The sequence below is a fragment of the Hemicordylus capensis genome, chromosome 1 (assembly GCF_027244095.1).
Source record: "Hemicordylus capensis ecotype Gifberg chromosome 1, rHemCap1.1.pri, whole genome shotgun sequence".
In the NCBI taxonomy this organism is placed as follows: Eukaryota; Metazoa; Chordata; class Lepidosauria; order Squamata; family Cordylidae; genus Hemicordylus; species Hemicordylus capensis.
In genome coordinates, this window is record NC_069657.1 from 92,983,607 (window position 1) to 93,086,626 (window position 103,020).

The 103,020-nt window shown below is 43.2% G+C and overlaps 1 long non-coding RNA gene across 1 annotated transcript; it reads right to left on the reverse strand.

Annotated features, from left to right (window-relative positions):
* Positions 1-7,357: 7,357 nt before the first annotated feature.
* On the reverse strand, positions 7,358-98,521 carry LOC128345230 (uncharacterized). The gene is made up of 4 exons (XR_008316323.1): positions 98,450-98,521; positions 86,292-86,394; positions 16,242-16,293; positions 7,358-10,577 (listed from the first exon to the last, which is right to left on the reverse strand). It is a non-coding gene; the product is annotated as an uncharacterized LOC128345230 (long non-coding RNA).
* Between the last annotated feature and the right edge of the window lie 4,499 nt (positions 98,522-103,020).

Here is a 103,020-nt window from a genome sequence, read left to right on the forward strand (position 1 = left end):
GGATCAGATTGGAGTCAGAACAACATCAACAACAAAATTAAAAAGTAACCATGGATACTCACTGTGAATCTGGATTAAAAATAACACAACACCAGAGCGTTTCAGGGGAAGTGAGGTAGCATCAAAGAATCCAAGAATAATTTACCTCACATCTTAGAACCAAAAGAGAAACTCGGAAATCGGCTGGCAGCTGCTAATGTGAGTGGAGAAAAGGGGCTAAATGTCAAAATTAGTTTTAAAAAGCTAAATATACATGGGGCAGGTGGGCAGATAGAGCCGAATATGGTTTTCCCCTCTACAGATGCAATCTTAAAAACAAAACAAAACAAAACACTCTCAGTGCTCTGAGTTCTTCCAAAGATGGTTAGAGAAGTCCAACCCAAACTGGGTGTCTACGTTCAGATCCAACTATGTTGGTTATCTGACCCAAACTGGAGTGTCTATGTTCAGACTCTCTCCAGGCCCTCCAGTTCTGGGGAAATTGGGCCATGTCTGATTTTAACAATCTGACTTTGCATAGGCCTACCAGATAGTAGCTGACAGGTTGTGAAGCATAACACTTCTGCGCAACAGCATTATTTTAGTCCACAGCAGAATGGATGGCACAGAATGCTGTGCAGTACGTTGTGTGGCATGTCAGCCATTATCTCTTTAGGAGAGCTGACAATTTTAATTGGTTTAATCATTAAATAATTTTAATTTATTTTTAAACTTTATTGTGCTATGCAGATAAATAATAATTTGAATGAAATATTTAGTGGATTATTCACTGAAGACCAATTTTAATCAGTGGGAGTGAGAGTGAAGGGCAGGAATAAAACACATTAAAGATATTTCTTCTTTAAATAAATGCGGCATTTGTTAAATGGCAAATTAGTTTAGATATCCTTCAGTATCTAAAAAAAGACCCCTATTTTGAAGTTTTGGTAACCTGTTGTGGAGGAACAGCTCTCTCTTCTGCCTAAACTTTTTACCACTGCCACCAAGTGGACTTTGGGTATGGCTGGGTCCACTACAACAGCCCTTCAAAAAAAAAAACCCACAAAAACCCCCCTCAATAGTGTGAAAGGCTTATAGGCATGGGTGGAGACAATCGACAAGCTTCTGCTTCTTCTTCTTCTTCAAAAGAAAATTTACTTTCTGAAAAATTGGTTCAATTAAAACATTACTTTTGCAGCAAAACAACAACACCAAATTCAAAATCATTATTAACAGAGCAGGTTAGGAAAAATAAGAACTGGGAAAATGCATCTACGACCTGACTCTATATTGGTCCCTACTCAGAGTCCTCTGTACTTTCTTGTCAGCTTCTGGCTTGCTGGGTGGTTCTGATTACAGCACAGATCTGGGACTCAATCCAGCCTGGCTCTTTTTCTTCTTAGTGATTTTAGTTGGGTTTCTCCCTCCAGCAGACTGACTTCCAGGACTATCTGTCTTCTTCAGCCTTCAGATCTGACTCTCTACAGCAGACTTGACTTCTCTGGCTTCCAAGACTCTCTGTCTCATAGGACTCTGTTGACTTCACCAACCTCCCTCTCAAAACACTCCTAATATATACAGTTTCTCTGGCCCACAAGTTTTTTAAACTATCCAAATAAATAAACAAAAAATTAGAAAAAACAAAAAACAGAACAAACAAAAACAAAAGTTACTGCAGGGAAGTAACAGCAGGAGAGATGGCATGCCCTCAATTCCTGATGCTTCCAGCAGCATCTGGTGAGCCACTGTGTGAAACAGAATGCTGGACTAGATAGGCCTTGGGCCTGATCCAGCAAGGCTGTTGTTATGTTCTTATGTTCCCTCCATTTCTTGAAATCTCTTTTCTAGGCTTGTGCAAATTAATTTAGGTACAAATTGATTTGTACCCTAATCTAGCTGATTCAGGCGATTTGGAGACTGAACAAATCACCCCTGTGGTTCATTGGCTAGATATCATCTCAGAGTTCCCAGTAAAGTTGCTTTTTGTAATTGGCTGGTGGTGATTTCTGTGCCCCTATGGTGTTGAGGTGCTCTTCAAGTTGGTTTGGAATTGGACCTGGGGCGCCAATTACTACTGGGATTATTTTGGTCTTTTTCTGCCACAGCCTTTCAATTTCAATTTGTAGATTTTTGTATTTTTTGATTTTTTCTATTTCTTTTTCTTTATTTTGCTATCCCCGGTATTGCTATGTTGATTATTTTAACTTGTTTTTCTTTCTTCTCGACCACAGTTATATCTGGTGTATTGTGTGGCAGATGTTTGTCTGTTCGTAGATGGAAGTCCCATAATATTTTTGCATCTTCATTTTCTACCACTTTTTCAATTTTATGGTCCCACCAATTTTTGGCTACAGGTAGCTTGTATTTTTTTTTGCAGATGTTCCAGTGTATCATCCCTGCTACCTTGTCATGCCTTTGTTTGTAGTCAGTTTGTGCGATCTTTTTACAACAGCTGATTAGGTGCTCTACTGTTTCATCTGTTTCTTTACAAAGGCGGCACTTGCTGTTGTTGATTTTTCGACTTTTGCTCTTATTGCATTTGTTCTTAGTGCTTGTTCTTGTGCAGCCAGCATTAAACCCTATTATTATTATTGTTGTTGTTGTTGTTGTTGTTTGTTGTTATTAAACCACCCCATTCAATGGCTTTGGATGTTGTACAACAAATTTAAAAAGACATAAAAGACACACCATGTAAAACACAGTGCTAAAAACAATTAAAAAACAATTAAAAACCATTTTAAAAACCATTTAAAACTAATTAAAATACTTTTAAAACAATTTACAAACCTTGGAAGGCCAGGCCAAACAAGTAAGTTTTTAGGGCTATCTTAAAGACCGACAGCAAGCCTAAACTGTGGGTATCTGCTGGGTGTGCATTCCATAGGCCAGGAGCAGCTACAGAAAAGGTCCGGTTCTAAGTCGCCACCAGATGTACCGGTGGAATCTAGAGATGGACCTTTCCAGATGACCTCAATGAGTGATGGGGATCATACCGAAGAAGGCACTCTCTAAGGTAGCCCTCATAACTTTTATGAGCGCTATCCCTCATATCCTTTATGAGGATATCACCTGCAAACTAGGCAAAGAGGCACCTTTTAACGTGGTGATTCTCTTTATTTAACAGGGGGAGAGTAACTGGCCCTATCCACCCCCAGCACAGTACCTCCAGTGACTGTTGCTGGTGTGTATCTTAAGTTTCTTTTAGACCGTGAGCCCTTTGGGGACAGGGATCCATCTTATTATTTATTATTTATTTCTCTGTGTAAACCGCCCTGAGCCATTTTTGAAAGGGCGGTATAGAAATCAAATAAATAAATAATAATAAAAAATAATAAAAGTTATTAGACACCAAAAACCTAAATTCTTCAATATTCCTAAAATATAAACTAAGTACCCCAATGTCTTGCAGGTAGGGGTATGTGTAGTTGGCACATGGCAGTTGACATTTGGCACTGTCTAATAGGGATGTGCACAGAACCACGGAGGCATGGTCTGGCACTGGGGGGAGTGTGTCTTTAAGGTGGGGGGTAGTACTTACTCCCCCCCCCCGCCGCTCTTCCCCCTCCGGCGCTGGGCTTTTCTAAAACGTTCTTGGGGCGGCAGAGTTCCTCCCTGCCGCCCCTACCCCCATCGTTGTCTCCCAAGTTAACAAGCAGAAAAAGCTGGCACCACGCATGCGCCCGTCGCGGCACGTGTGTGCTTGTTGCCGGCACGCACGCTCGTCGCCAGCACATGCACCGCATATGTCACAATGATGTATGCGGTGCATGTGCAACAGTGGCGGCAACAGGCATGTGTGCTGCGACGGGCTCATGCATGGCGCCAGTGTCTTCTGCTTGTTAACTTGGAAGACAATGATGGAGGCGGGGGGGCAGGGAGGAACTCTGCCGCCCCAAGAACATATTAGAAAAGTCCAGTGCTGGAGGAGGAAGAGAGGCGGCGGGGGGGGGGGGGTTTAAGTACTACCCCCCGCCCTTAAAGACACACTCCCTCCCCGCCAAAACGCCAAACTGGCCGAAATCCAGACTGGTCCGGAGGCCTTTTGCATGGCCCCAGACGGTCCATGCACACCCCTACTTTCTAATGACAGTCTAAATGAACAGAAGAAATGAAGGTGTGCAATGAATCCTCACTGGGATTCATTATGAGGAAATTTTATTATACACTAAAGAACCCAAACACTTGAAAAATAGTGACTGCACATTTTGCTCCATAACTCCACTTCTGCAAGGGTTAGAGCTTAACTTAAAAAATAATAATAAAATAAAGCTAGGGATCCATGTTAGGGTTAGGATAGGGTAACTTTGGATCCCCATTGTTTCCTATGGTGGAAATATACAAAATCAGTAAAAACTAAAAATAAATAATTAAAAATCAACCAAGCACCCGACTGGCTTGAAATGTAGGTGGTAAGTGGCACCCTGGGGTCCTACCCAATACCCATATTTGGTGCCTTTTGGACCTTTATAAATGGTCTGAAATGATCCTAATCTGTATCAAATTGAATACAATCAAAATCAAAACTGGGGTGATTTTGGGGGACAGATTTGGACACATAACAAATCAGAGGTGATTCAATTTGGGCACAAATCAAATTTTTTTAAAAATCGATTCATGCACATCCCTACTTGTTTTCCTCCAAAAATCCACTGTCAGAATGCTAAACCAAAAGTGAAACAAGAATGAACTTTTGACCCTGCACCTTCTTCATGCATAGGGATTTGCATGCACAGAAAGCCTATTTACAACAATACAGAAGATTTTAGGAATACTATATAACACAATTCATTTATCAGGGCTTATTTATGAGAACAATTTTGGAACTATTAATACACTACACAATACAGGGGCGTATTTACAGAAACCCAAGAGGTCTAGGTCTCATTCCTCCACATCTGTAAATTCATTAAATGTAATCATTTACCTGTGTGTGCTATGAGCAATGACACAGTATCACCTCCAGGGTGAAAAACTCAGGATAGTTCTTTAAGACTGCTGAAGATGGTAAAATGTGCCATTGATGTCCACTCATCTTCCTGATGTTTCTACTAAAGCTTTCATTAAAAAATAAAAATCCTGCAAAATTGCTTGGTCTGAGAAAGAAAACTTAGGTAACAATACATCTGAATTATTACTTTCAAGGATCTTTTAAAATGTTGTTTGTCTCCAGTCTGAATATCTGAAAAGCTATTGCCTTATATAACCTTAGAAAATTATGATGGGAATGACTAGGTAGTATACTGAAACACTGCTCTTTTAGCACATAGCAATAGCAATAGCACTTACATTTATATACCGCTTTATAGCCGGAGCTCTCTAAGCGGCTTACAATGATTTTTTAGCATATTGCCCCCCAACATTCTGGGTACTCACATATGTACTTATATAGAATGTAGAGATCCTTGTTGTTCACGGGAAAAGCAAAGGATAAGATCTCTTGAGCATGAGTGACATGTTATCACGGAACCCACTGAAGATTTATAGGTCTCAAATGTGACTTCCTTGTAAAACCATAATAACTTCTCCCAGATGTCATTCTGATAAAGTTAGAGCCAAAGTATTCCAAAAGGATGAACAGTATAGGACAAGTATAGGAAAATATAATTTTTCTACCTTAACAAAAACAAGAAGAATCTTCTAAGCTTGAAAGAAAGAAAGAAAGATTTAGTAAGCTCTCCCAAATTGGAGTGAATGTTTGCACTTCTGATAATCTTTTATTATGAATCAAAAGAAGGCTTATGAAAATGGGGAGAAATTTCTTACAGAGCTGAATACATTAAATGTTACCCAATAAGACATGTACCAGTAAAGATTCATATTTCTTCTGCATGATCCCCACCACACGTTAAGGTCATCTGAGAAGGTGTGTCTCCAATTACCACTGATACGTCTGGTGGAGACTCAGAGGTGGGCCTTCTCTGTAGCTGCTCCTGGGCTGTGGAATGCACTCCCGGCAGAAATCTGTAGTTTGAGTTCATTGTTGGCTTTCAGGAGAGTTTGGCTGATCTTCCAGGGTTTTTAAACTGCTTTAAATGTTTTAATTGTTAAAGTTTGTATGCTGTTTTTAAATTGTTCTTTAATTATTGTTTTTAAAAGGATTGATTTGTGGGTTTTAGTTTTATTGTTGTGAACCATCCAGAGCCATTTGGATGGGGCGGTATATAAATGAAATAAATAGATAAATAGATAAATAACTAAATAGATAAATAATTATGTATAACAACACCATTGAGATTCCAAAATTTATTTTTGATTATCACAGAGTCAGAAGAAAATTGTTCCAGTGTGTGACAATCCTCCTCGCATTCTGCCCTTCCTCTTCACCCTTGCATAGGCTGGTCCATTCAGCCTTTTGGGAACATCTCTTTTATTATGTTATAGTTTTGTGAACTCTTCTGGAGACAAATCATGAAGTTTTACCCAAGGTAAGCAATACTGGCAAACATACTGTGCAAAGGGACATTGACAGCTTGAGCACCATCTCTGTGCAGTTGCAATGGGGCTGGGCTTTAGTGCTTGGCACTGCTCCATGAACAGAGCTGAAACAGAAATTGGGGGCAGGTGGGGGGGACTAGTTTTCTGAGGTGCTTGCTCCCCCTTGCCCTCCTGGATCTGCCCTTTCTCAAGAATGATAAAGCTGAACAGAGGAGAGTAGGCAAGCCCTCAGATCAGTAGTTACCGACTTCAAAGGAGCATTTTCCCCAAAGCAATAGCACATACTTTGAGCTCCCCAAGGCTACTTGTCAGCTAGCTGCAAAGATTGGGCTCCTTTTCCCTTGTCTGGTTACATTCAAATTGCCAAATGATTTATTCAGGGGCATTACAAGGTTGGAATGGGCCCAGAGACAAGATAAATGGGTCCCTCACTGGTATACACACGCAAACACACTTCACAATATATAGTGCACTCACACTCACTGCCCCCTCTCTTGCCCTCCCTCCCCTTCCCTCCTGCCCCACACACTCTTGCCCCTCTCCCACTGCTCCCTCCATCCTGATTCCCTCTCTCTTGCCCCCTGCCCTCCCTCCCCCCTGGCCTCCCCTCCTGCCCCTCTCCCCATTCCTCCTGCTCCCCCCTCTCTTCCCCCCTCCCCCTCCTGCCCCATACTCTCTTGCCCTCCCTCTCCCCTGCCCCTCCCTCCTGCTTCCCTCTCTCTTGTCCTCCCTCCCCTTCTGTTCCTCTCTTCCTTCTCCCCCCACCACTGTGCATCTTACCTCAGCGGGTGACAAACAGAGAACCTCCTCCTGGGCGGCGAAGTCCCGCTGCCCATTTCCTTCCCACCCTGGCCTCCAATGGGAGCCGGGGCTTTGCGCCTCCACCCATTTCCCACCCACCCCTCTCGCCGGTGCCTCTTCTGGCCATCTTGCCACTGCCGCCTCCCGCTCCTACTCCCAGCAGCCAGGCCAGGCTGGGCCACCACTGCCTCCTTGTCCTTACCTGGGATGGCCTGACCTAGCCAGGTCATCCCACCGCCTCCTGGCGGCCAGCCAAGCCTGCTACCTCAGGCCATTTTGTGGGCCGCCACTACCGCCCCCTGCCATTTTTTCTGCCTGCAACTCTGGCCCTTTGGCAGCGGAACTCTCACAACGTGTCACAAGAATTCTGCCGCCAAATCCTGGGCACACATGCTACCTAAGGGAATTAAATTTATAGATAGTAATGCTTAAAAGGGGAAACATGTTAAGAGAACCATTTTCTTATATTTTGCTATTTAAGCCATTGTGAGAACTCTGTTGCTAAAAAAGCAGCATATAAATATTTTTAATAAGGGCGGGGGGAGAAAAAGCAACACAGAGAGAGACCAGTTTAGAGCTATAAGCAGTGTAACTTCAGGAATAAGAAGGGGGGGGGGAACCCCCAAACATCCATTTTGTCAGAGCATCCCACCCCCACCCCATTCTTTTCAAAGCTTTTAATACTTTTGCACTAACTAATTTCGTCAAAACAAGGTCTAATGTTGGGATGGGCAGCGTTTTTCTTACAAGTTTGCACTAGAATACTTTTGGCATACTTAAAATGTTTTTTTTTTTTAAAGCTTAAGAATTCTCTCTCTCAAACACACACACACATACACACACACAGAGGATGGGACTTCTCTCACATGTACAACACACACAAGGTTCATGGGGGTGGGGGGAGAGATTGAGCAACATGTTAGCTTGACCAAGGAGGACAAATCACACAAAAACCAAACAGCAAAGGGTTGATTTTTACAAAATGTCTTCTTACTTTCATTCTTGGAGGGAGACCAACAAGCCAACAGCCGGCTTCCTGGGCTCTGAAGTTCCATACAAATTCCAAGCAGGGAAGGAGCACAAGACACCAATAGAACCAATATGGCCAGGAGAAAAGTTAACTCTTTCTTAACTCTCTGCTACTGTCGAAGTGCTGATCTGCAAGAGACTCAATATTAATTAATAGGGGGTGCAGGCAGGTTGGGGAGTCATGTGACGTGCATCTGGGGGCCCCTTGAGGCAGTGTGGTCCCCCAGACAATTGTCTCCCTTGTCTAATGCTAGTGATACCCATGGGTTTATTTCAGCCTGCAACCAAGCTGACTTCCTAACTCAGGAAAAGCTATCTGGCACTTCTTGAAGCCTGTATGTGATTATTTGTAGCTAAACCCATATTTGTTCAGAGTACAATAAGCAGAACATTGGTTGCTTGAGGAGCTATGTTTTGGTTTTTTTGGAAGTACTAAGTGGATATACAAATCACAGGAAAAGTCTGGTCTAGTGCATTTTTGAATAAGAGTGTTCACTTATGCAGACAAAATTGACCTTTGTGGTCAAAACATGCCTTGCACACTTCAGTTTTAGTTGACACTTTTAATCTACTAAGGTAAGGTGCCATGTTGGTATCCAGCGAGTTTGTAAACAATATACTCAGCGACATATTTATAAATCTATTCCAAAAATTTTAGTGACTATAGTGGAATCAATTTAGTAAATGGCACAATATTTCTACTAATTCCCACCCCGCACCCCTTGACCACATATACATCTGCTGACTGTTTAGGAAAAATGCTGTTTCTTTTGTTGAGTTATGGCCATTAATGTTACCAGCCAATAAGACCATGAAGCAAGCATCAAACTATACAAAAACATAAAGCCAATCTTTCAGTTGACAGAATACAATGCCACCCCTATTCCAATATTTTTACTTCTTAATGGTTCATCTAGATACACACAAAAAGCTCACATTTGAAATAATTGTGTGCAGTTAGCCTAGTAAAAATAAGTCTGAATACAGATATGATACACTAGAAACACATTAGGGGAGGTAACTCACTTGAGTGGAAAGTATTGTGTGGTTCTGTCATTCTGATTAAAATTTGCAATCCCCAAAGGAATTGCACAGTGAATTTTTTGGTATGTCTCCAGAGAAAAACAAGGGCACTTGAAATTGTCCAGTCACAAAAATGGTTCATGTTAAACTTTAACACATTAACTATCTGCTTTCTGACCTACAAATACTGATTAGGGGGGAGGGAGAGAAATAAAAGGATGTATAGAGAAGAAATGGATGACAAGCAGGAACTTTCAGCTGACTCCAGCTGCTAAACTTAGCAGGCTTTTTTTGTGGTGTGTTTTTTTTACATAGCCGGCTTTTATTTACAAGCCATTTTGGTTTGTTATCATCAGTTCAATGGCTATATCTTAATTTGCTATCAATAAACTACATTTTGTTTATCGAGTGCTGAAGTACTGCACTTCCTCTGATGAAAAAAGTCATTTTAGAGGACATATATTATTCCTCACCTTATTTCATTGCTCACTGACTGACATGCTTGACATTGATTTGAAGAGCCTCTATAGATGGTGCCAGATACACAGATTTTTAAAAGCTTAAAGGCGGCCAACATAATATCCAAAGTATTTAGCCCCTTCAAATATCCACTTCCACTAACCAGCTTAAGTTTAGTTGCTCCCCCCACACCCAACGAACAAGAATGTGTATAAATCTTGAGCCTGGAAATCAAAGGGCAGGCAGAGGTCTGGTTTTGTTTTTCCCCCAAAGCAGTCTAATATTGGAATACTTAGCAATATTGTGAGAATCAGATTATGGAAGCTTTTTGGTCAGATGGTTAGAACACAATTAATGTTCCTGCTGCTGAAAATATCATTGAATAGGCTGTTTTATTATGGCTGCTTGCCTTGGAGGATAGATCTAACCAGGTAGACATGTCCTCTGAGGCAGGCTGATGCCCCAAGTCTGGAGTAGAGGGCTGGTCTACCTGCCATAGAACAATTGGTAGACCAGCTCTCCCCAGGAAAAAAAAGTGCCATTTTGAGGCCTGTTTCCCCAGCAAAATGGGCCTCAAAATGGCATTAGAATCACCCAAATTGATCTGGGTCAAATCTTCTTCTTCTTCTTCTTCTTCTTCTTCTTCTTCTTCTTCTTCTTCTTCTTCTTCTTCTTCTTCTTTTAATAAATATATTTATTGTTTTATCAGAAATACAAACAAGAGACATAAGAAAACAGAAAAAAAGAAAAGAAAATAATCAAGTAAAGAAAATACAATGATTCTCACTACAGTCTGTATACGTCAACCTGAATTCTTTCAACCAACATCTCTCTTCCCTCCTTCCCGAACTCTGCAAAAGCAAAAAAAAAAAAAGATAACAATAACAATAGCAAAATTGATGCTCCTACCAAGAGGAGACCTGGTCTTGTGGTAGCAAGCATGACTTGTCCCCTTAGCTAAGCAGGGTCCTCCCTGGTTACATATGAATGGGAGACTAGAAGTGTGAGCATTGTAAGATATTCCCCTCAGGGAAAAGCAGGAGGTTTCAAGTTCCCTCCCTGGCTTCTCCAAGATAGGGCTGAGAGAGATTCCTGCCTGCAACCTTGAAAAAGCCACTGCCAGTCTGTGAAGACAATACTGAGCTAGAGAGATCAATGGTCTGAATCAGTACATGACAGCTTCCTATGTTACTATCCATACACAACAGTCTGCCTTAAATTTCTCTACAAAGAAAAACCGAATCTCGGATGAGGTACCAAACTCTGTGATATAGTATATTGAATAAATGGTTCCCATGTCTGAAAGAAAAGGTCTTCAGGTTTTTTCTTAGTATATGCAGTAATTTTAGCCATTGATGCATATTCCCAAAGTTTGAGTTGCCAGCCATCTAGGTGTGTGTGATCTCCTTTGGGCGGCTGCTGCTGGGGCTCTGCTGCTATATAGGGCAGGTTGGCCCAAGGGCGTGAGCCTCTTGGCGCGAGCTGAAGGGTGAGAGCAAAAGGGCTCTCGTCCTTGTGGCTCTCAGCTGTGGGGCGAGCTGCCAGGGGACCAGAAGACCTTCCTTTCTGCTATCAAGAAGCCAGCAAGAGTTTGAACAAGAGACTGCATAAGTCTGGATTTGGTTTTTATCAGGCCAAGAAGCTCTGGTTGGTTAGGCTGAGGAGATGTGTCTGGGAGAGCGGAAAAGCGAGGACGGATTGGGGGCAGCAATAGGTAGTGGGCAGAGGGAGTTGGGCAGGCTGTTACAGGGGAAAACGGTCCAGGCAATTGAGGCCTGTTCCTTTTCCAGCCCTTCTCCCAGCCCTCTGACCCCAGGGAACTCTGAGAACACTCCCTCGAGGATTAGGGTGCTGCTGCTGAATGCCAGGTCAGTCAATGCAAAAACATCTCTCATCCACAATTTGATTGTTGATCCACAATTTGATTGTGGATGAGCATGCTGACCTGGTATGTGTGATGGAGACTTGGTTGCATGAGATGGGCGGGGTTGGTGTCTCTCAGCTCTGTCCTCCAGGTTTCCAAATCGTGCAACAGCCCCGCTTCGAGGGTTGGGGAGGGGGTGTTGCAGTCATCTATCGAGAGACCCTCCCCATTTCCAGGTGCCCAGTCAGGCAATCTCAGAATTTCGAGTGTTTGTCCTTGAGGGTGGGCCTCCGAGATAGGCTGGGGATTCTGTTGGTGTACCGACCACCCCGCTGCACTTCAGTCTCCCTACCTGAGCTGGCGGGGATGGTTTCGGAGGTAGCATTGGGTTCCCCCAAGTTTATTGTTTTGGGGGATTTCAATGTCCACGCTGAGGCCCCCCTAGTGCGTGCGGCTGAGGATTTCATGGCCTCCATGGCAATCATGGGCCTGTCTCAGCTGGTATCGGGCCCTACCCACATTGCAGGACATACTCTGGATCTGGTTTTTGCTGACTGGGAAATAAATGATCTGGAGGTGGGGACTTTGAGATCACTCCCTTGTCATGGACAGATCATTATCTGGTGGGGTTTAGTTTGACTGCTTCATCTGCCCTCTGCAGGGGTGGTGGGCCGATTAGGATTGTCCGCCCCCAGAGGCGGACAATCCATTTGGCCTCTGTTGTTTCTGCTGGACTTCTCGGCGGCTTTTGATACCATCGACCATGGTATCCTTCTGGGCCGCCTCTCGAGTATGGGAGTCGGAGGTACTGCGTTGCAGTGGTTCCGGTGCTTTCCTGGGGGGAGGGTCAAGAAGGTGGTGCTGGGGGATGACTGCTCAGCTCCGTGGCCACTGGCCTTTGGGGTCCCGCAGGGTTCGATCTTGTCACCCATGCTGTTTAACATCTACATGAAACCGCTGGGAGAGGTCATCTCTCCTTGTCATCTGATCGTAGGGAGGTGGTGGATGTCCTGAATTGGGTGCTGGAGGCTGTGATGGGTTGGGTGTGGGCTAATAAACTGAAATTGAATGTGGACAAGACGGAGGTACTGTTTGTCAATAGGAGAGCCATTTGGGATGAGGAGATTTTACCGGTTCTGGATGGGGTTGCACTCCCCTTGAAGGAGCAAGTACGCAGCTTGGGGGTACTACTGGACCTGGCTCTGCTATTGGAAGCTCAGGTGGAGGTGGTGGCCAGGGGTGCCTTTTGCATGGCTTCGGCTAGTGCACCAGCTGCATCCCTTTCTCGAGAAGGCAGATCTGGCCACGGTTACCCATGCCTTAGTCACATCACAGCTGGATTACTGTAATGCGCTCTACATGGGGCTGCCCTTGAAGAATTTCTGGAAACTGCAGCTAGTGCAAAACGCGGCAGCTAGGGTTTTATCTGGAGCTGCCCGGTGGGAGCACATCACACCCATCTTGAAAGAGCTGCACTGGCTGCCAGGCCGTTTCCATGTCCAATTCAAGGTGCTGATTTTAACCTTTAAAGCCCTTAACGGTTTAGGCCCAGGGTATCTGAGGGACCACCTTCTCCTAAGGGTTGCTGCCCTTAGGGTCCCCCAGGGATCTGTACTGGGACTGGTGCTTTTTAATTTATTTATAAATGATCTAGAAGCAGGGGTAAGCAGCGATGTGGCCAAATTTGCAGATGATACCAAACTCTTCCGGGTAGTGAAATCCAAAATGGATTGTGAGCAGCTCCAAAAGGATCTCTCCAAACTGGGGGAGTGGGCGACAAAATGGCAAATGCGGTTCAATGTTAGCAAGTGTAAAGTGATGCACATTGGGACGAAAAACCCCAACTTCAAGTATATGCTGATGGGATCCGAGCTGTCAGTGACGGACCAGGAGAGGGATCTTGGGGTTGTGGTGGACAGCTCATTTAAAGTGTTGACTAAATGTGCGACAGAGGTGAAAAAGGCAAATTCCATGCTAGGGATCATTAGAAAGGGGATTGAAAATAAAACGGCTAACATTATAATGCCCTTATACAAAACGATGGTGCGACCACACTTGGAGTACTGCGTACAATTCTGGTCACCACATCTTTAAAAGTACATTGTTGAACTGGAGAAGGTACAGAAGAGGGCAACCAAGATGATCAGGGGCATAGAGCACCTTTCTTATGAGGCAAGACTACAACACCTGGGGCTTTTTAGTTTAGAAAAAAGACGACTGCGGGGAGACATGATAGAGGTCTATAAAATCATGCATGGTGTGGAGAAAGTGGAGAGGGAGAGAGATTCTTTTCCCTCTCACACAACACTAGAACCATGGGTCACTCCATGAAATTGATTGCCAGGAGGTCTAGGACCAACAAACGGAAGTACTTTTTCACACAACGCGTGATCCACTTGTGGAACTCTCTGCCACAGGATGTGGTGACAGCCAACAACCTGGATGGCTTTAAGAGGGGTTTGGATGACTTCATGGAGGAGAGGTCTATCAATGGCTACTAGTCAGAGGGCTGTGGGCCACCTCCAGCCTCAAAGGCAGGATGCCTCTGAGTACCAGTTGCAGGGGAGTAATGGCAGGAAAGAAGGCACGCCCTCAACTCCTGTCTGTGGCTTCCAGCGGCATCTGGTGGGCCACTGTGCAAAACAGAATGCTGGACTAGATGGGCCTTGGGCCTGATCCAGCAGGGCTGTTCTTATGTTCTTATGCCCGCTTGACAAGGTCATCTGAGGGGGCTCTGCTCCGGGTGCCGACAATGAAGGAGGCTCGGCTGTTGTGCACTCGGGACAGGGCCTTCTCTGTTGATGCCCCCAGACTTTGGAATGCTCTCCCGGTGGCCATTCACTCCTTGGACTCCATCACTGTTTTTACAAAGCTTTTTAAATCTTGGCTTTTTATCCAGACTTTTACATGACTGTTTCTATGCTGCTTCTATGTGTTTTTACCCTTTTATAGTTTTTATGCTTGTATTTTATAGTTTTTAAATTAGATTTGTTTTATACTTTTAGCTTAATATTTTCATTGTCATTTTATTGTATGTTTTTCAACTTTTGTAAACTGCCTTGGGGTTGTTTTGAATGAAAGGCGGTATATAAATTCAACAATAAATAAAATAAAATAAAAATAAATCTAAAGTCAGAATCAGATTTGTTTTCCAACAGGAAGCATAAAGGATTCTTGCTGCCATTATCATACTGTATATAAAGAAAGTTCAGTGGGTTTTGAAAGATATATGGTTTAGTAAAATTTAACATCAATTTTTCTAGAAGAAATGGAAGATCTATATGCAAAATTTGCTGCATCTTCAAATGTATTGCTTTCCAAATGTTTTGAGCTTTTTTACATTGGTAGACCAGCTCTCCCAAGGGGAAAAAAAGCCACTTTGAGGTCCATTTCTTCATCATAATGGGCCTCAAAATGGCATTCGAATCACCCAAATTGATTTAGGTCAAATCTATGGTGATTCCCCTCAACTCTGAATTGGGCCCTCTATTTTGAAAGCAATTTGAGGTTGAATTTGCAAATCCCCCCAATTAAACCTGAAACTATCTGATGGCAAATTTAATTGCATATCCCTTAATGTTTCACATAGTCTCCATTAGCATATAGAAAGCGCAAGCCAATGGTATTATGCTTCAATGTCTCTGCTGTTTTATTGTGAAGTTTGGTAGGCCATCTCAAAACTCCTCCTCCTCCATCTCAAAACTCCTCCTGGACCCCAGTATTTATCTGCAGTGCTGCTATAACTCTTGAGGGTTGTGCTGGTGGATGATCACATTTTTAAAAAACATGATCTCGTCCATTTTTAAAAAAATACTCTGCAAGTAGACAACTAAGTGCAGGCTGAGATAAAATCTTTCATTATTTATTGTTTTCCTTTAAGGGAGTTGTAAAAAGGAGTAAACAATGGTGTGCCCTACTACTAGTACTACTGCTGCTGCTGCTACTACTATTTATAGACCACTTTTAAAGAAACGTTCTCAAAATGGTTTACATAGAAAAATAAATAATAAACAAATAAATAATACTAGCCAACCTGGCACAGAGCATCTGTGCCCCGAGTTCTCCCTGTCTCTCCTCCCCTTCAGCCCCATTTCATTCTCCTCCCCTTCATTCCCATTTCCTCCTCCCCCCTTCAACCTGATTTTGTTCTCTCCCCGTCTCATAACCCACTGATTCTCCTGGAGGTCAGGTGGCCTGGCTGCTTCTTCTTGTCCCCACCTCTTTTCCTGGCAGCCAGGCCATGTTTCATTTGGGCCAGCAGGCGGGCCAGAGAGGGAGTGTGCTGCCCTCTCCGCCGCCTGCCAGCCACTTTCTCTGCCTGGCAGCAGCCATTTCCTACTGTTCTTTTTCCTCCAGCCAGCCAGCTGCCACCGCTGCCGCCATTTTCTTGACCATACCTGTTGTTTCTTGCAGCCGCTCATGAACTCTCACGAGAGCTGCCACGCATGGGATTAGCCACAGGTAAGTCTTAGAGAATTAAATATAGAGATTCTGCCTGCAGTCTGAAGTGGTACTACTACCTTAGTATTTGACTGTATGTGTAGACCACCAGGCACAGATTTACTCAATTCTTGGTGTGTTGTGATCTGTGCAAAAGGAAGATGATGATCAATATCTAGTGAAACTGTAAAGATCGGAATCCCTTTCATACCTTTACTGAGCATTGAGGATTCCTACTTCTTAGCTTCTCTGCCTAAGTCTTCCTAGAAAAACAAGTGAAATGGATACAGTGCATGAAATGGATACAGTGCATGAAGTGATGCATATAATTATGATTACATAATTTCAGGAAAGAAGGGATGATTTTATTCCAATATCCATGACCTGATGCAATGGGGCATGCTATACTTTGGCTATGGAAGCTTTTATTTTAGATTTTTTTTACAAGCTCCTGGCAGAGGACTTCTGTGTGATGAATAATGTGAGGATAAAGGAAATAGTTCATCATATTAAACATTACAGTTTGTAATTTTTTCATTAGCATTTGGGAACATCGACTGACATCCAGACTAATGAAGTGCTGGTGTAGCAACAGTGTATTGGTAGTGTGGGAGAGAGATAATTTTTGTTGATTTCCTCTTCCCTCTGAAACTGATTGTGACTCCCAAAAATATGCCTTGAGAGCTGTGAATCCTTCAGGGGCATTTTTAATTGCAAAATTGTACAGTTTTAATTGTAAACTGCCCTGAGCCATTTTGGAAGGGTGGTATAGAAATTGAATAAATAAATTAAATAAATAATAAATAACATATTTTCGAGAGGTTTGGTCAGCTTCAGATGGAAGGGGAGATTGACAAAAATTGGTCCTTCATCTATAGCAGTCATGGAGCATTAGCAGTGCCAGCAATTTATTTGTCTGGATGTTGTTCACTCTAAACAGAGTGTTTGGTTTGAATAACAGAGGCCCAGATTCCAACAGAAGATGAGGTATCCCTGTACACATCATTCTCTTATCAGATGGGGTTAATGTACAGATACTTGAGAAGGAAACAAAAAGTAAATGTTTGCACCTGAAAAAGCAGCACAGAAAGAATGAATAATAATCACAATGCAAAACAGTTGTCAACAATGTATAACACATATACTTCCACGTAGCTTCCAATAATATGTATTTAGGAGCATAGCCTATCCTAGATCTAATGTGGTTGCTTTGCTTTAACAAAATAATAATAAGTAGCTTAACTCATGCAGAGCATCTGTGCACTAGTACTTGATTGCTCCCCCTCACCCCTTGCCACAGCCCCCCCCCACATCAGAGATCTCTCCACCCTTACCTGAGCCTCACTCCTGTTCCTCCTTCTCCATCCCCCTCACCCCTCTTGGTTGCAGCTGCAGCACTGTAGCATCTATTGGCCAAGCTGCAGCCCCCTATCCCCAGGGACCTCCCCACCCTCACCTGAGCCCCACTCCCGCTCCTCCCCACAGGAGCAGCAGCAACAGCAGCAGTGTTTGACCTGATCTTTCCTCGCTGCTGCCACCATCATGTCCGCTCATTCCCCTCAGGCTGCTGACAGGCCCAGGCCCAGGCCCATCCCTCCCTTCTTTTTCTCTCTCCTCCACTCACTCTTCCCTTCTTTCTTTCTTTCTTTCTTTCTTTCTTTCTTTCTTTCTTTCTTTCTTTTTTGTCTCTCTCTCCCTTCCTGAGTTACCAGATCTTGTTCATCTTGTTTCCTCATCTAATTCACACAACGGCAACCTCCTTCTCCTGAAGGGGCTCTTTCCTCCCTCATGACCCCTCTCTTCACAGACCCCTGCCCACTATCCTTTTATATAGAGAGATCCATCTCCTCTGTAATCAAGAACAAGTTCTGACCAGTAACAGTTGCATTCCAACTGACCTTAACCATCACAGGCTCCTCCTCCCTAACTGTATATGGAATCCCCACTGCCCAATCACCATGGTGCCAAATGCTCCTCCTCCCTATCTGCATATGGAATCCCCACTGCCCAATCACCATGGTGCTTCTGCTCTCACAGGCTCCTGCTCCCTATCTACATATGGAATTCCCACTGCCCAGTCACCACAGTGCTTCTGCTTGTGAAATCTCACAACAGCTGCCACACACGGGATTAGCCACGGGTACACCTTAGAGAATTAAAGAGAGAGAGAGATTTTAGTCTGCTTTGAAGACTCTGGGAAATTAAATGGTTAAAGTCACTCTCTGTTGTCTTTCGTTACTGTTGGTAATAAATGGAATAACAGAATATTCATGAGGTAAGGGAGCAGCAAGAACATTCTGTCTCTTATTTTTGATAAGGCATGCTGGCAACACTTTATCTCCAGGAGAATAAGGCTAACCTTTAGAGAAAAGTCCTTTACAATTTCAATATAGAATTATTTTCATTGTCTCTTAAGCATGCCATCTCAATAATAATGATAAAAGAACATAAGAACAGCTCTGCTGGATCAGGCCCAAGGCCTATCTCATCCAGCATCCTGTTTCACACAGTGGCTCGGCCTGAAGAAATCTAAAGCCGGCATGTTTTGTTTGGTTGTATGGGGAAGCTTAAGGATTCTGTAGAAGATTTCCTGTTTTACATAAATATGATACAAAAAATTATAGTGGGTCAGTACACTTTGGTACATTCTGTTTATGGTGGTCCATCACAGACCACTACTCCCCACTCCCGATTTTCAAAATATCCCTAATAATATAGTTGATATCAACCACACAACCTAGTGCTTGTATGATGTTTCACCCCATGTAGTCACTCATAATGGGAAGCAGCAGTGTGCCCCCATTCCTCCCCCCATTCTCCCATTATGGGACACCAGAGGTGGAAGATACTGTAAACCACTTCAGACAATTTAGCAATGTCCTGTTAAGAATGTGTTTGAGCCCTGGTGGTTATCAACTCTTTATTTTGAGGGAACCATTTTGACCTCCACTTATTAATGAGGATTTTTCACTCTAGCTCGCATGTGAACATTATATTTTTGCACTCAGATATGGATGTGTTATATCCAATTGACTGCATTAAGATAGAGGTATGTGTGTATCTTTATAGCTGCCAAGAACTGGGTCAATAAAAGTTTTAAGGTCTATAAAAGTCTCTGATTAGGTTTTATGATTTTAGTATTTTTACTGTATTTTTACCCTGCCTCTCTTTATGGCTGCTTCAAATTACAATAATTGTTCTTAAATAATTAAAGAGTTAGAAGATGATGCAAATACCCCACCTTCTTCAATGGATGTTGCTGTGGGCCACTTAGTCCCTAGAGCTTATCTTGTGCATTTAATGACACACATAAGGAAATGACTGTATCAGGCAGGCCCTAAAAATACAGCAGTAAAAATATTAAAACATTGAACAGATGACCAGATCCATAACTCCTAAATGCCAACCTGTTCCACCTGCTCAAATGCATTTTTGTCTTAGGGCCAAGAGAAATATACATTGTTGAACTTCTGAACTTCCTTTGAGAGGGTATTCAACAACAGTGTGGCTTCAGGTGTGAATTTCTTGTATTCCAGGAGGCCATGCATGTCTGCAAATGCTAAAACTTCAAAAGCTTGATGTACACTGCTACAGCATAAAGATTTCAGTTTTAAAAGGATGAGGCAATATTTTTAGAAGGATAATGAAACTAGGGACAAACTCTTTTTTTCTAGTTACAACTGGCATCCATCAAATTCTGTTTATATATTGAAGTAAAGTTTTGTATTCCTTTCTCCAATCATATCTTTTTTTAGTACTCAGTGACTGAAATCCTGACTACCAAAGTACTGGTATGATCAGAGAAACATCAGTGCTTCTGAAAAGTTCAACTAATTCAGCTCTACTCCAGGATGTCCTTTTCACACTACAGGATCTTCTTCACACTATTGTTAAAAGAACAGCCTGTTTGGAGGCTCCCAGCAGCACCCCTGCATGTGATTTGGAACTTCCGGCTTACAGTCTCTGTTTTTTACTCAGGGGCTCACCATTTGTGACTAAGTGACTAACTCCCAAGGGTAAGCATGGGGAAGGTGATTCCCGGTCAAGCCTAACCTGCAACTGAAAGAGGACTATTCCTCATGCCTTTTTGTCTGTTCAAGCACAGGTGAGGGTGCTGAAGTAGACAGGAGTTACACATTAAGTTATTCCTCTAAAAAGAGTAGCGAAGAACTCCCGTCTATGCTGGCACAAAAGATTAGCCTTATGAGCTAATCACCTTCCCAGGAAGGAAGCAATAAGACTGCAATAAATAGCTCATCTTTCTGAACCAAGCAGTGGCACGAAGCATGTGAAATGCACTTATTATGGGAAAGAAAGCAGTTATCTTTTCACTGAAAGTCTTCCTGACACGAGATAAGCTCTGAGTGCACCTATTCAATGTTTTTACATACAGGTTGTCCAAACCTTTTCACTTCATTGTGCTCTAGAGCACACCCACCTAGAATTGAACAGGACAAAACGTATTATTTTGTCCATCATGTCAAAAAATGTATTATTTTGACCAAAAGACGTTTGGAACGTCGTTGGAGGAAAACTGGTGCCGAAGATGACCGAATGTGATTACTTGCTCATATTTGGGAATATTCTAGGATAAGAACAGCAAAATCTCTCTGTTTCTCCACTCTTATCACATCAACTGACTCTCGTCCAGTAGCCTTATTCCAGATTACCCACTCCATTCTTAGGAGAGTGGATCTGGCAGTTGCTCATTCTGGCTGCTGTGATCAATTTGCTCGATTCTTTGATGATAAAATCACCCTTCTTCAGCTAGAATTGGACTCTACTTCTATAGGATCTGATCAGATAGAGGAGATTCTGCCTTGTGACGTTACATGGGACACCTTTGAGTTGGTCAAGGATATAGACACGATTCTCTCGGGTATGGGTGTGGGAACATGTTGCTTGGACCCTTGTCCCTCCTGGCTGGTTAGAACAGCCATTGGGAATGTTAATTCTTGGCTACAGGAGTTGGTTAACTCCTCGCTACATGAGGGTTTCATGCCAGCAGCCCTTAAAGAGGCAATAGTTCACCCTCACTTGAAGAAACTCTCCCTGGACCCTGAGGTCCTTGAGAATTATAGACCGATCTCCAACCTCCCTTTTTTAGCAAAGGTGTTAGAGAGGGTTGTATGTGCCCAGCTTGAGAGGGTCTTGGAAGAAACTAGTTATGTTAATTCTTATCAGTCGGGTTTCAGGTCTCGGCATAGCACAGAGACAGCGCTGGTCGTTCTGGTAGATGACCTTCTTCAGGACCTTAACGAAGGTAGTGTCCCTCTCTTGGTCCTTTTAGATCTCTCAGTGGCTTTTGACACTATCGATCATGCTATCCTTCTCAACCGCCTGCGTGGGTTGGGTAAGAGCACTGTCTTACAGTGGTTCCATTCTTATCTTAGTGGGCATGTCCAGTTGGTATGCATTGTGGACAGATGCTCTGACCCATGGCCACTCCTTTATGGAGTTCCACAGGGTTCAGTTCTTGCCCCTGTCCTCTTTAACATCTATATGAAGCCGCAGGGTCAGGTCATTTCCCAGTCTGGGGTGAAATTTCATCAATACGCTGATGATACTCCCCTGTATATTGCCATCCCAGACCATTCTTGGGATGCTGTTTCTGTGCTTACTTGATGCCTGGAAGCTGTTAAGGTCTGGATGAATCAAAACATGCTCAGACTGAATCCCACTAAGACTGAACTACTTTTACTCAGCCCTCATACTGGCCAACAGTTGGATGTGAACCTTGTTTTAGATGGGGTGGCGCTGCCCCCAAAGGAGCTTGTATGTTATTTGGGGGTCCTTTTGGACTCGCACCTCCTGCTTGAACAGCAGGTGGAGGCTGCAGCCAGAAGTGCTTTTGCCCAGCTTCATCTGATTCGTCAGTTACGCCCTTACCTTGATCGGCAGGCATTAATGACAGTGATCCATGCCCTTGTTATCTTATTATTGTAATGCTCTCTATCTAGGATTACCTTTGAAGATGATCGGGAAGCTACAATGGGTCCAGAATGCAGTGGCTCGCCTACTCAGGGGTGCCAGAAAATATGACAGGGTAACACCTCTCCTGCAGTCATTGCACTAGTTGCCTATTTGCTTCCAAGTTCAATTTAAGGTCCTGGTTTTGACCTTCAAAGCCTTGTGGGGTTTGGCGCCTGTCTACTTACAGACCCACCTCTCCCATCCAGTTACATCCCATCCGGTCAGATCTTCTCAGATGGCCCTTTTGTCGGTCCCTGATTTCCAAGAGGTTCTGGGCGCTAGGATCCATGAAAGCGCCTTTTCGGTTGCTGCCCCACTTCTCTGGAACTCCCTTCCCCTTCAGATTCATTTAGCCCCTTCTGTACTGATTTTTAAATCCCCATTGAAGTTTTTTTCTTTTTTACCAGGCTTTTGCCCTGTAGTTTATCTATTTGGTTTTTTCCTCTTTTTTGTTAGTTATTTAGTTTTTAATTTAGAATGTAATTTTAATGTTGTCTTGCTTTGCATGTTCTTGTACACCGCCCAGAGTCTTCGGAGTTGGCAGTATATTAAATGTTTCTAATAAATGAATGAATGAATGAATCATGAATGCCACCCTTTTCATCAGAAAGGTGTGATCAGCATTTAGCCCCAAGGCAGACTTCTGCCTATTTCTATCACAGAGACTATCAAGCAGTGTTTCTCTTCTCTGGATTCACCTGTTGCATGTACATGTATCTGGGCACCATCTGTTCCATCTGGCTGTACCTTAGCCCTTGTGCCCATCCCACTTTCAACCTCCAGGTTGGCCCTGTCTCCAGGCCCAAACTGTCTCCAGGCCCAAACTCCAGACCCAAACTTGGCTGCATCAGGAAAATGTTCTCCTGGGATCAGACCACCTTTAGACTTTCCCTGGCTTCCAGACTCATGAGTGGTAACAGGTCCCTGGAGATAGAAGTCTTCAGCATTGGCTGAGTAACAAATGCCCATCACACCATCAGAAAGAATCAAGGTATACTAGCCAACATCTGCTCCAAACTCTTTGCTCCCTCCTTGCTCTCTTTTAAGGCTCTAAAGACCTGCTTCTCTGGCCAGCCTTGAGTGCATTGTAATTCAGATCTCAAGTGAAAACACCTCTTTGTGAGTTTCACTTAAGCATTATTGGTTTTATTGGTCTTATTAGTTGCTTATTAATCAAGATTCCCTTCTTGTACCCCTAAAACCCTAAAAAAAAAAATCTGATTATATTTGACTTCAACACTCCATCATCAATTTCCACAACCAAAGCTTCGCACAAATTTATTGTGTAATGAGCTGCTCACTCTAGACTTTCTGATTCCCCACACAAGCCCAAAATTTAGTCAGGGGTGCTTTGTCAACATCCCCTTCATCAAGGTTAGCGGAGCGAGTGCTCCGCTTTCCCCGCTTGTTTGATTGTATGGTGCCATGGTGCGGCTCTGTGCCACAGCAACACATGAGGAGACCCCCGCCAGGAAGCTAAAACAAGCCTCCCAGCCCTGGGGTCTCTCCAGAATGCCCCGTGCGCTTGCGTGCGGCATCCTGGAACTTCTGGGGACCAGCTGGCCCCTGATCCCTGCCGTCCCTGCTGTCTCCATGATGTAGCCAGCAGTCATGTGGCCACCCAGGGACAGCTGCCTACACTGTCCCTAATGGCACTTCAAACTAATCGTGTGAAGCGCCTCATTGAATAAATCCATCAGCAACTTGGGAGTTTTCCCCTCCTTTTTTCTGTTTGTGATCTGGCAACACCCTAGAGCAGTCTCTTTAACACTGGACCTATTCAGATGTATATTGAAGAGATGCTGTACTGGAGTACAGCATTTCAAATGAGACCGGAAGTCCCACCCCAGCCACTATCACTCACCTTCTCATCCCATCACTCATAATACAGTGGTGTTCATCTGAAGAGGTGAATGTCAATTCCATGATGGCAGGTGTTTCTGTCATCAAGAGGCTGGGGCACCCCAACCCCTTGATCATGGGAGCCCAGGTGAATCACTCTTCAGGTGAATACTGCTGGAATTGTGAGCACTGGGCTGAGCAGGTGAGTGATGGATCTGGAGTGCGACTTGATTGTGGTTGCCCTCCCTGTTGCTGCTATTTTAATTAAGGAACACTCCATTTGTTTAGCATCATGTCTGGAGTGACCCTGTTTGGTTGATGCATTGAATTTGGGAGAATGTAAGTTATGTTGGTTTGGCAGCTTAAATATAATGCCCTATTACAATGTTCGTGTTAAAATTGATTTATAACAACATTTAAAGGAGGTGAATGGGTTAACATTGACTTAAGGAAGGAGAGACTGTATGACTGAAGGAAGAACCATCTTAACTATCAAAGCTGAATCTAAGGATAAATCTTCTAGTAACACACTGCATAAATGCTTTGGTTGCTTGCTTGCTTGAGAACTGTTATTTCTATAAATACATTGGACACCTTGTACTCGTGAGGTGACGCATACTAAAGCAGTGAGCTGAAGGCAGAGCTGTCCTCCCCCTGTATCGCACAGGCTGCTTGCTCCAGTGTTATGACATACTGTGAGGGGTGGGTAACAACAAATACTCCTCCCTTCTCCTTGTCCACCTGCTGCTCATACACGTTTATTTGCATGGCCCTTCTGTCTTTACCTCATGCATCCTGATGCCAAAGGGATTGCCAGGATCTCTGAACATGCTGTGATAAAGATGTGCTGTATGCCTTGTAATACTGAGTTAAATTCTTATTATTATGGTAATCTCTGACAGTGATAATAGCAGTGGGCTTTTACATAGCTGCTGCCTATTTCTCAGTACATATTATATCAAAATCTGGATCACTTCAAACAGTGCAATACCTCATAACAGTGAAGTGGCATTGTCTTAAAAGACAGAATAACAATTATGAAACAACTGGGAACTCACCCAAGTTCCTCCACATTTCTCAAAATCCACAAAAGGTGCTCTCAGATATGCTTCAGACTGGCTATTCTCAGACAAAAAACGAAACTGTTCTGGGCCAATTTGAGACTTGCTTTTTCGTACTGCCAGAGCCAGATCATAATAGACCCATGATCAGGCCACTCAGAAGCTCTGTTGTGTCATAAATACTTTGTTCACTTTGTGGTAGTGCACTCCCTACCCAGGCGGCAGTGTGTTTCCTTTCTTGGTGGTGGCAGCAGCTTCCTCCACCACAGCAACTGTGGGTTTTACCAACCAGGGATGGGCAGGAAGCAATGCTGGGGACTGTCAGGAAGTGGCACTAGGCTGCATGAGTGCACTGCCAGTGATGGGTAGCATGCGTGGGGAGAAGGAGAACAACAATGGAGCATGGCAACTCCAGGAGTGGCTGGCCATGGAGTGGTGAGGGGAGGAAATGTGAGACAGACCCAGAGAGGAGTGAGGAAGCCTGAGAGAGAGGAGGGCATGGGTTCTTGAGACCCATGTGCCCAGTTTTAGCTCTGCCCCTGGGTGGGTAAGGTTGATGGGTCCTGTTTCTTGATAAATACAGACTGGCAGTAGCTATGTGACAAGTTCTTGTCACAAAGTTTTTCTCCACTTTTCATATTGAATTATTTGCACCATACTGTTGTCAGTCATGGAACCATCTACAGTATATGTATATTTCTCTAAGGTGTACCTGTTGCTAATCCCATGTGTTGCAGCTTTTGCGATATTTCACGAGCGAGGTGAGAGAAAGGTGAGTGGCCGGTGAGATAAAGCGGCAGCCAGGCTGGCCAGCTGGCAAGAGGAAGTGGCGGCCAGGCCAGGTGGCCAGCGAGAAGAAGCAGCAGACAGACAGTGAGAACAAATAGCAGCCAGGTCGGCTGGCCACTAGGTGGAAAGAACGAACTGGGGCTGAAGGGCGGGGGAGAACAGCTGAATGGATGGGCAGGGGGAGACAGGGAGAACTATGGGTGCAGATGCTCTGTGCCAGGTCAGCTAGTAGAAACATTTAAGGGAACACCTTCTTCTGCATGAACCCCACTGCCCACTGAGATCTGCTGGAGAGGTCCGTCTGCAGCTGCCACCGGCTCGTCTGGTGGCCACTCAGGGACGGGCCTTCTCCACTGCTGTCCCGAGGCTTTGGAATGCGCTCCCTAGTGAAATAAGAGCCTCCTCATTTCTGACAGCTTTTAAAAAGTCTTTAAAAACACATTTCTTCACCCAGGCTTTTAATTAATGTTGTTTTAATGGTTTTAATGCTGTTTTAAAATATTATTTTAAAATTTTTAAATTATTAAAATGTGTGTGTGTCCCCCCCTTCCCATTTTTGTCTTAACGAATATTTTACTTTGTTTTTATTCTGTTGTAAACCACCCAGAGACGTAAGTTTGGGGCAGTATAAAAATGTTTTAATAAATAAAAATAAATAAATAAAATATATTGCTTGAAGGAACTAAACTTTCCCATACTTGTCATCTGCACAAAATCAATTTTATGCAGATTGTGCAAAACCCTAACCCTAACCAAAAGGTAGCTAATATGGGATAATTAAAATAGGCAATGAATATGAAAAAACATTTATTATCTCTTTATGGTAATCAAGGCAGGAATAAATTGATACAAATGGGTCTACAAAAATCTGCAGGAAAATACAAAGAGGTAATTTTCTCTAGCCCCAGAAAATTGGTGGAAAACATTTTGGATTCCATTCATTTAATGGACAGTAGAGCTGCGGATTCCCAGCTTGCTTGCTTGCTTTTTTAAAAGGTAAGCTCTACCCCTTGTAGAAATGGAGTTATGGACCAAAACATGAGCTCACTATTATTTAAGTGCTTAGACTCTTTGGTGTGTTATGACTTCCTCATAATGAATCCTGATGAGGATTCATTACACACCAAAGAGTCTATAAACTTCAAAAATTCCTAACAATGAACTGAGTACCCCACTGGCTAGTGGGTGGTGGTGGGATTAGTGGTACACCATTTGCTAACTACCCACATGGATTTGCCATTGCACCTGCTTCAGGGATTCACACACCTTGAAGGCTGTGCAGTAAAGGTGTGTGAATCTCTAGTAAAGCTCTCCTACTGGACCTCTTGACTTCTCAGGAGCTCCTTCCAAACTGAGCAACTCAGGAATGCAGCCCCACCCACAAGCTGTGGTATTCAGCGGCAGCTAATTCCCACCCCCTAGATCTCAGGCACAATTGAAATTGAAACTGCCTTGTCAAAAACACAGCCTTAGCCAGCCAGAATTCAAACCTTAGGAAAGCCTAGCCCTAAACAGCTCACCTTAGGAACATAGGAAACTGTCATATACTGAGTCAGACCATTGCTCCATCTAGCTCAGTATTGTCTACACAGACTGGCAGTGGCTTCTCCAAGGTTGCAGGCAGGAATCTCTCTCAGCCCTATCTTGGAGGAGCCAGGGAGGGAACTTGAAACCTTCTGCTCTTCCCAGAGTGGCTCCATCCCCCGAGGGGAATATCTTACAGTACTCACACTTCTAGTCTCCCATTCATATGCAACCAGGGTGGACCCTGTTTAGCTAAGGGGACAAGTCATGCTTGCTACCACAAGACCTCTCCTCTCCTTGTCCTCCCCTCTTGTTTCTTGATGATTTATTTATTTGATTTTCTTGGTTGCTTATTGTTTGCTATAGAAGGAAATGAAGTTTTGCTGCCTGCGCTGCTTGACCTCTTGACTTCTCAGGAGCTCATTCCAAACTCTACAGCATCTATGGACACCTATAGCATCTAATACTTTAGGAATTGAAATTTTATTTTGTTTACTGATGCTGGTGATATTCTTCAGGTTCCATTTCAGAAAATAATTTTGAATGTTTGAGAGAGATCACTTCAAAGGAGAGTTGACCTGTCTCAGCAACCAAAATTCTTATTTGCTTCTAAATTTGGTCAGAGAAACCCTCCCTTTCAAAACGTCCTCCCTACCTTAAATAAAAATCAATTTCATCCTTTTACTTACATTACCTAGGGCAGAAAACAGGATACGTGGCAGATTTTCTAGGCTGCTTTGAATGGAGCTGCAGCAGGCCACCCCACCCCCCCACCCCCGCGCCAACTTAGCTTACTCCTGCAAAGGTTTGAATTTGTAAGTCGCTCTTGAGAAGACAAGGATCAGACCAGAGCAGGCAGCAAACCTTTGTTTTCTTTCCTATAGAAGCAAGTAAGCAAGCAAACAAACAAGAAGACAAGCGGGGGAAGGAAAAGGTAAGCGTGTTAGGTCTTGTCTTTTCTAGGGTTTGATTTCTGGCTGACTAGGGTTTTGTTTTTGACAGGGCAGTTTCAGTTGTGCCTAGTGAGACAGTGGGTGGGGATTAATTGCAGGTGAGTCATACAGCTGTGGGAGGTGCCACATTCCTGAGGCAGCTAAGTTTGGAAGTGGTTCTTGATAACATAAGGGGATTACTTTGCTACCTGGAGCTTTGTGAACAGGAGTTTGCTAATAGATATCAAGGAGATTTGCATGCAGTTTAGTGAGGAAGTGTGCAGGGAGTAACTCAAGTGGTCCGCTGTTATGAACAAGTAGACACCCAGCATGAGAAGGGGACTACTACCCCACTTTTGCAATTTTCTTGGAGGACAGAGATTAAAGACTTTTTGAAGTGGTGATTCTCTTTATTGAGCAGAGGGAGAGCAACTGGTCCTATCCAGCCACAGCACAGCATCCTTCTAGTGCCTGTAGCTGGGGCCTATCTTGTGTTTCTTTTTTAGATTGTGAGCCTTTGGGGACAGGGGACCATCATATGTATGTATTTATTTTTCTAGATAAACCACTTTGAGAACTTTGGTTGAAGGGCAGTGTATAAATATTCATAGTAGTAGTAGTAAAACCTTTAACTAACCCCTGCTAACTTGGCAAAGAAGCACCTTTTAACGTGGTGATTCTCTTTATTTATCAGGGGGAGAGTAACTGGCCCTATCCACCTCCAGCACAGTACCCCTCCAGTGAGTGTGGCTAGTGTCTATCTTATGTTTCTTTTTAGATTGTGAGCCCTTTGGGGACAGGGATCCATTTTATGTATTTATTATTTCTCTGTGTAAACTGCCCTGAACCATTTTTGGAAGGGCAGTATAGAAATCGAAATCGAATAAATAATTAGCTAGCAACTGCAGTAAACAAGCTCTATATATTCCAGATACCAAATAAAACTAGTTCTGAAGGTAGAATGCCAGCAGGGATCATGGTGCTTCCCCAGTGTACTGCACAGGATGTTGCATTTATTTACTATCTGCCTGAGGGGCAGAAGTCATGGCTGTGTGTTCAGTACAAGTTGCTCCTGGCTCTTGGGGATCAAGTTCATTCCCTCAAAGCCAAGGTGTCTGACTTGGAGAAGCTCAGGGAGGCAGAGAGGTATGTGGATGAGACCCTCGGGGATGTGATATGGGCATCCCACTCCCAGACTGACAGTTCCTCTGCTGTCATGGTGAATGAAGATTCAGGGAAAGAGGACATCAGTCTGAGGGAAAGGGTATGATTCCTTAGAAAGGACCCCTACATCCTTGGGCAATGTGCCCATATCCTCTCATACAGAGTATACTCTTCCAGGCACTGGGGCCTCTTAGTAGAGGGTAGGAATAAAAGGACAGTTTTCACAGTGGATGGAAGAAAGAAGTGCCCCCCCCCCTCCGATCTGTACTGGGACCAGTGCTCTTGAACTTGTTCATAAAATATCTAGAAATTGGCGTAAGCAGAGAAGTGGCCAAATCTGCACATGACACTAAATTATTAAGGGTGGTGAAATCCAAAACAGATTGTGAGGAGTTCCAAAAGGATCTCTCCAAACTTGGTGAGTGGGCAATAAAATTGAAAATGTAGTTCAGTGTAAGCAAGTGTAAAGTGATGCATATTGAGGCACAAATCCCCAGCTTTACATATACACTGATGGGGTCTGAGCTGTCAATGACTGACCAGGAGAGAGATCTTGTAGTCATGGTGGACATGACTCAGTGAGCGCCAGCTGTGAAAAGGGAAATTTGCTACTAGGAATCATTAGGAAGGAGCCTGAAAATAAGAATGCTAGTATTATAATGCCCTTATACTAATCTATGTTGTGGCTACATTTGGAGTACTGTGTGCAGCTCTGGTCATCGAATCTTATGAAGGACATTGTAGAAGAAGAGGGCAACCAAGATGATGATGGTCCTGAAGCACCTTAATTATGAGGCAAGGCTACAGCATCTGGGCTTTTTAGCATCTGGTGCCCCAGCCACACACCCCGCACAATACGTCAGATGCAGGGTGTGTGGCTTCATTCTCAAATGGGGCCTGCGTCCCCCGCAGCAAATACCATCCAACACCACATTTACAGTGCGACCAGGAACACTCTCAAGAAGCTCCCGGCCATGCTGTGAATGCAGCGCTGGCTGGTATTTGCTGTCAAATGGGGAACACAGCCCAATTTGTGAATGAAGCCACGCCCCCTGCTTCTAAAATCAGATGCAGTAGCATCTGACGTCAGATGCAGGGGGCATGGTCAGGGATTCCAGCGGGAGGAACACAGGCCACCGGCTGGCTTTCTCCGCCAGTGATTTCTGTATTGTGCATATTGGTGTACATATCAGAATAGTCCAATAAGCTTTGTCTGTTGGACATCTACAAAAACTATAAATATGGTCCAGCAATTAATGTGTTAGTTTTATAAGCAGTGTTATGCTGGGAGGGAAGTGGGTGGGAAGATAAAGGAAGAAAAGTAATAACTGTAGCATTGATATATTCTAGTGTGGTTGAAAATATCAGACAGAAAAGTCCACTGAGAACCTTATCAGACACTTGCCTGGCTCTCAGAGGGGATGCATAAATACATTTCTCTAACACTGGAAGAGAATTGTGGGTTCTTGTTTCTCTTTTAATTTTATTTTTATCACAGATCTTCCACCTGAGTCTCAACTGAAAAGTATAGTAAATTTTTACATTCTGAACTCAATTAAAGTTCCAAAGAACTTTAGACCTGAATTGGAGCCAACCGGGATGATGTACCAGCCAATAGTTGCCAACAGATGTCAGATGTCTTAGGCTAGATTAAATTAATATTTTTAGCTTTTTAATTTCTTCTAGTACTTCCATGAAGCTCTGTTATGATTGAAAGAAGTCTTTAAATCCCCCATACTATAATGAACACTGCAAGTAGCAGATGTTGCTCACTATTAAAAATACTACTTATTATTATTATTATTATTATTATTATTATTAATAACAATCAATGGCAAGACACTTGGACAGGTTAGCATTAGAAGAGGCATTTTCCAAGGGGACTCACTATCCCCTCTGTTGTTTGTAATCGCCATGACCCCGCTTTCACAAATACTAAACAAAACAGGCCTCAGATACCAAACATCTAAAACATCAAGTAAAATCAACCATCTGCTGTACATGGATGATCTGAAGTTGTATGGAAAGTCCCAGTTAGAAATCGAATCACTGCTAAACACTGTCCATATATTCAGTAGCGATATAGCAATGTAGTTTGGACTAGACAAGTGTGCTGCATTAATAATGAACAGAGGGAAAATAAGAAAAACAGAAGGAATAGAACTGCCCAATGGAAGCAAGATCAAGAACCTGGAAGAGAAAGAACATTACAAATACTTGGGCATTCTCCAGGCAGATAACTTCGCACACACTGAAGTTAAAAGAAAAATTGGAAGTGAATACATCAGGAGAGTTAGAAAAATCCTCAAGTCCAAACTCAATGGCAGGAACACCATACAAGCCATAAACACCTGGGCTATACCTGTTATCAGATACACTGCAGGGATAATAGACTGGACCCAGGCAGAGCTAGAGACGCTAGATCGTAAGACCAGGAAAATCATGACCATCAATCATGCTCTGCATCCCCGCAGTGATGTAGATAGGCTATACCTCCCTCGCAGCTCAGGTGGAAGAGGAATGCTGCAAGTCCATCAAACAGTAGAGGAGGAGAAAAGACACCTTGAAGAATATATCAAGGACAGTGAAGAAGATGCACTTCAGATGGTCAATAACATGAAACTATTCAACACCAATGAAACAAAACAGGCCTACAAGAAAGAACAATTCAAGAACTGAGCAGAAAAATGGAAAAATAAACCACTGCATGGTCAATATTTGCACAATATAAGTGGAAAATTAGACATCACCAAGACCTGGCAATGGCTTAAGAATGGCAACTTGAAGAAAGAAACAGAGGGTTTAATACCAGCTGCACAAGAACAGGCACTAAGAACAAATGCAATAAGAGCAAAAGTTGAAAAATCCACCACAAACAGCAAGTGCCGCCTTTGTAAAGAAGCAGATGAAACAGTGGACCACCTAATCAGCTGTTGTAAAAAGATCGCACAGACTGACTACAAACAAAGGCTTGACAAAGTAGCAGGGATGATACACTGGAACATCTGCAAAAAATACAAGCTACCTGTAGCCAAAAATTGGTGGGACCATAAAATTGAAAAAGTTGAAGAAAATGATGATGTTAAAATATTATGGGACTTCCGACTACAAACAGATAAACATCTGCCACACAATACACCGGATATAACTGTAGTCGAAAAGAAAGAAAAACAAGTCAAAATAATCGACATATCAATACCAGGGGATAGCAGAATAGAAGAAAAAGAAATAGAAAAAAATCACCAAATACAAAGATCTACAAATTGAAATTGAAAGGCTGTGGCAGAAAAAGACCAAAGTAATCCCAGTGGTAATTGGCGCCATTGGTGCAGTTCCAAAATACCTTGAAGAGCACCTCAACACCATAGGGGCCACAGAAATCACCATCAGCCAATTACAAAAGCAGCTTTACTGGGAACAGCCTATATTCTGCGACAATATCTATAACAACAGCAACAACATTGACAATAAAATTCTGGCATCCCAGGTCCTTGGGAAGGACTCGATGTCTGGATAAAACCAACCAGTCAATAACACCTGTCTGACTGTGTAAAATAATAATAAATAATAATAATACAAGTAATAATAAATAAATAATAATAATAATCAAAATCATATTATTAGATAATGCTGGGGTCTGGCAAGTCTATTATAAAACTATAGACTTACCAGATCCCAGTCTATAATCTGATATGTTTAATGTCACTATAGTAAGGATGTTTCCTGCCAGTCCCTCTCCCTCTTCTAGGTCACCATGCAGGACTTACAATTTACTATAACAAAAAATACAATAAAATATGCAGCATGTATCTCTTCCCATTTTTTCAAGCCTAGATCTTGTGAGCTCATTCTGGACTACTAAAGATCAGAAAGAAGAACTACAGAGAAGTCAATCAAGGACACAGGAACAGGTAGAGAACTTAAATGCAACAGGATTCTGGAATAAGGCTCTAAATAGGCTTATTCGGTTTGAGATCATCCACGTGCTCCATGTGCAAAGAGGCCTCCATCAATGCAGGCCAAAAATACAATAGATATGCACAATGTTCAAGAGACCTCCACACATATTCAAGGTAACTTAGCAACTATTTTCTTTTTCAAAATACAGTCTGAAAGTCTGATGGATTCTTGATGGAAAATTTGAACATTTTTGTTAAAAGATATTAAATGATGCAAAACACAGGCATTGAAAAAGCCCTCATTTTCCATAGTTTTCTTGGAAGGCATTCTTATCCCTTTCCCCAAACCACAAAAGCAAGAGTGTGAGATTGCTGCTGAACTCTGATTATTTGCCATCTCTCACTGGGCAGACCATTAGGGAGGAATGGGCCCAGCTAGTGACCAAGAGGTAGAGAAAGCAAAAGAAAGGAAGCACAGGTTGCTTCCTGTAGAACCAGTGGGCACATCTACTTGCTCAACCAGCCTCTGGTTGAAAACCAGCCTCTGGTGGTGCACTAGGGAGGATTGGGACCAGCAGGATCACCAAGAGAGGCAGTGTGCAAGAGGTGCCTGCTCATTGCAAGAGCAGTTCATGCTTCTCCTTGCTGGTTCACCCTCTGACTGGCTGCCACATCAGGGAGGATTGGGCCCAGTGTGGAGCAGAGTGAGGAGGAGAAGTGGCTGCTGTTTGCAGGTACAGTTATCACCTCTACTTGTTCACTTGCTCTCTCTTGTCTTGCAGTGTGAAGAAGGCAGTTGGGCCCAGTGGGCCACACAGGAGATAAAGAGAGGAAAAAGTGCCTGCTCCGTGTTGCAGCAGTTGCTGTCTCTCTGGAGTATCTCTCAAGATGGTGAGGTGGAACTATCCACTATCTAGCACTATCTAGAGACAGAAAGATGCCTGCTTTGCCTGCTGAGTCACCTTGACCACATTCCCAGAGGGAGAACACAAGTATGTTAACTAGGGATGTGCAAAAAATTTCGGGCACAGAACGATCTGTGCCCGAAACGAGCAATTTCAGGTGATTCGGGGCCGAACCGAATCACCCCCCATGTCCCCCGATATTTTTTGGGCACGAGCCGAATCACCCAAATTTCGGACCTGAAAAATTCGGGTGATTCGGTTCATGGCTGATTTTTGGCGATTTTTTAAAGTTTTAGTGACTTTGGGGCAGTTCGGGGGCATAGCATGGGATCTGGGCAAAAGGAGTGGGGTGGGGTGGTAGTGCCTAATGGGTGCAGGCTACCACCCCAATTTCAGGGGGATTGGGCAAAGGGCTGATTGTTGGTAAATTTCTGAAATTTTCATGTCTTTGGGGCAGATTGGGGCATATTGGGGCAGAAAGTGGGGCCTGGGGCAGAATAGTTGGGTGGGGTGGTAGTGCCTAATGGGTGGAGGCTACCACCAGAAAAAACTTCTGAGGTGTGAATTCTCATTCTATCATAGCAAATGAGATTTTTTTCAATTAAACAACTCTCATGACCCCACTTTCACTTTTTCACACTTTCCTTTACTATGGATAATATGAGGAAGTAATCAATTTAGCACACTTCACCTTATGAAGACAAACCTCATAAAAATAAATTCACCAAAATTCACCCCCTGCCCAATCACTCTTAAATTGGGGATGGGTGGTAGCCTCCACCCATTAGACACTATCTACCAGCCCACCCCACTCCTTTGGGGCAGGTCCACTTTCTGCCCCCAATCTGCCCCAAAGACACCCAAACTTCAAAAATTCTCAAAAAATCAGCCCTCTGCCCAATCCCCCTGAAATTGGGGTGGTAGCCTCCACCCATTAGGCACTACCACCCCACCCCACTCTTTTGGGGCAGATCCACTTTCTGCCCCCAAACTGCCCCAAAGTCACTATAACTTCAAAAATTCTCAAAAAATCACCCCTTTGCCCAATCCCCCTGAAATTGGGGTGGTAGCCTCCACCCATTAGGCACTACCACCCCACCCCACTCCTTTTGCCCAGATCCCATGCTATGCCCCCAAACTGCCCCAAAGTCACTAAAACTTTAAAAATTCACCAAAAATCAGGATTTTCCCCAATCCCCCTGAAATTGGGGTGGTAGACTCTACCCATTGGGCACTACCACCCCACCCCAAAATTTTGCCCCTGGTCCCCTTCCCCCCCAAATCGATTCGGATTCAGATTCGGATTAAATCCGAATCCAAACCGAATCAAGGGTGATTCGGGTGACCCAGATTCGGGCACAAAACAGAACAGGGGTGATTCGGTTCGGGTCCGAGCCGAATCACCCAAAAACCCGAATTGCACACCCCTAATGTTAACGGACAGAGGTGTGCAAGCAGCTGGTTCATATTCATTCTCAGCTGCATCATCTGGGTAGCACTTTGGTGGGCTCAGCGAGATCAATGCTCTCTACTGCACTGTCCAGAAAGAGGGAGAGAAGGCAAGCAAGAAGAGTGTGTCCTTTCCATTTTGCTTGCTCCACTGGATCTAATGCTTCCTAATGTACTATGCAAAAAGACAGGGTGGATGAGCATTCCAAAAGGAGAATTTGGATGAGCTTCCCAAAAGGAGAATAAGAGGAACAATGGTTGCTCCTCTCATTTCTCTCCCCTCTGTGCAGTGCAGCAGAGATCAACAGACAAATGTTGGCTACAAAGAGCTATTAGTGCTTACGGTACCTTCTCAGTATTTTCTCTCCCAGGACATGGCTTGAGAACACATAATATTGTTGAAGCTAAGCAGGTCTAGCTCTGGTCAGTACTTAGATGAGTTGGGAATCACATGTATGTCACCTGAGTTCCAGGATTAAAGAAAGCAGGGATATATATGTAGTCATATTAAATAAAAATACAATCCAACCTCTTTGAAAGGGAAACATTCTATGTGGTTCTGTTCTACTGGAAATTACAGGCCAGTTAGCTTAACTTCTGTGCCAGATAAATTGATGGAAGGCATATTTACACACAAAATTGTAAACCATATAGAGGAACAGACCTTGCTGAAGGAGAATGAGCATGGCTTCTGTAAGGGCAAGTCTTGCCTCACTAACCTTTTGGAGTTCTTTGAGAGTGTCAGCAGACATGTAGATGAAGGTGGTTTGGTTGACATAATATCAGGGGCGTAACTACTATTAGGCAAGGGGAGGCGGCTGCCTGGGGGCCCCCATGCCTTGAGGGGCCCCCAAGAGGCAAGTCACATGTGAAGTGAGTGTGTGTGTATCAGCGAGGGGCCCATTTAAAAAAATTTTCTCTGGGCCCACTCCAGCCTTGTTACGCCCCTGCATAATATACTTGGACTTCCAAAATGGTTTTGGCAAAGTTCCCCACCAAAGGCTCTTCAATACACATAGCAGTCATGGGATAAGGGGACAAGTTCAAGTGTGGCTTGGTAATGGGTTGAAGGACAGAAACAGGAATAAATGGACAGTTTTCACAATGGAGGGGAGTAGGAAGTGTGGTCCCCCAGGGATCAGTACTGGGGCCAGTGCTCTTTAACTTATTCATAAATGATCTAGAAGTAGGGGTAAGCAGTGAAGTAGCCAAATTTGAAGATGACACTAAACTATTTAGAGTAGTGAAATCCAAAAAGATTGTAAGAGCTCCAAAGGATATCTCCAAACTGGGTGAGTGGGCGACAAAATGGCAATTGTGATTCAGTGTTAGGAAGTTTAACGTGATGCATACTGGGGCAAAAAAAAACAACCAACTTCACATATACACTGATGGGGTCTGAGCTGCCAGTGACTGACCAAGGGAGAGATCTTGGGGTCGTGGTGGACAACTCATTGAAAGTGTCAACTCAGTGCACGGCAGCTGTGAAAAAGATAAATTTGATGCTAGGGATCATTAAGAAGGGGATTGAAAATAAAAATGCTAATATTATAATGCCCTTATACAAATCTATGGTGTGGCCACATTTGGAGTACTTTTGCAGTTTTGGTCACCATATCTTAAGAAGGACATTGTAGAACTGGAAAAGGTGCAGATGAGAGCAACCAAGATGATTTGAGAGCAGGAGCACCTCCTTTATGAGCCAAGGCTACAGCATCTGGGGCCTTTTAGTTTGGAAAAGTGACTACAGGGAGACATGATAAGGTGTATAAAATTATGCATGGAGCAGAAAGAGTGGAAAGAGAGATTGTTTTCTCCCTGTCTCACAACCAGGGAGAACCAGGGGTCATCCCATGAAATTGAATGCCATGAAATTTAGGACCAACAACGGAAGTACTTTTTCACACAGCACATAGTTAATCTATGGAATTCTCTGCCAGATGGCCACTAGCACATATGGCTTTAAAAGGGGCTTAGTCAAATTCATGGAGGACAGATCTATCAATGGCTACTAATCTGGTAGTAATAGGCCACCTCCAGCCTAGAGGTAAGTTACCTCTAACAGTGGCGGCCCGTGAATGCGCTGCTGGGGGGGGCGGTGGGAGGCACCTTTAAGGGTAAATGAATTCTGTGCTTACCTCTGCGGCTGCCACACCCGAACACTGTTCAGAGAAGCAGCGTGCCACCCAGCAGCCCCTGCAGCAGAGAATCACCGCCGCCACTCACCTGGCCACTGGCGGGGGCTTGGCTCCGTGTCAGCAAGGTGAATGGCGGCAGCGATTCCCCACCGCAGGGGCTGCTGGGCGGCACGCCGCTTCTTTGAACAGTGTTCAGGGGCGGTGGCTGCGGAGGTAAACACAGAATTCATTTACCCTTAAAGGTACCTCCCGCCACCCCTCCAGCAGCACGTTCATGGGCCGCCACTCACCTCTAAATACTAATTGAAGGCTTGGGCCTGATACAGCAGGGTTGTTCTTTTTATCTCACTGGGAATACTAGAAGAAAACTTTCATTTTGAATCGTTATTTCATAAGGCAGAAAGTTCCCAAGAACTAACTATCATCAACAGACTGTTTTGGACCATTAATCAGTTTAAGGAAAAAATCTGGAATATACCAGGGTGAGATGCCATCACATGTAAGTTCCTTTCTACATCCACAACAACATACATTGGAAGTGCAGATTTGGTTGTCAAGTTCGATACAGTGGAAATATGTAAGCAGCATTCCACCAGGTTTGCCAAACTCTTAGACATCTTTTCCTCACAAAAATATTGGAATGAATGTGAATTTCAGTTAGGATTACTGGCTGGCCTATCCTTTTGTTATGCATTTCCTTTTTAATAGTTCTGGCTGACAGCTTGATGTTTCCTGAATGGCTCTGTTGATAGCTCTGCTATCACCTTCAAAGGGAGACACCATTAGGCATCTTGTAAGACTGTATATATCCCACCTGAGGCGGAAACTGACAGAAAATCTGTTCCCTTTCCTGAGGGTGTGTTTGTTCAGTTTAAGAAGAAACAGCTGGCAAGCTAGAAGAGGGAGAGCTCAGAAAGGACTTCTGGAAGAATCTGCAATGTGGATCCATTGGCCAACATCATGCAATGAGATTCTCTTGCATCATCTATGCAGTGAGCGTATGATGCTTATTCCTGCCCTACCTCTGCTGTAATGTGGAATACAGGACTTGTCAGGTCTCATTCACTTGTTCATTTAAGACCTTTACATCCTGCTTTTTGATATCCAAGCACCTGAGGCAGTGTACATATAAGTCACACAACAGAAAATAGCATTTTAAAATCCCAAATAAATAAAAACATCAGGCCCTCAGCCAGTATAAAAGTCTGTTGCTGGGGTGGGGGGATAAATATTGGGGTGAGCCAGGTTATATGGCCTTTTACAAACAATTTGCAACCTAGGGCATTTAAATTGAAGTAGTACAAAAGTCAATGGAAATGGCAATTTTCTAAACGTTTTCAAAACATGCACATGGTTAAAGCAGTCAGTGAGTTTCCTTAAGCACTTACAACAGGAGTATGCTTATCATTAATAACAAATAAAAATCCACATAAACTGTAACCTGGCTTCATTAAGCAACCACATCAGGATCATTTCTAGTTTATACCTTTTCTTTGCAAAGGAAGATGGGTTTTTATATATTTTAGACATTTTTTAACCCAGTCTAAAAACATGGCTGCTCACTGTGATCAGGGCAGGCTGAGCCCTTGTCCAGGGCACGGTTCTTAATCCCACAGTGAGCAGCCACATAGCAGCTGGGAAACCTACATGCAAGAGATAGTTGTGGGTTCCCATCTCCTGCCTTGTTCCCCTGGAACTTGCTTGCAATGAATGGCATATTGCCTCTGAATTAAGCATGAACATATTCTTGAACAAATGTGCCCATTTCACATATCAGAAATGCAAAGGCCAACATAAAATATAGTCAGGGCAAAAGGAAACCATAGATCTGAATCTCACACGCAACAAGGCAGTCAAAAGGAATTCATGGCAGAGGGGAAAATAACTAATCATTTCTCTTTTATATCATGCTTTCTAGAGACACATTCCCAAAACAGTTTAAACAGCAGAGACATTAAAATCAAATTTACAAAACGCAAACATAACTTGTACACTCCAATGCAGAGCAGAACAAATAAAGAGCCTTAGTTGCAGAAAAGATGGGTTTTCAAACTTGTAGCAGCTTGCAACTCCGTCTACAATCATGGCTGCTTGCTGTGATCAAGGCAGGCCAAGGTTCTGTGTCCCACAACAAGGGACTGGTCAGATAATGTGGGAAGCCAGCTAAGCACTCTCCATGCCCTCCAGCAATCTGAACACAAAGCTCTCTGAAGGTAAATTTCAGACGGAGACAACAGTTATGCTTTGTCTCACAGAGAGGAAAGAAATGCAACATCTTTATCGACCAACCATTACTGAGCCACAGTAAACAATAGGGGGCAGATATTTATTTATTTATTTATTATTTTTTAAAAAATTTCTATGCTACCCAAAACTTGCATCTCTGGGCAGTTTACAATTGAAATCATTTTAAAATTAAATCAATTAAACAATTAAAAACATTAAAATATTAAAATCAGTAACATAAAAATAATTTCAAACCCCACATTAAAAATATTAAAACTATTAATCTAATTAAAAGCCTGGGTAAATAAATGTGTCTTCACTGCCTTTTAAAAAGTTGCCAGAAATGGGGAGGCTCTTATTTTAACAGGAAGAGTATTCCAAAGTCCAGGGTCAGCAACAGAGAAGGCCTGTTCCAGAGTAGCCACCAGAAGAGTTGGCGGCAACTGCAGGCAAACTTCTCCAGATGATCTTAACAGGTGATGAGGTTCATGGTGAAGAAGATGTTCTCTTAAATTCCCAGGGCCTAAGCTGTTTAGGGCTTTATACTGTAGGCAATAACCAGCACCTTGTATTTTGAATGGAAACATATCGGCAGCCAGTGTAATTCCATATTACAGGAGTAATATGGTCTCTCCTAGATGACTCAGAGACTAACCTGGCTGCCACATTCAGGACCAAATGCAGTTTCCAGACTATGCACACAGGCAGCCCCACATAAAGCGCATTGCAGTAATCCTGCCTAGAGGTTACCAGCATATGTACCACTGTTTTGAGGTTGTCCATCTTAAGAAACAGATGTAGCCGGAGTATCAGCTGCAGCTGATAAAAAGCACCTCTGGCCACTGCCTCAACCTGGGACATCAGGGAGAGGTTCTGATCCAGAAGCACCCCCCAGACAGTGTACCTGTTTCTTCTGAGGGAGCGTGACCCCATCCAGAACTGGCAGATCAAAATTGCCTCCTGAGTTCTGACCCCGCACAATAAGTATCTCCATCTTATCTGGATTCTGCCTCAGATTGTTATCCCTCATCCATCCCATTACGGTCTCCAGGCAGGCATTTAAAGAGGATATGCCTTCTCCTGCTAATGTTGACATGGAGAAATAGATTTGGGTGTCATCAGCATATTAATAACATCCCACAATGAATCTCCTGGTGATCTCTCCCAACAGTTTCATGTAGATGTTAAACAATATTCGGGACAAAATGGAGCCCTGAGGGACACCATAGGAAAGTTCAGATTTTGAAGAACAACAGTCTCCAAGAGACATCATCTGGAACCTGCCCATGAGGTAGGAGTGGAACCAGTTCAAAGCAGTGTCTCCAACCCTAATCCCCTCAGAAGTTTCAGAAGGATACTATCGTCAATAGTATTGAAGGCTTCTGAGAGATCCAAGAGGACCAACACACTCCCTCTGTCAATTCCCAATTGGAGATCATCCATCAGGCCGACCAAGGCAGTCTCCACCTCATACCCACCTGAAAGCCAGTTTGAAATGGTCTAGATAATTAGTTTCCTCCAGAACACCTGGAGCTGGGGAGATATCTGTAAATTACTCTGTAAAATAAACTGCCTTGGGCAAGTTGTAAATTTAAACTGACAGGTTCAGGTCAGGTCTTTAGTTGTAGCTTTGCACCAAGAGGGACAGATAAACCCTCTACGGTTTAGATAAACCTGTTCTCGACTGCAGCTGGCAGGGGGGAGAAAACTGTGGGGGTGAATGCACACCCCTGGACATCTCCTGGTTATGGGCCAGAACAATATCAGGAGGTGTTGACAGCAGGATAGCAAAAGAGAATCAAGTGAAATAAAAGAACAAACACAAATTAACCATCCAGAAAGTCTGGCAGAACAGAATGTTCTTTAATGTCTCTGAAAGGTCATCAGGGAGAAGCCAGGGCAGTGATTTCCAAGTCTAGAATATTCAGCAATAGAGAAGGCCCCATGAAGGGCATCACTAAGCATGAATTATGAAGCCAAAGTTTCCAAAGTTCCTTGTTGTGTTAGGATTTGGATAGCATGGCTGCCTGCAAATCTTTCTCTCTTTTTGCTCCTCTTAATGTTTCCCAATACCCAGTTCTGCTGATGACGCTGGGAGCAGCATCCTGAGACCAATGGAAGTTGCTGCTGTTTCTGTAGCAGAGAAAATTGGCCAGACTATGCCATTTCCTTTCCTCCATAGTTTCTTGAAGATGTGAGTTATGATGCAGCTGCTGACAAAATGCTGTGTGAGGCAGGGTTTGACAACATTATAAGTCATGGACCATACACCTAAGACTTCTGCCACCATAGCTGCCTAATCTTTACTCTATTTTCCTTAAGGAAAGTAAGCTTATGATGTCACCCAACTGTCTTTGTGAGTGTCCTTATGTGTCTGTCCCTATCAAATTTGCAATGGTTGGATCAATTCGAACCAAAGTTGGGACAGTTGTAGTGACACATAAGGATACTTTAGCTGTGTAGTTTGTGATGATGTCATCCACCCCGATTTAGTATGGCAGATATGTGAATGTTTGAGTCAGAAATGGGCTAACTTGTAAACTACCTAGCCAATTTGAACCAAATTTAGTACAGATGTAGTGACATATAGGGACACTTCAATGTATAGTTTGTGATGATGTCATCCACCAATTCAAGATGGTGGATCCATGAATGTTTGAGGCACAAGTGGGGTAACTTGTGGACTTCCTAATGGATTGGGATCAAATTTGGTACAATCGTAATGTATCTGCCTAATTCAAGATTTATTTATTATTATTATTATTATTATTATTTTATTATTTTATTATTTTATTATTTTATTTTATTATTATTATTAGGCATATTTATATACCACCAAAATGCAAGTTCTCTGGACAATTTACAAAACAATTTTTAAAAAGCAACAAGATGGCAGATATATGAATGTTAGTGGCACAAGTGGGAACTGATTTGGACCAAATTTAGTACAGTTGTTTGTGATTATTTCATCCACCACAATGCAATATGGAAGATGTGAATATTTGATGCATAAGTGGCTAACTTGTGAATTGCTTATCTGATTTGAACCAAATTGGGTAGAGCTGTAGTGACACAGGTATAGCTCAAGGTGTAGTTTGCGATGATGTCATCCACCGTAGTTCAAGATGGCAAATGCATGAATGCTTGAGGTAGAAGTTGGCTAACTCATAAATATAATTATTAATGTTTGTTTGTTTGTTTGTTTGTTTAACATAATTTTATACCACCCAAAACTTATGTCCCTGGGTGGTTTAAAACAAAGACAGAAGAGTAAAAAATTAGTTAAAACAGATAAATGACAACAAAGAAATTAAAACATTTGTTAAAATAAATGACAGCAAAAAGTTAAAACATTGAAACAATTTAAAACCTTAAAACAATATTTTAAAACAAAGTGAAAACTATTAAAATGTTATTTAATTAAACCCTGGGTGAACAAATGTGTCCTTAAAGATTTTTTTTAAAACAGTCAGAGATGGGAAGGCTCTTATTTCAGGAGAGATAGCGTTCCAAAGCATCGGGGCAGCAACGAAGAAGGCCATCTTCGAGTAGCCAAAAGATGAGCCGGTGACAACTGCAGATGGACCTCTTCTGATGATTTCGCCCTCACCTGAAGAAACCCTCCCTGGACCCTGAGGTCCTTGACAACTATAGACCAATCGGCAGCCAGTGTAGCTCTTTCAATACAGGAGTAATATGGATCTCCCCGAGATGACCCAGAGACCAACTTGGCTGCTGCATTCTGAACCAGATGTAGTTTACGGACTACATACAAAGGCAAACCTAGATAGAGCGCATTACAGTAATCCAGTCTGGAGATTAGCAGCAGATGTACCACTGTCCCGAGGTAGTTTATCGCAAGAAACGGATGCAGCTGGTGTATCAGCTGAAGCTGATAAAAAGGCACCTCTGGCCACTGCCTCAACCTGGGACACCAGGGAAAGGCTTGGATCCAGAAGCACCCCTAGACTGCGCACCTGTTCGTTCTGGGGAAGCATGACCCCATCCAGAACAGGCAGATCAAAACTCTCCTGAGTTTTGACCCCACACAATAAGTACCTCCATCATATCTGGATTTAATCTCAGTTTGTTATCCCTCATCCAGTCCATCACCACCTCCAGGCAGGCATTTAGGAAGGTTATGCCTTCTCCCGATGAGGTTGACATGGAGAAATAGATTTGGTGTCATCAGCATACTGATAGCATCCTGCACCAAATCTCCTGATGATCTCTCCCAGCGGTTTCATATAGATGTTTAACAACATCAGAGATAATACAGAGCCCGGAGGGACACCAGTTCAGATTTTGAAGATCAACAGTCTCCAAGGGACACCATCTGGAACCTGCCCAAAAGGTAGGAGAAGAATAACTGCAATGCAGTGCCACCCACTCCCAACCCCTTCAGACGCTCCAGAAGGATACTATGGTTGATAGTACTGAAAGCCATCAAGAGGTCCAAATGGACCAGCAGAGTCACACTTCCTCTGTCAGTTCCCAATTGGAGATCATCCATTAGGCTGACCAAGACAGTCTCTCCACCCCGTAGCCCACCCAAAAGCCAGTCTGAAACAGGTCTAAATAATCGGTTTCCTCCAAGACTGTCTGGAGCTGGGAAGCCATGACCTTCTAAATTATCTTGCCCAACCATGGAAGGTTGGAGACTGGCCTGTAGTTACCCAACGCTGAGGGATCCAAGGCAGGCTTCTTTAGAAGTGGTCTAATAATTGCCTCATTAAGACAAGGAGGCATCCTTCCCTCCGTCAGAGAAACATTTCCCCTGCTAGATAGTGTAAGCCATGCCGGGCAGGGGTCAAGAGAACAGGTAGCAGGCCGTACAACTCCAAGCAGCTTGTCCATATCCTCAGGAGCCACAAACTGGAATCGATCCAACCTAAAAACACAAAAGGAGTCGCTGGACACCTCCACATCAGACACTGAAGTAATTGTGGACACTGAGTCTTGAAGTAATTGTGGACACTGAGTCTAAGTCGGCCCGAATACGAGAGATTTATCCCACAAAGAATTCATTAAACATGTCACAGCGAGTAATCAATGGCCCCTCACCCACTCTTCAACAGAGTACCCTGCAGGAAGAAGCTGTGACCAACTGCCTCCCCCAACCAGGACTCTGTAATACAAACCAGGTTGGCTCCTGAATCCAGAATCAAATCATGAATGGTTTCTGATTTGTTCTGGACCAACCTGACATTACAAAGGAGCAAGGTACAGTTCAGAGGGTGATTGGCACTGCTCCCCAAAGTCAAAAAGCTGACAGGGTAGCTGGAAGGGGAAACAGGTATTAGATTTCTGATCCCCCTTCCCCTGTAATAACCCCCTGACCTGCCAACATTACTTCTTCTGTTCCCCACCACCACCGGAATTACCGCTCCATAATCAGTGGATACGGCCCCTGTTTCCCCATCTCCAGCCAAACCCAGACACATTAGAAAAGAATCTCACCCAGGTCTCAACTAAAATGCAAGCCAAACTATTAAATGACTCCCCACATGCGAGTTTTTAAAAAATGGCCACCGCGCATGCGCAAATGGCTTCTGCGGGGCCCTGGGCCATGCCAGGCCTAGCAGAGGCCATTTGCACATGTGCAGTGGTGGCAAAAATGGCTGCCGCACTGACATACAGAGGCCCAAGCAGGCCAAAAAAGCTGTTAAAATGGGCCGCAGCAGTGCTGACCAAGGTTGGCATGGGGAGGGGGAACCTTCGCGGTAACCCCATGGCCTAGAGGAAGCCACCCAAAGGGGGCTAAAGGTTTTTTTAAAAAATTAAAACTTCACGAACACCCCCTGGACCAAATTGAACTGGGGAGGGGGTTCTAAGGGGTGCCAGATCAAACTGGTCCAGTCAGCCGGTTCCATGCACATCCTTATTCTGGATTGAAACAAGCCAAATTTCTCCATTTTTAGCTATTTTGATTTATTTATTTATTTGCAAAATTCACCAAAAATCAGAGTAACCCAAAGTTTTTTAAAAATATCCAGAGTCCTTCCAATATGGACTTAATGTGTGCCAAATTTGAGCAATTCTCTTCAAATTCATTACAGGGGGCCCTGACCTCATTCCCTACATGTATGGCAAGTTTCAAGGCTCTAGGACCAACCAGTGATTTTTGGTGATTTCATTTCTATTTCCCCATTAGCCACTAAAAGGGGGGGGGGTTGAGATCTGAATTTAAGTATGAATTTGGATTTTAATTCTGAATCTGATTCAATATCCAACATTGTCAGAGACCATAAAATCTGAATTTGATATTGTCATATTCAGATCAGGTCAAATACAAATACAAATCTAAATTTTTCTGAATGTGCACAGGCTTAGCAAATTACATTTTGTTGTACACTTCTGTGGACAGAAGAAACCGCCTGCCACAGGGGAGGTGGGGAAGATTTTGAAGGCTTTAAGTAGAAAGTTAGAAAGTTGTTCTTTGCTTTAATGTGGAAAAACATGAGTCCAATTGACTCCGGTGGTACTTTCATTTAAACGTGCATAGTGTTGGCTTTTGTAATTCCTGATTATCACATAGGAATATAGGAAGTTTAGACCAATAGTCAGACCATTGGTCTATCTAGCTCAGTATTGTCTTCACAGACTGGTAGCAGCTTCTCCAAGGTTGCATCCAGGAATCTCTTTCAGCCCTACTTGAAGATGCCAGGGAGGGGACTTGGACCTTAGATGCTCTTCCCAGAGTGGCTCCATCCCCTGAGGGGAATATCTTACAGTGCTCACACATCAAGTCTCCCATTCATATGCAACCAGGGTGGAGCCTGCTTAGCTAAGGGGACAAGTCATAAATGATCTAGAAGCAGCGAGATGGCCAAATTTGCAGATGATACCTAACTCTTTTGGGTAGTGAAATCCAAAACTGATTTTGTGGTGCTCCAAAAGGATCTCTCCTTTTGGAAGGGTGAGTGGGTGACAAAGTGGCAAATGCGGTTCAATGTTGGCAAGTGTAAAGTGATGCACATTGGGTTGAAAAACCCCAACTTCAAGTATATACCCATGTGAACTGAGGTGTCGGTGACTTATCAGGAGAGGAATCTTGGGGTCGTGGTGGACAGCTTGTTGAAAGTGTTGACTTAATGTGTGGCAGTTGTGATGTGAGTGGGGGGTCTTGCTTTAAGGGTGGGGTAGGGTGCACTTACCCCCTCCCCCTGCTTTTCCCCTGCGGGCCCTTCAATTAGGTAAAAACCTTCGGGGCGGCAGTGTACCTCCCTGCCGCTCCTTCCTCCTCTTTGGCTGGAAGTGGCTGGAAGTATTGGGTACATGTGTGCGCATCGTGATTGTAACATGCACATTGTAATTGCTACATGCACACTCGTGCCCAATACTTCTGGCCACTTCTGGCCGGAGAGGAGGAAGGGGTAGCAGGGAAGTACACTGCCGCCCCAAAGGATTTTACCAAAACCATGCACCAGCGGGGGGGTGGGAAGCGGGTGTGTGTGTGTTAGTGCACCCTCCCCTGCCCTTAAAGTGAGACACACACCCCACCTTCGAACCTCAAACCCACCCAGTGTTCGAACATGTGCCGAGGCCTGTAAAAGGGCCTCTGAACAGGTTTCTGCACATCCCTACCTTGGGTCTCTCTTGCCATGAAAGTTAAATGAAACTCCAAGTTCAGAGGCAGTATGCCTCTGGTTACAAGCTTCTGGAAACATCAGGAAAGGGCTCTTGCCTTTGGCTCTGGCACAGGCACCTCCAGTGGTCAGCTATGGCTTTTGAATCTTTTTAGGAGCCAGCACACACACACTTGGCCCTCACATATTCAACTAGACCTCTGATGACAGCAGGACACTCAAAACCAAGATAATGGGTAGGTTCGTGGGTAGGTTCATGTGGGTAGAGGCAGTTGTTTTTGCAGGGGTCCAAGACTTACAGTCACACATATGTCAATTTCACTTCTTTGTGATATGGGAAGCAGCTCTTAAGATAAATATTCATATGGGTTGATAGCCAGTTCCTCACTGTGTAGCCATTCCATTTCATGCTGGAACGACTTCTATAAATGCATGCAAGAACTGCTATGAATAACATTGATTCATTATCGATCCCTTCTACAAAGCTTTTGTAACATTTTCGCCTGTTTTATATGTTCTCATAGTAGCATGATAGGTACCAAAATCCACTCAGCCATTGCCTGCCTCCATGTCACATCAGTAATTTACAGGTGCTCAAATCACACATGCATTCTAATATTCTAATAGTAACTGCTTCACGGACTGTATGGTTAGAGTATCTGTATGGAGTAGGACTAGAGGATCCCCACTCAGCCATTAAGCTCAGTGTGTGATCTTGGACCAGCCACACACTCCTCTATGGATAAAGGGTGGTGGGAAGGATAAGGAATAATGTATGCTACTCTCAGCTTCTTGAAGTAAACACAATGACTAACATGATGGGCAGTGAAATATCAACATTATGGGCTGTGAAACATTGATGTTAGCGATCTTCTGGAGTGCCACTGGAAAGGTTAGCATTGGTGAGCAGTCATGCAAACAGGGCAGTTGCAGAACTTAAAATAGGATGCAGGCACTTGTGCCATAGAACTTCCACTTTCCATTCAGAAACATAACTGAATAAAGTATTTGTACTGATATCCAATTAAACCATTGTTTCTAGCTTATATATGTTCCTTTCTTCACCCCAGCCCCCCTCACAGCTCCTTGGGTTTTTTTTACAGCAACTTCTTTTTCAGCACTCTGTATCCTGGCTCTTCTGACGTGGTCTTTCTCTCTGCTGTCTTATTCTGACTTAAATAGTCAACTTTCTTCCTACAAGATTCTGACAAATATGAAAGCCAGTAGCTTATGTTCCTGACCTTTTGACCTCTCATCTCCTAAGGATGAGAACTTCTGAAGGTCCTATAGGAACTGATTTTATTCTCATCTTCCAAGTGCTGAACTACAAATTACTGTAACACACATTTAGAACACATTTGTTTTAAAGGCAATCATTTCACATCATTTTACTATGCTGAATTAGTGAAAAGCAATTACAAAATGGTGAAAAGGGTGGTTGATTCTTCCCCAGTTGATTCTTTCTTACTGGCCTGGAATGGCAAGTATGAAGTAAGGATTGGGGAAGAAGCAGGAAAAGGGATAAGGAAAAGAACTGGGGAAGAGGTAGGATGGGAAGTAATTAATAAGTGTTGTGTATGCATCACTCATTTGAGAGACAAGAATAGTTGCATCTCTCATTTTCAATATGTGTGTGCCTCTTTTGTTGTAAGTCTTCTAATTTTATGTATGCACTAATGAAGGCCTCACAACCACAACTATACGAAATGAAAGTGAAACTATTTAATTTGCCTATCTAATGCATAAATGTATTACTTTGAAGTTCCATTCCATATCTTCCAGTCTCCCCTCTGCCCCATTCTTGCCAACCCATGAAACTACCTTTTTAAACTTTCCTGTGTTGAATGATTCAGCTGGAGAAGGAGCAAATGGAGCAAATGATGATTCAGCCGGAGATGGGGGAAAAATTAAATGCTGAAATAAAAAGCACACAAGATAAACTTCCCTGACACTTGTGTGCATGGTTAACTCATAATTGTGGTTATAAGTCTTTTATGAGTGTTGGATATAATCAGAACAAATGAAATGTTTTTAATGAATTTGTGGGTGAAAAGTGAATTATTTAAATATAGATTTCCCCCCCCTATAATCACAAGGGGGAAAAAATCTAAGAGGACATAAGGCTGCCAACTCTTGAAATTATAAGAGTCGTGGGCTAGGGGTGAGATCCGAAGAAGATATGCATAGTCAGGAGGTAGAAACCAGAAGTTCTGGGTGAGAGTGGAACACAGTGGATTGTGTCCATGGACAAAACACAAGATATTAAGCCTTTAAAAAGATGAAGGTGGCATCTAGAGATGTGTGAATCAATTTCGGTATGAATTGATTTGTACCTGAATCTAGCTGATTCAGGTGATTTGGAGACAGAACAAATCATCCCTGCAATCCATTGGCTAGATACGGGTGCAAATAGAATTGCACCAGATTTGATTCGAATTGATTTGAGATTCAGATTCCTTCTATCAATTTCCCCAGATTCCAAGTTATCATTTTTTTTTTAAAAAAAATCTAATCTCTAGCCTTTGTAGAAGTGTGGTTATGAAGCAAAATGTGTGGTCACTATTTTTCAAGTGTTTGGATTCTTTGGTGTATTATAACTTTTCCTTAATAAATCCCTATGAGGATTCATTACACACCTTCGTTTTTTCTATTCATTTTGACTGTCTTTGGACAGTGCCAACTGTCAACTGCCATGTGCCAAATACACCCACCCCACCAGCAAGGCAGTAGGGTACTACTCAGTTTATGTTCTAGGATTTTTTTTAAGTGTTTAGACTCTTTGGTGTCTAATAACCTTTCCTTGTAATGAATCTCAATGAGGATTCATTACACACCAAAGAGTCTAAACACCACAACAAACCCTAAAATATAAACTGAGTACCAGTGACTTGTGGGTTGGGGGGTAGTTGGCACATGGGGTGCCACTAATTCCTCATTTCTCCCCACCCACCCCCACACACAAACAAAGCTGTAGGGTCAAAATGAACAGAAGAAATGAAGGTGTGTAATGAAGACACCAAAGAATCTAAGCACTTCAAGAATCCCTAAAAAATAAACTGAGTACCCCAGTGTGTGGGGGGGGGGGGCAGTTGACAGTTCGCACTGTCCAATGACAGTAAAAATGAGCAAAAGAAATGAAGGTGTATAATAAATCTTCACAGGGATTCATTATGAGGAAAATTTATTAGACATCAAAGAATCTAAACACTTGGAAAATTAGTGACCGCACATTTTGCTCCATAACTCCACTTCTACAAGGGCTAGAGCTTAGCTTTTTATTTTTATTACTATTTTAAAAATAATAAAAAAGCTGGAGATCCATGTTAAGGTTAGGATATCACAACTTAGACTCCCCATTATTTCCTATGTTTGAATTATACAAAATCAGTAAAAACTAAAAGAATCATTACAAAAGTGTCCCACTGCCTTGAAATCTGGATGGTCAGTGTCACCCAAAATATGGTGCCCCTAGGACCTTTATACTGTAAGTTGTCCAAATAGATATAAATCAGAATTGAATCAAATCAAATCCAAATCGAATCTGGGGTGATTTGGGGGTTAGGATTTGGTCACAAAACAAATCAGAGGGGAAAACAAATCAGAGGGGTTAGGATTTGGACACAAAACAAATCAGAGGTGATTTGATTCAGGCACAAATCAAATTTAAAAAAATGCTGGTGCACATCCCTAGTGGCACCTGGCTGGAAAGAAAACCACCAGCTAACTCTAGGAGGACAGCATGGCTCAGCAGAAAACATATGAGCTTAGACACAATGCAAATAATATCCTTTAAAGGAAAAATAAGTTTTGAGACATGGGCATCTTCAGTTACTTTCTGTGCAGGAACACAAATTGCCTGGTTTCTAGAAATATGACATCCAAAGCTATTACCTTTTTTGTTTAAATAATACACCTCTGATATTAAAAGCTGATGTGTAGGGTGAAATGTGTTAGCATAAAATAAATGCATTTTTCCTTGAAAAGAGATCTCTCTGGAAAAAAAAATTAGACTTAAAGAATGTGCATTAGGAAAACTTCACTTCCAAGCACTCAGTGTCACTATATTGATGCTTTTCAATGCCAGTCAAAACACCCCCAACCCACCACACACGGTTATGAGGAAAAGCAGTAGTTAATCACTTGATATTAATAATACATAATGGTAAGAAGACAGGAACTCAGAAAGAGTGTTATGTCAGAAAAAGGAAAATCCTTTTGCTTAACAAAAGCTAGTGTATTGATTTGAAAAAAAATAATAATTTGATGTTAAAGATGCAGACCCAGTTCTCCAATTATAGCTAGTAATGTCACTGAATCTCATATTTCCCGGTTCAAAAAACGGGGTTGGAGTGGGGGGAGAAAAGCATCTCAGGTGGTTGTAATTCTTGCCTCAAAATACTAAGCAAACTTTATAGCATTAGAATTTCTTTTCTGACCCAAATTTTAAATACCACAGAGTCAGAAAAGAAATCAAGTCCTCTGCTTCCCTGCCACCCATCTGAGTCAGCTCCATACTTGCTTCCTCTTCAGTTATGCACCCAACACTAACTTCTTCCTCCCTGTCTCCCAACCATTTACTTTTCTTGTTGCTCCAGCAATGCCTCCAATGAAGGTAAGTTAATTGCTATGACTGTGAGCCAAGCATCACACCAGGAGTGCTGAGAAATGTAGTCTCCCCAAAACTTCCGTTGTTTTGCTGGGTTCACAGCCATAGCAGCTTTTTAGGCATTAAAGAGGAGCGTGGGGAGATATCTCCCTGCCACCTTCAATGCCACTGCTGCTGCAATGCTACAGCAGGTGTTGGGCACCCGTACCCCAACATTAGACCCAGAGGCACCAACCCAGAAGTATATGGAATTCAAGCCTGTGTCTGATTCTATTTTATTCAGGAATGAATTAATGCCTGAACTCAAGGTGAACTGACACCCATGTCTCATGACTGCCTCTGCTAACTGCTCTGTGAAGAAAGAGGCAATCCAGCATTGTATTGTGAAATGGGTACGCAAAGAAACACGAAGGCCAGGCCTGAGCGATCAAAATGCTAAAATCTAACCCACTATCAGACAATGCCTGGAAGAAGTGAGAAGCTGAGCTCTCACTTCCTCCTGCAAGGTCTATGTTAATCCTTGTCAATGATTGCTCTTCTCTGCCCAAAGGGGATACTCTATTGCTGTCTATAGAAATTCCACTCCAGGTAAATGCACATAGAGAAAACACCTATAGATTTTAATTCTTACTTTACTAACACCTTTTAACACCTTCTGGGACCAAGCACCAGAAATCTGGGGACAAGAGAAGATGTCCATTTGCAGCTCAGAGATGCAGATTTGCTTTGGGCAAAATTTGAATGTCTCTCCCCTAAGTGGCAGCTTACAGAAGATGGGATTCAGATCTCCCTGGACTGAGCTAATATCCTGAATAATTAAAAGACAATATCCAGAAGGTAACAGCAAATTGTCACCTTTTGGGGGACCCAGGAAGGGTGAGGATATTTTGAATAGACTCTATGGAGATCAAAGGAAGATACAACTATAAAGAATGAGGCTTGCTGGACAGAGTCAGCAATCTTTTGCCTACAAGCAAGACTTGCTCATGAACAATCCAAGGGTTTGCTGCCCAAGACGGAGGGCTAGAGGCAGGAACTCTTTCCAGGAAGAAGGGACTGTTTGTGACTTCTGTCGTGCAGTGAGAAGTCAAGACTCCCCAGCCATGATACTCCCAAGCAATCTTGCCTAACTAGCATACTTGCTCAAGAGCCATTCCAGAGTTTTCTGCTAAGCCGCAGGGCAACAAGCAGGAACTCTGTCCATGGACAGGAGCTGTCTGTGACTTCTGCTGCACAGTGGGAAGTCAAGACTTCCCCAGCCATGGTGCTCTCACGCTCAGCCTCGCTCTGAGCAAACTGCCTGCTTGACCATCGCTCTCAAGCTCCTGTTTCCAGCTACAGCCTCTCTCCTTCAGCTGAAAGCCCCACCATTCTCAAGCCTCTGACCCTGGTAATATGCTGCCCCACAAGCCTTGGATCCCTCCATCCTTTCCCCTTCTTCTCCTTCCCTCTCTTCCCTCTACTAATTCCTGATCTCCCCAACCCATGCCAGTCCTCAACCTTCCTTACCCCCGCTTTTCTGCCTATATCTGAATTATATAAGGCTCTAGGAGGATTTAATACAGATACATATGATAGTTAGGAACACGGGGCGAATGTTGTTGCTCACTATGGTTGAAATATTGTTAGTAATTCTGATAGATTGTTCTGCTTTCTGCTCAGTTAGATTGATGTTGTTATTCTTTTGTACTCATTAAAGCCGACTGAATCATTTAGGATTGCTTTAATCTCCTTTCTATCTTGCGTGACCAGATCCTACATGGTCACCGTATAAAGGAACTGGTCACTTTGTGACACTGGTGAAGCCAGCCTAATTTCATCTGCTAGCTCCTAAGCACAAAATCAGGCTTGGTTCACAACACAGGCTTGAAAATTTGTGAGTAAAAGTGAGGAGAGGGAGGGAAATGGGCAGGAGTGTACATATGCTGTATGGTCTGTTGAATGTACATAACAGTAGGATGTGCACAAAGCTTTGCTGGTGCAGTTTGAATCAGAACCAGATTCAAACAAACAAGGCCAGGCCTGGTTTTGGTTCCGATTGAACTGGGCCTGGCCTGGTTAGACCAATGAACCAGTCTGAACTGTTTTGGAGCTCTACTAGTAAAGGGGAATCCAGTGAGGATTCCCAGTCTCTGTTCTTTCCCTGCCTTAACAGACTGCTACTCCAGCAATGAGTGGGCTCATTCCTTTGAATTCATTTCAGTCAGATAAGGGTGAAGGATGGAAAAACTCCAAGAGGATGAAAAGGATGAAAATGAAAATAACAACTCCGGGGGTGGGGGGGAGAACACAGGAGAAACTGTAGGCACTTACTGAAAACTGAAAATAAATGTTGAGCTCATTAAAAGAGGATAAAACAGTAAAAAGCTACAGAGCTCCAAAAGTAGAGTCCTGGCTGAATGCCATCTTGGCTCCCATCTGGCTACTGCAGTCCAGCTGTTCTCTTGAGAGCCACAAGGCCAAGAGCCGTTGTGCTCTCTCCCTTTGGCTTGCGCCAAGAGGCTTGCACACCTGGCTCAGCTGGGTCTTATGTTGCCATTACCTGGAAGGGGTGGAGCAGAAGCAAGCTCTCAGGGCCCTGCCCAACAGAGCTCTCTTCCTATCTCCAGTGAGGATGCCCCTTTACCAGTAAAGGGCAGGGGGGACTTCCCTAAAGGCAAAGTGGGCAGGAGGGGAGTCATTTAGTACTTACAAGCCCCATTGGCATTGGCTGCAGGAGGCAGTGGGGACGACTTTCCCCCATCACCGCCAGCCTCCCCTAGAGTAGCCAGGGCCATTGGTGCCCCAGTTTGGGCCTCTGAGCACACGTGGAGGCCATTGTAGTGACCTCCACACATGAATAAACAGATATCAACATAATGTCTGCACAGAGCTCAAATGTCTTTCATATTAGATCTGTAAGAAACATTGACTTTATTCAAACATTATATCTGTACATGTATACATGTTTTTTGTGTGAATGTCTTAAATGTGTTCACTTTAAAAGTAGACCTGTGTACAGACCCCCTCAAATGCAAGTTACAGATAGGTACACATGCGAGGTACAGAGGTGCGGAGGTCACTAAATGGCCTCCACATGTGCTCAGAGGCCAAAACCAGGCCAGAGAAGACTCAAACCAGGCCACTGCTGGCCCTGGCTACTCGGGGGGGGGGGCTGGTAGGGGTGAAGAGAGCTGCTGCCTCCCTTGCCACCCCCACCAGCAGCCACCACCTCCAATGGGGCTTGTAAGTACTAACTGACTCCCCTCCCGCTCACTCCACCCTTAGAGAAGCCACCCTGCCCCTTTACTGGTAAAGGGGAATCCTTATCGGATTCCCTTTTACTAGTGGAGCTCCGAACTATCTCGGTTAGAACAGGGATTGGTTCTGTTCGAACTCGGACGGGCCTTGACCCCCAAACCTGTCAAGCTGAGCAGGTTTGACATCGAGTCCAACTTGAAACAAGCTGGCTCATACACTCCTGTAGGAATTGAGCAAGCGAGGAAGTTAGTTAAGCAACGTGTCCTGGATAAAGAAGTTCAACAAGAAGGTGCATGGATGAAGCAGGGTTTATACGTAGGGAGTCAAGCTATTAATCTTAACCAGCTAAGTACTTTGATGTGGTGCTTGTCCCTAAATTTAGATGAGCCCTCACTTTAGCGTGTTTAAATGTTCTTCCTACAGCAGTATTGGATGGCAGGTTTAAGGGAGTTCCACTATTTTTATGACTTTGCCCATGTGGCAAAGGGGTTATAGAATCCACCTCACATATTGTTCTTTATTGTGATTTTTATAGTGAATCCTGTTTAAGACTTAAATCTCCTATGTTAGATTATCTGCCTGGCCAGTCTGATGAATTTTATTTAAATTATCTTTTAACTAATGTGGACACTGATATTATCTCTGTTATGACCAGGTTCTGTTATATTATTTGTAAAATATGTACTGGTTTATTGTAAATGTTTGCTGGTCAATGACCAAATAAAGGTATCCCCTCCCCCAATATACAGTAGCATTCATTTATACAATAGTAGTAGTACATAAGAACATAAGAACAGCCCTGCTGGATCAGGCTCAAGTCCCATCTAATCCAGCATCCTGTTTCACACAGTGGCCCACCAGATGCTGCTGGAATCCTACAGGCAGGAGTTGAGAGCATGCCCTCTCTCTCCTGCTGTTATTCCCCTGCAACTGGTACTCAGAGGCATCTTGCCTTTGAGAGGCTGGAGGTGGCCTATAGCCCTCCAACTAGTAGCCAATGATAGACCTCTCCTCCATGAAGTTACCCAAAGCCTCTCTTAAAGCCTTGCAGGCTGTTGGCTGTCACCACATCTTGTGGTAGAAAATTCTACAAGTTCATTATGAGTTATCTGAAAAAATACTTCCATTGCTGGAACTAAATTTCCCGGCAATCAATTTCATGGGATGACCCCTGGTTCTAGTCTTATGTGAGAGGGAGAATTCCTTTCTATCCATTTTCTCCACTCCATGCATGATTTTATAGACTTTATATAGATTTTAATAGACTTTTTCTAGATTTTATCATCTCTCCCCACAGTTGTCTTTTTCCTAAAGTAAATAGCCCCAGGTGTGGTAGCCTTGACTCATAAGAAAGGTGCTCCAGGCCCCTGATACAGGCAGTTTTATTTTCAATCCCCTTCCTAATGATCCCTAGCATGGAATTGGCCTTTTTCACAGCTGCTGCACATTAAGTCGACACTTTCAATGAGCTGTCCAGCACGAACCCCAAGATCCCTCACCGACAGCTCAGATCCCATCAATGTATATTTGAAGTTGGGGTTTTTCGTCCCAATGTGCATCACTTTACACTTGCCATTGAACCACATTTGCCATTTTGTCACCCACTGCCTCAGTTTGGAGATATCCTTTGAAAGCTTCTCAGAATCTGTTTTGGATTTCACTACCCGAAAGGGTTTGGTATCATCTGCAAATTTTGCCACCTCGCTGCTTACCCCTACTTCTAGATCATTTATGAATAATGATCATAAAACCAGTAGAGATTCCTGGGGGACCCCACTTCTTACTTCCCTCCATTGTGAAAACTCTCCATTTATCCCTACCCTCTGTTTCCTGTCCTTCCACCAGTTAGCAATCCACACATGTACTTGTCTCCTTATCCCATGACTGCTAAGTTTCCTCAGGAGTCTTTGATGAGGAACTTTGTCGAAACCATTTTGGAAGTCCAGGTATACTTTGTCAACTGGATCACCTTGATCCACACACTTGTTGAAACTCTCAAAGAACTCCAAAAGGTGTGTGAGGCAAGATTTACCTTTGCAGAAGCCATGCTGGTTCTCTCCCAGCAGGGCCTGTTGTTCTATGTGCTTTACAATTTTATCTTTGAGGATGCTTTCCATCAATTTGCTGGAACGAATGTTATGCTAACTGGCCTGTAATTTCCCAGATTGCCCCTGGATCCCTTTTTGAAAATTGGTGTTACATTTGCTACTTTCCAGTCCTCTGGTACAGATCTTGATTGCAGGGATAAGTTATATATAACATTTCCTATGTAGTACATACCTTGGATTTGTGGGGGGGCTGTACCCAGGTCTGCTTTTAAAGTGAACACATGTAATTCATTCACACATAAACACACATATATGTATACATATAATGTTTGAATATGGTCAATGTTTCTCATAGATCTAATATCAAAGACATTTGAGCTCTATTCCGAAATTACTCTGTACATGTGTACAGTTGTCTTCAGAAGCATAGGGAGGCTGGTGGCAGCCTGTGTGCAGCCCCCCTGGCCCCACCCCCTGTGTCTGTCATCATACGCAGGGGCCCAGCTAGCCATGCCCCCACATCTGACATCAGAAGCAGGGGTGTGGTCTCCCTCCCAAACCAAGCCACGTGGCCCATTTGGGAGGGAGATCGATCAGCCCCGCTGCATTGGCAGTGAGACCAGGAGCAGCTCTCCCTACCTTTAAAGTGGGGAGAGTCACTCTGGCCGCGCTGCCAATGCAATGTGGGCCGATTTCAGTTCCAAACGGGGCCATGTGACCCCATTTGGGACCAAAATAAAACACCCCATGTCTGACGGGTGCCCCAGGTTCTTTGAACCATTTGCCCAATGGTGGCTCTGCTCCTGGTTGTCTTTACATATATGCATGTGTTTATGTGAATGACAGTACATGACAATTCATTTCAAAGGAAACCTGGGTACAAGCCCTCTTACATGCAGGATGCAGATAGAATAACATATGTCACTTGATGTAGGTGATAATGATGAGAACCCCATTCTTTTGTATTGTAAAAAATCAATATTTTTTAAAAAAATTACCCCTGCAAAAGAGATAGGAATTTTACCAACATACATGCAATGAGCATAATGTGTGAATGACTGTGCATGCATGTACAGATCTGTATGTGCACACACTGAACACATATTGTAAATGCGTTGAATAAAATATGTGAATGACTGTTTATATTCTCTGCCAATGTGTGAACCTGGGGCAAAAAACTCTGTGTGCGCACTTCTAGCAGGCCTGCTGTTGCAGTGTGGGGGCTTGAATGGGTCTGTGTGTGAGGGCATTTTTGCCAGTCTCCCCTTCCTGCTGAATTGGGTCACTGAGGGCTGCACAATCTTCACAGACCCACTTTAGTTTGTACAGAGTGCTTCCTACCTACGCAAGCCTCTAGCAGTATGCACACTTTTCTTTCATTCTGTGTGTGCAGAATGGAGTGGAGATGGTGACCTCTGACATTTGTATCACCTGATTTTAGTCAGTCAATACTTTGAATGGAGTTAATTCACAGATTCAGCTGCTGATTATCAAGGGTTGAGTAATCCAAATAATGAGAAATCAAGTGATATACATGCATTTGTACCAAACATTTACTGCTTGTCGTGGCTTTTTATTTCAAGCAGGGCAGAGCAGGATGTTTCTGTACCACTTGACTACTACATATGGCTGCTTTACCTAATGCTGCATGTACTACAATTTTCTGCATGGCAATTCAAGTTATTGTATCAAGAATCTAGGTGTAGGGTTTATGCTGGTCTTGGGCCATAATAAAGATGATTGATTGATAGCTCTAGGGATGTGCATGACAGATTTGTTTCCCCCTGCCCCCGAGCTCAAAATGTTGGCTGAAATTATTTGTGGAAACCACGGTCAAACCAGTTGTTTTGACAAAACAAAACTCGGCTATAGGGAACAATGGGGAAATTTGAAACACCGCATTGTTCCCCATGGGTAGATCATAGGGACACCAAAGTGGGCTGAGTGGCAGGGCATGATGGATGCTACCTACCAGCCAGTCCACAAAAGAAATGGGCTAGTAAATTTGATTTTTAACAAATTATTAACCTTGCCCCCAAACCTCCATAGGATCCAACACTTGATTTGTATGATAACAAGCCAAGCAAGAAGCAAGGAGATTTCAAGCCAATAAGAAGCCATCACTAGATAACTGATCAGTAATGGACAAACAGGTCTCCAAAATGGCTCCCGAAATGTCAAAACATTTCAAAACATTTTTTGAACTCAAAACACTTGAAATGGCTTGTTTCAAGTTGAAACACTTTGCACATCCCTAACTATCTGATCTCATCATAGGCCTTTAATGTGGGCTCAGATAGGAGAAGCACTTCGTAGATTCTGCTAATAACTTTTCCCTATAGACCCAAAACATTTTCTTTAGTCATCAGGCTCTTTAAAACATTAGTCATCTCATATTTAAGTAGGTTACAGTCTGAAGAATAGGGTTAATTAACAGCAAGCAATAGTATTTAAGTAAGCTTTGGCAAACTTCACATTCCTCTATCATTACCAAAGACAATGACTAAAGTTTTAAATATCAAAAGAAAGATTACACATTTTAAATGTCTAATAAGAAATGAACTAGAAGATGCTTGTGTATGCCAACACCCACACCAGTGCAAATTCAGGTTTCTGTAGGAGCTCAAATTACAGAATAGCTTGATGAAATATACACGTTAAATCATGGGAGGAAAGATGGAAAGGCAGCAAGGAGGTCCTGAATATTATGAAGGATTAAAGAGATGAATCACTGGTGGATCAGGGATGGGTTACTTGTGCTCACTATCTGAAAGGAAGCCAGTCTCAGCCTTGTGCATATCCTCCACAATGTGGAAAACAGTATAAGCCCCCCATATGCACATATCTCTGTATACATAAGCTAAGCCATTTCTCAAAACATTAGGAAATGTCTCAGTCAGTCTGAATATGGATAGCAATATCATATCTCTGACCCCTGTCTTTGCCTCCAGCCCCCTTCCATTCCATCTAGTGTTGCCCCAACCCTTCCCTTTGAACAACAATTACTAGCTGGAGTAGTACGAGTAGTAATGGTGGTGCTATGGCAACAGTGAGAGACCTGACTGTCCTCCCTCTCTAGCTTCAGTGACCCTTGGGAAATGTTGCTTTCCCATCACAATGCCAAGGGATTTTTGTCTGGCTTGCCTTTTAATCTTAGTCAGAAAAGAATGTTGGGCATGAATGCTCCTTAACTTGTGACCAATCCCTGAAGCTCATTTCTGCACTATAACCCAGTGAACATTCCTACCATTTCTCCCTTTTTAAAAATGACAAATGGATCGTTTACATGATGATTCCAGTGCACTAGGACTGGATATGAACTTAAGGCTCTTGGATTACATAGCTATATCTTTGAAATGAGAGAAAAGATTGAGCCAGGTTCTGCAGGGGGTGGGGAAGTGATACTCTACCAAACACTAGGAATGTATTAAGCAGCAGATGGGAGATACAGTTACCTCATGTAGCAAAATGTCATTGCTAACTGGTGCTATAGAGCAACCTAATGGCGCATCGGGGAAATGACTTGACTAGCAAGTCAGAGGTTGCCGGTTCAAATCCCTGCTAGTATCAGGTGCAGAGCGAAGCTGGTGGTGGCCCATGTTTGGCCACTGGCACGGCCCCCTGGCCCCAAACCCCTTGTCTGATGTCAGACACAGGGGTGTGGGTTCCCTCCCAAATGGGGCCACATGATGACATTTGGAAGGCAGATTGGCCTGTGCTACATTGAGCAGCATGGGCCGGAGCAATTCTCCCTGCCTGAGTCGCTCCAGCCTGCACTGCCAATGAAGTGCAGGCCGGTTTTTGCTCCCAGACGGGCCCGCTCGACCGCATTTAGCGAAATAATTTCCCCTGTGTCTGATATCAGATGCAGGGGGGTGTCGGGGCTGTGAGGTGTGGCCCCTGATTGGCGGCAGTCCGGGTTCTTTGAATCCGTTCACCCAATGGTGGCTCCACCCCTGGCTGTTATGTTTCCCAGACTATGGGAAACACCTATATTGGGCAGCAGTGATATAGGTGTTCATATCACACTGTGCAGGAGATGGCAATGGTAAACCCTTCCAAAGACAACCACAGGGCTCTGTGGTCACCAGGAATCAACACCGATTCGACAGCACTCTTTACCAACTGGTACTATACTAGGACAGAACAACAGGTGAAAGAGTGAATTAAAAATGAAATATAATTGTGTGTGTTTCTCGCTACATGCTTTTGCTCTGAGCAACTGTATAGTTTTACATGTGGGTCATCCCTATTTTGTTTTGGCCAGTGATGTAGCCAAAATGGTAGACTGACACACACTAATACTCTCTTTTGACATGCCAGATCTTTTGCTTTTTCCTCCACTCTTTTATGCCTTTAACAAATTGCCTACCAGCAAAAGTGTAAAGAATAAAACTATTTATGAGCAGCTATTTGAATTCTGAACAGCTGCTCCGCTTGACCACATTTCTGCCTCTTTTGTATTTGTTATTCACAAATATTCATGAGAACAGATTTTGTTTTGTTGTGTTTTGTTTATTTGTGGAATGCTAGTTCTTTGTTGGTGAAATTCTCCCCTGGCATGTAGAGAGACAGTTGGTCTCCCATTTGTATCCCATTTATCCCACTGGCTCTGTGTGGTGGTAATGGAGCAAGATTCCATCTTAAAGACCTTACACAGAAGGTAATAGTCTGTCATGGGAAATGCTTTGTGCATTCACATATATGTAGTCCTCAAGTCTGGCAATGGGAAATTCTCATTTTGCCAAAACTTATTTTTGAAGGCAAGTTTTTGGAAAAACTAAGAGAATTTGATATGTTGTCACATTCTGCCTATCCCTATATTTTTGACAATGATTAGAGTTGTCACAAAATGGTACCAAACATAAAACTAGATATTAACTTAGGGGCTTCTTCTCAAAGTATTCTGAATAATTTCAAAGGTAGAGCAAATGTTTCCAGTTCAGGTGGACCTTGGTACCCGTGGGAGTTCTGTTCTCCGCTGCTACCATGGATAATGAAACTGTGGATACTGATGCATTGTCAATGGCCTGAAAATCACAGAAACACAGCAAAAAAATGTTTAAAGGAGTGAAATAAAGTGCCCTACCATGCTCTGTGGGCCTCCAGCTACCCAACAATGCCCCCCCGCCGAAGTTCAAATTATTCCATTATTCCAAAATTTTTCACAGAAAAAAACTTTCCCCCCCTCACTAAATCACCCACAAAATGGCCCCCTTTTACAAAACGGCAGCCGGAAATTACCTCTGCAGTCACTTATGGCCATCTCCAAACTACGGACAAGAGAAATTAATCATTTGTTTTCCACATATGCTGAGTCTGGGTGTCAATTACCCGACCGTGGATACATGAAACTGCAGATAACGGATCTATAGATACTGAGGTTTGCCTGTAATTTTAGCAAAACATCTACCGGGATCACATTCTGAATATCTCTACACTGCTTGTTTTCTCAACACTTGTTGCTCATTTCTACAGCTATTCTTGCAGTTCAAGTTCAAAAGAAATACATAAATGCAGTGAAAAAATTCTCCAATCCTTTTTCACTTGTATGAACATCAGCCATATGTCACCATTATCATTACCATTGTTACCCAGGCCTTAGATTTCATCTGCTTCCAATTCAGCAGTGCTAATGTCATTAGTCTCTGTGTCAGAGATAATTTCTTATTCTGTTAAGAAATGGAATTTGAAATGAACATAAGCAGCAGAGCTTTCAGAAACCAAGTTTTTGTCTCTCTTGAAAAGGTCAAGTAGTTGTAAATCATTGTCATAATTGAAGCAGCACAAATGCCCAGCAGTGTCAGTGGCCCAGAAAAACAGTGCACTTAATGGCTCAATAATGAGGCCCAGGGAGTTCTGGAGCCATCGAAAAAAGAAAGGCGGGGGGGGGGAGAAGCTGGAACCACTTATCAAAATCATAGAATAAAAATTACTCTTGATTACTAGAGGAATACATGATTCTGACATTGTGTGAAAAGATTATGTACTGAGTTGCATGGCTCAAAAAGTGGGTTGTTGTACAGTAGATTATCCAAAGCAATGGTGCCTTCTAGACTCAAGTAAGAAGAGGAGGAGATTTGCATGGAGGTGGGAAAAGGCAGGTCACATGTTATTGTTCTGTCTTGCGGTTGGCTGCCGCTTCCACCTCTCTCAAAGCCTTACGAGATGTGGGAAAGGGGAGTATAAATTGGGGCAGCCCTTTTACGAGGTTTAGTTGGAAATTGGCAGTGGAAAAAGGTCTGCTCTCCCTGCTTTTTAGCCTTTTCCTGGTCTCTGCCTTTTATGGGGAGTATGAGGGACTTAATCTTGCATTCTGATTGGATCAGATTTTCACCCTCATTGGGATGGATGCTTCACATTTAATTCTGATTGGTTTTATTTCATTTGTTCTGTCACAACTGTGTGCGTGAGTTAGCAGGATGGCAGAAAATGGAGGGCTGGTAAGGTGATTGGGAAGGGGTAAGACACTCCCTGAGTTATATTTAGGGATGTACACAGAACTAGCTAGGAGACCCTTTATGGGCTTCTGAACCGGTTCGCAGAACCAGTGGTTCCGCCTGTTTGGTGGCAGGGGGAATCTCGCTTTAAGAGTGGTGGAGGGTGCACTTACCCCTCCCACGGCTTTCCCCCCACTGGTGTCAGTTTTTGTAAAAACCCATTGGGGCGGCAGTGTACCTCCTTGCCTCCCCATTGCCCCCATTGTCCAGATATAACCGGAAGTCCCCAACACGCCTGGGGATGTCTGGTTATATCTGGACAATGGGGGCAACAGGGCAGCAGGGAGGTATGCTGCTGCCCCAATGAGCTTTTATGAAAACGGACGCTAGTGTAGAAGAAGCCACAGGAGGGGTAAGTGCACCCTCCACCGCTCTTAAAATGGCACCTCCACCATCTTGGAGCCAGCCCATTATTCCCTATTGTAGAGTACCCATGGGTGCCAACAACCACCCAAGCCTGAAAGCAATCGGACACTCCTACAATTTTTTTTAATGAATATTTCAAATATTTTAAATTATTTTTCTCATAGGGTATAATGGGAATTGAACCAGCCCATTATCCCCTACTGTGGAGCACCTGGGGCACAAATGTGGGGTAGGTGGTAGGCACCCTGGGGCAAATAGCTCTAATAGATCTCATTGGGGTGGGTGGTAGAGTGAGAGTGAGAATGAGAGTGGATTCATGGTTTGTCATTGAAAACCTCATATGCTACCAGATAATCTACAATCTGAACACCTCAGAAACAACAAAACCCAGTACCCCATGGGTTAGCAACCCATGGTGGTGTTTGGCACCCTCTGTGAAATACACTACCACTCGCTCTGGGCCACTCCAGCACCCCCCAAGTGCAGTTATGGGGCTGTTGAAACCTCCATTCTTTGCTATGGAGAAAAACCTTAAAGATGCATAAACTTCAAAAATCACTTAAAAATCAACCCATTGCCCAATTCCTTTCAAATAATTCTGATAGCTTCCTTGCCCCCCTTGGGAACTACCACCCACCACACTCCACTCTAGGCGACCCCCTTCTCCCCAATGTGAAGCTATACATTTGCTGCAATCCTCATTATTCCTTATGAGGAATTCAAAAATACTTTAAAAATTCACCAGTAATCGGAGGAGTGTCCAATTTCCTTGGGCTTTGGTGGGTGGTAGGCACCCCTGGGTGCCTACCACCCAACACACTTTTGTGCCCCTCCACAATAGGGGAAAAAGGGGAAAATACAGTAAAAAGTAGAAATAAGTGAACTAAAGTACCAGGTTATGCTTTCCAGATTCCAGCTGCCCAGCAATGCCCTCCAAAACTCCAAATTGCACTAATTTTCCATGAAAAATCATAGGGGATTTTTTTAAAACTGTGAGCCAAAAATGGCTCCTTTCAGCATAGTGGTGGTTGGAAATAACCTTGGAGGTCATTTCTGGCCACCTTGGAACCACAGGCATGCAGAACTTAACCCTTTATTCAACCACACATACCGAGGTCAGGTCTCCATTGCCTGACCATGGATATTAGAAACTGCAGGTGTTGGGACCATGAGTGATGAGGTCCACTTGTATGTATATATACCTCTTACGTCAAATCAAGTTATGTTGGAGTTCATGATTCCTTTGGTGTGACTCTTGAATATTACATTGTTCTGCATTAGTGCTATCAGATGTCTGAGCCTGAGGATTTTCTCCCACTCTATGTAGGCTTCTAAATATCATGAAATGTAAATCTATGCAACAAAAAATATGCATGCACACCAAGAAAAAGTGCAGACGTATTGTAGCAGCATGCATTATGGGTACTGCAGACTACAATCATATTTGCAGTTTTGTGTTTAAAAAACACAGGGTCTTTTTCTTTTTCTTAATACATGGGGCCTGATTGCAAAGAGCTACATGACTGGTTCCATATCCCTCAGGGAGGTTTGGTCCTCCGCTGTTTTAAACTGCAGCTCCCTGTGCTACGTGTCTTCTTTTGAAAACAAAGGGAGCTTCAAAAGCAGTCTGTGATAAAAGTAATGGCATGAAGGTCTACCATGAAAAAGAAAAGAAAACCTTGGATATATCTAAAGTAGTTCATTGTATCCTGATTAGTAATGGGAAAATCTTCAGCTTCTGTACGACATTCTGCGATGCAACAGTTAAATGTGTAGGACTTCTGAACTGGGGGGGGGGACACAAGAGATGAGAACTCTATTTGGATTGCACTGTCCCACTTCACATTTTGGTTTTGAAAATACTAGGTTTGAGCTCCTGCAAAGTGGTAGAACTTGGTTAATTCTACTGTTGTTATACAATGTCCTTGACAAAAGATAAAATATTGCTTGCCTGAAACTTAAAGGTTCCATGCATAGCTAGGCTCCTATTGTTAATATATCCCTGACTGATAGAATATTAATAATAGTTAATGTTCAGTTGATGTGATCCACTACTGGCAAACCAGTCATTTTATTTTAATAATAAACTAATGGGAGATAATTGAAGTGTAGAAATAATGGAATATATCCTTGCAACAGTAATTCCATTTACATTTTATTCTTATGTTAAATTCGCTTCATCTGTTTTTATTCTTTTTCTTTCTTATATAATTGCCAATAAAGACCTTTGCTTCCAATAAAGGACATGAATAAAGGCATTAATACATCAAATCCATGTTATTAATTGATAGCAAGTCCTATCTGCACTGTAACATATTAAAATGCTGAAGTTGCAAAGAACCTCCATATCTCGATATAAACAGGGTTTGCCTCCAAAGAAAGGATTTGAGGAAAAATTAAAACATAGAAATATTGTATTGCACAAAAGTAAAAGTTACAGGTTCTATATTTATTGAAAAGCTTACACTCACAGGTGGTTTTATTTCACTGAATAAAAAAGATATGATAGAATGGGGGAAAAATCAGTATGTTACAGGCTGAAATATATGTAGGTACAAAAACCTTCCACACAGATCCCAAAATATACTACAATACATTGTTTAGTGGATGACCATCATTAAGTGGAAGTCAGAAATATACTATGATGAGTTTGGGATTATGATTATGAATGCTAGCTGGCCTACTATTTCTTTAGGCAGATCAATGGCTGATAGGCCATGAAGCCAGTTGATATTTCATAATGTGAACTAATGGTTGAGAGATTATCCTGAAGGGGGAAGGCAGAAGAGTTTTGTAAGGTGGTATGTGCTTATTTCCACAAGATAGGAATCTAGATAGGAATCTGGGCAGGAGGGAGGACTTCTCCCAGACAATCATTTGCCCATCAGGGCTACACACCTGCACACTCACAGGATGTGGAGTGCGCAGTGGCACAGCAAACCATGAGCCCAGGGGCGTAACAAGGCTGGAGTGGGCCCAGAGACAAAATTTTAAATAATAATAATAATAATAATTATTATTATTATTATTATTCGATTTCTATACCGCCCATCCAAAAATGGCTCAGGGCGGTTTATAAAGAGAAATAACAAATAAGACGGCTCCCTGTCCCCAAAGGGCTCACATTCTAAAAAGAAACATAAGACACACACCAGCAACAGTCACTGGAGGTACTGTGCTGGGGGTGGATAGGACCAGTTACTCTCCCCCTGCTAAATAAAGAGAATCACCATGGTAAAAGGTGCCTCTTTGCCCAGTTAGCAGGGGTAAATGGGCCCCTCGCTGATACACACACACACACTTCACAATATATAGTCATGTGACTTGCCTCTGGGGGCCCCTCGAGGCGTGGGGGCCCCCAGGCAGCCGCCTCCCCTTGCCTAATAGTAGTTATGCCCCTGCATGAGCCTGTTCTTATGAGCAGCCAAGACCAGGCTAGGGCAACTAAGCTTGGGCATGGCTGCCCATGGGAACCTCCGGGAGCTAACCAGTTCCTATGTGGCACCTTGTCAGCAAACCCACCTAAGGAGCCCACCTCTTACATGAGGTTAAGGGCGTGAGCACTCCGTTAACACTGTTTACCTGACCGTGTGTCAATGACGGCTGCTTTCAGCCAGGGCTAAAACACTGATGGGTGCTGGCTTGTAGCTGGGGAATCCCCACAATGCACCATACACTGGCGCAGTGCACTGGGGGACATCTGGGGGCCAGGATGACGCAGCCTGGCTCATGTGCCTCTGTGCTGCCAGGGGCAGCAGTGGAGTGTCTGGGTGCGTGATCCATGTGTCCATCACCACCAGGCTGCTCATCTGTGGCTCCTCCCTGCCTGCCCTCACTCTTGATCATGAGAAAGGCCCCAGTGGCTGCCAGGCATCCCACAGCAATGTGGTGCATATGGGGAAGCTTAGTATTGCCTGGCTGCTCCTTCCCCGCAGTTCTATTATAGTCCCAGTGACCAGAGAGTGAGGTAGGAGGCACGCAGTTGTTGACCTACCTACGTTATAACTGGGTAGCCAATCAGAGCTACCCAGGGAAGGAGGCGCATGACTGGTAGTGATCCTAGGGCCCCAGATGACCAGCTTTGCATGGGATAGCCCTGTCCTACACAGGTAGGGATGGTTGTGAGAATGGGCTCACTAGAATGGAAAAACTGGGTAGATAACTGAAGGGGTTTTTATTTTATTTTTTTATGGCACAGGCTTTTCTGTCTGGTGAACTGATATGATCTGAGTTGCTGCATGTAGGAGTGCTCTGCTATTTCAACTCCATTAAATGATCAACTTGTATACCTTTAAATAAACCAATATTACAAAGTCTCCATGAGGCTCCAGTAATCTCTGCTCCCAAGAAAGCCCAAATCAAAATAGTCCTCCTCCCCTGGAAATTATCATCATTTGGGGAGTTGGAGAGTGCACATTACAATACTGGACATATTGACTTATATCCTAACAAGTGAAGTACACATTTAGAGGGACTGGGGCAATGGCACACAGACCCCTGTTGCATCTCCACAGTCTTTCTTACGTGCATGCTTTGAGAATTAGGATATTAGCCACTGAAAGGCTAATATCTGTTGAGAGCACATTTCATACAGTGGGGAGGCTGTAGGTTTTGAACATGGCATCCCCAAGTTTGCATGCCTAAAGTTCTGACTTTTGCTAAGTGGCCCTGGATCAATTGCCATCTTAGCCTAACACTCTGTTCAGCAACAGAGTCATGATGATAGGACTCTTGGCATTTGAGTTGTAGGTGGCAAGAGATAGGGCCTTCTCAACTGCACACCTAGGCTGCAGAATGCTCTATCCTAGTTTGCATATCCATTCATGGTTGGCTTTCCAAGACATGGAGGCTGTTCTCACGACCAAAGTGCGGTGGGTTGGAGGGATGGCAGGATCTTATCTTCCTGCTTCCAGACAACCAGGGCTTCCTTTTGACTTTGCAGCTTGCACACCCACAGGAAGGCTGCAGTGGCATTCTCCAGAGCTGACATCAGGAGCTGAAGCATCCAGTTATCCCACAATGCTTTGCATGAGGAGGAGAGAGCCAACCCTCAGTGCTGCAGCAGCACTGCTCTGCCTGGCCCTGCAAGCCACAGGACTCTATGATAAACGTAGCTGCCAGCAGCCCAGGAACAGTTAAAACTGTGCTTGTGGTCAGTGGCCGGTGAGGGCAGCACTAGGGGTGGCGGTGAGACACACATTTAAGGATTTAAGGCAGTACACTTGGGGGGAGGGAGTGCACTCACATGCTGCATTATTGGAGCTCCGGGGGGCAGGGCGACATGCGGTGGCATGTCCAAGCACCTCGACCGCGGGAGCTGAAGCAGGAGCCACTGCTTATCTGGGCGGGTGATCTGCCCACCCAGGAACAAAGAAGAGATAGTCTGCGGGGAAGGTAGATAAAACCCGCCTTTCCCACAGCCCACCCATGAGCTCAATCGTGAGAAGCTTTTGGGCTTCTGGTAGCTTTTGGTAGCTTTTGGGCTCACAAATTTCATTTGCTTTTATTGTTTCAGTGTTATTACTATGTAAACCATGAATTTCTGGAGTTAAGCCATCGTTCCCCATTGACAGTGGGGTATAAAATATGTTAAAACATATAGTAAATAAGTAAACATACCTCAGTTGCTGAGAAGAGAAATCAGTACATTGTGAAGTGCTTTGTACAATGTAACCTGGCTTACCCTTGTTTGGTCCAGCTATGAGCAATGATTTATTATTTCATTTTTAAATGTTTCTGTCAATGTAGCTAGCTAGATTTTTACACAATAACACTTGATAAAAAGATGAAAAATTTAAACCAAATGTAAAACAGAATAAACAGAATAAAAGCCGGGGCAGAGGTTTGAATTTGTGTATGTATGAATGCATGAAACCACAGTTTCACAGCAAAAATGACCTGCGGTTTGCCTTGCCAAACTCCAGTTTGAACCTTTGGTTTGTAGTGATTTTCACCAGTGGCAGCAATATGTCCAAACATGGACGGTGCCATAACCACAGTTTTGTGCTGTTTCTGGAACCATAATCATAGAGAGGGTGGTGCAGACCTGTCTGTGATCACACCTGCTCCATGCCTGTGGTGTTTCTTACTGGCCATCTCTCCAAGCACTTGCCCCACCCCCCGTTTGTGATCCAATAAAGAAGTTACCCAGAAACAGGGATGCCGCCACATCCCACCCCAAGTTTGTCAGCCTGTCATATGGGAAAGTCACATAGGGGCATGCCATATTCCCACTCTGTCCCTTGTCCCCTGACCCCAGCAATCAGGAGAGAAAAGGGTTGGGATGGAAAGATGGGCACTATGTACTTTGCTCTCCAAAAATGAAGTGATATTCATGTTCACAAGCACAAGCACAAGCAGTCACATGCCAACATAAACATGGCAACCGCATTAGATCACCAGGTTAGTAAAATATGGCAGGGTGGTGACAGGGTGGGTTAGGTTTCAAAGGCTTTTTAAAAACTTTTTGTACAATTATTTTGGGGAAGGTGGGCCTAGCCCCTTCCTCTTGAGTTAACATGTGTAGACCCTAGATGTACTCATGAGAAAGGCAGGCAGCAGGATCAACATTGCCTCCTGTGAAAGGAATGATTCTACATGTGTGGTGATGACAGATTCTGCTTCTGAGTGGACCGTTCTCTCATGTGAGTGGAAGGCCATGGGGACACCCCTTCACAACTCATGAGAACTGTCTGTGGAGACAGGGGGATTGGGCAGAATCACTAATAATGTGCAATTACTGCCTTTATACCATGGACCACTCTCTCATGAGAGTGTTAGTCCACAGAGACATGCATGTGGGCCAGATGGCAGATACCACCCAGCCTGTTTGCTCCACACAAGCAAGCTGCAGAGATGGGTACCCTAGCCACACCTCACCCTGTCTGGGCAACTGCCACGAAGAAGCAGTCAAAGTGGTCCCTCTGCCAGCCATTCCACCTATCTGAACATATGCATCTTTATTTTACGTGTGATGGAAATCATTGACATAAATTATCATAAACAATGCAACTGTCAAAGCAAAATTTCTTCATAAAACTTAGTACATTTATTGTCAATATTTGTTTTAAATAACTTTCTGATTGATATTTTTTCTTTCTAAATAAAACACTATAATACTGTATAGAATCAAACTTTATTTTGATCATATTTTCATGTCAACAAACCCTAGATTAATTAACTTTCAAACAGAACAAAATGTTAACTTATGAGTATTAAACTGCATTCTGCAGATAACTAAATTTCATTGAGAATTTACTGGTGGAATCAAATATACAGAAATGTACTTCTTTTGTCCTTTCATCCTGCTTAGTTGCTTCTTCTTTTATTTTTTATTTTTAGAAAGAGGGACTTCAGTTCTCTAGAATATGAAGATTAAGAATGTTTTTATTCCAGTTAATTATATGAGGTGCTCATAAGAATGATTATTTTTTTTCTGACAATTGCCAAGGAATGGGAGGAATTATTTTCCAAAACGAATGTGTGGGCAGGCGGTTGAGAGATTTATTTTATGTGTTATCGCTTATATCCTGCCTATCCAAGCAGACCAATATGAGTGCATGCTCTTCTAAAAATGGGCAGGGCTTTCAAATATTTCCCATTCATGCCAATAAAACAACCTTTGTAGGCGAAGGCCATAGTCCTCCAACTATGCCAGTCTGCATGACATAGGATTTGGAAGAAGCCATTTCCACCCGTATGTCTTGGAGATATACTTTTGGCATGACTGCTACTCCTGTGCAAGGTCATTGATATGCCAGTGATGGAGGCATGTCAGGAACATGACAGGGTAAGTAAAAAGTCTTCTACTGTAAGTTAAAAGTCTTCTAATGAATACAGCAGAGAACCAACATGCACTGGCTGATATGCAGACTAACACCACACTGGTGGGCAGTGCCTGATATCCAGACTAATACTGGGCTGTCATGTGAAGGGGGGAAAGTGATTTATGATGGAGTTTGCCTTCCCTGTGAAGCCCACTATGCATCCCAAAAATATGTCCCTGACAGTCACACAGCCCCTCCTCATGCAACAGTGCAGTGTTAATCTGGATGTCAGGTAGTTTATGCATCAATGGAAAGCTGATTTGGATGCCAGCTACTGTCCCCATCTTCTCCTGCTCCACTCATTCTGCCATGACTGAGTGAGGGAGTTGGACTAACTTTTCAGCCAATCACAGCAAACCATACCAGCATATAAATCCCAGATATGGAGCCCACACTCAGAGGATAAGGCATGTGGCTATATCTCTCTGCTTATATATGATGCACACTTAGATCACACAAGGAGACACTTTGGTGATGACACCTATGGAGAAAGGTAGTTTTTGCACAAAATGGTGGAACTTTGCAAAAGCAGCCTAGCTTCAGAACACATACAGGAAGAACAGATTGTCAAAGTTTTTGAGCACAGAACCCCACACAACAAACCAATAGGAATCTATTGATAGTTTGTTCTGAAAGAACCACTCTGACAGAACTGAACCAGAGTTGCCCCTGAGAAAGGGTCGTACAATTTGAAATGTGTTAGGCAATAAATTATCTTCTGTGCATATTTGTTTCTCCAGTCCTACATTTGATGTCTCCCCATCTGACCCTGTGTTAGCATCAGTCAACTACAATTTGAAAGCTAGTGCATTTTGGTCAGCGTGCTTTATGTATTCAGTCATGTGGCCATATTGTCTGATTGTCTCATTTAGTAACCATCCATAGGAATTCTGCTTGTGAGCTCCCAAGGTGGCTTACCATCCTAAGCTGGGTCTTTTGAGACAGCCAAAGTCAGTCATTTGAATTTCTTTGTGACTATTCAGTTCTGCTCTGAGAACTGTCTGCAGTTTACTGGTGCCCTCCCATTACAAGGACAGATCTGTTCAGAAAGGCAAAGTGATTCTCCTAAGATTACCTTGTGAGCCAGGTCTCTTGATTCCCAATACCTTGCCCTTGCCAGTAAATCACAGTTGCCAAGAGCCTTCCCCCATTTTTCATATTTCAGAGTTATTTAATTCACCTTGAATCAGAACACACACTGAATGCCTATTAGCAGACCTGGACTGAAGACAGAATTTATAATGAGGAATTTTTTTAAACTGCCAGATATCTTGGAAATCTTAGGCCATCTGGTTTCACAATGCACTTGTAGCTGATTAACTGCTTAAGAATTAATTAGCAACACATGCTAACTGTTGTGATAGTAGAACTGTTGACATTTATCTAGCACTTAAAAAGGAGAAGAAAACACTGTCCAAAAGAAATATCAACACAAGATGGAGTTATTGAGTAGAGATTAGAATGTCCTGGAGTAGCTCTTGGCTTTACTAAAAGTACCTTGCAAGGAACTGGGACCACTACAATAAACACTGACACAGCACATATCTAGCACATGATACAATGTATCTAGCACAGGTTAGGCATTATTCTTGCTTTAATGTGTCAGAAAAAATAATTTTAGATATTCCAAAGTTCCATAAATATTACAGACTACTCAGCATAGTTTTATTTTCTACATTACCACATGCTAACTGGGCAAAGAGGCACCTTTTACCGTGGTGATTCTCTTTATTTAGCAGGGGGAGAGTAACTGGCGCTATCCAGCTTCCAGTGTCTGTTGCTGGTGTGTGTCTTACTGTATGTTTCTTTTTAGAATGTGAGCCCTTTGGGGACAGGGAGCCATCTTATTTGTTTGTTATCTCTCTTTGTAAACCGCCCTGAGCCATTTTTGGAAGGGCGGTATAGAAATCGAATTAATAATAATAATAATAATAATAATAATAATAATTCACACTCAAAACACACAGAGGAGTTTGAGGGTGGAATGAAAGAACTGCCCTGTCCCCTTATTTATTTGTTTATTTGAAAAATGTATATGCCACCATTGTTCATAACTGAATTCATGTTGGCTTACAATACAATTAATTTAATGTAATGCCTTTGAGTACCAGTTGCAGGGGAGTAACAGCAGGAGAGAAGGCATGCCCTCGGCTCTTGCCTGCAGGCTTCCCAGAATCATCTGGTGGGCCACTGTGTGAAACAGAAAGATAGGCCCTGATCCAGCAGGGCTTTTATTATATTCTCATGACTATAGATTTGATAACATGGCTATTTAGTTACAATCACTGATATTTTATAATAAAAGTAAATAAGTATATTTAACATTAGCACAACATTTTTAACCACTGAAAGTACTTCATATGAATTATCTTGTTGTCATACTTACAAAAATCCTAATAGGATAAGAGACTGATAGGAAATGGTTTACCTAAGATCACCTAGTATATTAATGGCAGAAGTAAGATTTGAATGGAGGAATCCTAGTCTCTTGCTTGCCACTATGCTATCCTCAATATACATAAGCCCGAACAATGGAAAACCCCATATCAAACAAAATATATTTCTTTCCCTTGAACACAAATGGCTGTGCCTTGATTTCTGGTAAAGGACCTTTCCCCCCCCTTTTTAAAGGCAAAAATATTGCAAAGACATAAGAGACTTATTCATGCCAGCAATACCTCAGTTGATCTTAACATAGGTTGTATGTATTCTGAAACCAACATATTTATGTAACTCAGAGCTCAGAGCAAAGGTAAAGAAATTTATGAACAATGTTGTATGACTGGCACTAGTGAACATGTGGCAGATGACCTGCTTTTATCTCTGGGTTATCTCTAATTCTGCAGCATTAGGATGGCAGAAGATGAGCTGTGCAACCCTCAGGGACATATTCCTGGCAACCCAATCGCACTGTTAGAAGGAGAGGATATCAGTGGAAATTGTTCTCTCTGTTCCCTCTGTGTGTGATTGCTCAACAATGCTCTGGCCGAGCTCCAAAGCAGCCTCTTGCCAAGCATGCTGCTTCTCTTCCACCCTTCTACCACTGCGGAACCCATGAGCTGTTGTCTAGATGTTATCTCTAGATTATCTCTTGTTAATCTCAACGTTTCTGTGAATTGCTGTTTTGTAGCTACAGACCTGCTTTTTAATGAAGTAGTCATGCCAAACATGAGCATATCTTATCTACCCTTATGACCAACAGAAAATCATCACAATTGTTTTCTTATTTTCATTATGATTTTTCCCATACATACAGTGACCTGAGAACTGCATTATTTCAAATGTATATTTTTATGGGGTGGGTGGGGGTGGAATTTGTTTAAATTTGTAGAATCTACATTAAAAGACAGATTTGTAGAATCTACATTAAAAAAAACACAGACACCATGTATTTTTAAAAAGAGATTGCAAGAGAATCACATCTGAAAGGGAAAGGTTCAAAAACTCCATAATGGTGTACCTCATCAATCATACCCCTTGGAAACAGCTAACTCGTTACCCCCTATCCTATTATGATAAGTTCAAATGAATGTATTGTCTGTGATAAAAGCTACACATTAAACCTGCATCAACCAATCCAGGAATATATGTCTCAGCACATCATATCTGATTCCGCTGTACGACCTAAGTAGCATCTTACTACAAAATAGTTTGTGGCTTATTTGCATGCAAATAAATGCTAGTTTATGTTTATTGTATTCATTTCCTAATAATTTTAGATAGCATTATGGTATTGTGCAACAACTTTCAGAAGTAATTACACAAAAAGCCTAGAAGAACACAAGGTCTTACTAAATAAGCATACACATTTTTCATTTCCCTTCTTTCCTTTTCTGATTAAGCACAGGCCATTACCATCAGATGAATCCAAATGAACTGAAAGGCATCAAGGCGCAGTACTTTGTGTCCTGAAGCAAATGCAAAATAAATGATTCATTGTAAGAGTAGCCAACAGATTGAATGTATTATTAGGGAATTGTAATGTATGGGACGCAGGTGCTGGCTTTATAATATGCCCTATACAGCCTGGAGTAAGAGGTTCTGTATGTGTATAAAGATGTACTCAGTTCCTTGATTAACAAAGAATTTTGCTGGCATTTATACCTGCAAAGGCCTAGGAAGCACAGATACTGCCCCAGGTAATGGCAAATTCTGAATGTTATTGTTGCTTGCTGCTGAGGTTTACCTTCTAAACATTATAATGCATTTTTATACAGTATTGTTAATGTCAGTAGCTGACATGATGCACAATATTACAGAGCTGTAAGGATTAGCCCTGGGGTTGCTGTGTGTGGACTTTAAAGGCAGCCCCGATGCTGTTTTGTAGCAGCATTTCCAGAGGATTGCCCAATGTGGAAACCTGGAGGGACACTACTTCCGCAATAATGGCTTCAAAAAAAGTCATGGCTGCCACTAAAGTCTGCAGCAGCCCTGGGGCACAGCATTATGGCTCCATAATGATCTTCTTCAAAGCCAATGTTCTCTCAGGAATAAAACTACAGATCCCAGATTTCCCATCACCCATGAAAGAAGAGGGAGAGGAGAGCTAGTCTTGTGGTAGCAAGCATGACTTGTCCAATTAGCTAAGCAGGGTCTGTCCTGATTACATATGAATAGGAGACTAGGAGTGTGAGCACTGTAAGATATTCCCCTCAGGGGATGGAGCCGCTCTCGGAAGAGCAGAAGGTTTCAAGTTCCCTCCCAGATTTCTCCAAGTTAAGGCTGAGAGAGATTCCTGCCCGCAACCTTGGAGAAGCCGCTGCCAGTCTGTGAAGACAATACTGAGCTAGATAGCCCAATGGTCTGACTCAGTATATGGCAGCTTCCTATTTTCCTAAGTCTTCATTGTAGAGAAATAGGCTGAAATCCAACTATTATAACCGGAGCTGAAAATCAGAGAAGTTTCATAACAGCTTGAACATTCTCAAAGTGGTGAGATTATTTTCTGACACATACTTTCTTATTTCCAATGTTTGCCACTGTGTCCAGCTGGAAGGTCTGATATCAGAACTGAAACAGGATTATGTGCTGACTCTTATTATGAGTTGATGGGGGAAGTAGTCACTATGGCTACTATTGCTGTTGATGACAATAAGAACTTTGCTAGTCAGTTGCTTCAGTTGAACTGAATCCCAAATGATGAAAAATCTGCAACTATATGAGTATTTGAGCTGGTCTCAGGTGCAGCGATGGCCCATTTGAGTGAGGCAGTGGAGGGAGGTAAATGTTCCATCTTCTCACCTCACAGTGGCTTCCTCAATCTCCCTCACCTCAATTCTCACCAATAATCCCAGGCTTGTGGACTGGACAATCACTGAGTTGGGGAACCAGGTAAATGACCAGTCCATTTGCATGGGGTAGCATAGTGGCAGGGTGAGGCACAGGAGAGTGAGGCAGCAAGGGCGGGGCATTTCCCCCCCTATCCCACCCAGACAGGCTTCCACTATTCTGGTGTGAGCCTCCACCCCCCGCCCAAGACCTTGATAAGATTGCTTTCAGAGGGAAAGAAATCACGAGCCCACCAGGGCATCTGATCATTGTTGAGGAGCAAGACAGCATCTACTTGAATCTAGACAATATTTAGATCAGGTTCCAGCCTGAGTGCCCCAGGAGAACCATCATATCACTCAGCTGTAAAGATTGTTCATTGTGCATCTGGACTAGGGGTGTGCACAAACCATGGTTTGAGCACTGCTTTGGTGTGGGGAGGGGAGCGAGGAGTTGGAACTTAAAGAAGCAGAACAGGTTCTTCTCTGCTCTCCACCACACCATGCAGCTTCTTGCTGGGGCAGCACTTAGCCTAAGTACCTTCTTGGGAAGGAAGCTGCATGGGGTGGCGAAGAGCAGGTAAGGACCTGCTCTCCGCTTTCTTAAAGCTTCTGCTCCCTGCACCTCTCCTCATGCCAAGCTGGTGCTCAAACTGTCGTTCATGCACACCCCAAATGTGGATTTTGGAATTAAAGGTACTAGGGCTTCTGGGATATCATTGCTTGTGTTTGATACAGCAGTCAATTTTGAATGTTCTTTTTCATGCATTTAAATAAAAAGTTGTTTAGTTATCTCAAGTTTCTTGAATGGGACAGCATTTACTCAGACATGAGTAAACTTCAGTCCAAGGTGGGGGCTCAGCAGAATTAGTAGAATGAAGGTGGCCCCTTGATTATAGAAATCTTGATTGTGCATAAGACTTAAGCATCTCTGTAATTTTGCATCTGTTTCCTAAAAATATTTACTGATAAATACATTCCATTGATTTCAGCAAAAGTTATAGCCTGTTAAAGCTACTTAACATTCCAGCCTTAACTAAAATTCTAATTTTGGATTCTATTTATTTTTAGATGTAATTAGAATTCCTATGCTAAAATTTGCTATTTTTCCTTAAGTAGAGAACACTAAAGGGACACGTTCTCTATCTTCTTTAAAATAGTAGATCTTGTGCAGAGGGAAGGATTTTTCTTCAGCATCTATAAGATAGACAGAAATTCAATAGCTTCACTTTTTCTAGGATGAAGATACAGTGATGGAAACCTTCATCAATTAAATTTCTGTCCCTCATGCAGCAAAAGACAGTTCAAAAGCTGCTGTATGAAACACAAGCTGATCTCCTTGTCCTTTTCTCCAATTTCTGAAACAGAAGTTGTCAGGTTCAGTGTTACACAACATAGAGTGTGTTTTGTATACAGCAGATTTTCCTAGGATGAAGATACAGTGATGGAAAGGAAACCTTGATGGGTTACATTTCTGGCTCTATTGCAGCTGTTAAAAGTAAAGAAGGCCTGTCAGAAAACAAAAACAAAATACTGGTAGCAACAGAAAAAACAATACAGTTGCCTTACGTAACAAGAAACTGCAGTTACACTGGGCAGAGGTTGGAACCAGTGTTCTCTCTATTTTTTTCCCCCATCTGTGTGCAGAATGAGTTTTGTTCTGGGCAGCAGTATCAAGGCAGTGTGCGTGCATATGCATTCAGAGTGGGGCCTTCCTGATTCAACTTGAGCGGGATCAAAAACAAACTGAGTGGACATAAAAAAAGCTTGTCACTGTGCGCACGCGTGCACGCCTTAGAGGGAACACTGGTTGAAACTCTGTTACTTCCGAATGCATGCAAGTGTAGTTTCACAGCAAAACCGACTTGAGGTTTGCTTTGCCAAACTCCAGTTTGAACCTTTGGTTTGTAGTGAGTTTTGCCACTACAATGTGAGGTTTTTCAGCAGCAGCATTACATCCAAACACAGAGAGTGCAATAACCATGATACCCTGAGTCATGACCCAGGCCATGCAGAGGCCCATTAGGCATGTGTGGTGGCCTCCAAAATGGATGCTGTGATGTGTGGAATGGGCCAAAGATGGCCACTGTGAGGCCTGGAATGGGCCCAAACCAGCCAGAACAGGGTGATTTGTCACATAATGGAGGACAGAGGGGGGAGGGAAAACCTCCAGAGACACCCCCCATGGCCTCAGAGAAGCCCCCCAGAGGGTGTGAGTACCAAAATCAAAATTTTAAAAAGATTACAACCCCCACCCCCAAATGGCCAGGGGGGGTTCGGTCTGATACTGAACTGGGGGGAGGGGGTTTCAGTTCAATATCAGACCATTGAACCGAACAGGTTCAATATAAAGCCTGTTTGACAATGAACCTGTTCACAATCCCTAACTGACAGGTGAGGTTCCTTCTCTCTGATGATGATGGATGCTGTTCCTGAGTGGACCACTCACTCGAGTGAGTATAAGGCCATGGGGATACCTCTTCACCACTCATGAGAAGGTCTGTCTTTGGGGCCAGGGGTGTTATGTTGGATTCCCCCCTGGCCATCGAGTGAGTGGTCCTAATAATGTGCAATGACATCCCCTTCTCCCATGGACCGCTCTCTCACAAGAGTGTAAGGCTTTGAGAGTGGGGCAGTAGATGTTGCCCAGCCAGGTTGCTCTATACAAGCAAGCTGCAGGGATGAGTATCCTGGCAATAGCTCTCCTTGCCTTAGTGACTTCCACAAAGAAGCTGTCAAAGCCTGCTCTCTGCCAGCCCATCTACCCTTTTGAACATGCCCATCTTTGGTTTTGCCAAGATCAGCTCCCCACTTTCCTGGGGTCACTGGAAATCAGGGCTCCCCTCTCCCATGATTCCCTGCAATGGCAGATCTGCATACGGCACAACCCTGGTTTGAACATTGGAAATTTGAATGAGAGTAAAGATCCATCCCCGGTCCCGGTGTTTCTCCAGTCTGCCCACCCGGCTACGCCCAAACATATGGAGTGAACTAGAGAGGAGAGGGTTGTTGTGCAAATGCTCTATCCTTAACCAGAGAGAGTGGGGTCCCCACGCTAGTGCTCAACTCATAAGTACGCAGTATGACAGAAGGCCAAAAGTTTTTGGTGAGCCTAAGGTACTCCCCAGGAGACTGGCTCTCTCATGATAGTGTCCTGACAGCAAGCTGCCATGAGGGCAAGAGTGAGGTTTGGTCTCCCTGGACTGCTTTGCTGGGGTGATCCCTTACAAGAACATCCTTGGTCACAGTGGGACGTACCCGAGGATCCTTTGCCCTCCCTCATATACATTTTCCCTTCTAGGAAGTCATCATGTTCCCTTGCCTTTCTTGAGTAACAGGAAAAGTGCCCCCCAAGATTCCCCCCCCCCACAGCAGAAATTGTGCTTGTGCGAGACAGTTTTGTTTTGGGGCTCTTACGAGGGTGGTGGTGCAATCGTTGTCAGAAGAAGGGCTTGACTAGCATGACATTTAAAGAGATTTATATGCCCTTTCCCTGCTTAGTGCGGGCAAACCATTTCAAAAAGGCACGATATGGCTCCCTTGAAGATTGTGGCCAATGGCTGCCACCCTGGAGACATGCTGACACCTTGCCCACAGTCTGGTGATGGGAGCGCAATGGAACTTGCTGGGATGCTGCCTTTCTGTTCCAGACAGTGAAGAAATGGACAAGGAGATCAACTATCCTTGTCTTGATTTGGTTAATGGGAGTTTGTTAATGAAGTTGAAATACTGGAAACTTTTGGGGAAAGTGACCATGTAACGCTGGAATTCTTGATCTTTTGGCAAGTGATCATAATCAAAAATCTTCCTTGGATTTTAAGAAAAACAGCATTAATAAATATAGAGAAGCACTAGATAGGATTCCATATCTAGATAAACTAGTAGGGAAAGGAACATAAGATGAGGGGAAAGTCCTGCCTATATAACTATGTACCTCTTACTTAAAATGCTTAGTGCTATCTCACAGCTAAACTGCAACAGGCAACCCTGTATCACAGTATGTCAGTTCTACTAGTAGCACACTAAGTGATACTTTAAAGAGAATTATCATCCTATATAATTCTTCAGTGTGCAATCAGTTTAGAATAGGGGTGTGCTGAACCAGTCTGAGATCACATGTGCATTGGGCAATTCCACTTTGACTCTGACTGGGGCAGAAAGGAGGTATGATGCCACCCTGCTGATCTTAAAGACAGCACTGGCTGGGGAAACATGGGTGTGTGTGTGTGTAAAAGCACCCTCTCCGATCCTTAAAGGTAACTCTCCCCATGCACTGAACCGACTGTATGCCAGTTTGTGCACATCCCTACTTACCAGCAGGCCTGTGGCCACTGCCTCCCCATCCTTGCAGTGGTGGCAATATGTGACATCCACACATGCATGGAGCCATTTGCGGCATGGTCAGCAACACACTGACCATGCAAATGGCCTCCACGAATGTGCGGAGGCTACATATTGCCTCCACAGCTGCAAGGATGGCAGGGGGTAGATGAAGACCTGCTGGAAGGCACCTTCTATTTGACTTTTAATGGTGCCTCTCACTCACTGTTCCCCTGCCACCCCTTACAAAAGTTTCTTTTAACTTCAGAAGCAAAGGGGAATCCTCACTGGATTCCCCTTTATAGCCACTTGAATGGGCGAACCAGTTCAAGCAGGTTTGGTCAGATGGATCAGACCAGCCAGCAGGTCCAATGCAACCAGTTTGCAGATTGTGGTCCAGTCCAAATTTTATTAGAATTCATACCTAACTGCAGAAATTGGTCCCACACGCACCTCTAGTTTAAAACACATAATGAATATATGTACTGAGCTCTTAATTATTAAGATGTATATCTCATCTGTATAATACTTGTACCTTGTCAACATGCAAGTATAATCTCCAGAAATACTGACTGATGTCCTGACTGATTAAGAATGGGTGCTCCTAACATCGGCACCTATGCAGCACTAGACCCCATGCTTGCCTCTACACTTTCTGAAGTGCAGGCATTCTTGTGAAAGATTGCAAATACTGTTTAGAGCTTGCTTGTGATCCAGAAATACATTGTTGAGGACCACTCTAAAAGAGTGGTTCTGAAGATCAGACAAACTCTGAAAGTATTTGTGGTCTTGCAAAAGAGCATAAGAGTGCTTGCACTTCAAAAATGCAGAGACTAGCATGTGGGCTAGTGCTAGTGCATGTGGGCTAGTGCATCAGCATGGGTGCTGATGTCAGGAATGCCATGCTTCATTAGCCAGTATCTCAGCCACTAATCATGAAACCCAAACTATGTTTGGGTATCAAAAGTATCATTTCCTATTAGAACTAGAAATGAGTTTGCCACAGAGTGGAATGTCTGTTCAGTTCTGAATGGACTGTAGGATCTGAAATGGATTCTGCAATCCCCTTTGGCCAAGCATGGGGCACTTGGTCTCTGCCATGTTTTTTCCTACAGCGCAGTCAGGGGATGGCCTCACAGCATAATCACTAGATCTTGGCCTGTATGCTCTGAGGCTTGTGGTGTGCCAAAAGGGTGGCAAAAATTCCCTGGTGGATAAATATAATAATAATAATAATAATAATAATAATAATAATAATAATAATAATAATAATAGTAGTAGTAGTAGTAGTAGTAGTAGTAGTAGTAAAGGGCCAGTTCCTGTAAAAACAAAGGGCTAGTTCCAATGATACTGACCCCAGCCCACGTAAAGAAGGAGAGGGTGTGCTTAGACCTTGCTCACTGGGATGTCCTCAAAAGAGATCCCGACATCCTCCCAGCATCCTTGATCACATGTGGGAGATATTAATCCAAACTGCTCCTAAGCCAGCATGGTGTAGTGGTTAGAGTGCTGGACTAGGACCAGGGAGACCCGAGTTCAAATCCCCATTCAGCCATGATACTTGCTGGGTGACTCTGGGCCAGTCACCTCTCTCTCAGCCTAACCTACTTCACAGGGTTGTTGTGAGGAGAAACTCAAGTATGTAGTACACTGCTCTGGGCTCTTTGGAGGAGGAGCGGATATAAAACGTAAAAAATTAAAATAAATAAATAAATAACCGTAAACCCCCTCCCTCGTATTCTTGTTTAAACTAGCATTTGGGGGTACTTAGGGGCCATTTGTATGAACAACCGCCACACAATCAGGGGACATGTCAGGAGGGCATAGCAATGTCCATGCAGGACATCTCAACAGGCATGCTCTTCTGCTCCTCCTCCTCCTTCAGGTGTGCTGGGACCGGTATAATTTGAACCAGACCAATGAAACAGAAAACTGCAAAGAATGGAGTAGAAAGCTTTTGATCTGCAGTTAATGTCAGAGTGAACATGGACATTTTCCCCATCATAGTCATTCATTGCGGGTTCCATTTCCGCAAATTTCGATGGATAATGAAACCGCAAATAACAAAACCTTGAGTCTATGGAGATTGGGGGGTTAGGTTCCTTGAGCACTAAAACGCTAAAAAAAGGAAGGGGGCAGAGTTAAGTGTTGAAAAGCATAGTAACTTGGTCTCCAGGTCTCCAGGAATGCCCCCAAATCCCCCAAAGCCTCTTTTTTGTTTGTTTTAAGTCTGGTATTTATTTTAAACAAAAAGACCCACAAAATGGCTCTGTGATTCAAAATGGCGACCAGAAATGACAACAGAAGTCATATCTTGCCACTCAGGAACCACAGATAGGTGAAAATTGCCTATATTTCATGCCATGAATAAAGAAACGCCTTCTCTAAGACACATCCACTGATCCATGAAACTGTAATCCATGAAACTGTGGATAATGAGGGTCTACTATAAATCAATGTTTCAATGGGAGAAAAACAATCAGCAAAATAAGATGAATAAGCAAACTAAAATCTTTGTTAAGAATGAGTATAATGTGAAGAAAATGAGTTTCTTTTGTCACCATCTTCCACCAAATCAGAGTGTTTTAATCTGTGGCAAAGTAGAAGTTTATTTCCTTTTAACCACAATTACCCTGCTACTGATCTTGATTACTTTAGGAAAACGTTATAATTACAGAGATTAATTAGTAGTCAGACCTATCAAGACTCAGCTCTTGAGAACAGAAAGATGTCAAGAACCAAAAGGTTGAAGGTTTCAAATGGAGGAAATGATATCTGAAAATTATAGTGCTTTATGGGTCATGCAGGAATATGAAAATGATTTTTCTTGTCATTAGGAATCTTTTGTGCTGATATGAAAAAAAGCCAATTAGTCTTCTTCATTAGAACTCTCTTTAAGTTTGTAAAAATGCCTTAAGTGCTAATTATGTAAGAACCCATCAAAACTAAATTAGGAACAATTAGCACTCAAGCTTATTACCAAAGAAAAGGAAAGGGGAAACATATTTGTCGATACTGAAAATTAAGTAGGGTGTTTTATTTGGGGTGGAAGATTATATCAAAGCTATTGCTCTGTGACAAGTCAGCTGTCAATGGCAATCTTTATTTTTTAACTTTCCAGGACTTTCTGACCATATTCTTTCAGACATAAATCAGTTCAGACAGAGACACCAGACCATGGTGTGTGAAAACCAAGTTTAGAACATGATTTGAGCTTCCAAATTTATAGCAAGAAAACAATGGTTTAGAACAGATTGTCCACTTCCATTTTCTTTCTGCTCAATATTCTGCTTCATAAGTTCACTATGCGGCAGTAGCTGCTTGAAGTGGAACAGCAATACCTTTTCAATAGTTTCTGAATCAGACATAATAGCAAACCAAAGCACAAATTGTGGTTTGCAAACCAGCTTGAAACTGTGGCTTGATCGGGCAGCTGGGGATGTGCTCAAAGCATTTCGGCACCTCTATTTTGAGGTGCTGAATCTCTTCAAGCTGCCCAAGGTTGAACCCCTCCCTGGTTCCTTCGCTGCTCCCTACCACCCCCGAGTGGTACTGTTTGTATTCAGCAGCTCGGCTCTCTGTTTGCCTGCTGCATCATGCTGGGAACAAGAAGTTCCCTGTTCCTAACAGCCTTTGGGCAGCATCAGGAAGGAAATGGCATCTGAGCATGTGCGGACGTCACCTTGAGTATTCAGTGTTGAATACTCAAGGTGGTGAGAGAGTTAGTACAAGCAAATTTGGAACCATTGATCACACACTGTGATGTTTTTTAACTATTTCTTTGTTATGGAGGTTGCCAGCAACTCGTCTTATGAGACCAAACTGGATTACCTTCAACTTGTGATTCCTGAGAATGTGGGCAAGCTGCTTTGTATTGTGTGTCCCACCACCTGTCCACTTGCCCTTGCCCAACTTGGCTTATCTTATCTAACAAATTGGATTATTGGAAAGGGTCTGGTTAACATTATCAGGCTTCTCTGAGGGAGGACAGGGTGCCTCCTTGTCTTTATCTATCTGGGTAGGGCTGCTCGTGTGCACAGCCTCAGTATCTGAAAGCATGATTAGAGGAAAGAGGGAGAAAAATAAGGAATACTTTTAAGACCATTATGTTTTAAAGTATTAATTCAGGGTGTGTGTGTGTGTGTGTGTGTGTGTGTGTGTGTGTGTGTGTGTGTGATGTAGCTATAGATATTTTATTTAATTCTTGTTTCCTTTTATTTTGTTAACAAACATTGTTTTGCTTCCATCTGAGTTTATCAAATTTATCAAAATTAATCATTTTGCCTCATCTAAAATTACCTGCTGCTTGTAAAAGAACGAAAAATTGCTTTCTGTTAGTGAATCTCACATGCTCGAGAATGGCACAGCATGTTCTGGGAACTGTCTTCCTCCCACATACCCACCCACTCAATGCATTTATCTACATGTACAAGTCTGATTGGTTATCGTTTAAAGTGAAAGATATCAACGTGAAATACATCACTTTCCCAAGCCTGGGAAATGTAGAGACAGATCCCCTGTGTATTATACTGCAAACATGTTTATAAATATAAATCAAAACTTTCTACAGTTGGTAGTAACCTTGCCATTTACTCACCTCCCATCCACTCTTTGATCACGATGACTTTGAAGCAATCCAGAAATGCATGCAACAATTAACAGGGCTTTAATCACTGTTATAAACCTCCTGAGAGCAGTCACTGTAATAAAATTGGCATATTAAGGATATGAAAAAATAATTGCAGGTGCAACTAAACATGATTAATGATCAGACAACAGCTTCCACATGAAAAGAATATTAAACAGTTTGGGAGGCAGGTCAGAGCCAAGATTACTATTTTATTGGCTCATCTCTTTACATTTCATAAAATATAGGATTGTGTTGCCACACTTACTCGGACACATGTCCTATACCTATTTGCACACTGGTTGTATATCTGTAGCTAAAACATCACCTTGATTTTGGTAAACTTATATTTTGAATTACATGTGTGCTAAGGAAATTATGTTCTAAGGGAACCCTAACCAGCTGCGGAAGCCAACAGCTATCCATTCATTCAGTAGAGTGGCACAGATTAATGAGCATCAAAACAGTATACATGAATAATTATGACTGGATAGTGAAGTCTGGCCTGGATAAGTTTTTCTTTTTCTTTTTCGGTTTTAAGTACATTATTAGGTTTAGAACTAGACACGTATGCAAAAGGGGATAGCATATTATTGGAAGCAGGGGATTGCGGGTTACAGCAGCAATTCTAGTGATCCAAAAGTGAAATGCCAGAATGCAAATTTGGCATGAATGCCAAGGTTGTGATTAAGAAACAGGGAAAAGGGACTAGGGATGAGGCAGGAGAAAGTGGGAATCAACCAATTGCTAGTGATGACTGCACCTTCCAGCAGTGTGTGAGGCTCAGCAAGTTTGAATTGGAGAGGAGCACAAGCTTCATATCCCTAGTTTGAGCTCATGAGGTAATGGATCACTAAGGGCTGAAGTTGGAGGAGGGTGAAGACTCTGTCTATGACATGCCCCATTTCCTCACTTGGGCACACACCAGCACTCTTTTTTCCTTTGGCACACACTTCACTTCCCATAACCTAGGTATTTCACTAGGTTTCTGTTCCACTCTGCATGTGTGTGTGTGTGTGTGTGTGTGTGTGTGTGTGTGTGTGTGTGTAGTATTGGTGCACGTTCATCCTTTTACTTGCCCAGGAAAACATCTTGTATGTGTAAAAGCTTGGTTGGTGGGGGCAACTTTTTTCCTTTTTCCTTTTAGTTTTTTTGCTCTGTTAGTCATCTTTGGGTTGCATGGATGTGTAGCCATAGCAGAAACTCTGACAGATGCTATCCAGTGGTTGGAGGCACAGCTATGAGTACATAAAAACTCCAAGAAATTGAAAATGTTAGAAGTGAACATTTTTTGTCATCATTTTTACAGACCCATCAGCTGTAACATTTGCGGCTGGCTGTGTGTGTGGTAGGTTGGAAGTTGCTTCCGCCTGTCCCCTCCCCCCCCTTTAAAAAAAAAAGGTATGGAACATTTGTACCAGTACTCATTTGCACAAGCCAGAAAACTCTCTTCAATTACTCAACACTTCACCTTCTATGGCTGTAACTTCTCTGGGTTGTTTTCTTGGAGTGTGCGGGTTGCTTTGGTAGCTTTAGCCTTGGAAGTGACTTGGGACACTGGAAAGGGGCTACATGTGTTAGGGAGTTGTGCTGCTCTATGTGTTGTTCTAATACCTGCAGTGTTACTGCTTTGTCTATGGCATTATAGGAGGGTGGCAAGGTAGCAAATGTATACCTGCCATTTCTGGCATACCTGCCATTTCTGACCTTCACCTGGTGACTATTTGACACCCACCTTTTCTGAGGACATGTTGAAGTTGGCTGACATTTTAAACTCACCTTTCCACCTAGCAAGCCAGCTAGGTAACACTAAGCAGACTGTGTGCCACAGGAAAGAGGACTGCAGCAGGGTGTTTTCAGGTGCAGAAGTGAGGAGCAGGCTTGCTTGGTGGGGTTGCTATGACTTCAGAAATTGGAATGTTGAGTAACTTAAGTGGGTTTCCAGGTTGTGCAAAGGTGTATTAGTCCATAAAGCAATAGTCCATAAACATATTATTTAAAAATAATAAAAATAATAAAGGGAGGAAAAGTTATGCGTTCCTGAGGAAAAACCCTGAGCCAAAGCTGAGAAACCCCAATAAAACAACCCAGAGATGTTTAGTCTATTTGAGCAACAGAAGTGGATTTGCCAGCTTGTGTAAAGGTGCAGTGATGCAAATACTCTATACAAATATTTAATACTAGCTGGGCCGGGCACAGAGCATCTGCACCTCTGGCCGGCCTACCCACTGCCACTGTCTCCACCACTACTATGCTGGCATGCCTGGCTTTCTGGCTGACCGCTCCCCCCCCCTGCTGCCCACTCCCCCCCCCCCCGTGCTTTTTGTCAAGCCGGCCAGCTGGCCCACTTCCTCTCCCCCCATCCCACACTTTCTCGCTTGCGAGCAGGCTGGAAAGTCACCCCGCCACCTCCTCCCGCCTCCTCCTCCCGGCAGCCGGGCCAGGCCAGCCCGCCACTGCCTCCTCTGAGGAGGAGAGGAAATCAAGAGGGAAATAGGGCACATCCCTGGAGAAAAAAACAGAGGTAATGCTGGGGCAATCCAAGTATACAACCCCGCACCCCTCAAAATGTGCTGTGTATTCTCTGCTGTGCTGACGGAGCAGAAGCTACATGGTGCAGTGAAGTACTGTTGCAAATGTGTAGATATTCTAAGGAACTGCAAATTTAAAAATATTATTGGCATTAAAGTCATATGTCCAGGTGATCTGCGCACACAACACAAAAAGGCTATGCACACAAGCAGCCAACCCCAGGCTTGTGAAGTCCAGCCTGGGCTTAGCTGCCTGTATACACCACTGGGATCAAGCCTGATCGCAGCACTGCCCTCACAGGTAGCCCGACTTTTAACACCAGGATTCAGCCAGATTTAAGGGTGCGAGTGCATCCTTAACCCTAGCACCAGGGTCATGTGTGTGTTCGGACTGCATGCGGCCTGAACATACACATGACCCTGGCATATACATAACCCTGGGAGAATCCAGTACATTGAGGGATTCACGGCGGCTGTGAAAACGAGTCCTGGCCTCCAGCGTTCCACACTGCACAGAGCAGTGCAGATTGTGTGGGCATGCAACTGCATACCCAGAAGAAGACTAAGAAACATCTAGGGAAAAGGTAGGTGGAACCCTGCTCCCCACACCCCACTGCCCTCCCCACCCTGGTGTGGATCGTGTGAATAGCCTTAATGTGTTATTGGGATTTTGGAATGAAGGAATGATGTGTAGACAATGGGAGGGGAAATGGATGGGGGTTTCAAGAGAGGATAGACAGTGATAGGCGGGGGTAAAGGAAGGCAGGGAGAAGGCAGGAAGAGGAAACCCACAATTTTTCAATATGAAAGCCTCCTATGTGGACGAAGGGGGGAAGCAGAAAGAGAGGCAGTTCATGTGGACAGCCCAAGTGTCTCCGATTTGTGTTTATCACACTTCTTCCCACAATAATTTTCCCATTTGGAAAACCTCCTGGATACACAATAATACACATCTATATCATTCAAATATCTTGGGTGATTATGTAATGCTTTTATGGAAATTGATCTTTTTGCTCAAGGGGGTGTCATTCTGCAGTTGATCCTGGAATTCTTTAGGACAGAGAATGGAACTGGGATCTCTCATTCCTTGAATCTTGTGGGAAGACAGTCCTCTAAATTTCAGTCAGGCATCTTAAGAAAATAAAACACCTCAACCCACTTTGTATAGTTAACTTTCCACTGATGTTTCAGAGCTGAATGACAGAAGCATAGTGTGAGAACTAAAATTTGAAATGCTGTGAGGAAGGTTTCATTGCAGCCATAATGCACTACATTGTACTTTAATTTCCTTTACTGATTGAAAGATTTGGCATGCACCTTCTGTCAGAAATTACTTGGTAGATAACCTCATCTGCTGACTTCAAGATTATGGCTGATGTTTTAACCTTGTCATTTTGAAACTGGGCTGTTTGGATGATAACTATTCAGGAGGAGGATGTTTCATTTTATAGGGTGGGATGAAGGGGTGTGGGAGTGGGGAAGATCTTGCAATAAGATTTTCTTTCTTTCATTCATTCTTTCTTCATACTTCATAATCATTTAAGTCAATTCCGGGACAAGGCAAAGATTTTGAATTACATCTGAACTGGCTACATGTTTTTAAAAAATGTAATTTAGGCTGCAATCCTATTGCAGTTACATGGAGGTAAGCCCCACTGAACAAAATGAGACCTACTTCATGCATTGGATTGTGCTATTAGAATAATTTTTTTCCTAGAACAAATTGATTATTATTATTCATAATGCAGAATACATTTATTTTTATGTACATTCTGCTCTGCAATGGTCAACTTTATGAGCCATCTGTGCCTAACACTAATGGAATCTGTATTATCTGTTCATTATATATTGTAGGCCTGTATCAAAATTGGGCTGAATCATTCAAATAATCCTGTGAAATCGAATCTCCTAACATTGCCTTCCATAGTGTTTTCGGTCTCCCTATCCAACTTTCCCTAACCCCGCAAGTTCCCTTGCCTCCCTACTCTGGTCCATGCACTCACTTGAGGTCACCAGTACAAGCCTCTCCCCTCCTCCCTGCAGAAAACACATGCTGTATGTGAGTTGAGGCCTTCACATTATCACTCCGCACTATCACTATGACACATGATGCTAGAGGTATCATGAGTTATTTTTCCAATAGTGAAATAAGAGTCTTGGGAGTATGTTTATCATCTTACCTTTTGCTTCACACAGTCATGATGAAAATCAGGCCACCCACACGGCAATGCAAGTTTCCCTTCTAGGTCATATAACAGTGTAGGGAAGACCATTATTGTTGGGAGGAAGGGTTTAATTACTGAAAATGCAGCCCCATGGCTGCTTTTTTAAACAGTTTTTTAAAAAGGGGGGCTAATAATGCTTCTAGCTTCACATGCTTTGGTTCTTATGTATTATTTAACCTTTTTGTAACCATACTCTTAGGCTATCACATTTCCTTGATGAACTAACTATTATTCCAGATGGAGCTGATACACAGATCACTTGTCCTAACCAGTTAAAATGACCCATACAAGCACAAGAACGCAGCTTTGCTCCTTGCACCAGCACATCTTCTGAGGTCCAAACTACATGTGACAAAGGACAAATTGCTGACACAAATGTGTCTTCAAAAGTCTGATAGCCCTAATCAGATCTGAAGCAACTGAAAATATGAAACAGCATACAGAGTCCTATAGTCCTTTTCACTGTCTCACTGTTCATTTCATTTCATTTCATTTCTCTGTGTAAACCGCCCTGAGCCATTTTTGGAAGGACAGTGTAGAAATCCAATGAATGAATGAATGAAAGATCAAGACCTGCTGATCCTGATCAACAACCCCCCCACCCCCCATAGCTACTATTTTACAATTTAGAATAGAACAGCTGGTGGTGCTTCTAGTCTCATTTGTGTTTTTGAACCTAAATAGAATTGGGCTAAGAGGTCACTAGCCTGTCACCCAGCCCAACAGAGCTGGTCACCTCAGGCAGCAAATAGGCAGGGGGCACCTGCTGGCCCCAGCTAGCATCCCCAATGTACACTTTACCTGCCAGCACTGATGGAACATAGTTGCCCATTCTCTGCCATAACTACATCTCCTCCTCCTTTCCCTCCCACTCCTGCTATTTTAGAAAAGAGTGGAAGAGAGTGAAAGTGAACATGTAGAGGAGAGTGGGCTAGAGTGCCGGATTAGAAATTAGATGCTTTCCATCACATCCCCCCAGAACAATATTAAAACATTTTTCCTTTCATTCATTCTTAAATTTGTTCAGTCCTGGCTTTTAAGGTTTGATCTGATTATGCCACATTGTTCTAATCAGGTGCGCCAACCATTCATTAGCAAAATGGAAAAAAGATAACAGATTATAAGTCTAGTAGCAACCCAGAGAGAAGCTATACATTTACAACCCATAACACTTACATAGATAGATTGTAAACATAATAATCAGCTACCGGAGGGAGGGAGAAACAAACAATTACTCTAATGGAAAGGAAGAGAATATGATGAATATGAAATGGTACTCACAGAGAGAGAGAAATGTGTGGCAACAATGACATAAAGGACAGTTATACGACTTGCCCTGTCCTCCTGGCCAAGAGAGATAGTGCAGATGACAAATAGGACATACCGTGCCCCAGCAATTGTTCAGATTTATGAAGTTACAACATTGCTTCCTTTTTGCTTTCCTTCAATAATTTTGTTTGGTTGATTTTATATGCATGACTTTGACAGTGAAGAAAGCAGGCTGCAAAACACAGGACAAAGAAGAGGTTGCCCAAAGCATTCGTGCCTATTGGCTAGTTTGGGGGTATATTGAGCAGTTCATGGTACCAATTGGAATGCCTGTGTTTCACTCTAGATCTAAATATCAACCACTTTTATTTCCCCCATGGTTAATAGGATTTCTTTAAATATATAGCACTCAGGGAGAATAAAAACCTCACAGAAATGGAAAAAAAAAGTTAAATTAAAAGTGGGGGAGGATTTACAGAAATGACAGGAGACACTAACATTATCACTGTACTTGTATTTGGTACTAAATAGTAAATGCCAAACTGACACTGACATAGAGTTCATATAAGGACTCTGAATAGGAAAGTGGGGTATAATATAGTACCAAACATAAATTACATGTTTCACTGAGTTAGTAGAGCACATCAATATTCAAGCAATAGATTTTTCTATGTGTTTGCATTGGGGAAGAATTATGGTCCAGCTATATTATGCAGTGGTTTCATGCACTGTTTTTGAGTTGAAGAAAGTGTCTTTGGAAAGTTATATAATACTGGACAATACAGAGCTTTTGAACCAATGTTAGGTGTACTATTGGATTAAAAGAACTGATATCACAATTAAAATAAATTAGACTTATGCAACAAAGAAAATAATAAGGATTATCTCTGGCAATTCATGATTTAATAGAATTATTTCTTGAGTGATGAATTAAGCAGGAAAAATAACCTCCAGATAAGTTAGATTTTTGAACCAAACATTTTACAGACTTTTAATCATTCAGTATCAATACCTACTGCACTACTAAGGACAAATACTACAGCCCTTTTCAGACATTAAGTGCATCCACACGAACAGAAAAAACAAGGTAGGAGAGTTCTCCTCTCCTCCTACCTTGATTAAGATCAGGGTACAAAAGCTGGGCTAACCTACTTTGAGGAATCTGGATTAGAGGGATTTTCATGAGTTCATAAAACATGCAAAAAAAGGTAGAATGCCTTCTACCCTGATGTTGATGATTGTATGAACTGGCCTACTATGTTGTACCTGCATTCAGATGTCTGTACATGCATACATGGGGGTTGTGGGATTTATTTTTTATTTTTGTAAATTACTGTATCTGTGTTCATTTTAAAAGTTAGCCTGAAACAGGTTCCTCAAATTCATGGTAAAGAGTGTACTTCTATACCTGCATTGAACAAAAAATATGAATAATTGTACCTCTGTACAGATCTGCACCTGTCTAAAATGTGCACAGATTGTACAAGTGTTGAACATAACATATGAATAAGGTTTATACATGTTAGTATTGAAGGGCGGCTTTACACAGAACGATGACAAGTTGCCGCCAAATGCTGGTTCCTGGGAGGTGTGCACTCCCAGCATAAGCCAATGTTATGGCCATTTGCTGAACCTGCGAATGTTGGGATGCCCAGCCAGACTTCTGTCCACCATCTGAAATCCACAACTAGTTACAGATGTGAGGTGCTGGAGGGAAGTCCAGTTCATGAACATGACAGTTAGGTGAGGAGGGGGTTTGGCGGGGGGAAGGTTGCACTAAACTTACTTCCCCCCCAGATGATTCCTCAAGGTTGATGGGACACGTGTACCATAGGGATGTGTGGAAGCGACTCGACGTTCGAAGGTTTGACGTCGAGCTGGTTCGGTTTGAAGGCTCGAAGTCGGACCGAACCACTCCCTGTTTGGTCCAGCCTCAAGTCAACCCTCCCCCCACTGACTGTTCGGCGGTGTTTGTAATTATTTTTATTTTTACCTTTAGCCCCTTTGGGCGGCTTCCTCTAGTCCGCATGGTGGGGGGGTCCGCAAAGGTTCCCCTCCCCCCGCTTGCCTCAGTCATCACCGCTTTTGGCTGCTTTTTGTTTGGGCCTCTGTATTTTGGCACGGTGGCCATTTTGTCCGCTGCCAAACATGTGCAAATGGTCTCTGCAAGGCCCTGGGACATGCCAGGCCTCACAGAGGCCATTTGTGCATGTGCAGAAGCAGACAAAATGGCTGTCACGAAAAAATACGGAGGCCCAAATGAAAAGCGGCTGAATGGGCCATGGCAGTAATGACCGAGGCCGGCGGGGGGAGGGGGAACCTTCGAGGACACCTCCCTCCCTGCGCAGACTAGAGGGGCTAAAGGTAAAAAAAAATGGGAATCCCCCCCAGACCGAACCAAACACGGCAGGGGGGGATTCGAAGGGGTGCTGGACCAAATTGGTCCAGTCTGGTTCGAGTCTGGTCCAGACTCGAGCCAAACCAGGCCAGCCGGTTCTGTGCACATCCCTAGTGGACCGTACTCCCACATGATCTGCACTGCTGCATGCAACACGGCTCTCCAGAGGCCAGAACAATGCATCCCAGCCTCCACGTATTCCATAAGGCACCACATGATGAGCACAGTGCATTGGGGATACCCCCATGAGACAAGTGCTCTAGGCAACCATCTCTGTGTATGCTTGTCCACAAGCCTGAGCAGTGGAGACAGCAGTGAGTGCTCCTCCCATTGGCCCACCTGCCTCCCAAATAACAAGTTGGGCCATTTTTGGCCCATTTCTGGGCTCTCTGCACATGCATGCATGCGTGCAAAGGCCTGAAATGGGCGAAAAACATCCCAACCTGTCATTTTGGAGGCAGGCAGCCTCTGGGAGGTGCTCTCACCACTGTCTCCACCACCATCCCACTGTTATCCCGCCATGCGTGCATGCGTGCAGAGGCCCGAAATGGGCCAAAAACATCCCAACCTGCCATTTGGAAGGCAGGTGGGCCTGTGGGAGGAGCAGTCACCACTGTCCCAGCTGTGCCGCTGCCATCCTGCCACCATCCCACTGCCATCCCATCATGCAGCAGTGGTTTTAAAAGGTAGAAAAATATGATTTAACATACACACCCGACCCAAGCCCTTTACTTGCTGGATTCACCTTTACAAGTATATAATTGAGTTGGCTCATGAGCTGGTTTGCAGATTCCCTACTGCACCGCACACACCACCCTCAAAATTTGCCACCCCTCAGCAAGTGCCTGTGTTGCCTATGCGTTAAACCGGCCCTGTTCACATAAAGTTCCAGCAACATCTGTCATGTACTAAGAGAGGTGTATCTAGTTACTTGGACCCACTTGTAGTGTGCAGTCTCAATTTTAAGTGGAAGCTGACCTTCATTACAAAAATATTGTTTGAATGAAGTTTGTGGTTTCTGTTTTTTGTGGTTTTTTTTAAATAATAATGTATTTTAGGGCCCACTGTCTTTTGAGGGAGGGCTGGTTATAAAAGCAAGGTGACTCATTTAACTATGAAGCGTATGGAATTTTGTGTTAACCAAGCATGTGTCCTTGCTGTGACCAAGCCAGTGTTTAATTCTAAAAAGAGAGATGTTGGGATTCCAGCTTCTATTTTTGCTTTTTCATTTCTGATAATGATTCATATTCTTAGATCCCAGGGATATTCAGATGGACTTAGTAGTAAAGGAAATATGATTCCATCTGCTTAGAGGCACCATCTTCTTCCTAACTGCTTCCATAGCTGAACCTGAGGCCAAGGGCTGGGGTAGATGGATATTTTGAAAAGTTCATACAGAAGAACACATTGTTCATGATAGAATGTGTTGACAATTATAATATGATTGAAAAGGGTGTTTTGTTCATAGGGGGAAAGTGGTTACAGTCAGTTAGCTACCTAATTCACAGTGACAAATTAATTGAAAACAGGTGTTTAGTGACCATTTCTATATTTATTGTGTATGTACAGGGAATGTGTATCAATTCCTCTAAAATGCATGGCTGATATTCCTCTGGTGCATGGCTGATATTCTGCCATCTACAGGATTTTGTGATCTAACATATTACATACCCAGACCTCCCATCAGGGTATGTATAGGTTGACTGACTGAAAACAGGGGATTCCCATATATTTAATATTATCTACTATTATCTCTTAGCCTTATTATATATTTATTTGTTATCTTTAATAATATTTAGTATTATTATCATTACATTTATCTATATTTAAAAATAAATACAGGAGTGTGTTTCAGGTGCAGATAGGAACATAGGAAGCTGCCCTATTCGGAGTCAGGCCATTGGTCCATCTATCTCAGTATTGTCTTCACTAACTGCACAACAGTACTCCAAAGTTCCAGGAAGGAGTCTCCTAGCTGCACCTGGAGATGCCAGGGAGTGAAACCCGAACCTTCTGCATACTGAGCAGATGCTCTTCCCCTGAGTTATGGCCCCATTCCTTAATGGGAATATCTTACAGCAAACAGTGATGCTAAGTGCTCACATGTCACCCAGCCAAATGCAAACCAGGGTGGACCCAGCTTAGCAAAGGGTCATGCTTGCTACCGCAAGGCCAGTTCTCCTCCCCAACCAGCTCTCCTCCTGATTAAAAGCTGTATGTGACAAAAGATAAAACTCTCCCTGGTTTTGGTTTTGGTTTTGATTGTTTATGGTGAGGGAGGAGGGTGGTATTTAAAGGTTCAATGAACTTGAATTATCTTTCTGTCAATGCCTGCAAAAATATTCACATGTAATATTATATTTAAAAAATATTAATAATTCATATTGGCTCAATTGCGTATTCTTTCTCTCTCTTGTTTCGGTTATCTTCAGTTTAATAATCTTGTATTCAAATCAATTTTCACAAAATATCCATGATGAATGAATACATTTAGAGGGGGCACTACACACATCCAGACATGAAAGTTTGGGCGGTATATAAATTTGATAAATAAATAAATAAATAAATATCCAGTTGAATGTGTGCATGGTGTATACATGCATCTACTTTATGGGTATAGTTGTATCTTCCTATGATTAGAAACCCTCCTATTTCAGAGTCCTCAGTCATGTGGCAACAGCCTAAATATGTGCAGTTGTATATGCATAGATACTTTGCAGACATTCAACTGAACATTTATAGATTGAAAGCAAAGCCTATTGCTGCAATCCTGCTCCCTCCCTGTACATGAATTCACTCTCCCTGAATGATACACAGGCATGATACACAGGTTTAAGAACATAAGAACAGCCCTGCTGGACAGGGGCGTAGCAAGGTTGGAGTGGGCCCAGAGACAAGATTTTAAAATGGGGCCCCCCCACTCAAAGTCCAGGGCCTCCGCACACCCCAGGCCCCCAAGGATTTAAGTCTGATATTCCAAAATAAGTATGCTGCCTGCAAATACATTTCACTGAATACACACACGCACACGTCACAATATATAGTGATATACATTGAGTACTATACATTTGTTTTACTTTTAATGCCTAGAACACACTAGAAAGATGAATGATTAAAATGGGCCCCTCGCTGCAGATTAGCCAAGGAGACTTTCAACCATGCAGGGTGAGCCTATGTTTGTTTTCTCAGAATTCTGAACAAATTCAGTCAAGTTTGATTCCAGGAGGTTTTTCACAGGAGGCTTTTAAAGCCCTTTAACACACATCTCCTCTGGAAGGGAGGTGCTGCATTCACATGTTGGCCAGATTTACCCTGAAGTCCCTGCAAGTTATTGGGGAGCAGTTCACACACAAGAAAAATAAAATAAAATAAAAGCAGAAGGCATGCTTCACAGTTCTCACTCAGACCTTCTGGGTTGCAAAACAACTTGAACATAAGTGCATTTATAAATGAATGAATAAAATAAATATAATACTGTTTCTTCCAGAAGTTTTTGTAATTTTCTGCCATGAAACAAGCCACTTATAGGACTTTTTAGATAGTTTTTTTTAAGCCAGCAAATTTTCCAAGCTGTTTAAAAATAAATATTCAGAGACTTCTCAGTCCCCCCTCCCCATATCCAAGCCCTATGGCAAGCAGATCCCTATATATCCGGGTGGGGGTGGGGGTGGGGAAGGTAACCACAAAAAGGAGTTCACACTCTACCTGGCAGCAGGGGGTCTTCTGCTGTAAAGAACAGTGGTGGCCACTCTGGCTGCCTCCTCCTTCCTGGCTGGCTTGGGCCCTACTGGAGTTCAGGCTTCACAGAGGCCTACACCAGACCTCCGTGGAAGCCCCGCCCACCCGCCGATCAGCTGAGAGGCGGGAGAAAAGGAGCTCTTTGCAGCTTGTCTGCTGCCTCGATTGCCGGCCAGGAGAACAAGCTGGAGAGACGGCAAACAGGGCAAGTGGCTGAGGAGCCTTGGGGCTGGGCAGGGGGCAATGGGGAGTCACGTGAGGTGCCTCTGGGGGGCCCCTCCAGGCAGTGGGGCCCCCAGACAACTGTCTCCCCTTGCCCTATCGTTGTTACGCGCCTGCTGCTGGATCAGGCCCAAGGCCCATCTAGTCCAGCATCCTGTTTCACACAGTGGCCCACCAGATGACACTGGAAGCCTACAGCAGGAGTTGAGGGCATGCCCTCTCTCCTGCTATTACTCCCCTGCAACTGATACTCAGAAGCATCCTGCCTTTGAGGCTAGAGGTGGCCCATAGCCCTCCAACTAGTAGCCGTTGATAGACTTTTATGTAGTGTAGTGCTGTAATCCCATTAATTACCTGTTCCAAAGTTGGCTGGGCTCACTTATATAACTAATTTGGCCAAGGAAGTCTGCTGGACTTCAGAAGAGGAAACTTTTCAAAAATGAGGGGACAGGTAAAAAGAAAGCTGAAAGGGTAAGTCAGGAGGGTCAAATCAGTTCAGAAAGCATGGAACTTATTTAAAACCACAATAATAGAAGCTCAGTTGGAATATATACCAAGAAGGAGGAATGCTATAAAAAGGAAGAAGATTTCAATCAGAAAATGAAAGTCCTGCCCAAATGAAGAGAACATGAAGAAACACACTCTAGCAAAAGAAATGCAAGGGGTCAATAAGGGATTCAAAAAGAGAGTTTGAGGAGCATATAGCTAGAAGTGTCAAGGGGAGTAACAAAAACTTATTTAAATAAATCAGCAGCAGAATACCTGCCAGAGAGGAGGTCAGATCCTTAGTGTGTGAAAGGGAATAATATGAAGGATAAGGAGATTGCAGAGAAGCTGAATGAGTTTTTGCATCTGTCTTCACGGCAGAGGATGCTGACCATATACCCTCTCAGGAACTGAGATACTCAGGCTTGGAGGCTGAAGAACTGGGGCAATTTGAGGTGACAAGAGAGGATGTTCTAAACTGTCTTGAGAAACTAAAAGTTAACAAATCGCCAGGGCCAGATGGCATCTACCCAAGAGTTCTGAGGGAATGCAAATGTGAAATTGCTGATCTAGCAAAAATATGTAACATGACCCTAAAGTCAGGCTTTGTACCAGAGGACTGGGGAGCAGCCAATGTAACTCTGATTTTCAAAAAGGGATCCAGGGGAGATCCAGGAAATTACAGGCTGGTTATCTTACCTTCGGTGCTGGGTAAATTGATGGAAAGCCTACTTAAGGAGAACATTGTTAAAAACATAGAACAATGGGCCTTGCTGAAGGAGAACCAGCATGGCTTCCACAAGGGCAAGTCTTGCCTCACTAACCTTTTGGAGTTCTTTGAGAGTGTCAACAGGCATGTGGATAAAGGTGATCCAGTTGACATAGTATACTTGGACTTCCAAAAAGCTTTTGACAAAGTTCCTTCAACAAAGGCTCTTGAGTAAACATAGCAGTCATGGAATAAGGGGACAGGTTCATGTGTGAATTGGTAACTGGTTGAAGGACAGGAAATAGAGAGTAGGAATAAATAGACATTTTTCACAATGGAGGGAAGTTAGAAGTGGGGTCCCCCAGGGTTCTGTAGTGGGATCAGTGCTCTTTACCTTGTTCGTAAATGATCTAGAAGCTGAGGTAACCAGCGAAGCAACCAAATTTGCAGATGACACTATACTCTTTAGGATAGTGAAATCGAAAACAGATCATGAGGAGCTCCAAAAGGTTCTCTCTAAACTGGGTGAGTGGGCAACAAAATGGCAAATGTGGTTCAATGTAAAAAAGTGTAAAGTGATGCATATTTTTGGCAAAAACCACAACTTCAAATATATGCTGATGGGATCTGAGCTGTCTGTGACTGACCAGGAGAGAGATCTTGGGGTCGTGGTGGACAGCTCATTGAAAGTGTCGACTCAGTGTGTGGCAGCTGTGAAAAAAGCAAATCTCATGCTAGGGACTGAAAATAAGGAATTGAAAATAAGAATGCTAGTATTATATGCCTTTATACAAATCTATGGTGCTGCCACATCTAGAGTATTGTGTACAGTTCTGGTCACCTTATCTTATGAAGGATATTGTAGAACTGGAAACAGTGCAGAAGAGGGCAACAAAGATGATCAGAGGCCTGGAGCACCTTCCTTATGAGGCAAGGATACAGCATTTAGAGTTCTTTACCTTGGAAAAGAGGCAACTATGGGGAGACATGATCTAGGTATATAAAGTTATGCATGGAGAGAGTGGATAGAGAAAATTTATTCTTCCTCTCTCACAACAGAACCAGGGGCCATCCAATGAAACTGAAGATTGGGAAATTTAGGACCGACAAGAGGAAGTAATTTTTCACACAGCGTATAATTAATCTATGGAATTCTCTGCCATGAGATGCGGTGATAGCCACTAGCTTGGACGGCTTTAAAAGGGGCTTAGCAAATTCATGGAGGACAGGTCTATCAATGGCTTCTAGTCTGGTGGCTATAAGCTACCTCCAGCCTCAGAGGCAAGATGCCTCTGAATACCAGTTGCAGGGGAGCAGCAGCAGGACAGAGGGCATGCCCTCACCTCTTGACTGTGGGCTTCCCAGAGGAAATTGGTGGGCCACTGTGTAAGACAGGATGCTGGACTAGATAGGCCTTGGGCCTAATCCAGCAGGGCTCTTCTTATGAGGATTCCCCTTCATCAGTAAATGACTTGGGGGGGTCCCTAAGCCTAAAGGGGGTGGGGGATTTAGTTAGTACTTACAAGTACTATAATCGATGGGGGCGACAGAAGAAGTGGTGGCTCCCCCCACCTCAGCCCACCCCCAGAGTAGCCAGGGCTGGCTGTGGCCCGGAACAGGCCTTCTACAGCATGGTTTGAGGCTAAGTGCAAGTGCAGAGACCATTTGCGTCACCATGCAATTTGAGTGGTCATGCAAACGGCCTGTACACATACATGGAGGTTGCTAAAACAGCCTCCACACATACACGGGGACATAAACTGGGCTGGAGAAGGCCTGAATCTGGCTGCAGAAAGCCCAAAACAGGCCACCACCAGCCCTGGCTACTCCAGGAGAGGACAGTGGGGGTGAGTCACTGCCCCTGCAGCATGACCCCTGTGGCTGCCGCCACTGATGATACTACTTGTAAATACTAACTGATCCCCCTCCCACCCCCTCTAGGCTTATGGACGCCTAGAGGGATTCCCTTTTTCAGTAGAGTTCTGAACCAGTTCGATTTTAACTGGGCCTGGTTCAGTTTGACTCCAAACCTGTCAAGCCGAGCTGGTTCAACATTGGCCCCAGCTCAAACTCAGCTGGCTTGCACTCCCTTAGTAGATGCTAAACAACACAGAGGACAGAACGGATCCCCGTGGCATCCCATAGGTCAAAGGCCAAGGAGTGGAGCAGGCATACCCCAGCACACCTTCTAAGTATGACCCTCCAGGTAGGAGCGTAGCCACTGTATAACCATGACCCTAAGTCCCAACACAGAGAGACAACCCAGAAGTTAATAGTATCGAAAGCCTCTGAGAGGTCCAGGAGAATCAACAGAGTCACACTCCCTCTATCTCCCAGCATAGGTCATCCACCAGGGTAACCAAGGGAGTTTATGTCCCGTTTATGGAAAACAGTCTGGAAAGGATCTAAGTAATCAGATTCATCCAGGACTGCCTGGTGCTTCCACCATGCTCTCCAGCACTTTGTCCAAGAAGGGGAAGTGAGAAACTGGTAAAAAATTATTTAAAGCATCTGGGTCCAATGAGGGCTTTTTAAAGGAAGGGCCTAATGACTACCTCTTCAGCTAGGGTGGGGGGACCTGGTTCAAGAGGCATTCATCACCCCCACCACAGTCCCTCACTAGCAGCCTTCACCAACCATAAAGGGCTTGTCTTCCCTCTTCTGAGTTTGTAATCTGTTAATGTTTGGTAGGTAATGCTATGTGTGTTTCGATTCTGTTTACTGAATGATCACAGCTAATTATCCTTTTGCACCATAAATGAATGAACAAAGCAATTTGTTTCATCTCAGTAAGAGCATACCAGCCCGCCATTTACACAAAATGCTAAGAAAAGGTTAATAATAACACCTAACTTTGACTATGCACTGAAGATTGCAAATGCCATTTTTGAAATTTAATGATGGAGCATATTAGTGCCTGCTCTTTATTATTTCCACCCCCTGATACATCCATGCTAGGTATAAAAAAATGTTCTGTGTCGGTCTTAGGTAATTAGGACCTGATTAATCAAATTTGCAGCACCTCATTTTGATGATAATCTTCTGTTGAAACGGATCTTACCTTTGACTAATGGATGATAGCATTGATAACTGGGGACATTTTAATCACAGAACCCTGGTG